General features: G+C 41.3%; 10 protein-coding genes across 15 annotated transcripts in view; 7 read left to right on the top strand and 3 right to left on the bottom strand.

Annotated features, from left to right (window-relative positions):
• Positions 1-12,193, top strand: part of rusc1 (RUN and SH3 domain containing 1) — a 25,525-nt gene extending 13,332 nt beyond the window's left edge. Inside the window, exons 6-12 of one of the 2 annotated variants that reach the window (XM_088998101.1) lie at positions 1,160-1,334; positions 1,426-1,531; positions 1,610-1,656; positions 3,948-4,384; positions 4,461-4,711; positions 4,788-4,949; positions 7,366-12,193. In XM_088998101.1, the coding sequence (XP_088854227.1) occupies positions 1,160-1,334; positions 1,426-1,531; positions 1,610-1,656; positions 3,948-4,384; positions 4,461-4,711; positions 4,788-4,949; positions 7,366-7,531 (1,344 nt within the window). In that variant the 3' untranslated portion in view covers positions 7,532-12,193. The remainder of the gene's footprint in view (positions 1-1,159; positions 1,335-1,425; positions 1,532-1,609; positions 1,657-3,947; positions 4,385-4,460; positions 4,712-4,787; positions 4,950-7,365) is intronic. The other variant, XM_088998102.1, reaches the window with a different exon arrangement.
• A 3,201-nt stretch (positions 12,194-15,394) lies between these two features.
• On the bottom strand, positions 15,395-44,501 carry LOC148896733 (uncharacterized). 4 transcript variants are annotated; one of them, XM_088998222.1, is made up of 14 exons: positions 44,146-44,490; positions 34,121-34,889; positions 28,560-32,235; positions 25,130-25,448; positions 24,762-24,938; positions 23,695-23,789; positions 23,525-23,598; positions 21,907-21,952; positions 21,781-21,821; positions 21,303-21,373; positions 21,044-21,219; positions 18,021-18,115; positions 17,732-17,891; positions 15,395-16,767 (listed from the first exon to the last, which is right to left on the bottom strand). In XM_088998222.1, the coding sequence occupies exons 2-13, from the start codon at positions 34,712-34,714 to the stop codon at positions 17,754-17,756; spliced, it is 5,502 nt and encodes a 1,833-aa protein (XP_088854348.1). In that variant the 5' UTR covers positions 34,715-34,889; positions 44,146-44,490; the 3' UTR covers positions 15,395-16,767; positions 17,732-17,753. The 4 variants fall into 4 exon arrangements, 3 of the variants coding, with proteins under 3 accessions (XP_088854348.1, XP_088854349.1, XP_088854350.1); XM_088998223.1 differs by lacking the exon at positions 44,146-44,490 and adding an exon at positions 35,181-35,324; XR_016115244.1 differs by lacking the exon at positions 15,395-16,767 and having other exon boundaries at positions 17,847-17,891; positions 21,031-21,219; positions 44,146-44,494.
• Positions 44,502-51,926: 7,425 nt separating this feature from the next.
• dap3 (death associated protein 3) lies at positions 51,927-63,952 on the top strand. The gene is made up of 12 exons (XM_088999326.1): positions 51,927-52,282; positions 54,728-54,841; positions 54,939-55,040; positions 55,143-55,251; positions 55,341-55,433; positions 57,666-57,796; positions 59,078-59,158; positions 61,070-61,234; positions 61,305-61,364; positions 61,441-61,530; positions 63,537-63,654; positions 63,738-63,952. Exons 1-12 carry the CDS (start codon positions 52,244-52,246, stop codon positions 63,821-63,823), a joined length of 1,188 nt encoding a protein of 395 aa, XP_088855452.1. The 5' UTR covers positions 51,927-52,243; the 3' UTR covers positions 63,824-63,952.
• A 373-nt stretch (positions 63,953-64,325) lies between these two features.
• gba1 (glucosylceramidase beta 1) lies at positions 64,326-75,735 on the top strand. 2 transcript variants are annotated; one of them, XR_016115266.1, is made up of 13 exons: positions 64,326-64,599; positions 64,670-64,861; positions 66,886-67,032; positions 67,210-67,343; positions 68,415-68,587; positions 68,668-68,757; positions 69,728-69,875; positions 69,948-70,172; positions 70,253-70,416; positions 70,500-70,616; positions 71,603-71,744; positions 73,441-73,557; positions 75,597-75,735. XR_016115266.1 is itself a non-coding variant. In XM_088998431.1 (11 exons), the coding sequence occupies exons 1-11, from the start codon at positions 64,530-64,532 to the stop codon at positions 71,718-71,720; spliced, it is 1,578 nt and encodes a 525-aa protein (XP_088854557.1). In that variant the 5' UTR covers positions 64,326-64,529; the 3' UTR covers positions 71,721-72,249. The 2 variants fall into 2 exon arrangements, 1 of the variants encoding a protein (XP_088854557.1); XM_088998431.1 differs by lacking the exons at positions 73,441-73,557; positions 75,597-75,735 and having other exon boundaries at positions 71,603-72,249.
• On the bottom strand, positions 72,473-80,988 carry rnf115a (ring finger protein 115a). Its single transcript, XM_088998432.1, has 9 exons — positions 80,853-80,988; positions 77,244-77,302; positions 77,112-77,166; positions 75,587-75,870; positions 75,394-75,462; positions 75,238-75,310; positions 75,064-75,157; positions 73,199-73,314; positions 72,473-73,115 (listed from the first exon to the last, which is right to left on the bottom strand). The coding sequence occupies exons 1-9, from the start codon at positions 80,928-80,930 to the stop codon at positions 72,996-72,998; spliced, it is 948 nt and encodes a 315-aa protein (XP_088854558.1). The 5' UTR covers positions 80,931-80,988; the 3' UTR covers positions 72,473-72,995.
• A 1,369-nt stretch (positions 80,989-82,357) lies between these two features.
• Positions 82,358-85,440, top strand: lamtor2 (late endosomal/lysosomal adaptor, MAPK and MTOR activator 2). Its single transcript, XM_088998530.1, has 4 exons — positions 82,358-82,549; positions 83,862-84,024; positions 85,005-85,094; positions 85,156-85,440. Exons 1-4 carry the CDS (start codon positions 82,482-82,484, stop codon positions 85,210-85,212), a joined length of 378 nt encoding a protein of 125 aa, XP_088854656.1. The 5' UTR covers positions 82,358-82,481; the 3' UTR covers positions 85,213-85,440.
• Positions 85,441-87,763: 2,323 nt separating this feature from the next.
• On the top strand, positions 87,764-98,233 carry LOC148896728 (ras-related protein Rab-25-like). Its single transcript, XM_088998664.1, has 5 exons — positions 87,764-88,050; positions 94,721-94,916; positions 96,258-96,451; positions 96,529-96,609; positions 97,578-98,233. Exons 1-5 carry the CDS (start codon positions 88,014-88,016, stop codon positions 97,694-97,696), a joined length of 627 nt encoding a protein of 208 aa, XP_088854790.1. The 5' UTR covers positions 87,764-88,013; the 3' UTR covers positions 97,697-98,233.
• A 1,176-nt stretch (positions 98,234-99,409) lies between these two features.
• On the top strand, positions 99,410-113,294 carry rab11al (RAB11a, member RAS oncogene family, like). The gene is made up of 5 exons (XM_088998070.1): positions 99,410-99,668; positions 102,855-103,050; positions 103,180-103,373; positions 107,989-108,069; positions 110,492-113,294. Exons 1-5 carry the CDS (start codon positions 99,629-99,631, stop codon positions 110,629-110,631), a joined length of 651 nt encoding a protein of 216 aa, XP_088854196.1. The 5' UTR covers positions 99,410-99,628; the 3' UTR covers positions 110,632-113,294.
• Positions 113,295-121,021: 7,727 nt separating this feature from the next.
• On the bottom strand, positions 121,022-130,533 carry mex3a (mex-3 RNA binding family member A). Its single transcript, XM_088998515.1, has 2 exons — positions 129,912-130,533; positions 121,022-123,768 (listed from the first exon to the last, which is right to left on the bottom strand). Exons 1-2 carry the CDS (start codon positions 130,531-130,533, stop codon positions 122,660-122,662), a joined length of 1,731 nt encoding a protein of 576 aa, XP_088854641.1. The 3' UTR covers positions 121,022-122,659.
• Positions 130,534-140,894: 10,361 nt separating this feature from the next.
• LOC148896725 (lamin-A-like) overlaps positions 140,895-142,801 on the top strand; it is a 28,672-nt gene continuing 26,765 nt past the window's right edge. The window contains exon 1 of the mRNA XM_088997810.1: positions 140,895-141,125. The gene's annotated coding sequence lies outside the window, so the exon portion shown is untranslated. The remainder of the gene's footprint in view (positions 141,126-142,801) is intronic.

Here is a 142,801-nt window from a genome sequence, read left to right as displayed (position 1 = left end):
GTTTTGATTGTCAAGCAAGGCAAGACGTCTTGGCATGACACAACGAACAAGGGGGCGGGACCTTCTGAAACTGGCCACTTCCGGTTTCAAATTGAAGTAGTTTTTAGACACTTAGTCATTTTTATTGGTGTTTAGCATTTGACTAAAAATATCAGCCTGCGTGTTTTGGGTTTTTTAGATGCTATAAAATGTTTTTCTGATGTCAGTTAGGAAACAAAAAAGTGGTGTCGGTTGTCCTTTAAGGACTGCCCATTGTGTGCCGCTGATACCCTATAAACATAAGTCGAGCACATCTTAAATCAAGGACCACCTTTCCATTGATGGTCTGCCCATCTTTAAACCCGTCTCAAAACTCACTTGTCCTCTTTGGCATTTGACTCAGCATGACTCCGACTTAATCTTGGTTTCAATATGCTGGGGCAATTCGCTATACGAACATCTTTAAACATCTTTTTGCGTTGTTTTGTTTTTCTTGGACTTCCTGACACATCATATCCTGTCTGCCTTTACATGATGTCACATCCTATACGTCACATCCGTCCGTCTTTTATAAAAGGCTCTCCCAACACGTCTATCTCTCTCTCTGTCCCTCCTCAACCGACCTCACAGTGTCCCTGCTGTATACAAGATTAAAATAACTTATTCTGTTCAACACCTGGTTTCCTGCTGATTTCACCATCCCACTTCTAAGACCCTGAAGAGCTATGAACCAGGGACGAACGATCACTTTTAACCCATCACACTGCCCGGTGCTTTCTACTATCTTTGTGACTGCTTTATTTAATGCAGAGATTCCCATGTTAAGCGCTTTGTTACAGCTTCAGACGTTGTTAAAGCGCTGTATAAATCAATACATATTGTATCGCATTATGGCTAAGGCCCGTTGCGTTGAAAATAGTTGTTGCTAACAGACTTGTATTTTATGCATCGTGGATGCCGTGGAAACTGTTGAGGCAATATCCCGCTTTGACTGTGGTCCTTGTAAAAAACACACAAAAAAAAAAAAAACAATTGCAGGAGTCTTTCACATCTATTTTGGGTGATTCATGAAAAAAGCGATTATCTATTATATGAAACCAACAAAAATCATCCATTTGATTTACCGTTGTTTGCATGCTTTCGCCTTCCATCTACTGACATACCCTCCCACCATCTCCAGGCCTTATCAGGAGACAGCACAGTAAATCCATCGCTGGGCCGCCTGGTGCTGCAGTGCCTCTGCCCCGCCCTCCACAGCCTGCTGACGGACGGTCTAAAACCCCACCAGAGTGACCTGATTGCGGGCAGGAGGCCAAATTCAGCTTGGAGCTTGGTCTTGGCTTCAACACGGCCAGGTCAGACAGAGAATGTATAATGTAAATAGAAATCCTGAGATTTTTACAGTTTCTTGCCTGATGCTCTATTTGTGTGTATGTGGGCATTCAGGTCCTAAAACACAAGCCCTGTTCAATTTACAAGTTCGAGTCGGCGAATTGCCTCAGCTCAAACAGAGCAAACAGCGCTTCAACGCATTCGTCCTCGGATTACTCAAGTAAGTGCTGTTTCTTTGCCAAAAAGAAATCTTTTCTTTTATCGCAGTCTATAAATCCAACTGTCTTTTTTTTTTTAGTTCAAAGCAGCTTGATTTCTGGGTGTCTCACCTTCACTCCAGCAGCGGTAAGTTTGCTTGGATTTTTGTTTGAATGGCCTTTCGCAGTTCACGGGTCCCAGTCTTAGCAACGACTGGTTCATTAATTCAGATTTTATCCTTTTATATCTTGACATTTATTTCGTAACAAGAGGGAATATTTTCCTGTTCGGGCGTTTCGTGACTTGAAAATTTTGTATGAAGAGATTTTCGTAGGTAGAGGTAGCACTGTATAAAAAGAGGAAGGGTAAGATAAGGTCAGTTAAGATAAGATCCTGCTGACCATGATTTTGGTTGAGCAAATTTCCCAATTGTGGGTCTATTAAAGTCAAAGTCACCTTTATTGTCAAATATGCTAATATGCATGACATACAGCACAGATGAAATTACTGTCCTCTCGGACCCAGCATGCAATGCACTTATGACTTTAACAAACATAATAAACATGAAAACGCCAATTTGCCGGGAGAGGGGAGCACCGCCATCTAAAGTCTTACTTATCTTCTGATAAGATAAGATATGATCCTGCCAACAACGGTTTTGGTTTTACAAATTTCCCCATTGTGAGACTATTAAAGTCTTTATCTTCTTATAAGATAAGATCCTGCAGACAACGGTGTTGATTTCGCACATTTCTCCATTGTGGGACTATTAAAGGCTTCCTTATCTTCTTATAAGCTAAGCTAAATGAAGATAAGAAAAGATAAGATAAGATCCTGCCGACAACAGTATTAGTTTGGCAGATTTCCCCATTGTGGGACCATTAAAGGCTTTCTTATCTTCTCATAAGATAAAATAATACAAGATAAGTTGAGATAAGATCCTGTTGACAATGGTATTGGTTTTGCAAATTTCCCATTGTGGGACCATTATAGGCTTTCTTATCTTCTCATAAGATAAAATGAGATAAAATAAGGTAAGATAAGATCCTGCTGGCAATGGTATTGGTTTTGCAAATTGCCCCATTGGGGGTCTATTAACTCATTCACTGCGAGACGCAGGAAACAAAAAAGTGACGTCGTTTGTCCTTTAAAGGACAACAAACACCATTTTTTTGTTTCCAAACTGATATCAGAAAAATATTTTATAGCATCGAAAATACCCAAAATACGCAGGCTGATAGTTTTAGTCAAATGCAAAACACCAATAAAAATGACTCAAAGTGTCCAAAATCTGCAAAAAATTGAGCTGCGAATTGGCCATTTTCAGAAAGTCCCGCTCCCAGTTTGTGACGTCACGCCAAGACGTCTTGCCTTGCTCGAGAATCAAAACAATGGCTTCACATTCGAAGAAGATGCTTTCTTGTTACTCATCCAGTGATGAATATGATTCAAATAGTTCTGAAGAGGAAAGCATAAATGTTTGCAATCGATTAAAGAAGTTCTTCCGGGTCATTTTGAGGCGTCAAGACGGATGTGTAGCATCCCAGAAAATGCAGAAGATGGCGCCCAAGCTCTGTTGGAAATGGGCTGATTTGTCTGCTGGGAATTTGTGTCACAGAATATCAAATAGTTGTCTTGGTGCAACACACAACGATTTACCTTCGCATTATTTATGTATTTTCAACACGGATCAGCACGAAGTTTTCAGGCCAAACAAAGTACGTCAAAATGCATTGTGTGTCGCTTTCTCGGTCAGGAATCGTCACTAACTCAAAAACAAGACTTCCTGAATATTCAGTGCGACTCTTAAAACGTAAAATATAGCTATATGCGGTGGAATCTTTGTAAAATACGCTCAGTAGAAGTCATTTGAAGTGATTTGACAAATTATGGACACAACTTGTGTGGAGGCGTCGGTTGTCCTTTTACAAAAGCTGAAGCTGGAACAAAGCGCTAACATGGAAAAAGGAAAATGCTGCCCCCTTGTGGAAGGGAAAACATTGCCAGAATCTGGCCAGCGCTTTATCGGCACCCAAGCAAGAATCAAAACCTCAATTACAGTAAAGTCTCGTTATATCGATATTCAAGGGAGTCCGAAAAAATATCGATATAACCGAGACTATCGATATATCCAACCCTGTTTGCATGTAATTTTCTCCGTGCGTGCATAGAAATAGTATCGATATAACCGGGACTATCGATATATCCGATATCGATATAACGAGACTTTACTGTAATTAGGGAATGGCGCTCTACGTCATATTTTCAATTCCCGAATAAATTTGTGAATAGCAGTGAATGTGTTACAGGTGTTCCTATAAGATAAGATAACCTTTATTAATTTCACCATGGAGACATTCCCAATTCACAGCAGCAAAGCTCTGAAATTATCTACTAAATGACATCCATCCAGTAACCGTCGTGTTTTTGGTTCACAGATGTGTTGGAGGCATACTACCGTCCGTCCTCCTTCATGCGCTTGTCACTGAGCGCTTTGCAGCCCCTCTTCGACGAGCTGCTCCTCGTGCTGCAGCCTCTCAGCCTGCTTACCTTCAATCTTGATCTACTCTTCCAGCACCACCACTTGGAGCCCCACAGCCCCGCGCCACACATGCGCAGTCCCCCCAATAAGTCAACAAAGGAAAACCGGTCTGAAATTAGCGTTGGGAGACACATGGAAAGCCTCTCGGGGGTAGACTTTACAGCTGCCGGATGTCAGGAAGCTGATGAGCGTAAAACGACTGCTAGCAATGCTGAGTGGCCACTCACTCTGAGTCACACAAGTCCTCAGCTACGCTGGGTCCAGGATAAGAGGATTGGCGAACTCCCTCCTCCAAACACCGATGAGGAAAGCCTTACTCAGCAGGCCGGACAGGTTCTCACGTTTTATCAGAGTAAATAAAAGTCATGCCATGACTTTTTAGAGCTGACATCTGTTTTCTCAATTCCAGGTGATCCAGCAGGGTTGGGATGCTGTGATGCGGTGGGGAGGCAAACTGAGCCAGAATTTGTCTGAGCTCAACCTGGCCACAGGGAAGACGGATGAGACGAGGACCAGCCTGGGAGATCACCAAGCCCAGACAGGATGCGACTTCGCCCCGGTTAGTTCTAACGGGCAGGTGCTCTGGAGTCTGGGTCGTCTCTTTGGTTCGACCGTATCCAAAAGCGCCAATAGTCCAGTGGGTCACACACCGACAAGCAGGTGAGTCCATTAAAAGTGTTTTGGGTCGGGGCTCCACGTATGAGATAACATTTTATCTGTAATCACAACCATCCAGGCGTCCTTCGCATTGGTTGGCCCCGAGTGTCACCGCGCTCACCCGATTCGTGAGCAGCACCTCTGCCCCGGTTTTAAGAAAAACACCAGAACCGATGGAAGAAAGTCACACCATGTCAGAGAGAACGTCTGACACTGCAGACACATCAGAAAAACCACAAAGGTAAGTTTGCACGGCAGGGTTCACCAAACCAACCGAAATACAGTCATGATTCAAAAAAATTTATTCATTTATTAGTTTGTTATTATTATTTTTAATCCTATTGAAGTCATTTGAATGGCAGAGTGAAAAAAAACTAGTTGTCACTCAACTTTGACTTTGTCTACTTTGAGAAATGTTCCAATATTTTTTTTATTAACTCTTCAAATTAAATGCTCAGCTCCCCCAGCTAATACCGTATTTTCTGGTGTATAAGGCACACCCAAAAGCCGTGATTTTCTTCCAAAGATGACTCTTATACGCAGGTGCCCCTTATATATGAAGTCATATCGATGATAATAATAATAATAATAATAATAATAATACATTCCTTTTGTAAGCGCCTTTCAAAACTCTCAAGGACACTTTACAGTCACAGGATATTTTCTTCTGCGGGTGAGGAGTGGCAGCCACACGCGCCAGCGTTCACTCAACCCGGAAGTAACAAAGTAAAAAAAAAAATGAAAAAAAAATACCCACAACAGCTCTCGCAACTACTCTCAGCAGCCACCAACTCCATTTCTCCATTGTAGAAGTTATGCGCAATCCATGCTGGGATATATAAAACGTAACCCCATCTTCTATTATAGCACCTTATAATGTGGTGTGCCTTATATATGGAAAGGTTGTATATATTCTATTGGGAAAACTAGCCAATTAAATAAACAAATAAATAAACATATAGGTAAATAAATAAATACCGTATTTTCCGGTGTATAAGGTGCACCCAAAAACTGTGATTTTCTCCAAAAGATGACCCGAAGCTTTATACGCAGATGTGCCTTATATGTGAAGTAATATTGAGCCACGACAGGTCTCGTAACTACTGTCAGCAGCCACCAACTCCATTTCGCCCTGTAGAAGAAGCGTTGCGTAACCCCAGCCTCTACTGTAGCGCCGTATAATGTGGTGTGCCTTATATTTGGAAGACATTTTTATTCAGGTAACATCCGACTTACGACTGAGTTCAGTTCCGACCAAATGGTCGTGAGTCAAAATGGTCGTAAGTCGAAATCCATTGAAAATGTTGAATAGAGACTCGGAGGCTAAGTGACTTGCAAACTCCCCCCTCTGGTGCCATCACACGGTCGATTGCTGTGCGAAAGTGAGATGCTGCTGGCTGGCCAAAATTGTCATATGCCTTGCCTGACTGCTAGCGCATTGCAGTGCCAGGCGTAGAATTAAAATGTTAAAAATAGGGTCTGGAGGTCGTGGTTATAAGTATGCGTGGTTGTAAGTCGAGCCGGTCGTAAGTCGGATGTAACCCGTGTTTTTATATTATACAGTAAAGTCTCGATATATCGATATTGTTTATATTGATAATACTACTTATTACGACACTATTTTCATTTCCCGTGCACATTTGTAGTCTTTTTATGTATAATTAGTTCCGTTTAGTACGATTCGTGGTTTTTACGATAATCTGGTTACTACGGTGCTCTTTTTCATCTGCCGCCGGCCATTTTGCTATGTTTATATCGAAACGCGCCATCGGTCGCGCCATCGGTCGCGCCATCGGTCGCGCCATCGGCCTCGCCATTGGTCGACTTGGTCACGTGAGTTTGTTATCTGACCAGCTCCCGTGTAACAGAGCCATTTCCATTTTCAGACGCTAGCTCGTGTGTAGCAGACGAGATTGAAGTGTTTGTGTTAAAAGGTAAAAATGGGAAGCAGAAGAAGATTGATGACTTTTTTTAAATTGCATACATAATACAGTAAGATGTAAGCGTTGCAGTTTCCCTGTTGTGTTATGTACATGCCCACTGTACTGTATATGAATGCAATCGTTTTTTTCAACAATGTTTCTTGTTTTGTCTGCTGAAGCGTGATTTTGAATCAGAATCAGAATCAATTAAATTACCATACGTATACATATAAGGACAACCGATGTCACTTTTTATTCAAATGCAAAACGCCAATAAAATTGACTTCACGCCAAGACGTCTTGCATTGCTTGTGAATCCAAACAATGGCACAAAATGGCGAGCTTATGGCCAGCTCCATTTCTTAAATGGCGCTTGGATGCCCTCTTTTGGCGGCTTTTGTTAATGCAGTTCGGCGCAGGACGGATATATCAACATTTTTTCTAACTCCCGAGAATATCGATATAACGAGACTTTACTGTATTTGGAAAACATTTCTCATTCATTGAAGGTGCGCCTTACAGTCCAATGCGCCTTATACATGGAAAAGGTTTGAAAATACACCATTCCTTGGGGCTGCGCCTTATACTCCGGTGCGCCCTATACACCGGAAAATACGTTATTTTAATGTATCGCCTCCCTTGAAATTGAAATGCCGCTCATGGTGATGATGTCATCTCCCATGTTTTGTCCGCCTCACACACATGCATACCTCTTCCATCTTGGCTGCCCTTCAGGTCTGTGCGAACGCTGTGCGACCACGCCGGAGCGGGCTCCGAGCTCAGCTTCCGCAAAGGCGAGGAGCTTGTCGTCGTTGCTGGTGTTGACCAAGACTGGATCCGCTGTCGACAGGGAGACAGAGAGGGGCTGGTACCGATTGGGTACACCTCGCTCATCATGTGACGCCACAACAGCTGCACTCATTGAATTCATCATGGAAAAATAAAATACACACCAAAAAATATAGATGTATAAACACTCACATTCACACTGTAGTACTCTTAAAGGACAACCGACGTCTTGTCACTTTTTTATTTCTTAACTGACATCAGAAAAACGTTTTATAGCATCTAAAATACATCTAAAAATAATATGTTTATTCAAATGCAAAACACTAATAAAAATGACTTAAAGTGTCCAAAATCTGCAAAAAAATTGAGCTGCGAATTGGGCATTTTCAGAAAGTCCCGCCCCCAGTTCGTGACGTCACGCCAAGACAGACGTCTTGCATTGCTGGAGAATCAAAACAATGGCTTCAGATTCTGAGAATATGCTTTCTTATTACACATCCAGTTATGAATATGATTCAAATAGTTCTGAAGAGGAAAGCATACGTGTTTGCAATTGATTAAAGAAGTCCTTCCGTGTCATTTTGAGGCATCTGGACTGCAATGTAGCGTCCCAGAAAAGAGGCAGAAAATGGCGACCAAGCTTTGTGAGGAATTAATCAGGCCGTTTCCACAGGCTGATAAATTCCTTATATGGAGCTTGGTCGCCCTCTTCTGGCTCTTTTTGGTGCAACATGACCAAGCTGTGCTTGTTTTCAGACCACACAAGCACAGCAAAATGCATTGACGTGATGGAAGGACTGCTACAATGTGTCCTTTTTTTTCGGTCAGGGACGTTCCTTCAGTGACGTCACATACAGACTCGTCACCAACTCAAAAACAAGACTTCCGGAATATTCAGCGCAAGTCTTAAAACGTAAAATATAGCTATATGCGGTGGAATCTTTGTAAAATACGCCCAGTAGACGTCATTTGAAGCCATTTTACAAATTATGGACACAACTTGTCCGGAGACGTCGGTTGTCCTTTAAGGCAATGTTCATCGCAGTCCTTCTCGTATGGTGGAGCAAATGGCATCAAATTCGTGATATTTAAGTGAAATGTGCTATTAACTCATTCACTGCCATTCACAAATGTATTCGGGAATTGAAAATATGATGTAGAGTGCCATTCCCAATTTTTTCGTTTTTCTTTTGGGTGCCGATAAAGCACTGGCCATGGCCTCAGCATTTCCCTTTTTTTCCATTTTAGCACTTTGTTCCAGCTTCAGCTATTGTTAAAACGCTATATAATGTAGTTTTTGCATTATAGGTATTGCATTGTATTTTGAATAGCCATCCTCATTTCAAGCTTATATAACTCCAGACCCATATAATTTGGCAATTAACTCTTTTTTCTGATGTAAGAAAAGAGTAAGATTTCTTACACTGCATTAAATATTTAGGTACTCCTAAAAGTCAATAATCTGTGGCTCCTTGAATTCGAATGGCAATGCCAAAAACCCTGGCACTGGAGTGGACACATCTTTGTACATGTCTGGCAGTGAATGAGTTAAATGCACATCCTGCATTGTCTGCCGTCCTGGGCAGTTGCTGATCTAATGGCACGTAATCACTGGCAGGTCGTTGAGGTTAGCGACCGTTACCGAAGTAGACACTAAGGGCAGCAGCCACATTGGGATGACTGTCCCAGAACCTCCCGTTGCATACGTGATCATGTAGTAAACCGTAGCTGTGTGTACTGTGTGTTTCTTTTGTCCTTTTAGCCCACCCCGACTCCCCTTTGGTTTCATTTGTGTTTGATATTTTGCTGCTGTATAAATATACATACACATATATATATATATAGAACATATAAATATATAGGTCTATATATACAGTATACATATATATATATTTCAAGTGAAATTAATATAAACCTCGCAACCGTAATGCAAGTGGATCCGTTCTCAAGCAGCCGTCACATGTGCAAAATAACAAGGCGTATGTGTTTAAATCCAATTTCTTCCTTGCCACGTGTGTCTCTTGAAATCGAATGCATTCACCGGATTTCCTCAAATAGTGGCCACTGCTCAAATAGATGCTGAACCTGAATTCATTATACTATGGTACAGTGATACATCAGCTTACGAACTTAATTGGTTCCCAGAAAGTGTGTGTAAGGCGAAAAGTGTGTCTTCCAAACATTAAATTTCCAATAGTAAAGCATTAAAATGAGGATAATCCGCTCCCAGGTCCCCATAAAACATAATTTTCTCCCAAATTAGCCTTAACACTACACAAAATATACCTTATTTTATATATAATAAATGTGCTATTGTATTGTAATTTAAGAAATAAACTGTACTGTATAATAAAGTCATTTTATTTACCTTTGTGATGGTCATTGATGTAGTTGCCTCTTGATGATATCCGAGTGAAGTTGCCGTGCTTTCTCAGAGATAATATCCTCACACGCTGTCCCCTGCTAGCTGCTTTTCGTTAATCCAAATCAACAGAAGTTTTTCAACCTCTTCTCTTGCCTGAGACCGTTGATTAGACAACACAGAAACACCCTTAGCCACACGTAGCAATGGTCGACTTAGCATAGTGGTACTGGGACGCTAAGTCACACAAACGCCCACCTCGTTCGCATTTTTTGATGATCTCCTTCTTCTGCTCCACCGTAATTTTGTTTTGTGTTCTCTTCAGCTGAACACGAGCCTGTGGCAGGGTCTTTTTCGGACCCAAAAAAGCAAATCCACTCGATAGCAAACCACGTATCCACTCAGAGAAAGGGTGTGTAAAAAAGTAGTCCGGCAGCCACTGTGGCGCTGCTCGGCCATGTGGTTTGGTGTTCTTCCGCCGAAAACTAGTCCGCCAGCCATTGTGGCGCTCCGTGTGTTTCCTGAAAACTAGTTTGTATGCCAAGGTTATATTCTCGCGAGTTTAACTTTTCGTAAGGCAAAAAGTTTGTAAACTAAAGCATTCGTAAGCCGAGGTATCACTGTACATCCATTTTGTTTTTAATTGTGATTGTACTCATTGGTTAATTTGAGCTGACTTTGGACACAAAGCTGGGTACACGTTGGACAATAAATGCTGCCTTTGTCCGCCAAAAGAAATTCTTCACAATATTGTGAAGTACCGACAAATTCTCTGGGAACGATGATTCTTCGAATAAAGGCCCCCCTCTCTGTAAATGCTGACTACTTTGGCTGCTGCCATTTGAGAACATACCAGAGCATTCTGCGATTCTCATCCTGTTATTAATACTAACTCATTTCCCTCCCGGTTCAAATGGGCTCATTTCTCTTTGCTCATGTTTGAACCCTATTTAAACTTGGTGCTGCGAGCAAACCCTCTCATGTATGTGGCGGTGACGATAGTAATCAAAATAATGTTTGTTGGCTTTTAGCCTGTGAGCCTGCCATGTTTAAACTTCTCTCGTCATCGATATTAGCAAATGTGGTCGTAGAAAGTGGTCATGTTGTGGCAGTGGCAGTGATTTTCATACAATACTTTGCCATTTATCTCTTCATTCGTATGATTGGCAAGGCATCCCATGTGGGTTAATGTACAAGTGTACAATCAAGTTGTTTAATTTGCTTGAAAGTCATCCAGCCTTGTGTTTGGTTTCACCGTTTGTATCCCGAAAAGGGATTACGAGTCATTGTCTAATTTCATCATTTGTGGGGGAAAAAAATCGAGAGATGGAATGCGAGAAGCAAAATATTTACCATTGAGTTTTGTTTTCTCTTACTGATCAAATCAGGGAACACTTTTGTTATTGTGTCAATGACTGTGTAGCATTACTGTCACCGTGGCAACAGTAGCATTAAATTAGGCTGGTGCTCACAACTCAAGTTGTTGCCATCATGTCGACGAGTTCACAAGAATCAAAGCAGTCTTGCTAGAACATCACTTGACACCTTTTATTATTTTCGCATTACCCCCAATGTGAGGTAATGACTGCCATGCATTTGTTTGCACGCATTTTATTCATTGGATGTACTATTTATTGCTCTATCAGTCAAATCGCAGGGTTTTGAAATGTGTGAGGGTACGTGTACATGTCAGGGGAAGCACATTGTAGAATTTCACTTGTGGGAGTGTGACATGGGTAGTAGTCAGTAGCTTCCGCCTCCTCCATTCCTCTCCGGTGTCATGTAGCCTGTAGACATGCCCTGTGCTCTCCTATTGATTACGGCATAAAGCGTCCCTGTCGCTGTCCACTTCCTGCATGCGCTTGTTTGTAAATACACCAAATAAAACCTATCGATATGAACCAAACCATTTTGTCAGTCGTTTTTAACTGAATCTTATCTTTAAAAGTCAGTGGCGCGCCATGGATTTCATCGCTAGGCCTTCAGTAGTGCTACGTCTGAATCAATCCACAGCTGCCAGTGTGGTATGATTTACTGTACGTCCACTAGAGGGGTGAGTTGAAGAGACTTAAGATATATTGTCATTAAACTCTTCAAATTTTTACTTTGAACGTGTGGATTTATGATAATTTCATATAATTGCAATATTTTTTGCTATTTTTACAACAAAATCCATTTCTTCTCCTCCTTCAGCCATTGTGGGTTGACAGAACCACTACTAAATCAACACCACAATATATTTGCTTATGCAGCTCGCTACAGATCCAGTGTACTAGCTCTGGCCAGTATGCTCTTATCACGAGCGGCTACTGATAGTATGATCGGCTTAACTTGCCAATCATGTGACTAGCTATTCATAATTTGCGAAAACTCTGACGTTTCCAGCGCCTTCCAGCAGGCATTCAGTGGCCAACTCAAAATCTGATTGGTTTAAGGACAACCGACACCTCTGGACAAGTTGTTTCCATACTTTGTAAAATGGCTTCAAATTACTTCTACCGAGCGTATTTTACAAAGATTCCACCGCGACTTTCTGAAAATGCCCAATTCACAGCTCAATTTTTTGCATATTTAGCACACTTTAAGTCATTTTTATTGGTGTTTTGCATTTGACTAAAAATATCCGCCTGCGTGTTTTGGGTATTTTAGATGCTATAAAACGTTTTTCTGATGTCAGTTAGGAAACAAAAAACTGGTGTCGGTTGTCCTTTAAAGCCACAGTTTGGTTGGCACGTTTTATGCTCCAGGCCCCACTGCTTTTGTAATGTGGGAGGCATACATACAGTAAAAAAATGTCGTTCTGATATGGATGTTAATGTGCTCAAAGAGTGAGTCACGTCGAAAATATCTTTAAAATGATAAACTTATGTTTTCGAAACGAGGTGCGACATTCGCAAAGTGTGCCGTGATTGGTAAAAACCTGAGGCCTGGGCAATCGTGACGTATAACGACCTCCCATCTCAGCTGGATAAAAATGGGTGGATTTAACCACCTAATATTTATTCCACTAACTGAATATTAATGACATTTACGTGATTAGACAAGAGGCGCACACAGACACGTTGAATTTGTTTGTATTGAATTTGTTATACGTTCATTTTATTTTGAAAGTTAAGCGTCGGAATAGCCTATAATTATCTTCACCTGCGGTTAATTTCTACTGATGTGCTGACGACTCAAGTGGTGACTGGGATAAACAAGGAGATAAACCTCACTGTGCGATTTAATGTGAAGTGAGTATGTACATTATATGTAATAAATGTAATGATAGACAAGCAATAAGCACAAAATCTACTAATAATCCGTTGTAGAATATTAGCCACACTTGGGCATACTTTCCTGTCAGAACGACAATCGTGAGCAATCCTAAAAACGTTAGCATTTTAAAAATGCTTGCCTCTTCAGTTCGCAAACCACGACCGTTTCCTCTTTTGTCAAACTAGCCTGGTAGAAAATGAAAGACCCCCTTTAGTAAAAGCTATCGTCGCCGTTTGAAATGTCCCGTGTGTGCCTCCGTGCTATAAATAGTGGCAGTGGTTGTTTTCCGAAGGGCAGTAAGAGGAGAATTATTCCCCAGAGTGATCCACAGCCCTCCTCCACACCTTGGAGCTCTTGATCGCACGTCACCTATTATGGGTCATGATGGAGGACAAACCCTTGCCAGGCTACACACCACTAGGTGCCACTGTTAGGCCAATATGGAAAAATAGATGCCCACCCCAATCACCATTACACAATTGCCTTATTTATAACAGCGGTCGGGAACCTTTTTGACTAAGAGAGCAATAAAAGGAAAATATTGAGAAATGTTTTTCAGTGAGAACAACACAAACACAAACGCGCAAACACTCCCACATATATATGTGTGTGATTTCAACAAAATGTCAGAATGTATTTTCATAAGACAGCAAAATCCTTCCTTTAACCGAAATGGTGGGGTGAGGTTCAATTTGGATCGTTCGTACAATAGACTGCTTAGGCAACATAGGCTTAGTTATGCTGATGAGGTGATACCAGGGCAAATTGGACAATCAGGGCAGTCGTCAGTCAGGACAATAGAAGCAATCAGTGGAGCCGCAGGGATTAGTCCTCTGCTCCCCCCAACCTGAGAGCAGGGACCTATCATATCAGAGTCCGGCACCGCCACATCTTGACAGTAGGGATATACATATAGCCGAAACTACCAGTAAGACTTTAGTTAGCTGAAGAAGCATCTTGGATAAGAGGCGAAACGGTTGGTAAAAATCCAGCCAAACGATTGCAATGAAAGTCAACTTGCTGGGTCCATACGTGAAGTTACTGCGGGCTAGCCTGCACACGGCTCATTAGCTTCCACACTTGCTTTTTTCTGTCACTTGTAGAAGTACGTATATTGATGCTAACGTTAGCACAGGGCTTGTCAAAGTGCCACTTACATTTGACTGTTTCATTGCAAATTAGAATCAGAACCTTTTCTCTCGATAAAGGCGAATCCTAGGGTCTATTTAACCTGAAATGTACGATACTTATCTTTTTTTTTAATCGTCAGGCTTATTTAAAAGAGGTGTTTACCTGTTTCAACCTGAATGGCCAACTAGGTCAGTATCATCCAATCATAATTGCTCTTTGAACATCAACGGCCACCTTAGGTCAGCATTATCCAATTAAAATTGCGCGTTCAGCTCAACCTAGGTCATTATTATCCAATCAAAATTGCGATTTCCACCAACTGCAGCCCAAACAGGAAATGAACAGCAAAAAAGCGAGAATATGTATTTAGTTTTAGCGACAAGCCAGATACAATCATCAAAAGAGCCATATATGGCTCGTGAGCCATAGTTTCCCGACCCTTGCCTTATAACATTGGGCATCAAATTAATTTTTTGCTGTGGGCCACGGGTTTTCTTCCGGGGGCGATTATGAATTTGGAGAAGCCACTAGAATGTTTAATCCCCTCCACATATTACATATGGAGCGCAAAGAAAATTAATGAATGACTAGTTTTCAAATTTGAAGTAAAAATGATGACTTATTGTGGCTTACATGGGACAATTAGAAATTTTGGTTCATACTTTAGCAAGCATCATGGAATTTCACAAGTTTTATTTGCTCTCGCAGGCCGAATCAAATGATATGGCTGGCCGGATTTGGCCCCCAGGCCTTGACTTGGACACCTGTGCCTTATAAACAGAAGAGTTTGCATTGTTTGGAGCTGGTTGACATAAAATGCTTTTTATTATGGGATATATATATATATATATAATTCAAAAACAAAAACAATAACAAAATATCTTATTTCCTATGACGTTTAGTTTTTCAAATGTACGTTTTTAGAGGCAGCAGGCAAAGGTTACAAATCATGCCAACTAGATAACTTAAGTGTACCTTTGCTATAAAGTTAATAACTTGCAGCGATGCACTGTTTTATAAAAAGGAAGAGGGGATATATGTTTGTGTGTGTGTGTAGGATATGTAAACAGTCAAAAAAAATTGCACTTTTTTGGCTTGTTTAGAAAAAAAGCCTTAAACTTAAAAATCACTGACCAAAAAGAAACATGCTTGTTTAGAAAACATTACAAAAAAAACGTATACAATCATAGTCTAATGACAACTGTCTCGTATATTGGTCAGCTGTACAAGAAAAATAAAAAATAAACCACAATGGGATTGTTAAATCTTGTCATATAGTTTTGTTATGTCCATAAAACTAAATGTTATACTGTATATTGTACGATGTGAGCAGATGCCCCTTAACTGAAACATTCTGTACACAAAAATAAAGAATAAACATAACGGTATAATGTAATATACAGTAAAGTCTCGTTATATCGATATCGGATATATCGATAGTCCCGGTTATATCGATACTATTTCTATGCACGCACAGAGAAAATTACATGCAAACAGGGTCGGATATATCGATAGTCCCGGTTATATCGATATTTTTTCGGACTCCCTTGAATATCGATATAACGAGACTTTACTGTATATAGTCTTATTTGGGTGTGTGTGTGGAGGGGGGGGGGGGTATTGCTTGTACACAAGACAGCTTGGCACTTCTACTTGATCATTTCATATTTGCCATCTTTTTTCCCTGTTTTTTTTCCTGTTAGTTTTAAACACCCTGGGACATTCTGATTGTCAATGAAACATTCTCAAAGGCAGTCAGTCTAAAAAGTATGTCAATACACATTTAACCTTCCCTTCTTACCAGGAAGCAATACATGGAGAAAAAAAAGAGTTCACAATAAAGATTCCTCGTATTCATTGATTTCTTCAGCGCACCCAAAAAAAAATAATCTTTGTCAAAACCTTATTAGAAATTCTTTTGCAACAGTGCCAAAATTCCTCTTCTCACGAAGAACCTCACTTCCCAAGAACTTCCCACCCTCCCACCCGTGTTTTCGGATTCACTCGCTTGTAAAGCGAAGAATAGCCAAACAAGTGCTTTTAAGATGGCGTGCTTCCTCCCCTTTCCCTATAAAGGTGCAATGTGACTTTGAAAGCTTCATTAGTGACCTAGTTTTGCGCTCTCCCAAGCCTGGAGTCCAAGAACCACCGAGGTTTGATGTTCCTTCCCCCAGTTTTGCTTTAAGGTGCCCAAGTAGAAGCATTGCAAGTGTGTGTTTTTAAGGGGGGGTTTGTACACACACTTGTTTAGTGTCTTTAGCGTGCTCGGGCACTAGTGCAAATTAATTTTAGCTGGTCTGTTTTTTTTTTGTTGATCCTCCCTACCTCTGTCTCGCTCTCTTTCCCCCCCCCCCCCTTCTCTTTCGTCCCGGACAAAAGATGTGTTGCCATGGTTTCATCCTTAGTGTGATGCCCTTCAGAGCGTTCGGTTCAGTGGCTGTCAGATCACGGCGTGATGTCTTTCTCGCCATTTGAAATTCTCTTCACTTCACTCTGGCCTCGGTGCTGTTGACGGGTGTTGTTTTCATGATTCAAATGCAGCACCTGTCCGTGTGTCTTGAGAGAGCGTGCCTGGTCCCTTTCTTCTTAGAGTGCTTCTGCCTACAGGGAGGGGAGATACTGTCAATCAATCAGTGCTTGTACAATGACTATTGGGAGTTAAAACTGAGAAGTTGATGAGTTGACTTTGAGGTTGAATGCTTTTCAAGTGTTTTGGGAACCGATTTGCAAAGGATTTTTGTCTTGCTCGTCTGTTGCCCCGCGGCCCCACTGCAACGCTCTGTAGAGCATCAAAATGAACAGCCAAAATGGCGCATCGGCCTTCATACATCCGCGCATATGTTTTAAGACTCTTGAATTCCTTTTTAAATATACATTTTTGAGATCATTTACAAAACTGTTGAGATTTTTTACGATATTTGAATAATTGATTAACCCATTCACTGGCAGACGTGCAAAAATGTGTCCACTCCAGTCAGTTCCAGGGTTTTTGTCATTTTCACTCAAATTCCAGGACAGAATATTGAGGTCTACATAAACATTCAATGCAGCGTAAACAAACCTTAGATTCTTGCATTGCATCTGAAAAAAAGTGTTAGTTCCTATTTTATATGGGTCTGGAGTTATATGAGCGTGAAATGGGGGCGGCTGTCCAAAATACAATGCAATACAATACATATTGGTTTATATAGCGCTTTAACAACAGCTGAAGCTATAACAAAGCGCTAACATGGAAAAAAGGAAAATGCTGCCCCCTTGTGGAAGGAAAAAAAAAACATTGCCACAGGTCTTGCCAGGACCATATCGGCACCCCCAGCGAGAAAAACCAAAACCCTAACAAAATTGGGAATGGTGCTCTCTATCATTTGCAATTCCCAAATAAATTCAGGAATGGCAGTGAACGAATTAAATACCCCCGGCGACCCGGTGGTGTAGCGGTTGGATCGTCGACCTCAGTGCAGAGGTACCAGGTTTGAATACAGCTTCCCGTTTGGGGTTTGGATGTTCTCAAGGCCGTGTTGACTTTCTACAAACGCGACTAAATTGTGTCTCACGCTCCACTTGCCTCAACTCGTGCGTTATCTTATGAATGCTGCAGGGTCAAAAGTAAATCATTCAGCCGTTTTCTCCTCTGCTCTCTGCTGCATTCCGCAACTTTGTCTTCCTCAGCTTCCTCCTCTTCGTCTTCTTCATCATCTTCTCTGTTCCGGCTTTCCGTGGGCTGCAATGAACAAGATCACTAAGATAATCATCAAACAATCACACACACAAATCGTAAGATAACAATTTTCTAATTTGTGTCCAGATAAATCACAGACGGCATTTTTTTTGCATGCAGGAATGTGCTTACGTGGGGGCTGGCGCTGAACGAGCCAGTAGTGTCGTCGCAGCCTGGGTGGGGTTCACTGCTGGAAATAGTCACCTCCGCCACCCCTACTGGTACATCTAGAAAGAGAATAGAGAGAAAATTGTACTTTTTTTGGGGGGAGTCACAGTGATCCAAGAAAGAAGCGAATTGGGATGGGAAGGATGTTTACTGAACACTTTCATCACACTTTGAAAAATATTTGGCAAATTATTGGACAATGAAGTCTATTAGGCAGAGGACACGAGGTGAGTGTCCCAGCTCACCCTCCCACCACCACCTAACAATCACAAATGGTATGGTCCTGACAATTCATTTTCTGTCTACAGTCATAATTCCATATTCGGGAAGCTGAAGCCTATGCAATCTGATTTTTGTGTGACAGGAATGAAAAACCTATATATCACAGGTGTCCAAGTCAAGGGCAGGGGGCCAAATCTGGCCCGCCACATCATTTTATTTGGCCCGTGAAAGCAAATCAAACGTGAAATTCCATGATGCTTGCTAAAGTTGAAAGGGTAAAGAAGCTAATTGCTAAAGTCAAAAAGGCGAAAAGCTAATTTGAGATGCGTGCGTATGCAGTGGCTCTGAACCAAAATTTCAGTGTCCCATGTGAACCACAATAACAGGCATTATTTTTGACTTCGTTTGTAAACTAGTTATTTATTAATTTGTTGTGCGCACTGTATGTAATATGTAGAGGGAATGAACCATGCTAATGGCTTCCCAAAATTCATAACGGCCCCCGAGAGGAAACCGTAACTACAATGCGGCCCACGGCAAAATATGACTTTGTCACCCTTTCTGTATGTATTAAAAAAAACACGGCCAAGATTTGAATCACAAATAGAAGAACTACAAGACCCCCCCCTGCCTGTCTCAGCACGATGGGGGACAGCTTTCAGCTGCTCTGCCCCCACACTCACTTCCTCCCAACATTCGTAACATCGATTCTCTTCCCACCTTCAAATCCCATCTCAACACCCACCTATTTAACATTGCATTTTCTGTGTAGCACGTTCTCTTGTTTCTATTTATAATTGTATTCTAGTTGTGGTTGTATGTTATTTATTATAGTACCTATGCTTGTCTGTGACTGTAAAGTGTCCTTGAGAGCTTTGAAAGGCGCTTAAAATAAAGTATATTATTATTAGTCTTATAAGACAGATCTAACCGCGACTCCGCCATGTTCCGATTCACCAAGGAGACACACTCATACAAAACGCCGAACTGAAGTGTAAAATCTACCCTTTCATGCACCCTGTAACCTGATAACATGATCAGCTGCCCACTGTAATGACCGTTGTCCCCCAAAGACTCACTTCTCCTGCACTTGCAAACCCCCATTTATTCTTTATTCTTTCGGCACAAAAACAAACAAAACCAAGACAGTGAGTAAGAATTTGAATTCTGCGTGAAAGTCTTAGGCTGATACCTGGTGGCTCTAACTGTTAGTAAAAACTGTTTGGAGCTAACAATTGCTTTGTATGAAACACAGCTGAAGATGCGCATGTCAAATGTCACACTGCTGTTTCTACATTCCACGACACATAGGCGCCATCCTTGTAGATGCCATACTGCCTCTGAAATCAAAACACTTGACAATCCCCAATGTCGGAGCGGTGGAAAATGGCACTCAAAGGCAGTACTTCTAAAGCAATACAGTTCTTGTTGTAAATCTCATTCTATTGCGGCGGAATTTATTTGCTCTTGGTTGCGATCAGTCAGAGAGACTTTGATTAGGAAAAAAAAAGACCCAAAAAAGAAGTCGGGAGGGGCCTCCGCTCACTTTGTGGACACCAAAAAGTGGTAAGGCAGAGATGGGGAACGTTTTCTGAGCGCTTTAAGTATTCTGTGGTTGGAAAAAACACTTTGGTTTGCGCCGCACAGAACCAACAATGAGGATGTTGGATTGTGAGAGCGGCACACAAGCATGCTTTTAAAGGAAAAGACACAATACTTCCATCTTAATGGAACTCTTTTGTCAATCAAATGTTTGGATGCACTTTGTCATTAATAGCACGGCAAAGTGCCCAAATCCTAGACCGGTAGTCCGTATGACGGATGTCATGCGAGACTGATATGATTTTCTGGCGTCAACACAGAAGGATAATCGTGATGCTAAAAGGAAACATGATGCTAACCTTGTAACCAACAGTGTGACGGGTATTAAATGAATTGATAAAAATGATACACGTGATTAACCTCTTTTCACCTTTGTACGATAGTTAAAAAGCATGAAGCGAGCCGACCACCTTCAGGAAGACGACCCCGCTTCATTTGCAAACAGTGAGTAGTTTTATTGGCTTTTACTGCGATCGGGTGAATTTTAGGGGACAGGTAATCCAAGGGTAATCAGCAAAATTTCCAACCTCTTCAACTTCAGACTTAAAGTCCCCAACAACTAATCAACCAACACACCAACTAACTAACCAATTAACTAGCTAGTTAAAACTAACCAAGTAGCTAGCTAATTAAATAACTAAGTAAGAAGCTAACTAACTAGTGAGCTTACTAGCTAACAAACCAACTAACTGACTGGTTAGCTAGCTAAAAACAAATACATAGCTAGCTTACTAGCTAACAAACAAACAAACTGGTTAGCTAGCTAAAACTAACTAGCTAGCTAGCTAAAAACAAACAACTAACCAACGGAACAAACTAATCAAACAACTAACCAATTAAATAACTAGCTAAAATAACTAGCTAGTTCACTAGTTAGCTAACTAACTGATTAACGGGCTAACTAACTAGCTAGCCTACTAGCTTACAAACTAAATAAGCAACTAACTAGCTAACAAATCAAATAAACAAACAAGATTTTATTTTTAAATCCACTTTGCAGAGCCCTGGTTTATTTAGAATGAAATATTTGATGAAATCCGAACAAATGACAATAACCAGTGTTCGAACACAACGGTGTGCCTGAATTGTCGAAAGGCAGCGTGTATAGCGAGCGTGTGACACCGACAGAAACAAAAACTAACACACACACTTGCTTCATGGACCTGACTTGATGTAGCTATCGTCCCCACTGGCTCCATCCGCGCACGCGACAGGCCAGTCCCTCTCCTCGGCCTCGTCGTCCCCCTCTCGCCTCCCCTCCATCCTCAGTCGGATTTGCCGCTCCCTCACCAGCTCCCAGTTCCTCACCAGGAAAACGCGATGTGTCACCACGAAGCTCCTGACCCACATTGGAGCACGGGTGAGCAAACAAGGCGTCACATAGCTCTGGCCAAAACGCCGTTCGCTGCCCGATTGCTGTACCGTTCGTCGCTGCTCATGGGCTCCATGTCGAGGTGAGGAAAAAGGCTGGCCAAGTCACCCGAGCTCTCCTCCTGCGGGAGGAAAAATCCAATATGGATTTAGGTCGCAGCCTATGCGCAGCTTGTAAAACAAGGATATCAAAGTCATTTTTTTTGCCGCAGGCCACATTGTAGTTACGGTTTCCTCTTGGGGCCGTTGAATTTGGAGAAGCCATTAGAAAGTTTCATCCCCATCACATATGACATATGGAGCGCACAACTAATTAAAGAATAACTAGTTAGCAATTTTGAAGTAAAAAATAATGAATGTTATTATGGTTTGCTCGGGACAATTTGAAATTTTGGTTCGGACTTTAGCAAGCCTCATGGAATTTCACTAGTTTGATTTGCCTTTGCCGAATAAAATGTGGCAGGCCAGATTTGGCCCCCGGGGCCTAGACTTTGACACCTGCGTTGTAAAAAAACTTATTGACTCTCACCGCCATGTCTTGAAGGGGAAACGTCCTCTCCTTCAGTCGGCCTGTGCGTGAGAGATGCTCACAGTGAGATCCCATTTGAACGCATTGATCTGAAAACATCAAGTACGTTGTTCTGGAAATACTCACAGTAGCGCCGCCTCCTTTTCAGGGGGAAGGCAGGTTGCCTCTGAAGCTGTTGGGGAAATATCACCATGAACATTTCAAAGTTGTTTCAGCAATTGTCAATGGTGATGTGAACAGTCAGAATGGAATGACATGAAATGGTGACATAGATGAAGAGCATAACCCAAATTTGGACAGAAGTCGGCAACACAGCCTTTTATTCTAATTTATGCAACAGCGGTGGTCAAGTCATAGTTATTGGAAATATTCGGCAGACCATCCATTTTTCTCATCTGCATATCCTCACAAGGGTCGAGGTGCCCATCCTAGCAGTCTCAGGGCAGCGGGCGCGGGACACCCTGAACTAGTTGCCAGCCAACCACAGGGCACTCATTGACAAACAACTATTCGCACTCATAATTATGCCCAAGGACTATTTTGAGTGTTCCATTACCTTCCCAGCATCTTTTTGGAAAGTGGGAGGAAAGCAGAGTACCCAAAGAAAACCCACCCAGGCACAGGTAGGACATCCAAATTCCACGCAAGAAGAGGTGGAATCAAACCCAACACATATGAAGCCGTCATGCTGATCACCGTGCCGCCCATTAAGGCACAAAGCACTCGCTCGACAGAATTGCGTGTTTCAAATCGGTTATGTCATGACGAGGCCATTGCGCAATGTTAAAATGAGAACCAAAAATAACCAGAAAGTCTTCTTGTGTGTGTAAACGGGGAGGGAAAAAAACAGTCACAGAATTGTCATGAGCAATAAACTATTGGCTATCAATAAAGGCATCTTCATCAATCATAAGATGCTTTTATCACCGATCTCGCCTTGGACAATCTTGCAGGAGAAAGCGCCACGCTTTGCTGCCACTGAGAAATATTAGAGTTGGCCAGTCGCAAATGAGCTCCACATTTTGTTCTTTGGATCAAGTTGGAATCCGAAATAAGAGAGCAGAAATAACCACAAACCGCAACCGCACAATGTTTTTTTCCCCTCGATCCCTCTGCTTTAATTCCATGCAAATGATATTCCGATCCATTGAGGACTACACGCGACTAAATACATCACAGCAACAGTTTGTTTTCGCAATCTCTCCTTAGATCTCGCGCACAAAATCCAGTATTTTAGTTCCGGCAGGAGTTACGTTTTCAGAAAGTCACAACCGTGAGCGGACACCCACGTGAAATGCGATGCCAAGGACCAGGATTGAAATTTCTTAACTCATTCACTGCCAGATGATGTGCAGAAATGTGTTCACTCCAGTGCCAGGGTTTTTGTCATTTTCACTCAAATTCCAGGACCCACAGAAGATCAAGTTTTAGGACTGCATAAACATTCAGTGCCGTGTAAGAAACCTTAGACTCTCTTCTTTCATCAGAAAAAAAATGTTAATTCCTAAATTGTATTGGTCTGGAGTTATATGAGCTTCAAATGGGGGCGGCTGTACAAAAAGCAAATGCTGCCCCCCTCTCGTGGGTGGGAAAAACATTGCCAGAGGTCTGACCAGTGCTTTATCCCCCCCCCGTTAGAAAACCAAAACCCAAACAAATTCGGGAATGGCAATCCACGTCGTGCTTTTCAATTCCCGAATAAATCCGGGAATGGCAGTGAATGAGTCAATGTGCAGCGTCTCACCTGATTGTGCTGCCAAAGCCACATGACATCATAGGGCAACTGGAAATGAATCCTCTTCATTCGCAAGTACTTCCCTGTCACACACAAGCATTGAGAGTTTGAATGAATGGTCAGACTGACAGTCAACGCCCGTCACTTCATCCTGTCATCAACTTCCCGTCTAGACTCACCGACATGGATGGGTGCAGGTAAAAGGCTGAAATCCCACTCGCCCGATTTGAAGTCAGCAGTCCCCCTGGAGAAGGGCTGAGACAGGCAAGGGGAACTGAAAGCAAAAGGTGAGCGAATGAATCCATTGAATGGATTGTGGAAAGTTCACTCATTCACTGCCAACGTATTCGGAAATTGAAAATATGACGTGGAGCACCATTCCTGAATTTGTTCGGGTTTTGTTTTGCCGATTAAGCGCTGGTAAGACCTCTGGCTATGTTTTTTCTCTTCCACGAGAGGGCAGCATTTCCCTTTGGTCCATGTTAGCGCTTTGTTCCATCTTCAGCTGTTGTTAAAGCGCTATGTAAACTAATAAGGATGGATTGCATTGTATTTTGGACAGCCAACCTCATTTCAAACTCATATTATTCCAGACCAATCTAAATTAGGAATTATTATTTTCTTATGAAAGAAGAGAGTCTAAGGTTTCTTACGCTGCATGTTAATGTTTAAAACTCAATATTATGTGGGTCCTGGAATTTGAGTGACAATGACAAAAATCCTGGCACTGGAGTGAACACATTTTTCTGGCAGTGAATGAGTTAAAGAACTGCTTCTCAAAATGCTTCATACACAAAGAGGGTGCAGAAAGATTGAAGATATGTCTGTGTCTTTTGTGTTGTGTCACATTATTTGTTATTTAGTTTTTTTGCTGGTTTGACTTCAAGATGGTGCGGCGAGTGTGGCTGCCTTTACAGCAGCTCCTCTATTCTGTTTTTCTTTTTTCTTCTTTTCCTTTTCTCTTCCTTCCTTCCTGCTATGAAATGTAAATTTCTCCACTGTGAGGCTAATAAAGGCAAATCTAATGTAATATCATCTAAATTGGGTTTGTGGAATTTGGAGCAAATTCTGAAAAATTCTGTGATCCAAAATTTGCTGAGTCGGATTAATTTGTGGGATTTGAACGTGGAGACGACTATCCACAATGATGGTGAGCATTTTGTGAGCCATCGTCCCCTAATAAAATTGTATTCAATTAAAAATTTCACAAACCAAATGTCAGACCACAGACACACGATTGTCTTACTCTGTCGTTTTATAATCATCAGAGTAAAGACCGGCTTTCAGAAACGTTTTCCTGGGAGGGCCGTCTTCATTCTTGTCTCTTTGGACAACAGCCGGTTGGGATGCGGGCAGCTTGACGGCCGATTCACCGAAACGTTCGGCGGGCGCGTCGTTGCCCCCCGTCTCGTCCTCAGCGACACTGAAGGGGGAAAGCATGAAGCGAGAGATAGAGCGACAGGGAGGGGAAAAAAAGAGAAAGAAGAGGCACTGGTTTAGCACACAGTGCTGAAATATGGACGGTTAATATGGGGAAGATTTTAAACAGCGACGAAAGGCTGAATTGTGAGGGACAAGCGTTTGAGGGCGGAGGCGGGTGGTGGAGTGTTTTACCTCTGATGACAGGGAGAAGCGTCATGTTTTCTCTTACGTCCTCGCTTCCTCTTAGCCTGCGGTGGTTCCGAATCTGTCACCTGCCGCGTTGAGCTCACGTCCACGCCATCAGAGTCCGACGGCGCTCTCCTCCCACCGGCATTGCCGTTATTACGGAAGCACTCTCGCAGTAGGTCGGGCGACAACGCAGAGGAAGGCAAATCGGAGGGCAGAAGGCGTTTTCGAGGTCGGCCGGGTCTTCTTTTGTTTTTGCCTGCGGCGATGTCCGTCTCTGGCACACGTTTGAGCTGCCCGCCATTTATTGGGTCACCTTGTAAAGCTGCAGTCGGGGGGATACAATAAGTGACAGGAAGGAAATGAGACAGATGTGGATCAGTGATGAGGCCAGCAGGAGGTGTGAGTTGAGACCACTTTAAGCTGACTCATGCTGATGGGCCGCACATTAGATGAGTCACAGAATTTCATTGGCCGAACATTACTTCTGGGAAAATGATTTATACGTGTGTGCACACACACAAACACACTTCAATGAAGCTTTTCTTTATGTGAACATGTCCTAAGACACAGGTGTCAAAGTCAAGGCCCAGGGGCCAAATCTGGCCCGCCACATCATTTTATTCGGCCCGCGAAAGCAAACCAAACTTGTGAAATTCCACGATGCTTGCTAAAGTCGAAACGGTGAAAAGGCTAATTGTTAAACTCGAAAGGGCGAAAAGCTAATTTGAGATTCGTGTGTATGCAGGAGCTCGGAATCTCACAGAACCAATTAACTCATTCACTGCCAGACGTGCAAAAATGGGAGGAGAAGGCCTCATTTTTACAATCCAATTCCCCTTTTTTTTACGGCTATCACCTAAACCTAATTTGCACGGAAATTATAATTGCTGTAATTATTTGCATAAGACTACTTTCAAGTTGTAAATATTCAACGACCAAATGATAAATAGTGACTAGGCTGCTTGGGCTTGGTGATGACGCATTTTTAAGCCGCTTTTGCAAAGTACTTCACGAACTTCAAAATGTTGTCAGTACATTTGTAAACTGAAGACCGCGCTGCACATGAGTGTTTTGCCTCTAGGGGTAAAATGGTTTTATTGCGTTGATAGAGACACTTAACTCATTCACTGCTAGACGATGTGCAAAATTGTCTCCACTCCAGTGCCAGGGTTTTTGTCACTGTCACTCGAATTCCAGTACCCACAGAATATTGAGTTTTAGGACTACATGAACATTCAATTCAATGTAAGAAACCTTAGACTTTCTTCTTTCATCAATTCCTAAATTATATGGGGCTGGAGTTATATGAGCTTGAAATGAGGGCGGCTGTCCAGAATACAATGCAATACGTACATATTGGTTTATCTAACGCTTTTACAATAGCTGAAGGTGTAATAAAGCTCTAACATGGAAAAAAATGGAAATGCCGCCCCCTTGTGGAATGGAAAAACATTGCCAGAGGTCTGGGCAGCGCTTTGTCGGCACCCAACAAGAAAAAACAAAACCCGAACTAATGGTGGCTTACGTCATATTTTCAATTCCCAAATAAATTCGTGAAAGGCAATGAATGAGTTAAAAACATATCTCAAGGCACCCTTGATCAGACCCATGATTGTTTGCACAATTGTCTAATGTGCAACATACTCCCAAATGTCCGCCCAGACCGTGCGTGCGTGCGATTTCTCCAAACACATATGCACTTAGTTTTGATGTCCATGTTCTTTTCTCCACATTGTTCCTCACACAGTCCATCCAAGCGACCTCACGCTGACCTGCTAATCCTTCATCAATCACTCCTGAGCTCTTTCCTCTTTCTTACCCATTTTTTCCCCACAGCCTGCGACAAGGCCGACCACTCTTTGCTTATTGAATCCCTGCAAGTCAAATCGGCCTCCGTCGGCTGGCGGCCCATCCTTAAATAGCCACTCTTGAGGTTTAACTAATGAATGTGCTCTCTGGGTAGCTTTGAGCTCAAACATCGTGTGGTTTGCAACAGCCCCGAGGAAGATTTTCTGACTGGATCTAATCATGACAGTTTTTTTTAAATGCCATAAGACTGACGGGGGCTAAAAAAAATCCTAAAAGAAAAAGGTTGCCGAGCGGTTATGTGTGTAAAAATACATCCGCTGCGCAGCAGTAGGAACCTATAAAAAGACAAGTGTGATCTCGTCTCAATCGGTTGTCATGCTTTAATGTGAGCCCAAAAAACTCTTAAAAAATAAAAAGACCCCCTCCTTTTTGCTGTTAAACTATGCAGAAGCAAAATGATCCCATGAAAAGCTTTTTTGGGGGCGATGGGTCGTGTGACTGGAGCCAAGGTCATCGGCCACCAAATGCAACATTTAAGATTGCATTTCATTGCTGTGGTGTGAAAAACAAATCCCACAAAAGTCTTTTTCTATGTTTAAACCACAATGGTCATAACATTTGATAGTTGGACCATACGCGTTCATAATTTAGTACGCCACTCAGAAGATGAAATGGCACCCGGATGGAAAAAAGGTTCTGCATCCTTAATTAATTTAACATCATCAGGTTGGTTGTTTTAATTAGCTGTGGTTTGTTTTTGTGTGACCTTGTGTCTGCCATGTTTACTGTATATCTTCATCAGTGGGGCCACAGGGAGTGGTACTCTGCTCCCCCCAACCTGAGAGTAGGGACCTATCATAGCTGTGTCCGGCGCCGCCATGGCTGGACATTAGGGATATATAAATAGGGCCGATACGACCAGTCACTTTAGTTCGCTGACGAAGCCTCTTGGATAGGAGGCGAAACGTCCGAAACCTTCAAATTTGTACAGATGACGGCTGAAGAAACCTTCTCATCGATGTATATCTTCATGTGCGCAGCTATTTTTCCAAGAATGTTCACATTAAAGAAAATAGAAAATGTAAGTTTAACTTCTCATTAAGTCATTGACTGCCATTCCCAAATTTATTCTGGAATTAAAAATATGATGTGGAGCGCCATTCACAAATTTGTTTTTCAGCTTTTGGTTTTTCTTGGGTGGGAGGGCAATAAAGTGCTGGTCAGACCGCTGGCAATGTTTTTCCCCTTCCACGAGGGGGCAGCATTTGCCTTTTGTACAGCCGCCCCCACTTGCACCTCATATTACACCAGACCCATGTAACTTAAGAATTAACTCTTTTTTTCTGGTGAAAGAAGAGAGTCTAAAGTTTCTTAGGTGGAATTGAATGTTTTTGACATAAACATTCAATTCCACAGAATATTGAGAACTACATAAACTTTATGTAGTCCTAAATCACAATATTCTGTGGGTCCTGGAATTTGAGAGAATATGACAAAAACCCTGGCACTGGAGTGGACACATTTTTGCACATGTCGGGCAGTGAATGAGTTAAATGCACATCTCGAGTAGAAACCTTCTGATTGAGGTTACGGTTGTTTACAGGTGAATTGAGCAGCATCTCACCTGCTTCTCTTCTCGTAGTCCAAGCTAAGTCGTCCGCCCTCCACGACCCATCTCCGCTTCGGAGATTCCGACTGGCCAACCCGCTCCTCAAGCCACATTCTCGCCCTGTTACCACGTCAACCGCCGTGAACAGGTTGGTGTGCGTTGCGGATGGAGGCGTCCCACTCGTATAGGTGTGCTGAATGTCATCCTCATCGTTGTTCTCCGGGTCAGAGGGAATTATTGGAGCGACGCGTCCGGCGGACGGTGCACAGCTGGTATTTGGAAAGGACGCACCCCGAAGTTTGGCCCAACTTTGGCCTAGGGCGCCCCAGCCCCCTCCGAACGATGTCAAGTGAGAGGAGCCCAGTCCCACGGAGAAGAGCGGTGCATGTTTTGATCTGTCTGATAATGACGACGATGTGGCAGTAGAGAAGGTATTTCTTGCATTGTCACGTAACCAAGGTGACTCTTTGGACAGCACGCCGTCCATTCCTCTCGTGCCCTTCCGCCCTCCTCCTTGGCCCAAAATGAACCTTGACTTTAAAGTGGAGAAGGCCTCTCTCGTCACCACGTCCTCCTGTTCCTCATGCTCCAGCGCTGTCTCACCTTCCGCATTACGCCCACACCGCCTCTGTCTGTGTTTATGTCTGTGACCCCAATCACAAGGGAGGCTCGACCCGTAGCCTAAATTGAGGCCTCCTCCCTTGCCTTCTATCTCCCCTCCACGGGCGCCTTCTCTCAGCAACCTGCTCCTCTGCCTATGGAACCTGGCAGGGTTAAGGAGGATGTGGGCATGGTGGGGCTGCTGCGAGGCATACTGGTGAGGGGGAGGAAGCGGGTACGAGCCGGGAAGATGATGGTAAAGTGTTGTGGCCGGTGGGTAGTTACTGTAGAAGCCCATGTTGTCAATTGTTTCCTGGAACTTGGATGGGCATCCGCACTGCCTGCGCTCCGGTTTTCTGTTGCAATGCAGCGTCTGGCAAGGGTAGAAAGACTGAGAGGAGAAGGCGGGGTTAGCAGCGTAAGACTGAGGGTGAGGAGAATAGAAGCCATTCAGGTTGATCCTGAAAATGTTGGAGCGATGAGAATGCGAGGAGTGATGGCGCCGTCCGCCGTCAAAACCCTGGGCCAGATCCGACCTGGCCCAACCTCGACGACCAATGTGGACTTCACTGAATTGACCGATGAGTTCTTCCAGTTCAGACAGAAACTCTGGATCCTGCATGAGTAGCTGTTGGTTTTTCTTTTTGTGTTTGTTTTTCGGTCTCTTCAGTGCGTTGTGACCAATGCAAGGGTAGTAAGATGAATGAGTGCACTTGTTATGTCCAGGGCAGGGACAAAGACAGTTACAGGAAGAGAGACAACTGTAATCTCGCCGCCTGTGCCTATGTCGCTGCCGCTCGACCGAACTGGGGTTGCCAATCGGATTCTTGTGTCTGGCAATAGGAGGTTCCACGAGAGAGGAACGCTTGGGGCCCCCGAGGATGCCCACAGATGTTTGGCCCAACCTGAGCAGACCTCGAACACCCTTCATTTCCGCTCGCTCGCACACACTGTTGTTATCCGTTCCAATCCCACTATCACTGGGCAACGTCTCGTCGCTGTGCGATTCACTCCTGGGCGATGGAGTGGCGTCTTTGGAGGGGCTGGGCGTGGTGGAATGGAGCAGAGTGCCTGCGGAGGAGAGCTTACACGACGACTGGTGAAAAGGAAAGTGCTGCCTACCCTGGCATGGACAACTTTTCTTCACAAAAGGGGAGAGGGAGGAGGAACAGGACGGGGGACGCGGTGAAGTACAGGAAGACGACGGGGACGGGAGTGAGAACGGGGGAGGAAAAAGCAGAGTGGACAAAGGTTCTGTGATACTTCCGTCACTGTAAGGACTATGAGCCCCGCTGGAGTGTGTCAGGGATGGGGAGGGAAACGGGTGAATGACTGGAGGCTGGTTGGACATGAAGAGGGATGTTTCAGTGGGCTGACTGAACAACGATGACGGAGTGAAGCTATGAGGATTCAGAAGAGTCGTTTGGGATTTGGGCTTGCGACCTCTCCTCTTACCCATATAGATGGTTCCTCTCTTGCTCACATTGATCTGAGGGCCCAGTTTGGTCCCAAAGGAGGAGGACAAGTCGGAGAGGGTGGGCACTGTCGGAGGTTCAATTGACTTGTATGTTTTCGGAGAATGTGCGAAACCTTTTGCGTTCTCGCTTTGCTTTCCGGGGTTGCCAGATGTCATTACCTTGTGAAGTCTCTTCTTCTTCCTTTTCTTCATGTCATTAATCAGCCTCTGGATCTTGAAATGCCTGTTTCCCTTCTCAAGAGGAGGAGAAGGAGGATCTCCGAATTTATCTGCGATGACTGTTTTGTGGAGCGCTTGTTTGCGAGGACGGCCACGCTTCTTTGGGCTGGAGTCCAGGACTGAGCTTTTTTGGATTTCATCACACTCCAGAAAGGCCATCTCCTCTGGAGAAAGTCTGAGAGGGGATTGGTTTAACATCATGGTGTGGGATTTAGGTCGGCCTCGTTTTCGGCCTGGGGTTTTGGAAACCGGTTCTTTCGAATCAGATACGGAGACGTTCTGTTTGGGGGACGATGGTTTAGTTGTGGAGGAGGTGGGGGAGCAAGAGGGGCTCGAGTGAACGGACAACTTCTGTGAGAAACTCTGTTGAGAATCTGTTTGGTGATTTTCCACCCTCTGAACCCGGTGCACCAGTTTGGTCCAACTGGGCCTTCTAGCTTTACGTTTCTTCAGTGGTCTGCTGTCCTGCTCTTGGTAGGAAAGCAATGGCGACAGAGGACGCGGGGCAGAAGATGTCGGCGGATGCTTCGGCGGAGCTGGCGAATACCTGACGACGTCATTGTCTTTTGACTTTGGGGCGCTGTCGGTAGTCGCTGCTTGTAGCTCGGTTTGTTTGATATTATCTCTCACGCTGCCCTTGTCAGATCTTCCCTGGTCTGCTACTTTATACGCGTTAGCAAATTTACCCATGGCACCCGAGCATGTGTCCTCCTTTCTGTGTTTATCTGGCTTTTCTCCAGTCTTCAATTCATCGCCGCTTTTGTGGTCTTTACCGTGTTGTAATTTCCCATCTTTTACTTTGTCTTTTTTCTTCTTTTTGATTTCCTCCTTTCTATGATCAGGCGTAACTCGGTCTGCTTCCAGTCCATCTCCCTTTGGCTTTCGTTTATCTTTCTTTAGCTTCCTCTCTCGCTTTTTGTCATTGGAACGCTCGAGTGAAGCTTCCTGAACTTTGGACTGTGCAGGAGAAGCATCCAGAGCGGGGGATGATTTGGATTTATTCGTAACTGAGGCGGAGTTATTCCTCTGCGCCAAGCAAATCTCTGTTTTTGAAGAACCCGGAGGTGTGGCGTCCACATTGGGAACGGAGCTGCTGTGTTTTGCTGTTTTGATTGATAGGGCATCTCTCAGTTTATCTTCAGAGCATCTGCCGTTCAAAATTCCTTTCTTGGTCTGAACCGCACTGTTGTGTTTCTTGATGATTTCTCTTCCAGGCAGTGTTTCGGTGCACGGCCTGGAGAGGCTCGCTGAAGCTTCCTGGTGGTTGGTGGAAGAGCCTGGTGAGAGTACTCCGGGGAACGGTTTCTCGTGGTTGTATGGACTCTTTTCTTTCTTCCCTCTCTCCAACGAACCGGTCGTAGCCACCTCTGTGTTACCCGCCAGTTTGAGAGGGACCTGGGTAGAAATTAACACACAATGATGGGAAGATCTTATATGTCTGCTGTTGACAACAGTTTAACCGTCAACAGTGGTGGTGGTGGGGGGACAATAACAAAAATGCTTTTGTTTTTGTCCGCCCATTAAAGCCCAGACTGAAGACAAAGTGACTCAATCAGGCAGAGAAAGCAGGGCGAAGGGAGCGAGGTGACGGAAAAGGGAACAAGGGGGGATGGGGGGGTGACACAGAAAAGGAGAGACACAACGCAAGAGACGGAAGAAGAGGGATAGAAATGGAGTGAAAGATAAATGAGAGAAGGTAGAGAAAGGAGGGGACGTAAAATAGAAGAGAGGGACCAATATAGCAACTCGGCCAGCAAGAGAAAGCTGTGCGATTGGTCGCTATAAATTGCCACTAATACAGATGAGGAGCTCTGACATTTTGTACTTGTCCTTTAATTTTGGTAGGCGGCAGCTTGAGTGGCGTTTGTGCAGCTAAAGCAATAAGCTTCCCCTCAGGCCATCGTCGGAAGGACCGACGGACCAATGCCTGTAATGGCCAAGTGGTTGCTGTGCCGCTGTCCTATTTATAGGCCCTGTTTTGTTAAATATGCCGCTTGCTTATTGAGTATTGAGACAATTGCTCATTTGACCTTATGATGGCGCACCACATAGCCGAGTGATGTGAGCATGCCTGGTGGTTAAGGGAGGGAAAAAACAGCACAAGTATTGTGCATAAGTGCAATTAATAATGTATGAGTACACATTTGCTTCAGCTAACAATCCGTCCATCCATTTTCTGTACTGTTTATCCAGAGAAGGACAAACCGCCATTCCCTCAGAAAAGATGGCACATCACATCATAAGGCTCTACAGTAGAGGCTGAGGTTACGCTATGCATCCATTAGACAGTGCTGCATTCAAGCAAATGTTCACAAAAGATGCTGAATAAACGTGTCTGGACTCACTCCATCTATTTTATACATATATATTCTGTTTAAAATCAAATTCTGTTTAAAATCAGCATATACGCAGTTTCATATATGCGATGCATTCTGTTCTGTGCACATTGATTTTTATCGCATTGCGATACTTTGTTTCTCTTTTCAACAAATTGCAAATTTACCAATTGTGGGACGAATAAATGTTTTTTTCTTATCTAGGTCAGTCAAACTTTATTAATAGACTGCAAATCAGCTTTCTGACAACTCCATTCACTCTCAATACAACTTCACATATAAAGTGCACAAGATTAGAAGCCGCAGGGTCATATTTTGAAGAAAATGAAAGCTTTTGGGTACACCTTATAATGCGGAAAATACGGTTATTCAAAGAGAAAGACCTCTCAACGTCAACAACATTTAGTACCACAGCCCTTGAGGACTGCAGTCACCTATACCTAATGTAGGCCGTCTATGACATCGCCTTCTTTCAACCGGAAAATCATGAGATTGACAAGCTCTGTAGTCCACTCCGTTTAGAAGCAAAGGATTTAAGATACGCTAAATTAACAATTGAGAGAATTGACTCATATATATATATATATATATATATATATATACACACACTATCATCATTTGCGATGCCAGGAGCTGACAGGCGTGTACGTGTATGCCCTTCGCGGAGACAAGCCTACAGAGAATCATCGCCCGTCTCTGTGGCTCCCATCAGCTTTACTGAGCTTTAATAGTGAGTTACAGCTCATTGTTTTTTCCTCCCGCGACAACACTTTTATTGTCCCCGCTCGTATGGTGCAGTTTTAACAGCCCTGCCTCCGTGCGGAGGAGACGCATGAATGAATGTGTCCCATGAATGCTGGATGTGTAAATAAGCAACAGTTTGGGCCTAAGGTCAGAATATTGTATATTTCTTTGCGGTTGTCATTCAAGTAGGTTGAACTCACCTGTTTGGTCCCTGGGTTGGCGATGGCTGAGGGTATGGTGGAAAGAGTAACATTTGCTGGCGTTAAAGACTGTGTTGCTGCTGCTGCTGATGATGATGATGACGACGATGGTGTTGAGAATGATTGCAAAGCTGCAGATGCCATTTGTTTATATGCAATCTGGAAGCCATCTGAATGGTTTTCCGTTTTTGCATCATCCGCATCAGATACGGTCCGGGTTGGCAAGGCACCCCCTCGGCCCTGCTGCCTCTGATAGGTTCTGATGGTGGGCTTGCAGACGTAGCTTTCCAAGATCTTGGGCGGCTTCTTGGTGCGCTTGGCTTGCACGCCGATGCGGAGTCGCACGTTCCCGTCGGGGCAGCTGGTCTCTCTGCCACATAACTGAAGCTGCTGCCCCGCGTCCCCACAACAACCCTCAATGAGCAACTCCAGCACCGCCCCCTTGTCCCCTTCCCTCTTCTTCCCTACGTCCAAATCCTCGGTCTCCACACGCTTTCTTTTCCCTTGGTCTTGCTCAAAGTCCTCAGATACAGGGGAGGCATCCAGTGCAGAGTCCGTCATTAGAGGGGTGCCCCCCTTCATTCTCTGATCCATCAGAGAAGTCAGGGGGAAGGAGAAGAGAGCTGAATAGTTCCCAGTATACCAATGAAGGAGTTTTCCTTCAGATGGAGGGTAAGGATTTGAAGAAAAGAAGAAAAAAAAAACTCAGTTGAACTTGTTCATCCGGGAAAGAAAGATCTTGTCCTTTGGGCTTGAGCTGACAAAATGCCTGTTAAGAGAGAGAGAGAGGAAAATACAATCCAGTCATTAGTCACTTCAGTGAGCGCAGATGCTGTGCAGCAGCAGCAGAAACAGCGGCACAGGAATGGGGAGGAAAGTCCCCTTCCAAGTGGACAGCTGAAAAGAGGCGCTACAGTGTGCGTCCATAGAGATGATCTCATCCCACAGCAAACCTCGGGGGTCTAATCAACAGAGAGCCGGGTCCCACAATGTCTGCTCTCAACTTGACTGGAAGCGAGACTTAATCACATGATTGAAAAATAGTAAAAGGAGAACTTACAGCTGCAAAAAACTTTCACTTTTAAGCCCCTGGATATCAAACACCTCGCCGATTATAACCCAAGCTGCCGCCATCTTTGCGCCTTCTGTTCTCAGCGACTATTTCTTCCCTTTCCCGGCGCTGGGTTGTACTTTCTTTTCTCTCCGAAAAAAAAAACTCCCCGTCTCATTTTTTTGGCAGCATGCTTTTCGCATGCATTCTCTATTAGCCCCCTCCCCTCCCTCTTTCTTGCTCTCTAGCTCACTCTCTCGCTCCGAGTCGACCACACCGCTGAATGGTCCACTCGAGGACTATATTCCTGTTAATCACAACCATATTTCTTCTTACACTTCATTCTTTTCTACCTAAATCCCTCCATTCACGATACTCGACAACTCCCCCGTCTCTCTCAGTCATGGTAACACCACGTCGGGAAAAGGGGGAAACTTATTTTTGGAAAGGAGCGCAAATTCCTTCTCCTCCCATTGCTTCCTCTGAGTCAAGTAAGCTTTTCATTGACCCCATTGTAAATGAACGTCTAATGTGACATTATAGCTAGTAACACGCCCTAAAACAACATGCTCCCCACCAAAATAAACTCGCTTTTGGTTCAGCCCAAATGAGGACCCCGGGCATAGCAAATGGAGCCAGCCTTTGACTGTCCTTCATAACGTCCGTGCTTGCATCAAGGGAGGCATTCATTTCACAATAAAATAAATAAATAAAACACACACACCTTGCAAAGCATTCTTCTGCCTCTTATGGCATCCACTCAAGCGCCCCGAAAGCATTTTAGATAATGTTTTCATTTAGAAACACTCCCACCCTCGACGTCCTCCACCACCCACCCTTCCCACACACACATGCACATCCCCAAAAACATTTGCTGAAATCAGACAGAGGAGCTCAAATCAACATCAGTTCCAGTAAAAGACGTTACGTAAGACCGCTGGAGAGTATTTCCACCGCCAAACCGTGCTGTGAAATTTTAATAAAGTACACTGTTTAAACATCTTCATAAACGACCTTTTTGAACAATTACATTCTTTGTGGCGATTTTGGACCAAGCCTTGCCGTAAATTGCTAAGAAAAGTCAAGTAATTGACAATGACCGTTGTCGAGTGTTTCGAATTACCTTTACGAATTGTTGTAAGCGTAAAACATAGCGGTGGGTGAGTACCAATAAGATATAGGGTACTATTGAAGAATGCTGATCTCAGGCACTAATATTTGAAAAAAGAAATATGATGTTGAATATGTTTTGCTTGACAGCAGTTGGCATAAAATGCCAAATGTGCAAAAATGTGTCTACTCCAGTGCCAGGGTTTTTGTCATTGTCACTCGAATTCCAGGACCCACAGAATATTGAGTTTTAGGACTACATAAACATTCAATGCAGCGTAAGAAACCTTAGACTCTCTTCTTTCATCTGAAAAAAGCGTTAATTCCTAAATTACATGGGTCTAGAGTTATATGAGCTTGAAGTGAGGGCGGGCGGCTGTCCAAAATACTACGCAATACATACTGTACATACAGTATTGGTTTATATCGCGCTTTAACAACTGCTGAAGCTAGAACAAAGCACTAACATGGAAAAAGGGGAAATGCTGCTCTCTCGTGGAATAGAAAAAAAAAACATTGCTAGAGAAGAAAAAACTAAACCCAAACAAATTCGGGAATGGCGCTCTACGTCATATTTTCAATTCCCGAATAAATTTGTGAATGTCAGTGAATGAGTTAAGACATCATACCGGTACCGGTCTGAAAAATAAGTGGTATCAAACATTAGTAGCAAAATCGCTATACCACAAACTGATGATCCAAAAAACACAACATTTGAAACTCCTCTTGCAATATCCATCCGGAAAAATGCACCACAAGTGTGTAAGAAGCCTTAAAAATAGCAAATGCCAAGTAATAACACCTCTGTCATTTGGTAAAGTTTTATAACAGCCACTCAGCTGTGGTAAAACAAACACATGTAGACTCTCTGAACAACCAGGGCCAAATTTAACTCCTTGCCGACATACAGTACAAAGAACAGTCAAGATACATCGCGTCAACATGCCTCCAATTGCTACTTTCCTATGACCCGGATTTTGGTGTCATCTTGTGGCATTGTACAGCAATTACAAGAAAGCGCATCGAAGTATACAGATTTTCAAACTCCATTTTTTTAAAATACATTTTGTAGTACATTTAAAAAGATGTGAAAAGTTGCCAATGCGGCCCTTTTACTGATGCCCAGGAGAAAAGTCAAACCCATAAAGACAATGAGCACTCGCTTACAGTTCGCATGACAGATCCTTCAACTTAAAGAAGCCAATTTCACATGCATATGAACAGTCTTTTATGCTCTTCCGCCCAAACATAACTCTAAAGTATCGCAACATTGGACTCCAGCAGCTATTTCCCATGACAAGATGATGGGTGGACCTGACACACAGAGTGAGCGCGGGCTCCTCAGCAGCGCTAAGGCGACAATTAAATCATTATAACGGCCTCCGCCATCTTTCCGGCATCCAATAGCGGCGGCAACGTTATCATCAATAACTGCGAGCATCTGCCTGACAACAGCACCAGAGCGGGAGCTCAGCTGGATGTCAGAAATGGATGTGGTGTTAAAAAGCCTCTGGCGCCTCACCGACGCATGCAAGTTGAGCACGAGATTCAGAAAAAGGGAGACAACAAGATTGTATTTCCATACGACGCATTTGTAAAAGTGTCTGTGGAAGAAAAGAAAAAAAGCGGTTGTCAAACTGGGATCCCTCCCTGGACGCTAGCTTTAGCTTGGGAGTCCACAAAAAAATATATGTGAAATAAATGAAGATGTTGTCAAAATCAAGGCCCGAGTGCCAAATGTGGCCCGCCACATCATTTACTTCGGCCCGCGAAAGCAAATCAAATTTGTGAAATTCCACAATGCTTACTGAAGTCTGAAACAAAAATTCACATTGTCTCATGTAAACCATGATAACAATTATTTTAGACTTCAAATTTGAAAGTGAGTTATTTATTAATTTGTTGTGCGCTCTATATGTAATATGTGGAGGGAATTAAGCATTTTAATTTTCTTTTCCTTTCGGCTTTTCCCCTCAGGGGTCGCAACAGCGAATCAAAGTCCTCCATCTATCCTAATTAAGCATTTTAATAGCTTCCCCAAATTCAGAACAGCCCCCGAGAGGAAATCGTAATGACCCACAGGCAAAAAATGAGTTTGACGCCCTTGTTTTATGACTAAACAACAACCAAAAATGGCAACCTCAATATGCCGACTGTCAGTCAGTTAAGGAAACATAATAAACTAATTACTCTGCCGTACCTTACCTTCAGGCTAATTAGAGATGTGATTGTGCAGGCATCAAAGTTTGACATGCACACAGAACATGTCAGCTTGCGACAACGGAAACATATTTTATTTAATTTGATAAACTTAGTTTTGTATTCAACAGGTAATGAATATTTAGGTGTTGAAATTGTTTCAATAAATGTTGTGAAGGATTTGTGGGTTTGATCCTTCCTGTGTGGAGTTTGCATGTTCTCCCTGGACCTGTGTGGATTTTCTCAGCGTACTACAGTTGCCTCCCACATTCCAAAAACATACGTGGCAGGCTTATTGACCACTCCAGATCATCCTTAGGTATGACTGTGAGTGTAGATGGTCGTTCGTCTCTGTTTGAGTTGGCCCATTAACCTGCCATAGATGTTTTTGAGATGTTGGAGAATACACAAACTCCCCACAGGAAGGCCGGAGCCAGAATTTTCTGTGAAAATGACACATTTTTGCACATCGTTTGGCAGTGAATGAGTTAAGAGTGCCGCTGTCAACGCAATAAAACTATTTTACCCCTAAAGGTAAAACACTCATATACAGTGCGGTCCTCAGTTTACAACTGTACTGACAACATTCTGAAGTTTGTTTAGTAGTTTGCAAAAGCGGCTTAAGAATGCGTGGTCACCGAGCATAAGTGCTCTACTCACCTCTTATCATTTGGTCGTTGAATATTTACAACTTGAAAGTGTCTTTATGCAAATATTTACAGCGATTATAATTTCCGTGCAAATTAGGGTTAGGTGATAGCTGTAAAAAAGGGAACTGGATTGTAAAAATGAGGCCTTCGCCGTGCTAATAGCACTTTTGCCAGAATCCAAAAGAAGCAGGTATGTTCCCAGAGTTGTAAACGTCAAGTGTACAAAAGTAGGACCTTTATCATACCAAGCAAGTGACAAGCCACTGTAGCAACATTAGTGTACCTCATGGTCTTAATTGTTGGATTCAAATTTTCACAGAAAAACCAAAAGGTCACCTACCATAAATCTACATTCAACTCAACCCAATAAATCTCTTTTATAGGCCCCCAATGTACCCAAGGCTGGATTTCCATTGCATGGACACAATTCAGATTTTTTTTTTCCTCTCTGTTTTGGAACAATTGGGTTTGTGCGTCATGGCAGAATCAACCGTCTTCAGATTGGATCAGTCCTCTTCTAGAAAGGGATCAAATTTATAATATATCTGATAACTGCCAGGTGCGCCATATCAAGTCAGCGACCGGATATACAGCATCAATACTAACCCAACGCCGCCGTCGTACGTTAAGTGATCGTGCATAATTGCCCATGATTACTCGTACATTACATTCACAAATACCAGCTGTAAATCAAAACTAACAAGCTAAGCAAAGACAATTAAATACGGTTCAACTATAATCTGCAGACATCAAAGATGGTCTAATTGTGCTTTATTAAAAGTGACAAGACATTAAAGATGCTAATCGCAGGGCTAACGTGGGCATTCAAACATTCGCGCCCACACTGACTTTATTATTTTTTATTCATGCACATTTACACCGATCATGTTTTTTTTAGAACAATTAGAAAAGGAAAACATGGTTAACCTACATCAGGGGTGCTCATTACGTCGATCGCGATCTACTGGTCGATCGCGGAGGTAGTACTGGTCGATCGCAGTGTGACAGTAAAAAACATTTGTCAGCCTATCAAACGTCCCGTCACTCGAGTGACATACAGGGCAACCATTCAGAACTGAATTTTTACCTGTAGGTCGCCGTGCATGCGTAAACAACGGCGCTAAACGCAGCAAAATTTACAAGCTAGTCAGCGTGAACATCTGGTGATCAAAATGAGTGAGAAAGCGGGACCAAGTAAGGGGGCAAAACATATTACTTTAATACGGAATGGGAAAATGTGGAGCGGCATTTTTGGACTGTTCATGGAAAATACGACATTGACTTCCCGCCGAAAAGCCAGCTGAGAAAGAGAACGGTGGACGAACTAAAATCCCAGTTGTCCGGACAGCAGTCATTTTTCACTCAACATACTTCAAAAGCGAAAGCCGCCACCGAAGCATCGTTCCGGGTGAGTCACGCCATCGTTAAAAACAATAAGTCCTTCCAAGACGGAGAGATGGTAAAAGAAGCATTTGTTGAAGCAGCTGACTCCTTGTTCAGAGACTTTAAAAATAAGGCAGAGATATTATCTTCAATCAAGCTGTCAAGACATACAGTTACACGGCGCTGTGAAGCCCGGCTGAGGATTTAACCCACAAATGTGGAAAGACATCGGAGATTGTGAGTGTTCTCACTGCTGAAGTCCAGGGCTCATGGACAGTTCTGTAACTTACTCACACAGGAAAAGTACCCCAACATGAGGAAATGTGCTACCTCCTTGACTGCATTATTCAGCTCCACTTATTTATGTGGGTCAGCCTTTTCCTACATGAAGATCATTAAGTCCAAATACCGTTCCACCATGAATGATGAACATTTGGAAATGTGCTTGAGGCAGGCTGTCAGCAGCTACTGTCCGGACTATGCATCCCTGGCTGATTCAATTCAGTGCGAGTCATCAACGTAAACTCAGGTAATTACAAAAAAATGTTAAGTTATTTATTATGTTATGTATATGTAGTTATTATGTGTGTTGTGCAATATTGGCTTATTCAGTTATACAAGGTACATCAACATACATTGTACGTACAAAGAATCCTTAAAACATTTGAAAATAATTATGTTTTGCATTTTTGTCGTGGGTAGATCATTTTGACTTGGTAGTTTTTATAAGTAGCTCGTATGCTGAAAACGTGTGAGCACCCCTGACCTACATGTTTTTAACTCATTCACTGCAATTCACAAATTTATTCTGGAATTTAAAATGAGCGCCATTCCTTTTTTGTGTTTTTCAAGCTTGGGTGCCGATAAAGCACTGGCCATGGCCTTTGGTGTTTTTTTCTTTTCCACAAGGGGGCATCATTTCCCTTTTGTCCATGATAGTGTTTTGTTCCAGCTTCAGCTGTTTTTAAAGTGCTATACAGTAATAATAATAATAATAATAATAATAATAATAATAATAATAATAATAATAATGGGGCAGCCCGGTAGTTGAGTGGTTCGCACACCGGCTTCAGAGTGTAGAGGTCGCCGGTTTGCGTCCCGGTCCGGCCTCCCTGTGTGGAGCTTGCATGTTCTCCTTGGGCCCGCGTGGGTTTTCTCCGGGTCCTCCGGTTTCCTCCCACACTCCAAAAACATGCATGGCAGGCAGATTGAACACTCCTAATTGTTCCTAGGTGTGAGTGTGAGAGCGACTGTTGTACGTCCTTTTGTGCCGTGCGATTGGCTGGCAACAAATTCAGGGTGTCCCCCGCCTCGTGCCCGAAGACAGCTGAGATAGGCTCCAGCACCCCCCGCGACCCTAATGAGGAATAAGCGGTACGGAAAATGGATGGATGGATAATAATAAAAATAATTTAAAGCGCTATATCAACCAATATGTACATATCGCATTTTATTTTGGACAGCCGCCCTCATTTCAAGCTCATATAACTCTAAACCCATATCATTTAGCAATTAACTCTTATTTCTGATGAAAGAAGAGAGTAAGGTTTTTAACGCTGTATTGAATATTTTTGTAGTCCTAACACTCAATATTCTGTGGGTCCTGGAATTCAAGTGACAATGACAAAAACCCTGGCACTGGAGTGAACTGAAGCTGCTCTGCCAGTGTAAACAAACAAACAAACAAACAAACAAACTAATAAGTGATGCTATTTGAGAAGCGAAAATGGTTTCTTTCAAAGATCCTCAAAGATCCGAATTGTGAACACGTCATATTCACAGTCTCCAATAAATTGCTTTATAAAATTGTATTCGACTACTTTTGGTTCTGGATGTAGGCTGCTGCTCAGTGTAGGGAGCAGCTCCATTCTAACGGTACGCAGGACTGGTATCCACCCAAATATCTTGAAACATTCCAATCTATTTTACCTTATCACACTATACAAACAGTTTTTTTAAGAAATGCAACATGTAAACATAAAACTGTTTTTGGCGTGTTGAGTAAATTCCAAAAACTTTGGCCTGTGTATCCTTTGATTTTTCTGCATGTTGTTCGGGGAGATACACAGTTATTCCATTTGTTTTGTTTAGTTTGACGGCAATCTTAAAATGCCAAGTGCCATTAAAGGACAACCGACACCATTTTTTGTTTCCTAACTGACATCAGAAAAACGTTTTATAACATCTAAAATACCCAAAACATGCAGGCTGATATTTTTAGTCAAATGCAAAACACCAATAAAAATGACTTTAGGTGTCCCAAGACTGTCACAAAATGACATTGGAACTGGGGATTTTCAGAAAGTCCCGCCCCCAGTTCGTGACGTCATGTCATGTTCAGTGCGAGTCTTAAAACATAAAATATAGCTATATATGCTCTCTCTCTCTCTCTCTCTCTCTCTCTCTCTCTCTCTCTCTCTCTCTCTCTCTCTCTCTCTCTCTCTCTCTCTCTCTCTCTCTCTCTCTCTCTCTCTCTCTCTCTCTCTCTATATATATATATATATATATATATATATATATATATATATAGCTCTATGCTGTAATATTATTTGTTATTTAGTTTTTTTGTTCTTTTGACTTCAAGACGGCGCCGCGAGAGTGGCTGCCTTTCCAGCAGCTCATGTATTTCGTTTTTATACTTTCATTCCTTTCATCACTTTGCTGCTGTGAAATGTAAATTTCTCCACTGTGAGACTAATAAAGGCATATCCAATCCAATCCAATCTATATGCCGTGAAATCTTTGTAAAATGTGCTCAGTAGAAGTCATTTAAAGTGATTTTACAAATTATGGACACAACTTGTCCGGAGGTGTCGGTTGTCCTTGAAGGGGAATTGTTCATAATCTACAAAACTGCTGGTTGTTGTAAAGCAAGTTGAGTGAAGTTATTCAATTTGAGTATCTTAAGTCAAAGCAAATAAATAATACGAAATAGCTCATCAAAGTGTTATCAGTGTCATAGTATCAAAACGGATTTGTCTAAGTACAGATAAAGTGCATACCTACACTATTTTACTAATATTGCAATTGATGCATCCAAACTAAAAAGTAACCTGGGACCTGTTTTGGTTCCCAAGCCTCAGTTTGAGAACCCCCGAACAACCACATCGAGCCTTTCTATCAACCCCTCAATCAACGAAGGTACCATCCCCTGCTTGTGGTGTGAATGTGACACGCACAATAGTGTGTCCTTGTCAGTGTGTCAGGCGTACATTGTGTACCCAGATGGCAGCTGCGTAGGCTCGCTGACATTTCCACTGGAGCTACTTCCAGTATAGGCAGCGGGGGTGTTAACGCACTATCCTGTCAGTGTCACAAGAGAGCGTCCACGCACAAAAATCACAACACGTCACGCATGACTGCCACTTAACAACAACAAGCACATTCGCGCGCGCGTGTTGTTTTAATGCCAACACACGCACGCGGAAGTGGGATCTGAAATCTACCGCCTTGTTGTTTTTCCTCCCCTCCTCTCACTGGCGGGAAAAGACAGCGTGCACACGCAGAACACACTCGGCAACAAGGGATAAAATTAGCGCAAAAGTGTTCACTAGCAACGCGGCGTGGCGCTAACAGGCCCCACGTAGCGTAGCCGTGACAATCCGGAATCAAAAGCGACGCAGGCTACTTACCTAACAAACAACGAAAAAAGGAGCCAGCGCGTCCCGGAGCAAACTGCGGGAGGTGAAGGTGTTGCTGTCCGGATCCTTTGCCGCCTCCGTCATACCGTGCAGTGCCGCCACCTCCGCCCACCCGTGTGACGATTCACTGCTCTCCTTGCGTGAATGACGTGGCGTGGATCAGACGAGTAAAAAAAGGTTATAAAAACACAGTACCAGCGGAGCGAGCTTTTAGTACGCACATTGGCGGGAGTTTTTTCATAATCATCGAGTTGGGTGGTTCTTAGTTCGCCGTTAGGGGGCGCGCCAGTTCCTCTAAGCTCGAACACTGTAGTCTTTTTTTGTTTTGTTTGTTCTTGTCCTAAGTCATTTCCCGTGCTGACAAGTCGCGTCGTTTCCCGCCAGTCGGGATGAGTCGCGATGTTTCCCATAGTCCACGAACGCCTCACCACCTTGGATATGTGTCAAGGGGAGTGTGTGCGAAATTGATTGGGTGGGGAGAGGAGGGAAGCTGTTAACACAGAATTGCCCTTCATAACAGACGGACTAGGAGGAAGTGTTATTAAATGTTAGCTCAGGGATAGCTAAACCGTTTACCTTAACCCATTCCCAGACGTGCAAAAAATGTGTCCACTCCAGTGCCAGGGCTTTTGTCATTGTCACTCAAATTCCAGGACCCACAGAATCTTGGGTTTTAGAACTACATAAGCATTCAATACAGCATTATCCATCCATCCATTTTCCGTACCGCTTATACCTTATTAGGGTCGCGGGGGGTGCTGGAGCCTATCTCAGCTGTCTTCAGGCACGAGGTGGGGGACACCCTGAATTGGTTGCCAGCCAATCGCAGGGCACACAAAGACGTACAACAGTCACTCTCACACTCACACCTAGGGACAATTTGGAGTGGTCAATCTGCCTGCCATGCATGTTTTTGGAGTGTGGGAGGAAACCGGAGTACCCGGAGAAAACCCACGCGGGCCCGAGGAGAACATGCAAGTTCCACACAGGGAGGCCGGATCAGGACGCGAACCGGCAACCTCTCCACTGTGAAGCCGGTGTGCTATTATTATTATTATTATTATTATTATTATTATTATTATTATTATTATTATTATTGTATAGCGCTTTGAAAACAACTGAAGCGAAAACAAAGCGTTAACGCGAAAACAGGGAATATTGTCATGACTTGTTATTTTGGAGCCTATCCCTTATTTTTCTGGAAAAAAATACTAGCTGTGAAGGGAGCTCAAGCTACTCAAAAAGATTCGGGATAAATGAACAATTACCTACAATATTCTTTGCATATACATTATCGCATATTTAAATAAAAATAAACAAAAGTGAAAATTTGATTGCATTCCTTTATGACTTGGGATGTGACTGTGTTCAGAATCATATAACTTATTTTAAAGGACAACCGACGTCTCTGGTTGTGTCCTTAATTTGTAAAATGGCTTCAAATGACTTTTACTGAGCGTATTTTACGAAGATTCCACCGCATATAGCTATATTTTACGTTTTAAGACTCGCGCTGAATATTCCGGAAGTCTTGTTTTTGAGTTGGTGATGAGTCCGTACGTTACGTCACTGAAGGAACGCCCCTGACCGAAAAAAGGACACATTGTATCAGTCCTTCCATCACGTCAATGCATTTGGCTGTACTTGGCTAGGCTGAAAACTTCGTGTAGCACCAAAAAAGAGGCAGAAGAGGGCGACAAAGCTCCATGTAAGGAATTAATCAGCCTGTGGAAACGAGCTGCTTAATTCTTCACACGGAGCTTGGTCGCCATTCTCTGCCTCTTTTTTGGAGATCCATTTCCCCCCAATGTTGCCTCAAAATGGTACGCAATAAATTATTTAATCGATTGCAAACATGTATGCTTTGCTCTTCAGAACTATTTGAATCATATTCATAACTGGGTGTGTAACAAGAAAGCATATTCTCAGAATCTGAAGCCATTGTTTTAATTCTGGAGCAATGCAAGACGTCTTGCCGTGACGTCACGAACTGGGGGCGGGACTTTCTGAAAATGCCCAATTCGCAGCTCAATTTTTTGCAGTTTTAGCACACGTTAAGCCATTTTTATTGGTGTTTTGCATTTGATTAAAAATATCATACTGCATGTTTTGGGTATTTTAGATGCTATAAAACGTTTTTCTGATGTCAGTTAGGAAACAAAAAACTGATTTCGGTTGCCCTTTAAATTGTCTCAGGACAAGTGTTTGTGCGGAACTTTTGTAAATTTTAGAAGTTCAAATTGGCTTTTATCTGCAACATTTGCCATTTTTTTGTTCCTTCCCCTTCAAAATCTCATCTCATCTCATCTCATTTTCTGTACCGCTTATTCCTCATTAGGGTCGCGGGGGTTGCTGGAGCCTATCTCAGCTGTCTTCGGGCATGAGGCGGGGGACACCCTGAATTGGTTGCCAGCCAATCGCAGGGCACACAAAGACGTACAACAGTCACTCTCACACTCACACCTAGGGACAATTTGGAGTGGTCAATCTGCCTGCCATGCATGTTTTTGGAGTGTGGGAGGAAACCGGAGGACCCGGAGAAAACCCACGCGGGTCCGGGGAGAACATGCAAAGTCCACACAGGGAGGCCGGACCGGGACGCGAACCGGCGACCTCTGCACTGTGAAGCCGGTGTGCTAACCACTCGACTACCGGGCCGCCCTCCCCTTCAAAATATTTTATTAAATTGTCTTGTGCATGTTATAGGTCACATTAACAATGGATTTTTTCCCTCCAATATAGTGGTCTCTGAAAGCTGGCGCATGTGGTTGCCGTTGCTCACCCACAGAAAAACTGATCCTGTGACTATAAAGTGACCTTGAGCGTTTGGAAAGGCACTGATAAATGAAATGTGTTCTTCTTCTTCTTCTTCTTCTTCTTCTTCTTCTTCTTCTTCTTCTTCTTATTATTATTATTATTATTATTATTATTATTAATTATTATACAATTCCGGAATTGAACAGACGTGTGTCAGGATCAATGTACTCAAAGTGAAGAAAGCACAGGTGGGAATAGAGGCGCTGGATGAAGATAAAGAATAAAAAATAAAAATGTTGCTTCAAAAATGGTGCTCCAGGGCCTCCTGAAGCATTAGTTAATCCTGTATGCAAAACGTGATTACCAACCAGGCCAAACAGGGAAAACTGCCCCAGATACCAGAGCCCCAAGTCGGCATCTTTTGCAGTCATCAAATTAATACATATCCTCCCGCAAGACCACAATATCACCATCAGTGTTAACTGTCGAGCGATAATGTCCTGCATTGTCTACACAGAGATTGGGGAGGCTTTCGGTTCTGATTACTTACGTTTATGATTATAAAGAATAATTGCATCGTATTACTCACAATGAGAGAGTCTAATTGATCCATCAAGTAAAATTGGTGCATATCACGAGTTAAACTGATGATTTGTGTTTTGCTTTACCGCTGGGCTTGTTCAATTCAGAATTTTACCAAAATATGATATTACATAGTGCCACAGAACTTGGACTATGAGACATCAGGTGAGTCCTAAGCATGAGTAGGGAAGGATTTACGTTTTTTTGCACGGGTGTCAAAGTCAACGCCCGGGGGCCAAATCTGGTCCACCACATGATTTTAATCGGCCCGCGAAAGCAAATGCTGAAGTCTTCTTTTCCTTTCGGCTTTTCCCTTGACGGGGTCGCCACAGCAAATCAGTGTCCTCCATCTCTAGAGGTTTGATCCGCATGTTTGTTTTGGCCAAGCTTTTACGTCGGATGCCCTTCCTGACGCAAGCCTCTGTATTTATCCGGGCTTGGGACCGGCACAATAAGACTTATGTCCCTTTGTGGCTACAGAACAAGCAACTCGCTCAGTCAAAGGCTCCCAAATACAAAATGGTCATCGGCACATTCAAAAAAGCAAAAACTATACTCACCATTCTGAAATCTTTTCTTTTCGGGAAAGTACAACACGAATAGGTTGCCTTATTTTTGTGAAAATTTGGAACAATAACTGTTTGAGCAGTCTACAGTTATAACGATTCAGAATCGTGAACGGCTTCAAGACAATGAATAATTTATGTCAGCAAGTATGAATTTCTACATTCTAAAAAGGAAGTAATAACAGCGTTTCTTATTGCCTTGGTTCCATTCGAAGTACAAAGCAAAATTTCAAATAGTCCCATGTAAACCACAATAACAGTCATTATTTTTTACTTAGATTTGAAAACTAATAATTTATTAATTTGTTGTGCGCTCTATATGTAATATGTGGAGGGCACGAATCATTCCAACGGCCCTCGAGAGGAAACTGTAAATACAATGTAGCTCGTTTAGAATAAACTGTCCTTTAGAGTTTTGAAAGGCGCATAGAAATTAAATGTATTATTATTATTATTATTATTATTATTATTATTATTATTATTATTATTAATAATAATAATAATAATAGTGGTCAATAAAATGTGTCTGTGCAATAACAGTTTTGTGATATCAACAGACCCCGAAACAGATGATCTATTTAGGGCATATCCGCTGGGAGGCAGCCAAGCTAACCGCCACACTGTGTTTACCTGTTAAATTATTACCACAATACAGCCCCTGCTAAAAAACACACACACACACACAAAAAGAAGAACATGTAAGTCTCACACAGTATGGTTGCTGCATATATTATTTTTGTTCTCTCATGAGTAAGAAATTTTTGTCAATCTAGAGAACAAAGTCACTACTGCAGCCCCTGGTATGGTCAAATTGCCGCCATTTTGTGCGCATAAAATGTTCCACATGTACCACATATAGCCGACTTTAACTCTTCCTTAATAAGGCCTCGCAATCATTTAGATCAGGGGTGTCAAAGTCATTTTTTGCCGCGGGCCACATTGTAGTTATGGTTTCCTCTCGAGGGCCGTTATGAATTTGGGGAAACCATTAGAATGTTTAAATCCCTTCAAATATTACATATAGAGCACACAGCAAATCCAAAAATATGAAATTTTGGCTCAGATTTTAGCAATCAGCATGGAATTTACCAAGTTTGATTTGCTTTCGCGGGCCGAAAAAAATGATGTGGCGGGCCGGATTTGGCCCACGGGCCTTGACTTTGACACCTGTGATTTAGATTATCAGGACTATTTTTATCCTCATTCCTCATTTGACATGCCACAACATGTCATCTTTTTTTTCATCCCTGCATCTTCTCAACTGCCCTCATGACTTCCCTTCCTACATCTAATGTTCCAACTTTCTCTTTAGTTTCTCTTTCTTCAAGCACTATCGCCTGGAAGCTTCATCCTCGTCATCCTTCTTCAAATATCGAGTACTCACTATCTCGCCATCCGATGAGCTCATTTCTAATCCTGTCTAACTGTGAGTCACTCCCAAAAAGAATCTCCAAATGACCTCACCCCTGTCGGTACAAATCTTTTCTTTCATCCTAGCGGACTCTTATGTCACGTCATGCACATGACACTATAGTCCACCTGTTTCAATGTGGTTGGATCTGTTTTTTTTTTTACCTCATTTCTACACTAATCATGACTAAAGTAAAGTAAAGTAATTATAAGTGCCTTGCATGCTGGGTCCGAGAGGACAGCAATTTCATCTGTGCTGTATGTCATTAATATTAGCACATTTAACAATAAAGCTGACTTTGACTTTGACTTGACTTGACTCTGGTCTGATTACTCGGTAAACCTGCATGTATGTAAGATGCCAAGTGCTCCACCCTCACAGTCTCATATAATTTTAATCTCCCCTCCAAAACATGTTAAGTAAAACATGTTTTAATTCAGTTTTGGAATAAAGGGCGAGAAATCATTAAGCCTATCAAAGACAAAAGGCATGACTGGCAAGCTATCAATCATTTGCTTTGTACTCTCTGGCATGTTGTCATGAATTATTTTGGAGCCCATCCCTTATTTTGCTGGGAAAAAAATACTAGCTGTGAAGGGAGCTCAAGGTACTCAAAAAGATTCAGGATAAATGTGCAATTAGTTATGATATGCTTTGCATACACATTATCGCATATGTAAATAAAAATAAAGAAAAGTGAACATTTGGTTGCATCCCTTTATGACTGGGGATGTGACTGTGTTCTGCATAATATAACTTATTTTAAATTGTCGCAGGACAAGTGTTTGTGCGGACCCTTTGTAAATTTTAGAAGTTGAAATTGGCTTTTCTCTGCAACATTTGCCGTTTTATTACTTGTTTCACAAAAACACGTTTTCTCTTAAACTGTGTTTTAGAGGTTAAATATCCCATATATGGTGAAGCTTTTATATTGGTCAGAAAATCTAGCATTTGAACTTGAGTGTGAAGATTTTTCACATCCACTTTATACAGCAAAAGCTTCCAAGCAATTCAGAGGTTAATATATTTTTTTACATCAATGGAGGCCCCAAAATGATTGCAAACATAATTACATCTTTTTTTCTCCTTCATGGGTTGCAAGCTGCCTGCAAGAAAAACAAGTCATGTTGGACCATGCTGTATTATACTGTATGTATTTCACGACAGGAAATCATGTGACACCAAATCAGAAAGTACAGAGGAAGGAGAGCAATTAATAAGGACAGACAGACCTATTATGACTCGCAAAAGCGTAAGAATTTAGGAAGAAAGCCAGCAAATGTTAGTTTATTGCAGCAACATGATGAGTAGATTATGAAGCCTACACTGTATACTGTAGGCTGTATACTATACAGGCAATATGGGCAGCCATCACCGACTGGTTTCAAGTTCAATCCTGCAGGTATATGCATTTGAAGGGCATATGGATAAATGATAGTGAAGACAATTTTGAATGTCAATCATATCAGGTTAGTGCCCTGCTAATTTAAAATATGGAAGAAATTCAACTTTAATGTAGATTGTAGAAGTCCAAATCGAGTAGTAGGGTCATACTATGAATTTCTGTGAACGAGACCTGTTACTGAACACAATAAGCATGCCCACGTTGAGTTTCTTAGCCACTTATGTGATACACTGATGTGTAAAATAACCTTTTTTTAGGGTGGGGGTTATTTGTGTGGCAATGTCATGAACAGTAAAGCTTCCATTAATCAGAGCACTTTGGTGGCTTGGTGATGAAAGCTGACATCATGAGTGAAGAGGATATCATTAAATTGACGAGTGGAGGCTTCAAGTAGCAGGGCATGTAGCACTCACTTGATTACTCTGAGAAGTTGGATGCTTGTGTTTGGCATGTGCCGTTGCACCATTAAAATCATGATGATTCTTATGGATCATTTTCTTAAAAGCTTGCTTTCGCTTCAGCTTGGAGTGCAGTTTCAAGCAGCTTGGCATAGCAAGAGAAGAGGCGGAGATTGGCTCATTGAATAAAGCAAGAACCCCAAAGACGAGCCAATTTTAGCATGGCGGGAAAAGTACTGTAGAAATGTCTGTTTCTTTACCCTTAGGGTGTTTTAAGAAAGCAAGCAACAGACGTGACATTACATAAGGATGGTAAAAATAACCAAATAGACTATGCCTCAATTCAATAAATATAATTTGTTGATTTGTTAGGATCCCTGTCCTGATGCACTGCTCTTGTTAAAAACAGTAGTACAGTCCATTAGATAGCGAAACAGGTGATTCTCAAAGTGTGAAACAAGTAATAAAATACTATTCTTCTACTTTTATATTCATGTATAAATCCAAACAAAAACATATTTGCACTCCAATACTATTTGAGAACACGTCCTGGGTCGTCCATGTTAAGAGTTATTAACTCCATTTTACAGTTGTTTTTGCCTGATGCTGTCTGATTGGCGGTGGATGTGATGTCACTTCCTGTCAGGCAGACTGCGTGATGGCGGCGCCCCTGACGTATCTCGCATGTTGACTGCTGCCCTAGTCGTGCGTGCGGTTCTCTTCCACGTTATCCTGGGATTTTAACCTGGGAAGGACATTATACTGAAGAATATTTCAAGATAGGGCGTGATAATAAGTGTATGTATGCGCTTTTAGATTCCAAAATAATTGCGTTTTCTGTTCCTTCTTAGCCAGCTAGCTGCTACGTTTTGACCTAAGGTGACAGGACGGTGCCATTGTTGCATTATCTTGGACATTTCGATTGAACGCTTTTTTTATTTTGTATTACATCGCCACCGTTATTTAAAAAATGGCCCTCCAGAGGATGCCACTCAGGCTTCGGCAATTGGTAAGCATGGAAGACAGAGTTTATATGGTTTAAAGCTTCAATTTACGCAGCCTAAAGAGTTTGATGTTTCTCTTTATTTGTAAGTAGGTTCGTTGTCAGATCTCCCAGGCAGGTGACGCGCAGGGCTTGATCGTGGCGTGGAGTTGAGCAAGTCGGGCCGTGATGTCCGTCCGACGCCCGGCCTGAGCCGGGCGTGAGTCTGAGATGATTCTGCCCCGTGGTTCGCCCAATCTCTCTGTCCCGCGACAGCTCCTTTTATACAATTTGCAAGTGTGTGCTATGCGTCAGGGTGATACGCACATCAAGGAGATCAAGAAATTGAAAGACATGAAAGTGTTGAAAGGCGCATTTCAAAATCATAAACTCGTGTGACGCAACAGGGCTCCCCTCCTGGATCCGAAGTCGGTGAAAACGATGAAGGAAAAAGAAATAAAAACAAAAGTCATTCTGCGACACGGTGAGGCCAGGCAAGATGACGGTCACCTGGCGTGGCAGGCGTCGGTTGGGAGGTTGCCGAGGAGGTTTCGTGGTGCCTGAAGTCGTTGTACGGGAGCACGGCAAAGAGTGCTCTACGACTGCCAGTTTGAGTCGATCGATGGAAACTTCCCTCGCGGCCGTCGAGTCGATGCCGGAAGGTCTTCTCAACGTGAGTTGTTGGACAATCGATGAAGGATTGTGAGGACGAAGGTGCGTGGGGTTGGCCATGCTGCCGGGCACGGACAGGCCGGTCATCGGCGACGGTGGCGTTGATCGCGCTGCCATGGCGCTCTGCAGGACGCTGAGGAAGAACGCTGACGTCGGCGGCCGTGTCGGCCATGAAGCGTCTTCCCGAAGTCCGATCGTGGACATAAGCGATGTCCGATCGTGGACATATATGATGTCCGATCGTGGACATAAGCGATGTCCGACGATGTGCGATCGTGGACATATACGATGCAGCTAGTTGCAGAGTCGCCAGGCGAATTGGACGATGTTGGCCATCAGGGTGCGGCAGGTTTCACGGTGGGGTCGGGGCGCCCACGGGTGGTGGCGGTCCATCGGGAGCTCGGCTTGAGGGGTCTTGCTGTGAAGATGCCGGGTTCACGGGGGGCTGGGAAATCTGGGTGTTTCCATTTGCAGAGTTGATTGGGCTGAGGAGGAGGGAAACAAATGCTCCTGGCTAGCTCGCCAATAAAGAGTTTGATGTTTCTCTTTATTTGTAAGTAGGTTCGTTGTCAGATCTCCCAGGCAGGTGACGCGCAGGGCTTGATCGTGGCGTGGAGTTGAGCAAGTCGGGCCGTGATGTCCGTCCGACGCCCGGCCTGAGCCGGGCGTGAGTCTGAGATGATTCTGCCCCGTGGTTCGCCCAATCTCTCTGTCCCGCGACAGCTCCTTTTATACAATTTGCAAGTGTGTGCTATGCGTCAGGGTGATACGCACATCAAGGAGATCAAGAAATTGAAAGACATGAAAGTGTTGAAAGGCGCACTTCAAAATCATACACTCGTGTGACGTAACAAGCCCTCTCCTCAGATTTTGGATTTGCAAAGTTGTCATGCCTCTCTTTCAGTTACCCATCTGTTTGTCTTTTTAACCACCGACCATTTTCATATAGTACTTAGCCCTCAGTTTTAAAAACAGTACCACTGCGGGCCGTCGATGTTTATTAAAAAAAACGTAGATGTGTCATTGTAAAATGATGTACAGGCAGTACATCATTTTATAGTTACCATAAATACGGAAACTGCACTCAAAAGTTCAACAAAAACACTGTATGTTGCAGTTGAATCTTTAAAAAAGTTACATGTTTCTTTCTTAATTTTCATTTGATTATATTATAAAAATGGTAACACCGTTGTATTATCAAATGCATTACTATTTCTCACATGGTTTGTATTACTCACCTAGTTTTGGTTATTTTAAAATGGAAATATTCCAGCATATTAACAGATATAGAATTGAGCTGTATCCTTCATTCATTTCATATGGACCTGTGAAACCATAATAAACTGTAAATTGCAAAAAAAAAACTTAAATGTTTAAATATAATTGTCAAGATACACATTAGTTATGTGCAAATATCATGTACACCATTGGACATAAAGTTCATTCATTACAGCGGAGCTATACTGAAAAATGTACTGGACTTTCAAGGGGAAAAATGCAGTTTACATACATCAAAAGTAAAACAAATACAATTGACACATAGAAATAAACTCACCACTATCTTCATGTTAAATTGTATTTCATGTTTTAAATGTGTAGATTTAATCTGCATGAAATCAATGGTTCTTTATCCTTGTGAATCAGTGTGTATGTTGCGAAGATTGTTTTTTAATTATCTTTTTGAGTTGAGTGAAACATTTTCAAGAGCCTGCATACTGCTAGTGGTACAATACATGAAACCACACTTTGAGAAGCACTTGCATAGCTCTCTAATTTATCTCTCTTTATATTTTCTTGGAGGTGTCGCATGTTCGGTGGCTCCATACAAGTGGATTGGGCCAACAACAGGAGGCCTTGGTGGTTGAGCCAGAACCTGAGCCCTTCTCCGTCTTTAGAACACAGCAGAATGATCCGGTAAGTAAACCCGCCAGTACTTCTCTACACATCAGTTTGTGTGGTGTGGGAGAAAAACATTTGATTTTGATGTGTTTATTTTTCTGGCTCCTGTTAGGCTAGTCAGTCAGAGAAGCATCTTGGACAGTTTTACACTATACCGCCTTCAGACGTCCGCACTCTCTTCCCTCATGGCCTCCCACGACGATATCAGCAGCAGGTTGGTTCTTTTAGACATCCGGATATTTATATTATTGATGTTATTATTATTATTTTTAAACAATATAGAAGTCTGAAGTGAGAGCTCACTGTCTGTGCATAGGTTAAGACGTTTACTGAAGCAGCCGTGATGGTGAGGCAGCCCGCCCTGGAGGTCATCTCCTACCTGAAGGAAACGGATATGAGCAAACCCGCGCAGCGATATATGTTCTGTATCCTTGAAAAATGCATCACACTGTCTTGAAAATACGCCCCAACAAAAGTTAGTGTTCTTCTGTATGAACCTTATTGATTTGCTCAGATGGATTAAAGGGCGGCGGCAAGACATTGTCTCTCTGTCACGCCGTCCACTTTTGCTATACGCAGGGATGGCTGGTGCTGCATATACCTGATGGTGAGATTTAAAATGCAGCGGTGAGAATTTTCCACCGATCGGCAGATTTCTGACTACAGTAAAGTCTTGTTATATCGATATCGGCTATATCGATACTATTTCTATGCACGCACGGAGAAAATGACATGCAAACAGGGTCGGATATATCGATAGTCCCGGTTATATCGATATTTTTTCGGACTCCCTTGAATATCGATATAACGAGACTTTACTGTATTTCAGACCAAAATGACCATTCTCTAGAAAAGCGCAAATTATCGCTGTTCATTTGCTGTTTCGGCTCGTGTTGGCGGTAAGTGCCATTTTGATTGGATGATCCTGACTTAGGTGCCGTTGATATCGAAACAGGTAAACGCCCCCTTTTGATTAAGCGGACGAGTAAAAAAAAAATCGGGTTGAATGGACCGAAGGATTCACCTTTGTGGAGAGAACAGGTTCTAATTTAGATACATTCTAATTTGCAATGAAACAATACCATCGATGAAACAGTCGAATGTCAGTGGCACTATGACAAGCCCCACGTTAACGTTAGCATCAATATACTTCTGTGAGAGGCAGCAGAAGCAAGCGTGCAGGCTAGCTAGCAGTAACCTTGCGTATGTACCCGGCAAGTTGACTTTCATTCCGATAGTTTGGGTGCATTTTTACCAATCATGAGGAACAGAAAACCATTCATATTAATGGTGAATATTATCACAAAGTTATTTTAAATACAGTAAAGTCTCGTTATATCGATATTCAAGGGAGTCCGAAAAAATATCGATATAACCGGGACTATCGATATATCCGACCCTGTTTGCATGTAATTTTCTCCGTGCGTGCATAGAAATAGTATCGATATAACCGGTACTATCGATATATCCGATATCGATATAACGAGACTTTACTGTAATACATTCTGACATAAAGCGCTATATATATAGCACTTTAACTCTTTCTGTAAGGAGGAAAAAAACGACATCAGGAAAAATATGTGACTAATTTTGCAAAAGGGACTTTTGACAATCCCACATACACTTCTTTTTTTCTGCTCTTTCATCTAAAACAAGGGAGTAAGACTCACTTTTTGCTGCGGGTTACGTTGTAGTTACATTTTCTTGGGGGGCCTTTATGGATTTGGGGAAGCCATTAGAATGTTAAATCCCCTCCACATATTACATATAGAGTGCACAACAAGTTAATGAATAACTAGTTTTCAAATTTGAAGTAAAAAATAATGTCTGTTAGTGTGGTTTAAATAGCATAATTTGACATTTTGGTTCGGACTTTTGAAAGCATCATGGAATTTCACTAGTTTGATTTTGGGGGCCGAATAAAATGATGTGGCAGGACAGATTTGGCCCCGGGCCTTGACTTGGATACCTTTGATCTAAAAGATACTACCTTTACTATTTTCTCATAAAATTAAGATATTCAGAAAAATATTCAAATTTATTTTAAAAGAAATTAGCATTTTCTTGAAAATACTGTATTGCCTTCATCCTCATGGTAAAATAAATGTTTTTATTTTCAGGGAAGCACTATTGCACTTGTTGCATTTTCCCGGGGAAAAAACAAGACCCGAACAAATTCGGAAATGGCGCTCCACATCATATTATCAATTCCCGAATAAATTTGGGAATGGCAGTGAATGAGTTGATGTTTTTTTTTATAAATAAAAAAGGGTTCTTTTAAAAAGTAACTTTAAAAATGTATTCTGAAAATGGATCCTTTTTTTTCTTTTATGTACCGTATTTTCCAGTGTATAAGGCGCACCGGCGTATAAGGCGCACCCCCAATGAATGGTGTATTTTCAAACTTTTTCCACATATAAGGCCCACTTTCAATGAATGAAAAAAACCTTTTCCAAATATAATGCAGAAATATATAAAAGTTTTCCAAATGCGCTACATTAGAGGCTGGGGTTAAGCACGACTTCTACAGGGGGAAATGGAGTCGCTGGCTGCTGATTAGTTTCGAGACCTGTTGTGGCTCAATATTACTTCACATAGAAGGCGGACCTGCGTTTCAGGTGCAGGGTCATCTTTTGAAGAAAATCAAGGCTTTTGAGTGCGCCTTATACACCGGAAAGTACGGTAGTTACAGCCATGTCACAATTTCCCTGGATAATTATCCTGCTCTATGACTTACATGAAAGCAGGCGTTCAGAACAGTCAGAGAAAAATAAACAGCAAGTCATCCGTCGATTTATAGTCATATTAGTGTTTGTTTCCCCCCCACCCCTCCGTTTAGCCCACAGGTGGGTGAAGGACTGCAAGGAGCTCCTGCCTTCATCCTTCAACGCCTCTCGCTTCGACCAACCTTTGCAAGCCACTGAGTGGTTGCGCAACTTCAAGATCACCAACGAACCTTTCCTCTCCAAGGTAGAAGCAAAATGTTAGGTGAAATATCGGTGTGATCTCAGACAGCATTCACCTCAAGGCACGTGTAGACATTAAATGGGGCTCCATTTTGTCATCACAGCAGGTCGGGTTACATGCCGATGCACAGCAGCAGGCGTTGTCTGCAGCTGCAAGGCACGATTGTCTTAATGATTTAATGAGACATTGATGCAAGTCGTTATGCTTTGGCAGTTTGTAATCTACTTGCCTGAATTAAAATACATTAATTGACATCGGGGGAGTGATTTATTTTTGTTTGAAAGGACAACCGACGTCTCCGGACAAGCTGTGTCCATAATTTGTAAAATGGCTTCAAATGACTTCGACTGAGCGTATTTTACAAAGATTCCACCGCATATAGCTATTTTTTACGTTTTAAGACTCGCGCTGAATATTCAGGAAGTCTTGTTTTTGAGTTGGTGACGAGTCCGTACGTGACGTCACGAAAGGACCGCCCCATGACCGTAAAAAAAGACGCATTGTAGCGGTCCTTCCATCACGTCAATGTATTTTGCTGTACTTGTTTGGTCTGGGGACCTCGTGTTGGCCAGAAGAGGGCGTCCAAGCGCCATATAAGGAATTTATCAGCCTGTGGAAACGGAGGTGGACACAGGAGGTCGCATTTTGTGCCTCTTTTTTTGTGTGTGAGATTTCTCCCCAATGTTGCCTCAAAATGGCACAAATAAATCCTTTAATCGATTGCAAACATGTATGCTTTCCTCTTCAGAACGATTTGAATCATATTCATAACTGGATGTGTAACAAGAAAGCAAGGGCTGAGAGCTGACCAACGCTTTATCAAAACCCAAACGAATTTGGGAATGGCGTTCCTCGTCATATTTTCAATTGCCGAATAAATATGGGAATGGCAATGAATGAGTTAAAATACCTTTTGGAAGCATAATGACCGTGCCGGCACTCTAAAAGTAAAAATCTGCATGTTACTGATGTCCACTGAAATTTAAAAAAAATGTAATAAAATCATCTGTAAATATCGCTAAACGTTACATATGTTTTGCATAAAAGCCATGAATTCCTTTTAAACACTGAATTTATATTGTAACGATTTTTTTTGTAGCTAAAGAAAACAAATTCAAAAGCAACTCAAATGCTGGCTATATGCTTTTAAAACAATGTCAACTGTACAGAGAACAATTCAGGTGAAAAGTTTTAACATTTAAAATCTTCTTGAGCATCACACTTAATGTCTTGTGAAGAAAGTCACATTAAAATGTAATCAAACTTTTACTCTTTGGTCACCAGATAAAGACGAAGCAGCGCTACGTGTGGACGAAAAGAGAGTTCACTGAGGAGGGAAGCCCTCTTGGCGAGCTGATTGATCAGGTTGGCATTTTATTGAGTGCTGTCATGACATTAAAAAAACCTTAATCAATATAATTTATATACCGTATTTTCTGCACTATAATGCGCACCTAAATGAAGTTTTTTTCGAAAGCTGACCATGCGCCTCATAATCCAGTGCGCCTTATGTATGGAAAAGGTTTTTAAATATGTCATTCGTTGAAGGTGTGCCTTATTTTCCAGAAAATATGGTATATATTTTTTGTTTTGGTCACTTTTAATGTACTGCGATCTTTAACATACTTCTCGTTCTCGTCTTTTGCTTTGTGAAATGCTGTCACCTTATGTCTTTTTTAATGTGTCCGGCCTCAGATTGACAACTCGACACAACCACGTTTCAAATGGTGCGTGTTGAATATTGACAGAATATTGACTTTTAAGACTACATAAACATTCAATACAGCGTAAGAAACCTGAGACTCTCCTCTTTCATCAGAAAAGAGTTAATTCCTAAGTTATATGGGTCTGGAGTTATTTGATCTTGAAATGGGGATGGCTGTACATACATATTGATTTATATGGCGCATTAAAAACAGCTGAAGCTATAACTAAGCGCTAGCATGGACAATAGGCAAATACTGCCCCCTTCCGGAAGGGAAAACATTGCCAGAGCTCTGACCAGAGCTTTATCGGCACCCCCTGCAAGAAAAACCAAAACCCTAACTAATTTTCAAATGGGGTTCCGCATCATCCTTTTTAATTCCCTAATAAATTTGGGAGTGGCAGCAAATGAGTTAATGTGTTCTGTCCAACTCGACTGGAAAAAAATATGTCAAGAGGGGAAGTTAAAGGGAAACAAAAGTGAGAAAATCTGGTTGCACAGATGTGCACGGCCCTAATAACCCGTTTCGAGTTTTGCTCATAATTAACTAGTGACACTTAAACTCATGTCAAATGGGAGGAAGCACACACCTAAAAACATTTAAAGTGCCTCTGATTACTCCAAATGAAGTTCAGATATTCAAATAGTTTTTTTCTTGACATATTGTTTGTCACATCTTTCAGCACAAGCCAATTATTCAAAAATAGTAGTAAGGAGAGTGTTATTTATGTTTACCTTCACAGATGTGTTTTTAGCAATTGATTTCAGAAGTTTATGGGTCAAATTAATGGTGGAAAATGTTTCAAAAGGATCCATCTTGGTTCTGTGCTTACATCACCAAAAAAAGTGTGTGCTGGCTTTTTTAAAAATCCACCAATGTGGGGGTTTATTGTACTCAAATATGGATTGGATTAGCCTTTATTCATCATGCAGTTGAGAAATGTATATTTCACAGCAGCAAAGTGATGAAAATAATAGGAAAGGAATAAGTAGAAAAACACAATACAGGACCTGCTGTAAAGGCAGCCACTCTCGCGGCGCCATCTTGAAGTCAAAACAAAAAAAACCTGAATAGCAATGTGAAACAACACAAAAGACACAGACAGTCATTGAATCTATAGCACTTTCTGCACCCTCTTTGTTAGAATGAAGCCGTTCTAGATTAGAGGAGAAGATCAAAGCGTCCTTTTCCACAGTGGATTAGGGACGTCATGGTGAAATATGCTGGACTGCTACAAGCTAAATGTTGAAAGCAAATGCAGCTGTAGCATCCATTGATGAAAATAAATTGTCTCACATCTCCTGTCCCACGTAAATTCGCTTCAATTCCAAGCCGCGACAGTCCCACATACGCATCGGTGCTCTACGCTGACGCTTCTTTCTTCTCATCTCATCACTTTGCTGCTGTGAAATGTAAATTTCTCCACTGTGAGACTAATAAAGGCATATCCAATCCAATCGCTGGCTCCTCAAGCCATGCATCGATCCGGCCGCAGACCATCCAACAGCATCGACCTTTCTGCTGAACAAAGCAGGGCTGTGAAAACTGTGTGATATGTTTCCACATCAAGGGCATCACACGCGTGAAGAGCAGCAGCGATGTGGTGGGAGCGCTGATGAAGGAGCTGAGGCAGCAAAGCGGGCAGCCGGGTTGTGATTTCCACCTGGCTGTGGCCGTGGACGGCGTCAACGCCTTATGGGGCAGGTCCAGTATTCAAAAAGAGGACAAAAGCGAGGTGAGTAAATCAAGCTAAGCGTCACACCGCCTTTGCAGCTACATCCTCACGTGTTGTTGCTTGTCACCAGGTGAATCCTAATGAGCTGACGCTGGTTTACAACCTGAGGAAGATGATGCGGACCGACTGGGTGAGAAGAATATGCGACAAGAGTGGCTGACTAATACCGCCCCCCCCTTTTTTTTTAATGCAGCGTGTTGTTTCAGACGGGTGGCGCCATCATCACCACTCTGTCTCATACGGGGGCTGTGTACCCACCCAAATTGGCGTACTTGCCCCAGGAGCTTCTCGGAGAGGTCAGGGTTCATTCTTTGCTCACTTGAAACGCAACATATGAAGTTGTTAACTTAAAGGACAACCGACGCCTCCGAACAAGTTGTGTCCATAATTTGTAAAATCACTTCAAATGACTTCTACTGAGCGGATTTTACAAAGATTCCACCGCATATAGCGATATTTTACGTTTTAAGACTCGCACCGAATATTCAGGAAGTCTTGTTTTCGAATTGATGACGATGCCTGATGTGACGTCACGTGAGGAACACCCCTGACCGAGAAAGCGACACACAATGCATTTTGGGTACTTTGTTTGGTCTGAAAACTTCGTGTTGATCCGTGTTGATGGTGAAATTAGAAGGAAAAAACATGAAAAACGCGATGGTGAGTCGTTTTGTGTTGCACCAAGACTACTATTTGACAAATTCCCAGCGGACAAAACAGCCCATTTCCAACGGGCTTGGGCGCCATCTTGTGCATTTTCTGGGCGCTACATTGGAGTCCAGACGCCTCAAAATGAGACGGAAGGACTTCTTTAATCGATTGCAAACATGTATGCTTTCCTCTTCAGAACTATTTGAATCATATTCATAACTGGATGAGTAACAAGAAAGCATCTTCTCCGAATCTGAAGCCATTGTTTTGATTCTCGAGCAAGGCAAGACGTCCTGGCGTGATGTCACGAAGAAGGGGGCGGCACCTTCTGAATCTGAAATTTTCTGAAGTCATTTTGAAGTAGTTTTGGGACACTTCAAGTCATTTTTATTGGTGTTTTGCATTTGACTAAAAATATCAGCCTGCGTTTTGGGTGTTTTACATGCGATAAAACATTTTTCTAATGACAGTTAGGAAACAAAAAAATGGTGTCGGTTGTACTTTAAGGCATTTAGTTTTCATTGAACCCAATATGGGTTAAGTCGAAGGACGGTACATGGATGAGGCCAGTTGAGTGCACACGTGTGAATATTTTCTGCTGCTTTTGTAGCAACTGAACTGAAGGTAGCCAGGTGTTTTTTTTTTTTTTTGTAATACAAGGATGGCGGGAAAAAACAGCAGTTAAAAGAAGGTTATGTTTTATCTGATTGTAATGCCACTGATCTGAGAGTTTCAGCTCATTTGAAAGCTATGTCTATGTAGACTGGTTCACGCTACATTTTAGGCTGAGCAGGGAGAAGTTATTTTTTTTTTAGCTACATCACTACCTTGTTTATTTAACTCATTCACTGCCATTCCGAAATGTATTCGAGAATTGAAAAGCGTGATGTGGAATGCCATTCCCAAATTTGTTAAAGATTTGGTTTTTCTTGCTGGGGGTGCCTATAAAGCGCTGGTCAGACCTCTGACAATGTTTTTTCCCTTCCACAAGGGGGCAGCATTTGCCTTTTGTCCATGGTAGTGCTTTATTACAGCTTCAGCTGTTGTTAAAGCGCTATATAAATCAATACGTATTGTATTGTATTTTGTACAGCCACCCCCATTTCAAGCTCAGATAACTCCAGACCCGTATAACTTATGAATTAACTATTTTTCTCTGATGAAAGAAGAGAGTCTAAGGTTTCTTAGACGTGGAGCGCCATTCCCGAATTCGTCTGGGTTTTGGTTTTTCTTGCGAGGATACCGATAAAGTGGTGGTCAGACCTCTTGCAGTGTTTTTTTTTTTCCTTCCACGAGGGGGCAGCATTTGCCTTTTATACACCCGCCCCTATTTCAAGCTCAGATAACTCCAGACCCAAATAACTTAGAATTATTTTTTCGAATCAAAAACGAGAGTCTGAGGTTTCTTACAACTTCTTAAACGCAATATTCTGCAGGTACTGCAATTTCAGTGAAAAGGACAAAAACCTTGGCACCGGTATGGACCCATTTTTTGCACATCGTCTGGCAGTGAATGAGTTAACTCAGGTCACTCAGCGCTTGTCAAAACTGTTCACATAAATTAAAATAACACCACAAAACACGGACGGTCATGAAATCTGAAACACTTTTCCTTTATGTGCTTTGTTTTTGCTATCTATTTGTCATTTAGAGGGGGTTTGACAACATGGACCCATTCATCCCCGTGTCCGTGCCCTACTACAGCGAGAAAGAATTTGAAAGCTGCTATCTCTACTACATGGACCGCAACTGGCTGCAGCATCCCATGAGTCAGAACCATTTCCTTGTAGTGTTTCCTCTAAAATACAACCGTGTATATACAATGCTTATGTGACTTTTTATTTTCCTTCAGGCCGAACAGAAGAGGGCAAGAAAGAGCTGATCTTCATGACGGACTGGAATCCCTCGTTATTGGACAGAATTAGCGCATTCCTATGAGGTCTTAGACAGCAACCATTCATCTCACACACAAATATCTTTGCGCTAGAAATGGAGAAAGTCAATATTCATGTCTATAAGCTGTAAATTATCCATTCATTCTTTGCTAATAAATATTTCAACTGCCAACTTTTTTTTAAATTGAAGGTGTCTTCTCCCAAAAATAATTTGAGTGTGAATGGTCTTAATGTGCCATGCGATTGACCAGTTGTGGCCAGCACCTAGTCTGAGTGAGACAAATACTAGGATGGCAAAAATGCGAATAATTATATGAGTCACTAGAATAGTTTGGAGGATGCATGCCTGAAATAATTATTACGCTAAAAAATTACATCCATACAATTTTTAATGTACTGTACTGGCATTCGATCAGAAAAAAGAATCTTTCAATTTGCTCTCGACTAAACAACCCCCCCAAGTGTTACGGCTATGGTACTTCAGGTGGTGAATAACGCTTCATCCGGGTTATTGTAGACCACGCGAGAGTCACGTGATTTATTTCCTCAAAATAAACCGTTTACGAAATCGAACTGAAGGATGACTGACCGGGCAAAGTTCAAACCATTTAAATGGAACGAAGCTTTTTTAAAGTTCATTTTAATAGGACAGTAATGAATGTGTAGTTGTATCGACTCATACTCGTGGTTGAATTTAATTTCATGTTTAGTGATATCCGACGAGAAAGGAAAAAGTTTACCTTTGCAAAATGTTTTTGTCATTGCATTGCGCTTTTTGGCTCGCCGCCATTTTCCACACAACAACAACGACCACCACAGGTAACAAACACAACCGCCTTTAAAATGATTTAAATGTGGCAATATTAATTATGTGTCTTCTCCCAACAAGAACGCAGCAAGTGTGCCGCCAGAAGCTTCGGCCATGACTCAGTGGTGTGTGAGTGTAACTCTACCTACTGCGATACCTTGGGCATTGTTTCTATCCCCCCGCTGGGTCATTACATCTCTTACCTGAGCAGCATGGCCGGAAGTCGGCTTGAGGACGACCAGGGTCCAGTCAGACCCAACAGTACCGGTGCTGGTAAGTCTCAAGCAGGGTGGTCAAGTTACATATAAAATCTGTCTACAAATGTCGTGACCATTTATTGATGGATATACGTGAGAATGCTGCCATTTGAAATTAGTCACTAGTGGAAATATTTGTGTGGATTTTACCAAGGATGACAAATTGTCTTTGAGCTGTCCTGGGAATGCTTTGAAATCACCCGGGGGGAGAAGTGGCTGGGAAGAGGGAAGTCTGCGGTTCCTTGCGAGCATTGTTCCTACTCGGGCCCTCAGATCCTCTTCCTCCCTCCACCTCTACACGCCCTCTGCCCGTCTCACAACGATGGGGTGCAGAGCTTTCAGCCGCTCCGCTCCTAAACTCTGGAACTCACTTCCACCCAACATCCGCAACATTGACTCCCTTCCTACTTTCAAATCTCACCTGAAAACCCACCTGTTTAAACTTGCTTACATGGTCTAATTTATTATGCCGTTTTATTATTTATTGTTTTATGCATGATTTTACTGTTTTGTGTGTTGTCTTTGTTGTAAAGTGTCCTTGAGTGTTCAGAAAGGCGCTTGTAAATTAAATGTATTATTATTATTATTATTATTATTATTGTTGCCAATGCAGTGCACACCAAAGACAAGGGCGGCAGTTCACTTTGTCTATGTAGTTTCTGGACACATCAAACACAACTAGATGCAATTCTTTGGTTAACTGCCATCAGATAATTTTAAAATATAGAAACAACAAATACAACAAATTTTAATTTCTAATGTACACACACTGAGTGAAAGGGGAGAACTAATGGTGCGGCTCAAAGGAGAGATAAGAAACAGAAAGTCTTTAAGAGTCGCACAATGGGGAAATTTGCAACCTACAGCAGCAAAATTGAAAGGGGTAATGTGGTGAAAAGATAAAAACAAAATATTCTATGCATTATATAAATAAAATTAATAATGATGTGGGAGCTTTCACAACAGCTACAGCTGCAACAACACACTTCAGATAATAGTCAACACAAAGCAAAATAATAAATACAACTGGAACATAATGCCTGTTTCAAAGCTCGCAGATGGTAAAAACTGGTGGCATGCATTGGGTAACACCCTCTGCTTCAACACGAGTTGAGTTATTAAATATGAGTAATGAAAGCCTGTTTTAATTACGTTTAAAGGGCAACCGATGTCACTTTTTTGTTTTTTAACTGACATCAGAAAAACGTTTGATAGCATCTAAAATAACCAAAACACGCACTATGATATTTTTATTCAAATGCAAAACGCCAATAAAAATGACTTAGTGTCCAAAATCTGCAAAAAATTGAGCTGCGAATTGGGCGTTTTCAGAAAGTCCCTCCCCAGTTCGTGATGTCACGCCAAGTCCATTGCTGGAGAATAAAAACAATGGCTTCAGATTCGGATAATATGCTTTATTGTTACACATGCAGTTATGAATATGATTCAAATAGTTCTGAAGAGTAAAGCATACATGTTTGCAATCGATTAAATAATTTATTCTGCGTCAGTTTGAGGCAAACGGGCGGGGGGAACGTCTCACCCAAAAAGAGGCAAGAAAATGGCCACCGAGCTGTGAGTAATGAATCAGCCGTTTCCACAGGCTGCTAAATTCTTTCCATGGAGCTTGGACTCCCTCTGCTGGCGGCTTTTGGGTGCAACACAAGGTTTTCAAAAAACAGTACAGCAAAATACATAAGATACAAAATACAAAGACGTGATGGAAAGACGCTACAATGCGTCTTTTTTACGGTCAGGAGGCAGTCCTTTTCTGACGTCACGTACGGACTCGTCCCCAACTCAAAAACAAGACTTCCTGAATGTTCAGCGCGAGTCTTAAAACGTAAAATATAGCTATATGCGGTGGAATCTTATTAAAATACACCCAGTAGAAGTCATTTGAAGCCATTTTACAAATTATGGACACAACTTGTCCGGAGACGTCGGTTGTCCCCTAATATACCTGTTCAGTATTTGTATTGTATATTACTACAGGCATTGGGTGTGTTGATCATACCATATGTCACGTGTCTCCCTCAGTCCTCAGACTAACTGTCCTCGCAAACAAGAAGTACCAGAAGATGAGAGGATTTGGTGGAGCGATGACAGACGCAGCAGCAGTGAACATCTTGTCGCTTTCAGCTGGAGCACAAGACCAACTGTTGAAACAATACTTCTCTAAAGAAGGTACATCACATGGAATGAAATACTGTACAATAAAAGAGCTGTTTAAAAAAACTTTTGACTATAATTCAGTTTTAATTAACACTATTCATTAAACAATATGCAGGGGTAATAAAATATTGGAAACAGCTCTATGTAAAAAAAGACAAAAGCTATTTATAAATATTTTTTCATTGGCAGGTATCGGTTATACTGTGGTGCGTGTGCCCATGGCCAGCTGTGACTTCTCCACACGTCTATACACGTATGCTGACACCCGAGATGACTACAGTCTTCAAAATTTCACTCTGGCCCCTGAAGATGTAGACATGAAGGTTAGGATTCAAACTGAGACAAACATGGAGGAACAAGATGATAGACATACACAAAAAGAAAAACAAAAGAATAAGACATAAAATGGACTTCATAGCCAGTGCTTGCCTAAATTTCATTTCATGCACCCCCTCCAATGTTGCTTTGTGCTCCTGGCATCCTTCCTAACCAGTTTTCATCTTGTCTGTCAATGTTGGAGAGACTTCCACTTTTTAGTAATATAACTGTTGCGTCCTATTTTCTATACTTGATGACGACTATCACTGCGTTCCATGGATGGATTGGATGGACGGATTAGCCTTTGTCAGTCACCGCAGCAAAGTGATGCAGCATTCAGTGTAAGAGGAAAGTAAAGGAAGGAGTAGAAAAACAAATACAGGAGCTGCCACTCGCGGCGCCATCTTGAAGTAAATAACAAATAATGTGATACAACAGTCATTCAATCTTAAGCACTTTCTGCACCTTCTTTGTTGTATGAAGCAGTTCTAGATGAAAGAGGAGAGAATCAAATCATCTTTTTCACCAGTGGATCAGAGACGTCATGGTGTAACGTACAGGTCTGCTACAAGCTAAATGTTGAAAGCAAACACAAAGCTGTAGCATCTATTGACGAAAAGAGATTGTCTCACATCTCCTGTCCCATGTAAATCCACTTCAATTCCTAGCCGTGACAGTTCCACATACACATCGGCGCTCTGCGGTGACGCTCTTTTCTTCTCATCGCAGTGTATTGTAATGACTGTTGGGAAAATTCATACATTTCTCCTGACTGAATTTTTTTAACCTATGATGTAGAAGTTGAAAACTGTTTTTTTTTTTTTTAAATGTCAAGAAAACACAGTCCCTGATTGGTCAGTTCAGAACTTAGTCACATCTAAGCTCTGAGGGTGTGCACTTGTGCAACCATGTTATCGCAATACATTTACTTCACTCTGAGAGGGGGGGAAAGAGAGGGGCGTGGAGGAATGGGAGCCAGAGTGGGAGCCGTTGTGGGAGCCTGAGCCGGAGTGAAACAAACAGAGCACACACAGAGATGACTGTATTTCTGAATGTTCTGTGACTTGTTTTGTTAGATCCCTCTGCTGCAGAGAGCCCAGGCCATGGCTCCCCAACCCTTATCTCTGCTGGGCAGTGCCTGGAGCTCCCCCGCCTGGATGAAGACAAACGGAGCTCTCATAGGAAAAGGGTCCTTGAAGGGAAAACCCGGTGGAAAGGAACATAAAAGTTGGGCTCAATATTATATTAGGTGAGTCATGTATAATATTACATGTTGTTGTAAGATTATGTAATATTGTATTCTGATTGTTATGATTTGTGCCTTTTTAGATTCCTTGAAGAATATGCCAAGTATAATTTGACGTTTTGGGCTGTGACCACCGGGAATGAACCTACAGCAGGACACATAACAAATTACAGGTGTCATATTTCACTCTTTATATTAACTCATTTATTGCCATTCACGAATTCATTCGGGAATTGAAAATATGACATAGAGCGCTATTCCCGAATTAATTGGGGTATTGTTTTTTTTCTGGCTTGGGTACGGATAAAACGCTGGCCAGACTTCTGGTAATATTTTTCCCTAACACAAGGGGCAGCATTTTGCTTTTTTCCATGTTAGTGCTTTTTTCGAGCTTCAGCTGTTGTTAAAGGTTTATATTGCATTGCTTTTTGGACAGCCACCCTCATTTCATGCTCATATAACTCCAGTACCATATAATTTAGGAATAATTTAGTACCATATAATTTAGGAATCTTCTGATGAAAGAAGAGAGTCTACGTGGTTTCTAACGCTGTATTGAATGTTTACACTGCAAAACACATAGCTCGGCATATTTCGCGTCTCTTAGGTGCACCATTCATTTTCAGTGGGGGACATGTCTGGACTGCTGGCAGATCAGTCTAGTGTTTTTTAACTCATTCACTGCCATTTACAAATTTATTCGGGAATTGAAAATATGATTAAGCCGATTAAGCGCTGGCCAGACATCTGGCAATGTGTTTTTCTCTTCCACAAGGGGGCAGCATTTCCCTTTTTTCCATCTTAGCGCTTTATTCCAGCTTCAGCTGTTGTTAAAGCGCTAGATAAACCAATATGTGTGTATTGCATTGTATTTTGGACAGCCATCCTCATTTCAAGATCAGTTAACTCCAGACCCATTAATTTAGGAATTAACTCTTTTTTTCTGATGAAAGAATAGTCTAAGGTTTCTTATGCTGCATGTTTATGGAGTCCTAAAACTCAATATTCTGTGGGTCCTCCAATTTGAGTGAGAATGACAAAAACCCTGGCACTGGAGTGGACACATTTTTGCATGTCTGGCAGTGAATGAGTTAAAGTTATTCTATAAAAAGATTTCGAGACAGCATGTTTGTCTCCCTGCAGTTTCCAGGCGCTGGGCTTCACCGCCGAAGAGCAGAGGGACTGGGTGGCCTTGGACCTGGGCCCTGCCCTCCATGCGTCGTCTTTTCCGCACACTCACATTCTCTTGCTGGATGACAACCGTCTGCTGCTACCTCATTGGGCCAAAGTGGTGAGTGCACCACAGTTTGAGACGTTTTATCCTGCATTATAACGCAGAGACTTGTGATGTGAATCCCATCAGGTGCTAAGTGACGTCCACGCAGGCCGATACGTCCACGGGGTGGCGGTGCACTGGTACCTGGACGCCCTGATCCCCGCTGGACCCACCCTGGGAATCACTCACCAACTTTACCCAGAGTATTACCTGTTTGGCACTGAGGCCTGCGCAGGCTGGAGGCCGCCAGGCCAGGGGGTGAAACTGGGCAGCTGGCAGAGGGCCGAACAATACGCGCATGATATCTTAGAGGTCGGATATTGGGGGTTCTGGGAGTATGATTAAGCTGTCACTGCAAGGTGGGACTAGTTTATGTACTTCCTTGTGTTCAGGATTTAAATCATTACGTGACAGGCTGGACCGACTGGAACCTGGCGCTGGATCAGACTGGCGGGCCCAACTGGGTGAAGAACTTTGCCGACAGCCCCGTCATCGTTGATGCTAAGCGTGACGTCTTCTACAAGCAGCCAACTTTCTACGCTATGGCCCACTTCAGGTAGTCATAAGGAACTTAATCGTTTAATATTTTGAGAGCCCCGTCCAATTCTTTATTTCATTTTTGTTCTTCTTTGGTCATAGTAAGTTCCTGTGTGAGGGCTCTCAGACAGTCGGTGTGTCGGCCAATGGCGAAACAAAACTCAAATTCTCAGCCTTCATCCAACCAGGCGGCGGAGTGGTGCTCATCGTCCTCAACAGGTTGTATGATCCAGTGAACAACTACCTATTTGACGTTTGAACATAAAACGAAGATGATTACACTTCAAAACAAACACATAGCTTGGCATATTTAGCGTTTAATTGCACCATGCATTTTTACTGGGGGACATGTCTGGACTGCTGGCAGGTCAGTCTAGTACTTGAATTGTGTTTTTTAACTCATTCGCTGCCATTAACAAATTTATTCTCAGAATTGAAAATATGACGGAGAGCGCCATTCCTGAATTTGTTTTGTTTTTTTCATGAATGGGTGCCGATTAAGCGCTGGCCAGACATCTGGCAATGTGTTTTTCTCTTCCACAAGGGTGCAGCATTTCTCTTTTTTCCATGTTAGCGCTTTGTTCCAGCTTCAGCTGTTGTTAAAGCGCTAGATAAACCAATATGTATGTATTGCATTGTATTTTGGACAGCCACCCTCATTTCAAGATCATATAACTCCAGACCCATATAATTTAGGAATTATTATTTTCTTATGAAAGACGAGAGTCAAAGGTTTCTTACACTGCATGTTTATGTTGTCATAAAAGCAGATATTCTGTCGGTCCTGGAATTTGAGTGACAATGACAAAAACCCTGGCACTGTAGTGGACACATTTTTTCACATTGTCTTGCAGTGAATGAGGTAAACGTAAAACGAAGATAATTACTCTTCAAAACAAACAAATAGCTTGCCATATTTAGTGTTTCTTAAATGCACCATGCATTTTCAGTGGGGGACTAGTACTTGAATTGTTGTTTTTTTAATGAAACCACCCTGTTGTAACACGCACAATACATATTGATTTATATCGCGCTTTCACAACAGCTGAAGCAGTAACAATGTACAAAATGTGGCTTTGGAATCGGGTTTGTAGAACAATTTGGAAGTCAACAACCGTTTATGTTCAGCTTTGTATCCTTCCACTATGTGAGCGAGAAAGCGAGTGTGACATGGTTCTAAAAAAAGCTGTTTATGTGTAATTTAGGTCATCATCGCCCATCCAGTTTGAAGTGTGGGACCCGATGGTGGGCTACATCCCGGCCACAGCGGCGCCACATTCCTTACTCACGCTTGCTTGGTACACGCCAGGATTCAATATGTGATAGGTTTTTGTTGTTCAAATGCAGGTGAGCTTGAGGACTTTTAAAACTACTTCAAAACTTCTGTTCTTTCACACTTTCTACAGAAGTTGGTTTTTAGAGACACTCTGAAGAATCCCAAAATAGCTACAAGAATTTCCTGGTGAAAACATTTAATTGTTGCAATGAGATCTTCCTTTTTTCAAAGAAAAAAAAGTGCAAATTTGTGCAAAGAAAAAAGTTATCGATGATATACTACAAAGGAGGGAAAAAGGAGGAATTATGAGGCTGTTTGCTTTTCACTTTATAGAAATATCACATGCTGGAGTGAGATTGAACGTGAAATATTTCAAGAAACAATGTCAAAATATGAAGAATCATAATTTTGCAAGAATGCAAATGTTTTTGTATAAATGCTTTGCGCTGAAGTGTGAACAGCTTATTTGCGAACCAGTTCTATGAATTTTATTTGTGAGTTTGATTTCTTCCACTGCTTTTTTTTTTAAACATGTAAATCCATCTTTTGCATGTGGCTTTGGAACACGTAACCCACGTTACTTATTTTGACACATCCACTTTGCACTTAAAGACGTGCATCGCTATTAAAAATTCAAATAAAATCTCTGAAGTATTATTTAGCCTGGGTTGAGTTGGTGAGAGACACATGGAAACCCATTTTTTCACTTTATTCATACGTCATAGACATATTTCATTTATAGCATATACAGTTTGTTAACCATGTATGTCATTCACATTGGTGTCTCTATTCTCGATGTTTTTCTTTGAAAATCTTTTCACTTTGGACTACAATTATTTACATAAAAAAAGCGTTAAAAATGCGATTTTACACGTAGGACTAAAATGAACGGGATGACACCAGATTATAATATGTACACCAGCAGAAGTAGAATTGAAAAAGTGGGGCGAGCTCCGATGATCATGATGAGTCATTTCATTTGGTTTTAAGATGACATTTTCCTTTTAGGAATGCTTAAAACAAACCAAAGAAATACGCTCGTGGAACATCAAATAATAAATAGTTTATGAATGTTTACAACAATGTGGCAACAAAACCCCCACCCTCCCCAAAACCGCGTCTTGGACTTTTTAACTGAAGCATGTCACAGAATTTGTAAAAACAAATAGGATGTGATGTGTGCGTGTCCATGATTCAGGAGAAAAGTCATGGAACAGAATATTACAAAAAAAAAGTGACGGCAACACAGGCAAAGGGAGCGCTAGGACTGTTTCCTCTGCGTGATTTTTTTTGTTTACCCAAACCACCCCCACCGTCCTTCTTCAGAAGGACCATCTTTCCTGTGTGCGGGGGTCCATAGAGAGAGTAGGGGACTCTGATGAGGGCTGGGTGCTGTTGTCTTCGCCGTTCAAACTCTTCCGACAAACGGGACACGTATCGTGCTGCGGTACAACCAACGTGGCGTGGCGTTAACTCGGCTCGAGTAGGACGGACAATGTTGCTTGTGGTGTTTGTTGTCACTCACCATCTCCAGCCACGGCACTATACAGGCCGAATGGAAGAAGTGGTTACAGGGGAGCTGTCTGACGGCTTCGCCCACTTCAAAGTCATCTTTGCACACTGGACATTCCATACAACAGTCTGCACAGACAAGTTGAACACATTTTTCATTACTTTGGAATAGAAGTGATCAATTAGTCCATGGACAATGCCTAAAAGCTTTTTGAACAACACAAATATTTTTTTCTCTGTCTTGTGACCTTTTAGGAATTGTATTTGAGTAACCCTGCGGTCCAGCAATGGAACATGGATTTTCAAGATCAGGTTTGCGATGAACACAGAGTGGCGTAACTGACATTTGCTTTTCAAGTGCAGCTGTTCAAGGTGAGCATATTAGCATCCACTGCTGTCAGGAGAACATACAATCAAAAGGGTTGACAGGATTAACACAATACAGTATTATTTTCAGTGTCAGGCAGTTAATGGACAACCGACGCCTCCGGACAAGTTGTGTCCATATTTTTTAATTGCTATCTATTAGCTAGCTAGCTAGCTTTCTATGTAATTGAGTTATTCCTTGTTGAGTGAACCCACAGAAAAACCTATCCTGTGACTAACGTGACCTTGAGAGTTTTGAAAGGCGCTTATAAGTGAAATGTATTATTATTATTCAAAAGTGAGACACTCAATGTACCATATTTTCATAGTATAAGGCGCACCCCCAACGAATGGTGTATTTTCAAACAGTTTCCATATATAAGGCACACCGGACTACAAGGCGCATCTTCAATGAATGAAAAACAAGTTTTCCAAATATAATATATGAATATATAATAGTTTTCAATTTTTTAAGGCACACCACATTATAAGGCGCTACAGTTGAGGCCAGGGTTACGCACTACTTCTTCTACAGGGGCAAATTGAGTCGGCGGCTGCTGACAGTCGTTGAGAGACATGTTGTGGCTCAATATGACTTCACACATAAGGTGCACCAGCGTATAATGCACAGGGTCATCTTTTGAACAAAATGAAGGCGCCTTATACACCGGAAAATACGGTAGTTCTTACGTTAACAAATATTCAAGTTGTTCCACAGCAGACTATTTTTAGTGTTGGCTGCGCTGCTAATTGATGAATGAATAGAAAAAGATGAACATTGTAATTTGTTGGCTGGTTTTACTTTCATTATTACCATTATCTAAAGGAGTCTTTTGAGTCCCACTGCTCCCTGCTTTTCAAGGTTACTGTATTTTCCGGTGTATAAGGCGCACCCAAAAGCCTTGATTTTCTTCAAAAGATGACTCTGCAGCTTATACGCTGGTGTGTCTTATATGTGAAGTAATATTGAGCCACAACAGGTCTCGCAATAACTTTCAGCAACCATTGACTCCATTTCCACCTGTAGGCAAAGTAGTGCGTAACCCCAGCCTCTACTGTAGCGCCTTATAATGTGGTGTGCCTTGTATTTGGAAAACTTTTATATCTTTATATATTATATTTGAAAAACGTTTTTCATTCATTGAAGGTGCGCCTTATATATATATATAGAAAAGGTATGAAAATACACCATTCACTGGGGGTGCGCCTTATACTCAGAAAATAGGATAAGTGTATTAGAGCTTCCCAGAAAATAACATTTTTATTGAGGATGAAGAAAAATGTCATTTCTTTTGAGAGAAAACGAGATATCTTTCTGAATCAATGTCTCAATTTGATGTATGCACCTTATACACCGGAAAATACAGTAGCAACGGCACAGAATAGACTACGAGTTTGAGCAGTGGCATCGGACTAACAAAAAATAAATAAAATAGTTGTGTCAAAAAAAAACCCTAAACTTGTTAAAGGGTGCCATGCGCATCATAACTTGAGAAACAATGTGAGTCTCACCTGCTTGTTCCTGAGAAATATTCACAAACGGTAAAGAAGAGATCCTCTCTTTCTCAGCTGGAGGAGGCCCTGTGTTCTCCAGCTGACCTAGTAACTACACACATACAAAAATACTCAGCAACCAGGGGGGGGTGGGGGGAAAAAAAAAATCAGATATGGCGTAATTTGCTGTACTTGTGTTATAACAGCATCCAGGCCACCCTGTCCCCAGGCGTAGTCTCCTGGATTTGAATGCAGCATCCCCGTCCTTGAACCAGCACAAAGCACCAGTTGTCGTTAGTCCTATTTTGATACGAACCACAATCAAGTTAACAAATGAAAGCATTTCACCAGGAGAGCGGTGGCGAACCAGACGCTCCAGAGTTGGCGATGAGGCCGGCGAGGAACTGTTGTACAATCCTGAGTGGGAGACATTGAAAAGAGGAACGCATTTGTAGAGCCGAGGCACAAAATGTCACCAAATAACTGGCATAGAAATACTACAAAATGTCTTTTTTTTGCCTGTCAGCTGATGCCAACCCACCCTTCCACAGCTGGCGAGCGGTCGTGCCTGCTGTTGACTCTGGGCCTAAACCTCCTGTGATTGTGTAGGCGCGGGGGTCGCGCCGGACCCCAGTGGTCTCCACCACCCAGCGAACTCGCCAAGGGCCCCCCGAGGCCGGCGGGGACAGAGCCCCCAATGGGCCCGCTTCCGAAACCACCAAAGTCGCTGAGCCCACCCAAGCGCCCGCCGGGGAGCCGAGGTTCCGAGTCTGGGTTGTCGCCGTCGATGGAAAATGGCCGCTCCATTAACAGCAGGTGCCAGAGCTGCGAGGACCATGACGACACGACGCAGGAGGTTAGTTGTCAATTATGTCTATCGCGACTCCCGTGCGTTTTGTTCAATTTTTGTTCAACACAGCATTTGAAAATTATCCCAACCTTTTGATTTCATTCGATTAACTCATTCACTGCCAGATATGTGCAAAAATGTGTCCATTCCAGTGCCAGGGTTTTTGTCATTGTCACTCGAATTCCAGGACCCACAGAATATTGACTTTTAGAGAGTCAGTCAGCTGTGATTTCTAAATGTAAAGTGAGGTAGTGTCGTATGTAAAGTGACGTACCGAAGTAATGCAAAGGCAAAAAAAGGACTACATAAACATTTAATGCAGCGAAAGGAACCTTAGACTTGGTTTATATGGCACTTTAACAGCAGCTGGAGCTACAGCAAAGTGCCAACATGGAAAAAATTGAAATGCTGCCCCCTTGTGGAAGGCAAAAATAACACTACATGATGTCTGGCCAGCGCGTTATCGGCACCCAGGCATGAAAAAACAAACTAATTCGGGAATGGCGCTCCACGTCATATTTTCATTTCCTGAATAGTTTCGTGAATGGTAGCGAATGAGTTTAAAAAAAAAAACAATTCAAGTACTAGACTGACCTGCCAGCTGTCCAGACCTGTCCCCTACTGAAAATGCAGGGTGCACTAAAGAAACGCTAAATATGCCAAGCTATGTTTGTTTTGAAGTGGAATATTCTTCATTTTATGTTTAACTCATTCACTGCCAGACAAGTGCAAAAATCTGTCCACTCCAGTGCCAGGGTTTTGTCATAGTCACTCAAATTCCAGGACCCACAGAATATTGAGTTTTAGGCCTACATAAACATTCAACGCAGCGTAAGAAACCTTCGACTCTCTTCTTTCACCAGAAAAAAAAGAGTTAATTCCTAAGTTATATGGGTCTGGAGTTATATGAGCTTGAAATGAGTGGCTGTCCAATCTACAATGCAAAACATGCATATTGGTTTATATAGCGCTTTAACAACAGCTGAAGCTGGAACAAGGTGGTAACATGGAAAAAAGGGAAATGCTGCCCCTTGTGGAAGAGAAAAACACAGCCAGAAGTCTGGCCAGCACTTTATCGCTGCCCAAGCAAGAAAAAACAAAACCAGAACAAATTCGGGAAGGGCGCTCATAATTTCAATTCCCGAATAAATTCGTGAATTGCAGTGAATGAGTTAATCGTTTCACTCACAGGCTGTCACTCGTGTTCGAAACCTACCTCTGCAAATGGAGTGCTTGCGTCATCTAGTCCATTAGGGCCGCCCTCTAAGAGGCTGGTGGAATTACAAACAAAAGAAATGGTGGCTCATCATGACACGACGAAAGTCATTAAATGATTCGCGGCTTTTACCTGGAATCTTCCGTCACTTCCTCGATGAAGCCCGAATCGCAGCGAGGACAGATATATTCCTTTAAAAAGTCAAGACAACACGCTTAAAGGACAACCGACGTCTCCGGACAAGTTGTGTCCATAATTTGTAAAATGGCACCAACTCAAAAACAAGACTTCCAGAATATTCAGCGCGAGTCTTAAAACGTAAAATATAGCTATATGCGGTGGAATCTTTGTAAAATACGCTCAGTAGAAGTCATTTGAAGCGATATTACAAATTATGGACACAACTTGTCCGGAGGCGTCGGTTGTCCTTTAATTTCACAGTCTAACTCATTTTACACATGCAAAGAATATTAAGATGTAAAAGATATCAGGCAAGGATTATTATTTTTTTACATCAGGGGTTGGGAACCTATGGCTGGTGAGCCGTATTTGGCTCTTGATGATTGCATCTCGTCGATAAAACTAAATACATATTGTAGCTTTTTCGCTGTTAATTTCCTGTTTGGGCTGAAGTTGGCGGAAAGCGCAATTTTGATTTGATTTACCTGTTTCAACATGAATGGCCCGTTCATGTTGAAACAGGTAAACGCCCCTTTTAAATAAAACAGACTAGTAAAAAAAAAATCATTGATTCGCTGTGGCGACCCCTGAAGGGAAAAGCCGAAAGGAAAAGAAGAAGACGAGTAAAAAAAATGACAAGTATGATACACTTCAGGTGGGAATGGACCAAAGGATTCGCCTTAGTGGAGAGAAAAGGTTCTGATTCAAATTTGCAATGAAACAATACCATTGATGAAAAAGTCGAACGTCAGTGGCACTTCGACAAGCCCCATGCTAACGTTAGCATCAATATACTTCTGCGAGAGACAGCAGAAAGCAAGTATGGAAGCTAATGAGCCATGTGCAGGCTAGCTAGCAGTCACTTCACGTATGGACCGGGAAAGTTGACTTTCATTCCGATCGTTTGGCTGGATTTTTTTATCAATCATGAGGAACAAAAGACCATTCATGTTAATGGTGAGTATTATCACAAAGTCATTTTAAATAATACATTCTGACATTTTGTTGAAAAGTGGCTATGCGTGTGTGTGCGCGTGGCTCTCACTGAAAAACATTTCTAAACATTTTACTTTTATGGCTCTCTCAGTCAAAAAGGTTCCAAATCCCTGTTTTACATTATATCTTCTGAGGAAAAAAAACATTGGTTTGATCTCTGTGAGTAAAAAAAAAAAAAGCAGCATATCAGATCGACTCACAGTTGTTTATAAAGGAGATCACTGCCTTAACTATTGTTTGCACATAATCACTCTTATGCCATTTTTTGTACTCATGACCCAAGTTGAATTACGGCTAAGTAATGAATCACTTATCAGTTAAATAACATTTATATTTATCAGGACAATTTTCTTTGGTGATTCTTGATGCAAATAAAGTGGAACTAATTTCCAAGAACAGTCAGTGGCGCGCCACATTTTACGGATGTTCTACAGGACTTTAATTCCTAATTCCCGCTAAAAAACAGACAACACAAGCGGAATTGTCTTCAAATTGTTGAACGTATAGGTGGAAAGGAGCACAGTAGGAAGACTGGGGGAAAGGTTTATTCAAATCGGAAATTTGTGAAAAGCTGTGATTCTCTTTTAATGGCATCTTGCTCAGCCCTAATTTAAAAATAGGAATGGCAGGAGGGTAGTCTTCACAGGAATCTATGGTTGCAGAATTTGCCGTGGATTTTAAAGCAGCCCTCTCAAATAAGGGCGCAGTGTGAAATATTAGTACAGTGATACCTTATCTTACGAACGCTTTAGCTCGCGAACCTTTTGCTTTACGAACATTAAATTTGCAAGCATATAACCTTGGCAGACAAACTAGTTTTCGGTGGCCGAACCAAACCACACAGTGCGACCACTGTGATTGGCGGACTTTTCTTTGATTGCGGACGTGGTTTGTTATTGAGTGGAGTACTTTTGCCATTATGGGACTGAAAAAGACCCCACCACATGCTAGTGTTAAACCGAAGAGGACATAAACGAAAATTATGGTTGAGCAGAAGAAGGAGATCATCGAAAAACACGAACGAGGTGTTGGCTGGCAGACTGGTTTATGTCACCCCCTTCCTTTGAGTGCGGATGTGGTTTGTTATCGAGGATACTTTTGCTATTATGGGACCGAAAAAGACCCCACCACAGGCTAGAGTTAAGCCGAAGAGGACACAAAAGAAAAACTTCTGTTGATTTGGATGAATAAAAAGCAGCTAGCAGGGGATAGTGTGAGTGAGGGTATTATCACAGAGAAAGCACGGCAACTTCACTTCACGGCTATCATCAAGAGTCAACTTGGAAGTTCGTCATCCATTGACAACTACCATCACAAAGGTAAATAAAATGACTTTATTATACAGTACAGTTTATTTCTTTAATTACAATACAATAGCACATTTATTATACATAAAATAAGGTATATTTTGTGTAGTTTGAAGGCTTATTTAGTAAAAAGTTATGTTTTATGGGGACCTGGGAACGGATTATTCACATTTTAATGGTTTCTTATGGGAAATAAATGTTTGGAAGACGAACTTTTCACCTGACATACTTTCTGGGACCCAATTTAGTTCATAAGATCTATCTTATCTATCACGGTAGTGTAATTTCTAGCCAGACGTATGAAAAAGAGAACGGTATGCGGCAATGTTTACTGAATTGTATAGGATCCAATATGATTGTAGAGGCTGTACCAACGGAGGAACAATGTGGGAATTATTTGGGTAGGGAGGGGCTCATGGAGACGTTCAGTCAAGATGCTATCGCATAACAGAGATGTTTACTTACGGTCACATCAAGTCATTGCCGTGCATAATACGATGACTATTTGTGTGGTCGAATTACATATGACAGCGTAATGTATGTAGTATGCTTCCAATCTTCGGGTCAAGTGGCGAGTTGACACTTGAAATCTTTGCTATATCACTTGTTCTGGTGCAATCCTATAGTATGGTGAAATGTTCTACGCTATAAATAATGAAAATAAAATTACTGTTTTCACAAATATAAATTGAGTGTAATGAATGTAAATGTCCTGAACAGAGTTAAATACAACTCAACTAGCTTTGAATATTCAATGTCTTTGAGTTTTTGTTTGTGTAAGTTATGTATTCAGTGCTCAAAATGTTGCTCCCGTGTTCCCATTTCAAATCGAAAGTGTTAATGAATGCAAAACTCCCTTGCTTAGTCAATGACTGCGACTTCTGATCCAACTATGGCGGTGGGGAAATCGGTTAAAATAAGCTTAATATGTCCTTATTTCAAAGATCAGCAGTGTATTTTAATGGAACGCATAACAACCAGAATGGACAAATCGATGGTTGGGGCTTACTCTTGCTTTTGTAACAACAACAAAATCGGCCCCTGTTTGAAATGTCCATTGATAGATAGCATTAGCAGTTGTTACCGGTGTGTCTACCGCGTTCACAACTGCAACAACAAACGCCGCTGACTGCTAGCAGGCTGGCTAGTTCCTCGCTCAGGAAGACAAGCGGAATACACGGTAATCGGCCACGATCCCAACTTGTCAATCAAATAAACATGACTACATACAGTCGAGTTTGAAAGACAAACGTCTTACCGGCAGTTTTGGGTTAACTTCTCCCTTACAACAGTGACAGAAAAACCGATGAGGGGGAACAGCCGCAGCCTCCGCCATCTTCCCCGAACAGCACACAAACAGTGACGTCGCTCCTCCCCAAGTCACTACAAGGACCCGCCTTCTTCCCGGAAATCGGCCAATCACAGCCAAGTGAAACCTGCCTGCGGAAGTGCTTGCATGTTAACAAAAGCAGAATAGTGTGTGTCCCCCGAAAAATTATTTGTTTTCTAAATCGCATAGAAATCTTTTTTTGAGAGCGGTATTTGATTACGACCGACGAACGGTTATGGAAAACAAAGGCTGGGGACGATTTATGACTTCTGTGTTAAAGCTAATTCTTCTTCTTTTCCTTTCGGCTTTTCCCCTCAAGGGGTCGCCACAGTGAATCGGTGTCCTCCATCTTCAGAGGCTTGATTCGCATGTTTTGCCCAAGCTTTTACGTCGGATGCCCTTCCTGACACAACCCTCTCTATTTATCCGGGCTTGGGACCGGCACAAGAAGACACTGGCTTGTGTCCCCTTGTGGCTACAGAACAAGCAACTCGATGAACTTAATAAAGATGAAGATGCTCAGTAAAAGGCTCCCAAACACAAAATGGTCATCGGCACAGCAGTATTGAAATAAAGTAAAACTATAACAGGCGAAAGTCCAAAATTTGGATGGTGATTCTCTACCTAGCCAAAGTTCCAAAATTTGGACATTATACTCTACCCAGCCGAAAGTCCAAAATGTGTACTTGGTTACTCTGCCTCGACGAAAGTCCAAAATTTGGACGTTGATACTCTGTCCAGGCGAAAGTCCAAAATGTGTTATTTGATACTCTACCTGTATCAAAGTGTCTACTTGTATTAATGTTGACATTCTTCCCATGACATTTGTTTCTTAAGTTGTCCCGTACGAGATCAAAATCTCCACGTAAAGCTAATTATATATTGTCAGGTCTGACAGGTAGGTCACGCCCTCATAGAAACATCAGCTGATGGCGCGTCACGACAACATCAAGTGACACTGTGATGAAGGTAATGTCGGGTAATTAAACAACCTACAACACCAATGTCTGTCATAAAATAACCCGTTACAAAAAAAATAACACTGCACCAAATGGATTTACAGGGAACTTTTATCGTCATTTTTGAGGAGACATAAACTTTATGTTGAAAGCAAAAATATCTATGATTCCAAAGGATGCATCGCTTAATGCAAATGCATCGCTTAATAAAACATTTGAACATCAACCCGCAAGTGGGTACGATCTTTAACTAATTAAAACTAGGAAACACGTTGGCCCATAATCATGATTATTCCCTGTTTCACTCTTTCAACCGTGCAGGCATCCATGGTATTTTAATTTTGATGCCGCCTTGAACACAGAATGCGCGGACACTTGGCCTTAATTATTTTTGCCTCACTGTAGGCGCACAGCTCAAATTAACCGTAGCTGACGATGCACCACTTCCGGTGTCTAGGGCTCTTAGCGGAAGTCATATGACCACAGCCCGCTGCAACAAAATAGGCGAGCCCCGTTGTAGTATCGTGACGTGTGTTTTCCATGTTGCCGTCGTTTTTTCTTCAAAACATCAGTCTGACGTCCTAGAGTGACAGCTGTCATGTTGCGACCGAAGGCTTTGACACAGGTTCTGAGCCAAGCCAACACGAACGGAGTCCAAAGCACACTGTGAGTACTCCTAGCCTAGCCACATGCTAACTGTCAGCCGTCTTAAAAACTTTCAAAGTGGTCAATACCGACTTATAAAACAACATCCTGCTGTCACATAAAATGATTTTGTAATGGTTGTCAAAGATGCTAAATGTCAACTTTTTCATTACTCTATGAAGGATGACTATACTTTGATTTACAAAAAAAAAAAAAAAAAATACACCGAAATCATCTAAGAAGAAACTACCGGTATATTTTTTTAATCATGCGGGAATAAAATATTGTACTATGGGTGAGGATGTGCATTTAACGATACACCTGGTTATTCAAAGTTGTATGAAAGAAGCATGCAATTCCATATGAAGTTAGTGCACTTACTTTTTTTCGCTCTACGTTCCATTACGTACATTGTCACAATGTACGTAATAATAGCACAGTCATTGTGCTATATATAGTTCATATTATTATACTGTAATTCTAAGTTACTCTAAATTGTACCAGTGCCAAAATTATAAGTATTTGTTCAATTAAAATTAATCAGAAACCATCCATCCATTTTCCGTACCACTTATTCCTCATTCGGATCGCGGGGAAGGTGTGTGTGTGTGTGTGTGTGGGGGGGGGGGGGGGGGGGGGGTGCTGGAGCCAATCCCAGCTGTCTTCGGGCACGAGGCGGGGGACACCCTGAATTGGTTGCCAGCCAATCGCAGGGCACACAAGGACAAACAACAGTCACTCTCACACCTAGGGACAATTTGGAGTCTTCAATCTGCCTGCCACGCATGTTTTTGGAATGTGGGAAGAAACCGGAGGACCCGGAAAGGACCCACGCGGGCCCAGGGAGAACATGCAAGGCCCACACAGGGAGGTCGGAGCGGGACGCGAACCGGCAACCTCTGCACTGTGAAGCCGGTGTGCTAGCCACTTGACTACCGGGCCGCCCTAATCAGAAACCAAAGAGCAATAATATTTCTTATAATGAATAAAATGCTGTAATTGTACTATTGATGGTCGAATTGAAGGGACCCCATTATAATGCTTCTTGAAAACATACGTGTTAGTGTTGATCGAGAAACGTTTTTTACTTTAGTAAGATGCAGATTTCTGGTTGTTTCACCTGATTTCCATTTTATGTTCTCTTAACATACAGTTGAAGCTTCCTTTTTGAGAAGAAAAGTTTTCCAAATAAAACCGAAGCAAAAAACTAAATTCACTCACAAATGAACCTTTGGTGGCCTTTTTTTCTCCTTATAACATAGGCCCTCAGATGTGAAAGATCAAAAATCTATTCAAGTGTGGCTTTCTTGTGTATTTGCATTTCGGCCGTCAGATTGCTAAACAACGAAGGCTCTCTCCTGGCCTACTCTGGCTATGGCGACACAGACGCTCGGGTCACCGCTGCCATCGCCAGCAACATCTGGGCAGCTTATGACAAGAATGGCCACCAGGCCTTCAACGAGGACAAACTAAAATTCATACTCATGGACTGCATGGTAAGACATCAGTTTCTTGTTTTGAACATTGCAGCTATTTTAAAATACAGAAAATCAAGACTAAACCTTTATTTATTTATTTATTTATATTTATTTGTTTATTTATTTATTTATTCATTTTCAAGAATGTTTTTTTTTAAACCACATTTACTCATTTACTGCCAGACGATGTGCAAAAAATTGTCCACTCAAGTGCCGGGGTTTTTGTCATCTTCTCTCAAATTCCAGGACCCACAGCATTTTTAGTTTTAGGACATAAACATTGAATTCACTGTAAAAAAAAACTTGGACTCTCGTCTGTCATCAGAAAGAAAGAGTTAATTCATAAATTATATGGGTCTAGAGTTATCTGAGCTTGAAATGGGGCGGCTTTAAAATTGTATACATAACTCATCCAGTTATGAATATGATTCAAATTAGAAGGAAGTGTTGTACCAAGACTACTATTTGATACTCGTTGACACAAATTCCCATCAGACAAATCAGCCCATTTCCAACGGAGCTTGGGTGCCATCTTGTGCATTTTCTGGCCGCTATATTGGAGTCCAGGTGCCTCAAAATGAGACGGAAGGACTTCTTTAATCGATTGCAAACATTTATGCTTTCCTCTTCAGAACTATTTGAATCATATTCATAACTGGATGAGTAACAAGAAAGCATCTTCTCCGAATCTGAAGCCATTGTTTTGATTCTCGAGCAAGGCAAGATGTCCTGGCGTGATGTCACGAACAAGGGGGCGGGACCTTCTGAAACTGAAACTTTCTGAGGTCATTTTGAAGTAGTTTTGGGAAACTTTAAGTCATTTTTATTGGTGTTTTGTATTTGACTAAAAATATCAGCCAGTGTGTTTTGGGTATTTTAGATGATATAAAACGTTTTTATGATGTCAGTTAGGAAACAAAAAAATTGTGTCGGTTGTCCTTTAAGCCTCATTCTAGAGGAGTACTCAACAGCAGTATATATGTGTTTTTGTGTCACAGGAGGGAAGAGTGGCCATCACGCGAGTGGCTAACCTGCTTCTCTGCATGTACGCCAAAGAAACAGTGGGCTTTGGAATGCTCAAAGCCAAGGTGAGGCAACACCATCACAACTTCCTCAAATTGTTGCTCACATGCGCTTTTGTTCATGCAGGCCGAGGCGTTGGTGCAGTACCTGGAAGAACCTTTGACCCAAGTAGCCGCATCCTAATGGCTGTGTGGCCCATGGTGTGGCTTTGAGACTATCGTTGTCTTTCTCATTGTCTTTTTTTGTTTTACTTAATCATGTAAAAGTGTTGATGTTATGAATAACAATTGTGTCTTTAGTGAGATTTAACGTGGAATTTGTCTTATGTTGTCATTAGTTTTCATGAAAGTATTCAGTTTGATTTCTGAAGTGTTCTGTGAATTGTAATAAAGTTTAAATATTTCCATTTCATTCAAATGTGTGCAATAAATAATCCCTGATTTTTAGATTTCGGCGTAGTTGAGTTTAATCTAGGTTTTGGTCTGATAGAGAGAAGTGGGGGAATAACAATGCAGATGGATGTCATTTTTTTATCCATCTGTCGATTATGCAAACGGTTAAGAAAATGGATGAATGGTGCCTATTCCAGGTGTCTTCGGGCAGTTGGCGGTGTACTCCTTGAAATGCTTGCCAGAAAACGGCCGTTCACACATAATGACACCTCAAGACAATTTAGAGCGTCCAATTAAATATACAGGTTTGGACTAAAAAAAAGACAGTTTGTTCTCATAAAATTGACTTCAGTTGAAAATATGACTTCATTCTCAAGAATGTTATTTCTTGATAAATAAACATTTTTCTGTAAGAAACCCGATTTTCTTGTAAGATTTCAATTTATTTTCCATTCGAAAGAAAAATCAACAATTTTTTTCTATATTTTTAGATTAGATTAGCCTTTATTTCTCTCGCAGTGGAGAAATTAACATTTCAGTGCAGCTAAAGCAAAATCCAGGAGCTGCTGTAAAGGCAGCCACTCACGCGGCGCCATCTTTACGTCAAAAACAATAGAAGAATGTGAGACAACACAAAGGACACACAGTCATTCAATCTTTAGCACTTTCTACACCCTCTTTGTTATATGCAGCAGCTCTAGACCAAAGAGGAGAGTATCAAAGCCTCATTTTCACCAGTGAATCAGAGTCATCATGGTGGAATATGCATGTCTGCTACAAGCTAAATGTTGCCAGCCAACATGAAGCTGTAGCATCCATTGACGAAAACAGATTGTCTCGCATCTCCTGTCCCATGTAAATCCGCTTCAATTCCATGCCGCGGCAGTTCAAATCAAAAACAGTGCCTGCATATCTGTATCCAACAACACCAGCCCTTCCGCTGAACACTGCGGGACTGTAAAAATTACAGTTGTTCAAATTTTACATAACATTTCCACATACGCATTGGCGCTCTACTGACGCTCCTTTCTTCTCATCGCGGGCTCCTCAAGCCATGCATCCATCCAGCCCCAGAATGTCCAACAGCAACCGACCTTTCCGCAATCAAAAACAGTGCTGGCATATTCGTGCTGCCGAGAAGACGCAACCGCTCAGCAGTCATGTTGATGAATGCCGTGGCCAAAAATGCTGAAAAACAATCTGCATCAGTTCCACACAACGCACAACAACACACAGTGACAAAAGAAAACAACACAAAAACAAATAAAAAAAAGCAGGGCTTGTGAGCGCCATCTTGGACAATTTGTTTTCCTTTCGTAAGAAAGATCAACAATATTTTTGCGATATATATTAACTTCTTCCTTTTCTCATAAGATAGCAATGTCTTTAAAAAAATACTTGTACCGTTGCAACAATGTGGAATATGGAAGAGTCGCGGCTTGGAATTGAAGTAGATTTATGTGGGACAGGAGATGTGAGACAATCTCTTTGTCAATGGATGCTACATCTTCGTGTTTGCTTTCAACATTTAGATTGTAGTAGACGTGCACGTTCCATAATGACGTCCCTGATCCACTGGTGAAAAAGATGCTTTGATGCTCTCCTCTTTCATCTAAAACTGCTTCTTACAACAAAGAGGATGCAGAAAGCGCTTAAGATTGAATGACTCTGTCTTTTCTGTTCTCACATTATTTTTTGGTTTTAGCTGCTCTGAAATGCAAATTTTGTTTGTGTTGTGTCATATTATTTGTCATTTAGTTTTTTTTTTGGTTCTTTTGACTTCAAGATGGCGCCGCAAGAGTGACTGCCTTTACAGCCTATTTAAAATTGCATTTTCTGTGTATCTCTCTCTTGTTTCTATTCATAATTGTATTTTATTTATTGCATTGTATTCATGATTATATTTTATTTATTATAGTACCTATGCTTGTCTGTGGCTGTAGTGTCCTTGAGAGCTTTGAAAGGTGCTTAAAATGTAATGTATTATTATTTATTCATCAGCTCCAGTATTTTGTTTTTTTACTTCTTCCTTTCCTTTCATAACTTAGCTGCTGTCAAATGTAAATTTCTCCACTGCGAGACGAAGAAACGTAATTTCCAATCCAATCCAAATTCAGCAAAATTCTCACTAAAATCGAAATTTCAAATCAAATTTCAGGAGAAAATGTTCAATAGAAAATGGACTCCGCACATTTAGTGTAGAAGTAAGCTTGTCTGTTAATTGTTCTTTCTTGTCCCTCCCACCAGGAGGCGTCTGACAGAAACTGGGCTTCCCACCTGCATTGTTACCCCCCACCCCTCCCAACCACCACCTGGTAGTGCCACACCCCCACCTCCACCACCACTACCGCAGCGAGGCCACTCCCTGACCTGGATATGCACTCAACATGTCTCACCCCAGTGAGCCTGAAATGTAAGCCAGCAAGCAGAGGAAGGCTGAACGGCCGTTTGTGTGCCAAAACCGGATGAGTTCCGTCCTCGGGTCTGACGACGAGGACCTGTCAGTGGTGAAAACGGCTGTCACTCGCTGACTGGAGTCATTTCCCCTCAGAAGAACAAGTGGAGACGCGGGGAGCAGTGGATGGACACAACATGGGCTCGGACGAGGCCTATAATTTTGTCTTCAAGGGTGAGTCCGTTTGTTGTGATACTCAAAGTGAGCATTCCGAAAGCATCACGGTATTGTGTATGGAACACTTCAGGACAACCTTGCCTGCCCACACATACTTCCTTGTTTATGATACGCTTGGCAGACACCCATCTTGAAAAAAAGAGGACATTGTTATGCCCCCAGGGGATATGATTGCCTCAAAATGAACTTTCTGTCTCATTATTAGCTCTGGGGTGCGTAAAAGGCCAAAATGGGATGTAAAGTGGAAATGTTATTTAGCTTTAAAAACAGTTTGGTGAATCATAGAGGACTTTTCAAAGAAAAAAAATAGCTCAAATTCAAAGAAAAGTGAGTAACCCTATCGGGAATAAAAATTAACTACCAAAAAAAGGGAAAGTAGCTAACTCATCGTTGGCTAAAATGACACTCCTCAAAATTCCTAAATGTACAGTACAGACGCTCCCCAATTTACGAACGAGATAAGTTCCGAACGGTCGTTCATAAATTGAATTTGTTCGTAAGTTGATTCAGTGATTTTGTAGGGAATGTATGTTGAAGGCTTATATAAGTACGTATGTTTAAGGCTTGTATAAGTAACCTGTATTGGTTTGTACTGAAAAATAAACGTTTAAAGGACAACCGACGTCACTTTTTTGATTCTTAACTAACATCAGAAAAATGTTTTATAGCATCTAAAATACCCAAAACACGCAGTATGATATTTTTATTCAAATGCAAAACACCAATACAAATGAATTAAAGTGTCCAAAATCTGCAAAAAAATTGCGCTGCGAATTGGGCATTTTTAGAAAGTCCCGCCCCCAGTTCGTGACGTCACGCCAAGACGTCTTGCATTGCTGGAGAATCCAAACAATGGCTTCAGATTTGGAGAATATGCTTTCTTGTTACACATCCAGTTATGAATATGATTCAAATAGTTCTGAAGAGGAAAGCATACATGTTTGCAATCGATTAAAGAATTTATTCCGTGCCATTTTGAGGCATCTGGACTGCAATGTAGTGTCGCAGAAAAGAGGCAGAAAATGGCGACCTCTTGTAGACATGACAGCATCTTGCGTTTCCACAGGCTGATAAATTCCTTATATGGAGCTTGGATGCCCTCTTCTGGCGCAACATGAGGTTTTTAGACCAAACAAGCATTGACGTGATGGAAGGACTGCTAAAATGTGTCCTTTTTTTTCGGTCCGGGGCGTTCCTTCAGTGACGTCACGTACGGACTCGTCACCAACTCAAAAACAAGACTTCCGGAATATTCAGCACGAGTCTTAAAGCGTAAAATATAGCTATATGTGGTGGAATCTTTGTAAAATACGCTCAGTAGAAGTCATTTGAAGCCATTTTACAAATTATGGACACAACTTGTCCGGAGACGTCGGTTGTCCTTTTAAGGCTTGTATAAGGAACCTGTATTGGTTTGTACTTACAAATAAACATTTAATAAAATATATGCTCTATAAAGATGTATATGTACAACTGAAGATAATACAGTGATACCTTGGCGTACGAATTTAATTGGTTCCCAGAAAATGTGTCTAAGGCAAAAAATGTGTCTTAAAAACATTAATTTCCCACAGGAAACCATTAAAAATGAGAATAATCCGTTTCCAGGTCCATTACAGAAACCTTCGTATGTACAGTTGTACGTAACTCGAATGTTCATAAGTAGGGGCGCGTCGGTAATCCCAAAAGCTACAATACCCTACATTCACTTTCATGCACCCAGTTACTTGATAACATGATAATAACAAAACAGTCGTAACCGTTGTATCTCAAAATGTTCAATCTAAAAATAACTAACGTAACACTAACCGCCTAATTAGAATTTTATGGAGCCGGTCAAAATAGTGTAAAAGTGCAACAAAAGCATAAAACAAATATAAAATTAGAACCCAACCCATTGTCCTTCTTAAATTAAATGCAGAAATAAAATTTACAAACCGTAATGCCCACTAAACTGAAAGTACATCACACCCCTGCATATCCATGGTTTCAACAACAGCAAATTTACCTCTGAACGGATTCCCTATTTGCTACTGAGGCCAAAACCATGTCTAATATAAAATTGTTGCTTTGACATCAACATATAGTGCCTCATCTCAGTACCAAACATACATGTTAAGTTTCAGAAATCATAAATCAGGAGATTTCCGTACTCGCATGTTAAAATAATGCGAGTGTTGCTTTCAATGTTTATTTATACATTCAATTAGTATAAAATGTATTTTGTTTTTTACAATTTCTTTTGTTCCCTTACAAATTCTTGTGAGTATTGGGGTTAAATTGCGACCAAATTGTGACACTTAACATGTATGACCAAGCAACTATGTTGAAGTGAAGGGAGGTTTTCTTCCCCCCAAAGCCCGGACTAATAGCACAAAATTACTCCATCACCAGCGACAACTACCGCAACTATAAACTATTTCCCACCAATAATGGGGAACATTGTGAAATTCAGTAACACTAACCTTGATCATAAAACCATTGCTAAAACTCAAAGTAACTGTGGTTGAAACCAGACAGGCATGGTAATTAAGGCTTATCCCAGAGAGAACAATGCTCTGTGCTATCTCGTTTTCAGTGGCGTGGTGGGACCAGAAAGACTGGAATATGACAAAACCATTTGGAAGACCATCAGAAGTGTATTCGTCATTTATTCATTTAGCTATTTTATACATAAAATATTCATTTGTGGAATTGTAATTATTACACACTCTAGTTAGTGCATTTACTACATATGTATTACACATTTTTAAAACTGATTCTTTCCTACAACCTTTCATGATGATTCTTCACCATGATTTGGAAAAGGTACAACATGGTTATTGGATGGGATTGGATTAGCCTTTATTAGTCTCGCAGTGGAGAAATTTACATTTGACAGTAGAAAAGTGATGAAAGGAAAGGAGGAAGTAGAAACACAAAATACATGAGCTGCTGTAGGCAGCCACTCCCGCGGCACAATCTTGAAGTCAAACCAAAAACGACAAAAACTAAATAACAAATAATGTGACACAACAACACAAATGACACAGACAGTCATTCAATCTTAAGCACTTTTTTGTTGTATGAAGCAGTTCTAGATGAAAGAGAGGATCAAAGCATCCTTTTCACCATTGGACGTCGTGGTGAAATGTGCACGTCTTCTACAAGCTAAATATTGAATGCAAACACGAAGCTGTAGCATTCATTAACGAAAAGAGATTGTCTCACATCTCCTGTCCCACGTAAATCCGCTTCAATTCCAAGCAGCGGCAGTTCCACATCCTTCCAAATCAAAAACAGTGCTGGCATATCCGTACCCAACAGCACCAGCCTTTCCGCTGAACACAGCGGGGTAGTGAAATTTACAGTTGTTAAAATTTTATTAAATATTTGCATATTAGAGCAGCACTCATTTAGTCCAACATTTATTTTTCCAATTATCGTTCTCATTGACTGCAGGAAGTGTTTGCATCCATCGGGGCAGAGGATGTCCAGGGCATAAGGCCTTAAGATATCACAAAGGATAATACATATGATCATCTGTAAAAATGGTCACATTTCAGAAGCTTTGTTGTTGGTTATGTTTTCTACCTGATAACATTTTTCCATATTTTGACCAGGATGACATTTCGTGTGATAGGCTTAGTTTAGTCAGGATGCGTTTGGCGTTAACATGGAAGAGATCGAAGGTGTTACTGAGAACTCAAGTTTATTCTTGAAGTTGTTAGACAGTCTTTGTACTGTACAAACCACTTAAAAAATAAACATTACAAGTGCTCACAGTTAAAAATTGAATACAGTGATACCTCAGTTTACGAACCCCTTGGCTTACGAACTTTTTGGTTTACAAACATTACATTTATGAAAATTTTACTTTGGCATCCGAACTATTTTTCGGGATACACACGGAGCGCCACAATGAGTGATGTGTCGTTCGTGAACGAGCCCGTTCTCCTAACAAGAAAATGGCAGCCAACTGTTTTTGTCTTCTCTTCCCCGCCGCACGTCTTCGGTTAAATCCACGTGATTGGTCAAGAACGCAGCAGTGAGGGGGCGGGTTTACAGACAGAGAGAGAGTGAGGCCGTTCTCCAAAAAGAAAATGGCAGCCGATTTTATTTTGTCCGCTATTCCACGCCCCCAGTCTTCGGTCAAAGCCGTGTGATTGGTCACGAACGCGGCAGTGAGGGCCGGTGGTTTAAACATGAAAGAGACAGGCAGATGATAGAGAGAGAGTGAGAAAATGGATACAAAGCAGTGAAATTCGGACTCGTTTCAACTTTGATAGTTCAAAGTGTAGAGTGCAAGGTTAAAATTCCCATCAATCAGGCTCCACAAATAACCAGCACGAGCCATCTGTACACTTGATGCAAAAAGCTATCAAGCCAGCTAAACAGAAGACAATTGATGAGGAACAAGGTAAAATTATCGCAGAGAAAGCACCTGCAAGGGATCATTCCTCAGGATGGTGAAAGAAGAAGGCTACGTTCCTCATCAAGTGTTTAATGTTGATGAAACTGGCCACTCCATTCCTTCAAGCCATCGACCATCACAAAGGTAAATAAAACCACTTTATTATACAGTATACAGTTTATTTATTTATTATAATGCCATAGCACATTTATAATACATAAAATAAGGTATATTTTGTGGTGTTTTAAGGCTTAGAAAATTAGAAAGTAGAAAATTATGTTTTATTGGGAGCTGGGAACGGATTATTCTCATTTTAATGGTTTCCTATAGGAAATTATTTTTTGTGATACACACTTTTCGCCTTACACACTCTGTCTGGGAACCAATTAAGTTCGTAAGCCAAGGTCACTGTACTTTAAAATAAATTACAAAAAAACATTCCAAACATTGTTTTCAATGAAAGACTATTTCTGTTTAAAACTGAAAATGGCCGCTAGCAACCCGAAAAAGGCAGTCAAAATCCAACAATACCAGAATGTGAAGTCATTCGTTAAATATTAACCCCACATCTCAATAAATCACTCGTTAAATGTCATATTTCATCTATTCAATAGAACCCCTGAGATCATGTCAGATTGTTCAATTGTTTCATTTCCTATGAAAATGGAAACAACCAAACGAGAGGAAAAAGAAAAATAATATCGTCACTAGTAACCCCAAAAAAATAATCCTGGGACTCAACAGACCATTGCAGCAGAACGCTTCATGCTTGCCCACACACAGGATCGTAGCTTTTGTTTGTACAAGTGGTTACTGAGTGGTGAAGGACGCCAGCGGAAAAAGTAGCATTGTTATCAATTCAGCAGTGGGTGGAGGGCTGAAGAGTGCCAGGGGGGGTGGGGAGGGGCTTGCAACATGAATACCGTAGAGTGAACAGTGACCTCCAAAGCAGACAGTACCAGTATATCATTCCTCAGGGAAGTTCACAAGACAAAAAAAAATGTCATCGGTATGCATACGTAAAAAAAAAATATTAATCAAGCTTTTCTAACTGGAGTTAATGCGATCAGTGATAACCTGTAACCTGATAAAATGTCCATTGTAGTAACCGCTGTCCCTGAAAGGGTGAGCAAAAAAAACCAATATATGTCAGTTGATTTAAATGCAGTCAAAAATCCAAATGTATATAGATTAGATTTAATTATATTAAATTAGATCAAATAGATTAAATTACATTGAATTAGACTGAATTAGATTCAATTCAAGATGGCGCTGCGAGAGTGGCTGCCTTTCCAGCAGCTCCTGTATTTTCTTTTCTACTTCTTTCTTTCCCTTCATCTTTCTTTCATAATTTTGCTGCTGTGTTACTTCCGGGTAGAGTGAACGCTGGCGCGAATGGCTGCCGCTGCTCCCCCACACAAAAAAAAACTTCTGATCACGTGACTGTAAAGTGCCCTTGAGATTTGAAAGGCGCTTAGAAAGAAAATGTATTCTTATTATAAATTTGATTAAAATAGATTACATTAAATGACACTAGATTACATGAGGTTAAATTACATTAAATTAGATTACATGAGATTACATTACATCAAATAGATTAAATTTGATTGAATTAAACTAAATCAGATTAAATTAGATTACATTAAATACCATTTGATTACATGAGATTACATTTGATCAAATAAATCAAATTAGATTAAATTAAATTAGATTAAATTAGATTTTATCAAATCAAATTAGATTAAATTAGATTCGATCAAATTAGATTATATTAGATTACATTACATTAGATTCACCCATTCACTGCCATTCACAAATGTATTTGGAAATTGAAAACGACAAAGAGCGCCAATTCCAAATTTGTTCGTGTTTTTTTTTCTTATTTGGGTGCCGATAAAGCGCTGGCCATGGCCTCTGGCTATGTTTATTGCCCTTCCACAAGGGGGCAGCATTTCCCTTTTTTCCATGTTAGCGCTTTGTTCCAGCTTCAGCTGTTGGTAAAGCGCTTTATAAACCAACATCTATGCATTGCATCTCATTTTGGACAGTCACCCTCATTTTTGCACATTGTCTGGTAGTGAATGAGTTAACCTTTATTAGTCTCACAGTGGAGAAATTCGCAATACACAGCAGAAAACTTCTGAAAAGAATATGAAAGATGAACACTGAGGCAGTCTGTCTCCTGGTGTTCATTGCATTGCTCTGTTTGGCTACTCTTAAATTGGTAGAGCGAAACTAAGCCAGTTTTATTTTTTCTCCTTGTGGACTCTTCAGTCGTCCTGATTGGCGAGTCAAGCGTGGGCAAGAGCAACCTGCTGTCGCGCTTCACCAAGAACGAGTTCAGCCACGACAGCCGCACCACCATTGGCGTCGAGTTTAGCACGCGCACCGTCCAGCTCAACGGCTTCACCATTAAAGCGCAGATCTGGGACACGGCCGGACTGGAACGCTACCGGGCCATCACGTCGGCGTGAGTCGCTGCTGACATCGTAAACATGTGCACGCCTCAGGCTGTTTTCAGGAAAAACAACCCGCGGCGATCATTGTAACTGGATCGCATTACCTATTATGAGGCAAGGAGCTTTATTTAGACAAAAGTAGTGCCTTGCTGCCATCCCATGACATCTTTGTAGCAATGATCTATGTCAAAGTGAGCTGATGAGCTTCATTTAGATAAAAATACGATTTTACCATACCCATATGACAGTTTATCATCAAAGCTACTTTGAGGTGAGTTAGTGCTCCAAAACTACCTTTAAGTGAGTTGAATCTCTTCATTGTGCCAAAAATTTTGTTTCGCTGCCGTCGTGAGTCATTTGGGATCTATGTTGGAGTAAAATAAAGTAAATAAGGCGCAGCCCCAATGAATGGTGTATTTTCCAACTTTCCATATGCAGGTAACATCCGTTTTACGACCGAGTTCTGTTCCGGTCGTAAGTCAAAATGGTTGTAAATCAAAATCCATTCAAAATGTTGAATAGAGACTTAGGCTAAATGACTCGCAAACTCCCCCCTCTGGTGGCATTACACGGTTGATTGCTGTGCGAGAGTAAGATGCTGGCTGGCTTGCCAAAATTGTACGCGTTACCGGCCTGCTAGCGTGTTGCGATGGCAGGCGTAGATTTAAAATTTTAAAAATAGGGCGTGGAGGTCGTGGTCGTAAGTATGGGTGGTCGTCAATGGAGCCGGTCGTCGGATGTCGGATGTTACCTGTGTAAGGCGCACCGGAGTACATAAGGCGCATCTTCAATGAATGATTTTCCAAATATACTATATAAATCTATAAAATGAGACCTGTTGTGGCTCAATATTACTTCACATATAAGCCGCACCTGTGTTGAAGGTGCAGGGTCATCTTATGAAGTAAAATCAAGGCTTTTGGGTGCGCCTTATTTACCGGAAAATACAGTAATTTTGAGAAAAGTAGTACTTTTCCATCATCTTGTGGCATCATGGGGCCCAGGACCTATGTTGTGGTAAGTTGAAGAGAAATATACGGACAAAAGTAGTGCTTTTCCACCATCTTGTGGCATCTTAGTCCCAAAAAAAACGTTTTATTATGTGAGGTGAGGAGCATGATTTCAACTCATCATGATTTTCCACCATCTTGTGGCATCATCTCAAGAACCCTTCTGGAAGTGAGTTGAGGAGTTTCATTTTGACATTAATAGGTCTTGTGGCACCACCAATAGGGATATATATATATATATATATATATATATATATATATATATATATATATATATATATATATATATATATATATATATATATATATATATATAAACCTTGATATATTTATTTTCAACAGGTACTACCGAGGAGCAGTGGGAGCTCTACTGGTGTACGACATCACAAAGCACCTGACCTACGAGAGCGTGGAGCGTTGGCTGAAAGAGCTCTTCGAACACGCTGACCCACATATCGTGGTCATGCTGGTGGGGAACAAGTCCGACCTGGAGTCGGCGAGGTCGGTGCCAATGGATGAGGCAAAAGATTTTGCAGGTACTTGATGGTAGAGTACTTTTTTTGTCGTTTAAGAGATGAATTAATGTTTTTTTATTGTTGTTTTTTTTTGGTAGAGAAACGAGGTCTGTTGTTTCTGGAGACCTCTGCGTTGTCATCAACTAATGTTGAGGCTGCGTTCAACACCGTCCTAACAGGTAATTTTCCTTCCTATATTGACCTTACATTTACAACATCTGCTCAATCTCAATAAATAGCAAAGGCGGGCCATGAAGGCCTGCAAAGCCTTCTCTGCAGGCCTAAAAATATCTGAATCACAGACTATGGTTAATTATATTTTGTCCATGAATTCTTATGAAATAATTCCAAATTGTCTTTCAGCTTCTTTTCGTGACTTTTCGCCTGTTGCGCTACTTCCAGACGTGTGTTTTCGTATTGAACCAATCACATTTCAGCCATCATTTGTGACCTGGGTCAGAAATCAACCTGGACGCCTTCACAATCAGTTCTGCAGGCCCTGTCGCATCAAATGTGTCGTTCAAACTGTTGCTTTAACCAATCAGATTTCGAGTTGGCAACCCAAAAGGGGTAACAACGCCTTCTTGAAGGCCCTGACCAACATCAGAGTTTTTGCAAACTATGATTGGCTAGGTACTAGCCAATCATCGTTTGCAAAAACTGCTCTGATCACAAGCAGCTAGTGACGAAGAGCATACTGGCCAGAGCTAGCACACTGTATTGGTAGAGAGTGGCACCCTCTAGTGGACTTGTAGTAAAACACACTACAGTTTTTTTCTTAGCACTATTGAAGACTTAGCACTACTGAAGGCCTTGCGATGAAATCCACGGCCCACCACTGATAGAGACCTCCAGCAAGACTGAATAATCCCCAAAATACTGAATCGATTTGTTCGGCCACGCAATTCCACTCCCAGTCTCTAGGTTCCCAGTTCATTGCCATGAACTTGCCAACTGCCAGACCCAGAAATCTTTTTCCCAAGTTCTCAAAACTGAGTCATTGACACTTCCCCTTATCCTAACTTTAACATCTAAAAGTCACCCCGAACCGACTCACTCTTGACCTCAAACCTCAAACCTTCATCCTGACTACCACGACGTTTTTTTGAGAGTGCGGACTATTTCTTGTGTCATAATCGCTTTCCAGAGATACACAAGAAGGTGAGCAGTAAGGAGGTGTCTCGAGGCTCCATCAGCGCTGTCACCTTGAACACCCCCAAAGTGGAGCCCACCGAGGAAAAGAAACCGTGCTGCAAGAACATCTAAGCTTTCTCGGGAGAGCGTTGGCTTCTGGGAGTCCAAGGGGATGATGGAGATCCAGGTCATGAGACACGTGGCTTCCTCTTTAAAATTGACTGATTTGAACCTGGGCAGTCTGGTCTAATCTGAACGAATACAATATCCTGCCTGTTAAATTGTACATCCTGGGTTACCAATAATTTAAATATTGCAACTGAAAGTTGCTCTAATGTTTTTTTAAAGTACATGCTTGATTTAAGAGGAGAAGCTTCACTCAATGGTGAGTGCGTATGTGTGTGTGTGTATGTGTGTGTAAGTGTGTGTGTGTTCCTGATGAAATAAATGATTTGTGATCAAAATGTTGACTACTGGATTTTAAGGCAAGAGACTATTTTAAGAACATTTAATAGTTCTGCCTGCCATGACGTGCCACTGCCATATTTGTAATTTATAGATAGTCATTTTTAGACAAATGAGTGAACTTCATATGTGATGATCTCGTAAGGGACACATGTTGTGAATCACTTGTCTTAAAAAAAATAAAAAATGTGTCTTACTTTAAAATACAGACGTGTTCTAAGTGACCACAAACCTATGCAATCTCATTTGTGTTTAAGAGCCAGAGAGTTCATACGACCACCATGAAACTCAACACTATCTTGACTTTTGGCCCCATATCACATTTTACTCACTGAGAACATTGAGAACGAGCTGAATGACCCCCCCCCCCCCCCAGATAAGGCTTTTTATTCCAATACTGGCATGACCACAACTGTTACTTGACTTACACTACACAAATAAAAATGTGAAAAAGAATGGACTGGCATTCAGGGTGCAAACAGTCCTTTATAGTAAAAAAAAGAAGTAGAAAGAGAAAACGTAGTAAACAAGAGTACCTCTTTGCCTCCACCTAGTTATTATTTTGATTATTTACTATGATTAGTATTATTTTAAAAGCCATTTTGTTCCTTGGCTTTCAACGTAATCAGACAGCCCGTTTGATGATCTGATTTGTGATTGTTTTTAGTTTTTTTAATTGGCTCCTTAGTTTTTTTTCCAACGTTTGTTGTGATACTTTCATTTATGTACACTATAGTCCCAGGTTTCGAGTTCAGTATAATCATTTTATATCATAGTGATATTAAAAAAAACATGACACCATATTATGGTTTTTCATTGTCGTTTTTGATTGGTCAGGGGTTGACTATCGAGTAAATTAAGTTCAGCATTTTTATGCTGTCATACTTTGATTTATGTACACTATAGTCCCAGGTTTCGATTTAAGTATCATTTTGATATCATACAGTGATATTTAAAAAAACGCGACGTCATATTGTGGTTTTTCATAGGTCGTTTTTGATTGGGTCAGAGGTGACCATCCGGTAGTAAATTAAGTCAACGGGTTTATGACGGCAGAAATTAAAATCGGAAATCAAGGTACTGAAGGAAATGCAAGTCAAAAGTCGTCAGAAGAACAAATACAGGACTCAAGTAAAAACAAATAGGAGCAGATAACTGCTTGAGTGGGTGTTTGTGTGTTCACTGTGCGTTGCTTCTTAGGTTGATATCACCTGTTGAGGCTATGAGTCACACACGTCGTCCACATGAACCCAAATCACAAGTGACACCCAGGTTGACTAATCGCATTGCAGCGCGTGACAGGTGCCTGCCGGGCACTGACCAATCAGAGTTTAGCAGAGGCGTGACCTAAAATGACGTCACACCAGTGCTACCGCACAGGTTTGCGGCAACTAGTGGGGACTAGAATACGGAGCCAGTACGTGGAAGACGACGACAAACTTTTCCTCACTCTTCTTTTTTTTCCGAGGGGGAGACGAGACGGCATCACCGTTGACGACTTTGACCCGCTTGACGTTCCCCTCTCGCTCTCATCGTTTCTCTGGTCATAGAAGTTCGCTCGACTAGTACGAACGCGATCGCGTCGAGTGAGGCGAAACTATGACGGGCCGGGAAGATGAATATGATTACCTCTTCAAAGGTGAGTCGCTCCATTTTGTTCCCCGCCCGCCCCTATTCGTTTAGTTTACCTTCGTTTGAGTGACGACCAACTTGTCTTCTACGATGACTGTACAACAATTTGAGTGTGAGGAAGGGCACCTGTTGCTACACACGTAAGCTTTTTTAAAGCTACTCCCCATGCCTTGACCCCTAACATGTCATCAATTTTGTCAAGGTAAGCCAACCGGCATGTGATGTGGCAAGTAGTGATCTTGCCCAAGCCGTTGCCATTATCTTTGGACGTGAAGCCACTAAAACAAAAATAAGACCCCGTCTATTTACTGGAGTCAGGTAAATGTCATGTGACCACTGTCAATTCCTAACCAAAACGACAATTAATGATCTCTATGTTCACTTTCAAGAAACCGGCGGATTAACACTGCTGTTCTAAAGTTTGGAGTAGAAATATGCTTTATTGTTTGAGAGGAAATCACGTTATTCTCAATAGCGATGTGCTCATACGTATGATATACCTTTGCAAAGAGTAATTAAATGTGTCCATTTTAGTGTATTCTTAAATCAAAGCGGGCAAAACATTTTCTTCAATTAAAATAACGTGAAAATTATCCAGAAATATTCTCATACACTCCTCCATTAATGATAGAAGATAAATCATGAAATATTCGTGATAACGAAATACATATTCTTTTTACATTTTCAAATGTACTTAACTGCAGTGCCACCCTCAGATCAAAATATAACTGTGCTCTTTCACGATCATTAAATTAATCAGAAATATAGTCGTGACGAGTGTTTCTCAAACTTTTTTTAGACAAGGCACATATTTTACACTAGAAAAAAATATATAAATTATAAATTAAATTTAAAAATTGGTTACGCAGGTTTAATTTCCATCAATGGAAGAACATTGCATTCTGTCTGTCACTACGTGTCACTGCCATCATTTATAAATAGTCATTCTTTAAAAAAAATCAGTGAGCTTTATACATGATGGTCTCTTATTTGGGACAGCCATTGAGAATCACTTGTCTTGAAAAACAGCAAGAAAGAATCAGCATTTGAGTTTTTAAAACACAGTTTTTAAAATAAGTGACAACAGACCGTTGCCATCTAATTTGCATTGAAGTCAGAGCAAATGAGTTCATACGACCGCCATGACACACAGCACTTATCTTAACTTTCGGCTCCTATCTAATTTCACTCCCCAAAAACATTGAGAATGAGCTGCATGTTTTTTTCACCCCGATAACACTTTTAATGCCTTCTATTCAAATCCTGGCATGACCATAGATGCGACTTGCCTCGCCATAAAAAAAATGTCAAAAGGGAACAACCTTACATGGGCCGGTGCAAATAGTCGTTCATAGTTGTACCTTGACATGAACAAGAGGAACTTAGCCTGAAACAAGTTGTCAAACTGGAAATACCTGCATGAAGTGTGTGAATGTGAATGTGAGTGTGCGTTCACTTTAAGCCCTACAAAAGCTTTGTCACAGAGCAAAGAAAAGATGAGATTTGGTTCCAGGCAGACTGGCATCAGTAAAACTTGAAGTGACAAAGTGCGACTGGTAGTCAGGTGCCTTTGGTTTTATTGCTTTTGAACTTTTTATGCTCGTCCTTTTGTTCTTTTCATGTTAACTGTGAGGAAGTTGTCCACGGTTGTCCAATCCGAGGTTTCCTTCACTTCTTCTTTCACTTGCCAGCAAATTCCAGAACGGAAACGGCATATTTGTTTATTTACATCCAAGTATGTGTCACTATTAACCTAAATAACAATAAAAAGTAATGTTACAATCATAAGCGACTTTTCCTGCTGATGTTAACGACATTCCACTCCCTTTTTTGGGATTTATCATAATTTCAAGTAATTTTGTAAGTCGTGGTAAAGTATTTTTCTCACATTGTGAAACAACTGAAACCATCTGTTTTATTGTATTTTTAATCATTAAGGGTGGGGGGGGGGGGTTACATCTGGCAGACTCCGATCTAATCTAACCAAACAGGTTCATCCTCCCAGAATTAGCTTCATAGCTCAGGTGAGGATCCATTTACTTTGGGGAAGGCTGGCACGTCATTCGAAATGGGTGTGGGGGTTGATGTTTTGATATAAGCGCAGTCAGGAAAGTATCTTTTGTCGGCAGAAACGTCAACAATGCGCTTCGTAGGATGGGTGTGGAACGGCCACATAATTGTAACCCTCGTCTTAATGGTTGCCTAATGGTTCTTCTCCTCCACCCAACATTCAGGACAAATGCTGGTAACTTTTCAAGATAAAATAGACTGCCCGTTTGTTTAAAATTGTACTTGCTCCGACGAACACATCGTGCCGGTGTTGAAACGATGCTTGGTTTGTCAATGCAGTTGCTGCAAGTTGTAGCGCTAAAACTTCCTATTTCGTAAAGGGTGGGATGACATCAGGCTAACCGTGTTGACAAAAATCGGAATATGAAGAATTTAGTAGTCCCGAATTATGTCATTATTTATGGTTGGATATTTTAAGAAATGCAAAGAACAAAATTAATTGGTTTGGATTTACCTTTATGAGTCTCGCAGTGGAGAAATTTACATTTCACAGCAGCAAAGTGATGAAAGTAAAAACAAAAATATAAAGGAGCAGCTGTAAAGGCAGCCACTCTCGCGGTGCCATCTTGAAGTCAAAGCAAAAAAAAACAAAATAGCAAAATAATATGACAACACAAAGATAGTCATTCAATCTTAAGCACTTTCTGCATCCCCTTAGTTGTATGAAGTAGTTCTAGATAAAAGAGGAGAGGATCAAAGTGTACCTTTCACCAGTGGATCAGGGACGTCATGTTGGAATGTGTCTACTACAAGCTAAATGTTGAAAGCAAACACGAAGCTGTAGCATCCATCGACGAAAAGAGACTGTCTCACATCTCCTATCCCGCGTAAATCCGCTTCAATTCCGAGCCGCGACAGTTCCACACGACGCTCAACAACTCAAAGTGACAAAAGAAAACACAAAAAAAAGCAAGACTCGTGAGAACACTTGCTCTCCGGCTGCCTTCTCGGCCGCCGTCTTGGACTTCTTTTCGAATGATTATTGCGACTTTTCGATTGTTTCAATTCATAGCTGTGAACAGCGGTGGTCTCTTTCAATGCTAATGCTAACATTCTGGATCTCTTTCAATGCTAATGCTAACATTGGATTCCCTTTCTCCTTTTCTCCCCCTTCCCCCATTAGTGGTGCTGATCGGTGACTCAGGCGTGGGGAAGAGCAACCTGCTGTCCCGCTTCACCCGCAATGAGTTCAACCTGGAGAGCAAGAGCACCATCGGTGTTGAATTTGCCACGCGCAGCATCCAAGTGGAGGGCAAAACCATCAAAGCGCAGATTTGGGACACAGCGGGACAAGAGCGATACCGGGCCATCACTTCTGCGTCAGTGCAATGCTGATTCTGATTCTGATTATTTGTTATTTCATCACATTTGCGAGATTGCCAAGGTTGTAATATTGTGGGGAAATTTGTGTAGGTGTGTTGAACGTCCTCCTTGTCGCTATTTTCCAGGTACTACCGCGGTGCTGTGGGAGCGCTGCTGGTGTACGACATCGCCAAGCATCTGACGTACGAGAACGCCGAGCGTTGGTTGAAGGAGCTGCAGGATCACGCTGACAGCAACATCGTCATCATGCTAGTGGGCAATAAAAGTGACTTGCGTCACTTGAGAGCCGTCCCCACCGACGAGGCCCGGGACTTTGCAGGTACCTTTTCCAGATTATTTCCTTTTTTTCCACACAGTTGTCATTTTCCACAACAGTAATTCCTTTTCAAATGAACTTTGGGTCCATAACAGACCCATATAATTTAGGAATTCACTCTTTTTTTCTGATGAAAGAAGAGAGTCTAAGGCAGGGGTGGGCAAACTTTTTGACTCGCGGGCCGCATTGGGTTCTAAAATTTGACAGAGGGGCCGGGCCAGGAGCATTTGGAGGGAGTGTTTGGGCCGGAAATACTCTGAACAAGTTATGTCCATAATTTATGAAATCACTTCAAATGACTTCGACTGAGCGTATTTTACAAAGATTCCACAGCATATAGCTATAGTTCACGTCTTAAGACTTGCGCTGAATATTCATGAAGTCTTGTTTTCGAGGTGATGACGATCCCCATGTGACTTCACGTTTGTACCGCCCCTGACCGAGAAAGCGACATACAATGCATTTTGGGTACTTTGTTTGGTCTGAAAACTTCGTGTTGATCCCTGTTGATGGTGAAATTAGAAGGAAAACACATAAATAACGCCATGCTGAATCGTTGTGTGTTTCACCAAGACAACTATTTGATATTCGCTGAAACAAATTCCCAGCAGAAAAATCAGCCCATTTCCAACGGAGCTTGGGCGCAATCTTGTGCATTTTCTGGGTGCTACATTGCTGTCATTGACGGCTCGAATTGATATGGGAGGACTCCTTGAATCAATTGCAAACATTTATGCTTTCCTCTTTAGAACTATTTGAATCATATTCATAACTGGATGAGTAACAAGAAAACATCTTCTCCGAATCTGAAGCCATTGTTTTGATTCTCGATCAAAGGCAAGACATCTTAGCGTGACGTCACGAACAAAGGGGTGGGACCTTCTGAAACTGACCATTTCCGGATTCATTTCAAGTCATTTTTATTGGTGTTTTTCATTTAACTAAAAATATCAGCCTGCCTGATTTGGGTATTTTAGATGCTATAAAACGTTTTTCTGATGTCAGTGGGAAACAAAAACAAAAAATGGTGCCGGTTGTCCTTTAAATGTAGTATTTTTCAACAGTAGCCAAAATGGAACTGTATAGTGCCACTTAGCAGTTTTTTTGACAACGATACTAGTGCAGCGTGTTCTACCGGAAACAAATTCCTTGTGTGTTCTACATACTTGGCAATAAAGATGATTCTGATTCTGATTCTGATTCTGTTGTACAAACCTCATAGCACAATAAGAACACTACAACCCAATTTATTAACTGTCTTTCAAATGTGAAAAATATCCCTGATCAGTTAATAAATTTGTCTCAAGGAATATGGCGTTTACATACTATTTTGCAGATACTTAGAGGAGGAAATGGAAATAGATTAAAATAACATATGCACTGTGATTTATCAAGATTGCGTCTGTTTTTAATAAGTTTCCATCGAAGGGGCAAAGTTAAAGAAATCAACATTTATTGAAAAATGGAATCACTTTCAACATTCAAAACATATTATTACACAACGAAATATTCAAGCTCAATAATACCTACTTGTGTTAAATTCCGCCAAATCATAGATGGTTTGTCCTGACCGCGCGCTCAACAAACTCCTCACTGACGCCCTCGCCTTCACACGCAAACAATACACGTGTACCGTCGCCGAGCACACAGACATAGGCTACCTGCAGTGAAATTTGCATACTCGGCACGGCAGCCAATCAGAAGCCTGCTGCTTTCTTCCGGACTTTCGCAAGCGTTATAAAGTCGTGCAATTGCATGTCTTTTTCCAAAATAGATGCACAGAACCTCAGACCAGAAGAAAGATTCAAAAGAAGCTAACAACATATGTGACGCTAAAAAACGTAAATTTACATTAAACCGTGACTGTAAAGTGTACGTGAGACTTATGAAAGGGGCTTAGTGGCTCGTAGGAAGCAATGCAAACGTTGCATTGTGCGCCGCAATGACAAGCCATGCACATTTACCGTAAATTAAGCAAGGTAGCATTTGTAGTAGGTGCATTCTTGATTTTAGAAAAAAACTTTATACTTTGTTACAATGTTTTTTAATGTGATTAGTTGTCTCATTGTGCTTCAAGTTGTGAAAAATGGGGAAGGCAACTTTTCAGTTATCTGCCCTGTTGTTTGCTAACTTTTTGTCATGAGTTTTAGACACTGTTTGTACTATAATTTGGGCAAGTTCGGCGGGCCGGATTAAAAAGCCTAACGGGCCGTATGTGGCCCGCGGGCCGTAGTTTGCCCATGCCTGGTCTAAGGTTTCTTACGCTGCATTGAATGTTTATGTTGTCCTAGAACTCAATATTCTGTGGGTCCTGGAATTTGAGTGACAATGACAATAACCCTGGCATTGGAGTGGACACATTTTTGCACATACTCAGCACCTTTTGATGATTTTTTTTGTACCACAAGAAAGGAAATCCCAAAATTCTGTGTTTTTCCATTGTTCAACAAATTCTCCTTAGAACTGTTTGACTATTTTCTTACACACTTGTTCACAAAGAAATGAACTTTGTCCCCAACTTTGCATATGAATGGCTGAGCAATTCAGGGAAGCGCCATCTATACCCTATCATGGCACTCACCTGTTCCTAGTTAGCTTGTTAACCTTTAGGAGGTTCCAAACAGTTGTTTGATGAGCATTTCTCAACTTTCTCAAGTTATTTTTTTTGCCCGCAATCCTTAGTTCATGAATTGGCCAAAAATTGCATTCGTCAATTTCAACATTAAGGGTTTTTGTCATTGTCACTCGAATTCCAGGACCCACAGAATATTGAGTTTTAGGACTACATAAACATTCAATGCTGCGTAAGAAACCTTAGACTCTTTACTTTCATCAGGAAAAAAAGAGTTAATTTCTAAGTAATATGGGTCTGGAGTTATATGAGCTTGAAATGAGGGAGGCTGTCCAAAATACAACGTAATACATACATATTATATAGCGCTTAAACAACAGCTGAAGCTGGAACAAAGCACTAACATGGAAAAAAGGGAAATGCTGCCCTCTCATGGAAAAGAAAAAACATTTCCAGAGGCCATCGCCAGCGCTTTAACGGCACCCAATCAAGAAAAAACAAAATTTGTGAATGGCGCTCCATGTCACATTTTCAATTCCCGGATAAATTTGTGAATGAGTCAATAATAATATTACTAATAATAATAATAAATAATAATAATAATACATTACATTTTAAGCGCCTTTCAAAGCTCTCAAGGGCACTTTACAGTCACAGACAAGCATAGGTACTATAATAAATAAATTACAATCACAAATAGAATGCAATAAATAAAATACAATTATAAATAGAAACAAGAGAGAGAGCTACACAGAATGCAATTTTAAATAGGTCGGTTTTGAGATGGGATTTGAAGGTGGGAAGAGAATCAAGAAGAGAAGAGAGTTAAAGGACAACCGACGTCACTTTTTTGTTTTTTAACTGACACCAGAAAAACGTTTTATAGCATCTAAAATACCCAAAACACGCAGTATGATATTTTTAGTCAAATGCAAAACACCAATAAAAATGACTTAAAGTGTCCAAAATCTGCAAAAAATTGAGCTGCGAATTGGGCATTTTCAGATAGTTCCGCCCCCAGTTCGTGACGTCACGCCAAGACGTCTTGCATTGCTAGTGAATCAAAACGATGGCTTCAGATTCGGAGAATATGCTTTCTTGTTACACATCCAGTTATGAATATGATTCAAATCGTTCTGAAGAGGAAAGCATACATGTTTTCAACCGATTAAAGAATTTAGTTGTGCCATTTTGAGGCAACATTACGGGAAAATCTCTCACCCAAAAAAAGAGGCACAAAATGGTGACATCCTGTGGCCACCTTCGTTTACACAGGCTGATAAATTCCTTATATGGCGCTTGGACGCCCTCTTCTGGCCTTCTGGCGGCTTTTGGGTGCAACACGAGGTCCCCAGAGCAAACAAGTACAGCAAAATACATTGACGTGATGGAAGGACCGCTACAATGCGTCTTTTTCACGGTCAAGGGCGGTCCTTTAGTGACGTCAAGTACGGACTCGTCACCAACTCAAAAACAAGACTTCCTGAATATTCAGCGCGAGTCTTAAAACGTAAAATATAGCTATATGCCACCAGTGGAATCTTTGTAAAATACGCTCAGTAGAAGTCATTTGAAGCCATTTTACAAATTATGGACACAACTTGTTCGGAGACGTCGGTTGTCCTTAAAGTACAGTTTCAATATTCCTTTCATGACTTTGCTGTTGTGAAATGTAAATTTCTCCTCTGTAAAACTAGTAAAAGATAGTCTCATGCAATGTAATCAATCTAATATGGTTTACAAATTGTAAAAAAATAACATCCTCACTTCATTGGGAGTTTTGATTTGTGAAAAGGTAACAAATGTACCATATTTGGGCAAAGGTTTCAGCCCGACAGTCCCGTTGTTTACATTCCTTCTATATTTCCCAATCGAACATCAATGCTGCTGTGAAATGTAAATTTCTCCACTGTGAGAATCTAATCTAATATATGCTATTTGTTTCAAACAAATCTACCTCCTCCTACATTCCAATTTCAAGTTTCACATTTTTACTTCAGTTCAGTTATTACTTTTCTTTTAATGGTGTGATCTTTATTTTGATAGAAAAACATCGCTTGTCTTTCCTGGAAACGTCTGCCCTTGACTCGTCTAACGTGGAGCTGGCCTTCCAGACGATCCTCACAGGTGACTTATTTTCTTGCGGTTTTTATACGGTAATTTATAAAGATTTGATATTGCATTATAAATGTATTGACATTTTAAATATGATCATTTGAATGGCCAGCAGCATAATGGACGGTTACTTTGTAAATCTGCCTCACAATTCCGGGGTTCGAATCTGCGCTCTGGCCATCTTGTGTGGGGTTTGTGTGTTTGCCGGCGTATTTGGGCAAAAATGTCACATGATTGGGTGCTATCATAACAGAACTCCGAAAAATGACTGAAGGACATATGCTAAAAAATAAATAGGAAGTGCCGTATTTTCCGTTTTATAAGGCGCACCGGATTATAAAAATCTTGAGTAGCAAAATCACAGCAAAAAAAAAAAAAAAACATCTGCAAAGTTTACTTGTATTACTGCTGAAATTAAAAAAAATATACACCATTTTTTTTTTTATATATGCTGTATGATTTCAATCTTGCATAGAAAACTGAACACCCTTGGCAAGAATCAGTGTCAAAGAAGTACCGTATTTTCCAGTGTATAAGGTGCACCGGAGTATAAAACGCACCCCAGTGGATGGTGTCTTTTCAAACTTTTCAATATGTGAGTTAGGCACAACTTCAATGAACGAAATAAGTTTTACAAATATATAAATAATTTTCAAATATAGGGCACACCACATTATAAGGTGTTACAATAGAGGCTAGGGTTATGTACTACTACTTCTACGGTGGGGGGTAAATGGAGTGAATGGCTGCTGACAGTAGTTGCGAGACCTGTCGTTTTTACCAAATAAAACACAACAAGGAAAAAAAGCAATCGATTTTTTTTTTAGATGCCTTACATCAGGGGTGTCAGTCATTTTTTGCCGCTGGCCAGATTGTAGTTATGGTTTCCTCTCGTGGGCCGTTATAAATTTGGGGAAGCCATTAGAATGTTTAATCCCCTCCACATATTACATATAGCGTGCACAACAAATTAATGAATAACTGGTTTACAAATCTGAAGTCAAGAATAATGACTGTTATTGTGGTTTACATCCCAAAATATGACATTTTGGTGAGGATTTTAGCAAGCATCATGGAATTTCCCAAGTTTGATTTGCTTTCGCGGGCCGGAAAAAAATGATGTGGCGGGCAGGATTTGGCCCCCGGTCCTTGACTTTGACACATGTGCCTTACATAATTTCCGTTGTTACATCAAAATACGGTTTGTCATTTTGCACCAATTATGGGTGAATCCAACACATACACACACAAATGTCATTTAACAGAGGATGGTGTCTTGTTCGTGGAAACCAAAACCGAAAAGTATTTATGAAAAATGATAAGATTTAAGTAAAAAATGAAAATATTCCAAAAAACATGTAAGGACACTGTTCACAGATCCGCATCTTGCGATCGCCTTTTACTGGTCAGCATTCAAAAGTACATACATGTTTGCCCTGTTACAATTCCCATGACAAGAATTCCCAGAATTAAAAACAAGAGAGGAAATAGGTGAATTTCAGTTTGTTTTGAAAGATTAACCATCAAATCGCACTGATTCCAAAAAATGGACTTGAAGCAAGGCGAGATCTCAAATGTTGGTTCAACGTCACACTTCGGTGACACCACAGTAGGGGGATCACTGCACTCGATAACCCCCCCCCTGAAGTCTGGCACCGTCTGTTCTCTGCCAGTAGATGGCAGCAACACCCGCATAATGGTTTTCCTGAATCGATGGGTGTGCACTCGAGCGACTTCTAAGCACCTTTCTCAGTTCCCTGCACCTGCTTTGTTTTAGTTCACATCAGTGAATTCATGTGTTATATCGCTCAACTGAAATTGAGTTAATGACCTCCCGAAATGCCCCAAAAAAGGGACCTCCTTGCTTCACTTGAGTCTGAAAATGTTTTTCTGCCGTTTCGGAACGTTGTGTGAACTCAACTTGAATGACAGCATCCAGATTTAGAACTTCGCAATGTAGAATTGACAACAAGCTACTAAAGCGGCTGATGTTGCTTTTGGGCCTCACTGCGAATTGAAAACAAGCAGTGTGTGTGTGTATATTTAATCTGGGACGGAAAACTCAATTGTTTTTTTTCCCCCTCGTATCATAAAATACATTTCGGTTTTGAATCAAATGTTGAATGTGAAACAAAAGTTCCGAATTCCAGCTTTGTGATATTTCCGTTACCGTGGCAACATGGAAGCAACTAAAAAAAACGCTCTTGAGTCACATGTTCCAATCATTTTGAAAAGTGGATGGGTGATTTAAAAAAAAGATGCTGTGTCGTGAGTTGTTTAACACATTTCAATGTTACAATCACGAGATATAAACAACGGAATTGACCACGCCCCTCCAATAGTTTTGGAGGGCGACTGTACAAAACACTCCCCCCAATATCTCTCTCTGTCTCTCTCTCTCTCTCTTTCTCTCGCTCTCCGTGTCCATGCTCAGCCATCTACAACATCGTGTCACAGCGGCAGATGTCGGGACGTAGCGACTCGGACTTCTCGCCCGCCTCCAATGTGGTACCCATCACGGTGGAGCCCACACAGAATGCGTCCAACAAGGGCATGTGCTGCCAGAACAACTGAGCCTCGCAGCCAAAGTTAAATGCAGAAAGACAGGCAGATAGACAGACAGGTGGGGAAGGCCTTCTTAACAAGGACTATTGCAGGGAGGGGTGTGCGTACATTATCCATGTTTAACCCTCCTGTTACATTGGTTTCTCAGGAGCAATGTTCATGTTACTTTGGTCATTTTGACCCCATTAAGATATATAAATAAATAAAGGTTTTAGCTAGGGTGGCAATATTTTCAAAAGGTTTCTGAGGGGAGTTCACCTTTTGGAAATATGACACATTGGAAACTTTCCATGGAGAATTGTGGGTAATTTCTTGGAAATGTGTCATAAAACAACAGCAAAAGGACTTCATGATTATCTGGAGATGCCACATGAGAGTGGCCGTGCACATTTGTCAAAGTGTGAAGCTCTTCAGCTCACATGAACATGGTTCTTTTTTTACCTAGAGACTACAAAATGTCACCCGAAGTACTTTTTGGGGGGGGGGGGGGGGTGTCGTCGTTAAATAATGTGCCTCCTTTCACTTGAATACTGCAACATGGCGGCAAAGCAATCATGGAGTTTGCTGTCATTTATTGCAAAGGTAGTTAAAAAATTCAGTTTGTGTTTTAAGCTTTTTTTTTTAATGTTAACGTCCCCATAGTAAATTTCCAACTTCAAAAATTCTCAGGATTTTGCATCCCATATTTGTATCGCATGGTGATGCACCATCGCCATTAACTTACTGCCAGACGATGTGCAAAAATGTGGCCATTCCAGTGCCAGGGTTTTTGTCATTTTCACTCAAATTCCAGGACCCACAGAATATTGACATTTAGGACAACGTAAACATTCAATGCAAAGTAAGAAACCTTAGTCTCTCTTCTTTAATCAAAAAAAAATGTTAATTCCAAAATTATATGGGTCTGGAGTTTTCTGAGATTGAAATGAGGGTGGCTCTTCAAAATACAATGCAATACATACATATTGTTTATATAGCGCTTTAACAACAGCTGAAGCTGAAACAAAGCGCTAAAATGGAAAAAGGAAATACTGCCCCCTTGTGGAAGGGAAAAACATTGCCAGAGGTCTGACCAGCGATTTATCGGCAGTCCCCGCACGAAAAAAAATAAAACCCAAACAAATTCCACGTCATATTTTCAATTCCCAAATTTATTAATGGCAGTGAATGAGTTAATAATCCAACCCCCTCCCCCAAAAAATACAATGATACCTTGGTTTACGAACCCCTTGGCTTACAAGCTTTTTGGTTTCCGAGCGTAAAATGTATGAAAATTTTACCTTGGCATACGAACTTTTTTCGTACACGGAGCTGCCTCAATGAGTGATGTGTCGTTCGCAAACGAGCCCGTTCTCCTAACATGGAAATGGCAGCCGACTGTTTTTGTCCTCTATTCCTCGCCCCCAGGCTTCAGTTAAAGCCACATGATTGGTCAAGAACGCAGCAGTGAGGGGAGGTGGTTTAAACATTAAAGAGACAGGCAGACGACAGTGAAAGTCTCAACTTTGATAGTTCAAAGGCAGAGTGTAGACTGCAAGGTTAAAATATCCCATCAATAAGGCTCCAAAAATAACCTGCACAAGCCATCTGTACAAAGCTATCAACCCAGCTAAACAGAACACAATTGATGAGGAACTAGGTAAAATTATCACAGAGAAAGCACCAACAAGGGATCATTCCTCAAGATGGTGAAAGAAGGCGACGTTCCTCATCAAGTGTTTAATGCTAATAAAACCGGCCACTCCATTCCATCAAGCCATCAACGACCATCACAAAGGTAAATAAAACGACTATTATATAGTACAGTTTATTTCTTTGATTATAATACCATAGCACATTTATTATACATAAAATAAGGTATATTTTGTGTAATTTTTAAGGCTTAGAACATTAGAAAGTAGAATTTTTCTTTTATGGGGACCTGGGAACGGATTATTCTCATTTTAATCCTTTCCTATGGGAAATTAATTTTTGGGATACACACTCTGTCTGGGAACCAATGAAGTTTGTAAGCCAAGGTATCACTGTACATACAAAATTCCTGCCAGAGTCAGTCGAACTTTCGCAAATACTGTCGCCCCTTCCCCTCAATTGCTCAATGTTTCATCTGAAAATATTTATTGAACACTGGGTTTTATGCTTTCAATCGCATTGATTTTTCAATTCCCGCTTAATCTTTGTGAGGACACGCCCCAACAGGGGCAATATGGAGGCGTATTTTATGAATGCACATTTTAGATCCTGGTCTGACTTCTTCAGAGCGATGAGGGGGCACATCTCCCTCTTTTTGTGCGATAAAAGGATGGAACCTCCTTCGCTTTTTTTTGTAAATACAGACTATTTTACTGCTTTGTCTTAATTGGATCAGGACATTAAAAAAAAAACTTTTGCCTTGCAGAGGTCAACCCACGCTTGCTTGTCTTTCCTGCGGGGAGGTATTTTTCCTTATTTTTTCAAAATAAATTCAGACAGGTTGTTAGTGTGTTAGTAAGGGATTGATTTAAATTACACACAATCAACATGTGTGTGCGCGTGTGCTGTGTGGCCTTCACTGGTCTTTAAACTTGGTGCAGGACAGGGTTTTTGTTTGTTTGTTTTTTAAAGGAAATGCAAACCACTATTATAATATGTATATTGGACTGTATATGTGCAAATAAATCTGATTTGTAGTAGAGTGTCTCTTATGTCTTCATTTTTATGGAATTGAATGATTCTACTTCTGAGTACTAATAAGAGAATATTAACTCATTCACTGCCAGATGATGTGCAATAATGTGGGACACATTTCCAGTGCCAGGATCATTTTTCATTCAAATTGCAGGACTGATGGAGAATAAGAAGTTATCATATTTAAAAGTTTCATGCTGTTATATGGTTAGTTAACATGTGTGACTCGAGTACACAATTGAAGCACATAGAAACTTGGGGTCAATTTGAGGTCAACAGACACAGCTTGTTAAACAGTCATCTTCATCTAGGAGATCTGGTCTTGGACAGAATTTAGTACTTGGGAAACTCCTTTATCACAGGAGTAATTTACGACTTGAAACTCCTTCACAGGAAGAGCTCATTAGCCAGGTTACAAATTTATCAGTTCCTGGAAAAGACTATTTCACTGCTTACAGCTGTTCGTGCTTAGAAACGTCCTAGGGGCGTGGTATTCTAATCAAGAACCTATGTATTACTAATGTATCACTTAAAAGACAACCAACATCACTTTGTTTCTTAACTGACATCAGAAAAACGTTTTATAGGATCTAAAATACCCAAAACACGCAGTATATTTTTAGTCAAATGCAAAACACCAATAAAAATGACTTGGAGTGTCCAAAACCTGCAAAAAAAAAAAGAACCCGGAAGTGGCCAGTTTCAGAAGGTCCCGCCCCTTTGTTCGTGATGTGAGAATCAGAACAATGGCTTCAGATTCGGAGAATATGCTTTCTTGTGACTCATCCAGTAATGAATCTGATTCAAATAGTTCTAAAGAAGAAAGCATACATGTTTGATATCGATTAAAGAATTTATTCCGTGTCATTTTGAGGCATCAGGGGTGGGAAATGTCGCACCCAAAAAAGGCAGAATTAATCAGCCCGTTTCCACAGGCTGATTAATTCCTTACATGGAGCTTTGTCGCCCTCTTCTGTCTCTTTTTGGTCCTACATGAAGTTTTCAGACCAAAGTACGGCAAAATGCATTGACGTGATGGAAGGACTGCTACCTTTTTTTGGTCAGGGGCGTTCCTTCAGTGACGTAGGGTGAGGACTCCTCACCAACTCAAAAACAAGACTTCCGGAATATTAAGCGCCAGTCTTAAAACGTAAAATATAGCTACAGTAAAGTCTCGTTATATCGATATTCAAGGGAGTCCGAAAAAATATCGATATAACCGGGACTATCGATATATCCGACCCTGTTTGCATGTAATTTTCTCCGTGCGTGCATAGAAATAGTATCGATATAACCGGGACTATCGATATATCCGATATCGATATAACGAGACTTTACTGTATATGCGGTGGAATCTTTGTAAAATACGCTCAGTAGAAGTCATTTGAAGACATTTTACAAATTATGGACACAACTTGTTGATGTCGGTTGTCCTTTAAATTTGCATATACTCGCAATAAATAGCTTAGCAGAGGGCTGCCGAATTCAGGCGTCTGTCATGGATGGCTATGTCTCCTGCCGGCAGTAAAAGACAATCTTTCTGTGATCGTGGCCTTTGCCCACAGTGTCCGATCGAACATCTCTGACAAGGACCCACAGAATATTGAGTTTTAGGAATACATAAACATTCAATTCAGCGTAGGAAATCTTACTCTTTTCTTTCATTGGAAAAAAAGCTAATTCCTAAATTGTGTGTCTGCAGTTATCTGAGCTTGAAGTGGGGGCAGCTGTACAAAATACAATACAATACAATACATACATATTGATTTATATCGCGCTCCAACAACAGCTAAAGCTGTAACAAAGTGCTAACATGGACAAAGGCAAATTCGGTCCCCTCGTGGAAGGGAAAAACATTGCCAGAGGTTACCAGTGCTTTATCTGCACCCTTCGCAAGAAAAATCAAACCCCGGGAATGAAGCTCCACGTCATATTTTCAATGGCAGTGAATGAGTAAGCTTTGTAGCCAGACAATTTTTTAAGAATAAAAACAATAAAAAAACTCTTATTTGGTTCACAAAGGAGAAATTCCCAATTTTCAGCCACAAATTCATAGAAGAAACTAGAAGGGCAAAAAAGAGGAGCCGCTGTAAAGGCTCTTTTCTCAATCCTGTTTTTATTTTGTAGTTTCAAGTGTCATAAAAACCCCAAAAACATTGACGTAAAAGTCTCCCTTCGGATTTGCTTGGTGTTTCTTTTCACAAAAATGCTTATTTTCTCCGCTTTTTGGTCAGAAACTTGTTTGTATTATTAAGACTCAACTATTATACTGCTGAATGAATGGATAAATACATTTTGGGTGATGGAAAAGAGTGTACAATCAGTTGATGGTGATTTCCTTGAAATTTTCTAAAATAAATTGCAAAAATGGAGAATTCTGCTTTGGAAGAAAATAGACAAAAGTCATCTTGAACTCTAAGATTGTCACCCAAATATAGATATCTTTTAATCCATTTAACATTAAGTTACAATGCTTGTCCCCCTTTTTTCAAAACGATGTACTTTTTTCAAAATAAAAATTCTGATCTTTACAACTCTCAAAATACTCTCAACTCTCAAAATAACAAAAGTACAACTCACTCCATTAAATGAATCATTTTCATTTTGTTTTTTTTATTAGAAACATTTACAATACATTTTGTATCTTGAAAAAATAACAAAGAACCAGAACTAACATGGAGAAGATACATTAATAATAATAATAATAATAATAATCAATCATAAAAATGTCTTCCCAAAAAATTTAATTCACCAAAAAAAACATGTGCTATAAGAAATAAACCTGCAATATCACATGCCTCGTCGAGTGCATGGCACACTGTATGTAACAGAGTTCAAAAACATTATTTTTCTTTCATTTGTCATTTTTGTTCCCATCCATCAAAAAAAGTTGATGGTCAGCCACAGAGCGCCACTCACACATATACGCACGCGCATGAGGGGGTAAAGGGTGGGGCGACCCTCTTTTCACCGTTTATAGAGAAACCAGAAACTTAACGCCAGCTTGATGACGCTGGCCCGTAAACTAACGCACAACCACCACTATTAGACCGGCATGAAACACACAGGCGCACACATTCTATTTGTGCTGCAAATATTGGAAAACGTTCTACCAAGAGACAATCTGTCGACCGCGTCGGAGGAAGATTGCGAGTTTTCACCTTTGGTCCCCGCACGTGCAGCAGGAAATTTGTCAAGTTTCGACCAATAAATACATAAAACCACAGGAAGTTCAAGTTTATTTGTTGTGAGGTGAATGTAGATACTGTATACGCTTTACCCAAAAGTATTTGAACAGTGAGGCAAACTCTTTCGGGCTTCATGCCGATTGCAAAACTTAAAGCTGGCGATGTAATTTGTATTTATTCATTTTTATTTTTGAAAGAAAATCAAGTGCATCAACTTTGTTTCTTGCTAATTGGATTTGTATTCATCCCGGCAGAAAATCTGTACCAAAAAAATGAATTTCCATATATATATATATATATATATATATATATATATATATATATATATATATATATATATATATATATATATATATATATATATATATATTACACAGTATGGAATGAAAAGGACAAATTGAGTCCACGTAATAATATGCCGAGGTGATTATATAATTTTCAATCATTCACGGCCTTCTGAGGGAAACCAAAACTGGCACTCGGCCATGACTAAAACGAGTTTGACACACCCGCTGATACTGAAAGATTGACGTACTTGTGATTATTTCCAGGTTTTGTACAGAAAACACAACTGAATCTTGATTTGCGATTCAGCAAAAGCAAAGGAAGTGACCTCACTGTTCATATATCCGACGCGGGGACTGCCTGGCATCAAAACTCGCCTCCTTTTGACCTCCGAAAATGTTCCCTACTATGAACATCTAGCCCGAAGTGACCACACGACATACATGCAAACTAGTACAGTACTGAACCTGTTGTGTGTTATGTGTGCTATCTAGTTACAGTACATAGATCTACTAACGCAGCACGCCCACTTGAATACCACCGGGCCTTGATTTTGCCATCGCGGTTGCCGCCTATATAAAAACAAAAAAAGAAACAAGTACAATTTCGTCAAACTGCTCTGTTGCTGTCAATCCAAAACAAACAACAAGGAAAATACACAAAAGTGGAGTTGGCGATGTCCAAAATGACAAGTTGTATGCAGTAAAGACCTTAAGACCTTGATTTAAGATTTTGAATCACAGAGGAAATGTGTAATGCGGTCAGTAAGTCAGTACCATGGTCTTACAGTTGAAGGCATATGTGTATATGGGGGTGGGGGGGCAAGGGGGAGTTACTAATGCAGGACGTGAATAATAAGAGTAAGAATAATAATACTAATATAATTGAGGCACAAGTTGCTCTGTGACTAAAATATCTCCAAATTCTTAAAAAATAGTATATGCTGTCGTAGCCGTGGCACAAGTGTCGACCGGCGTCCATAACTGTCATAAATAAAACTTTTTTTCGTTTTTTTTTTAAACGTAGAAACTGACTTCCCCCATCTTGTTTAGAAATATATTAACTTCTTGTCATTTGAATTAAAAAAAGGGTTTTTTAAATAGTTTTGTTTTCTTAAATAACATCCAGATACTGACTTTTTTTGTTTCCTTACACCTCACTCTCTGCGTTCTATGAAATAAAAACCAATGTTAGCAAAATAGATTTGACAAAACTGTAATGTTTTTTTTCCTTTGTCATTTTAACTTAATTTGTATAAATGTATCCTGAACAACTCAAATATATTGAAAACACGTCACAAATTCTTTCTCCTAAACTCCATCGGAAAACAACGACAACAACTTAAAGCTGGTAATAATCCAAATAAGGAGTGCATTAGGTTGAGTTTTCTTCATACATTCAAATGCGTTACTTGCTCGATTTTCATAAAAAGTTGGTTACAATTGCTTAAGTGCATCCATTGACAAAATGGATTTCCTATCACTCCTTCAAAGGGATTTTATATAAATGCATATGTCCGTTTCCATAGCAAGAAAAAAAAATGTCCAACAATTCCTATTTTGACTACAACGGAAAAAAATTGTAATACAATATTGTAAAAAATAATATTAGGGAAAAATGAACGACACCAATGTCGCCGAGAGACGTTTCAAGTCACTCTTGTCTCGATCCAAAGTATTTTATACCAGCCCCGAGCTGCACAAATGAAACTTACGCACATTTCTTATCAATCTTATTTTTGTGTAACAATTTTTTAACTATACTGCGATACTGTATACCATTTTGAAAAACAAATGTAAAAAAAACAACGCGAGCCTTGAGGTCGTAAAGCTTCTTGTATGCGGTTAACTCTTAGCTATACGGTACAATATCTTGCTAGCATGCAATGGAAAACTCCAAAGTCAACTCTGAAAATTGTCCTATCATGTGGATAGCGACGCACGTTATGACACATGACTCAATTGTGGGCTGTCCCAGACCTGATATGTTTTCACAGATTTGCTTTCACAATGTACAATATCGTATTTAGAACACTACTAAGTTGGCTCTGGTCATACGTTAGTCTTTGGCTACATGTGACCGTAATACAAAGCAGAGGCAAAGTCTGGAAGCTAAGCTACAAGCTAAGATGCTCGTTAGCGTCGTTAGCATTGTTAGCAATCTTGTCTTTTCATTGCCGTTCATAAATCCTGAAACAAGTGCTTCATATTCACATAATCACGCCAAAAAAAGACCCTGAAGAGCATAGCAATTTTCCTGAAAGTTTTTTTTTTGTTTTGTTTCTTTTTTACGAATCAAAAAGCGGCGACAAGCTGCCAAATGCTTAAATGCTAATAGTCAAAGTAGTCTGAATGGAATATTACCGTTTATTGCTTAATTTTAATGTACATAGAAAATGGTGTCTTCATTCGGGGGTTATTATTATTATTATTATTATTATTATTATTATTATTACGCATATAATTCATCGGAACTTTTGTGTATTTCTGATTTTTACAGTTCAGGCTTCATAAGGGATATCATAGAAGCATCTGATTATGAATATAATTTGACAAATTATGAGATGAATCCCATGAAATTATATGTATTAAACCTATGGATCTATCTAATAAAGGCTAGTATTCAAGTAAAAATGATGGCTAACACATATAATAATAATAATAATTAATAATAATATTAAGATTATTTTTTCCTGTGTTAAATTGGCTGTTAAATAAGCTTTGTGGAAGCAGGAACGTCCGATGCGTAAATAAATGTGTTATTTATTTACAAAGTCTTTGAATACTCTGATATAAAGAGGCAGCCCTCTCTCGTCGTGATAGCGACAAGAAATACAACATAAACAAAAACAAAAGGGAATCCTTATGTGCATGTCATAGATTCGAGGAAATATTTCACCATCAGTGGTCGGTTTGGTATTCATCAAATGCGCTTCTTCTCGTAGTAAATAAGGTGCTTTACTCTTCATATTTATTTTTGTAGGTGTAAGTGTTTTTTAACCCTGCTGTTAGGTCTTTAGGAACAGCAGTAACGTTCTTGGGTCATTTTGACTCATGACATGTAATTTAGCCAAAAGGGTCAGAAACAGAAAAAAAGTCTCATCATTAGCTCCATTACGAACATTTCACAGCCAACATGTGACTTTTCATAACCCCAAAACGACTTCATATGACTTTTCTTTCACAATAAAACGGGTCAATTTGACCCGCGACATAACAGACGGACGGATTAAGGTTGTCATTTGTTGAACCCCCTCCTTAGCAAGTGTGATTCACATTCTTTAACTTTTGAAAAGTTGTTGTAAGGGGTTGGTGCAATGGAAGGCCAAACGTGTCAGCCTGAATGGCAGTATTGGAATAAAAAAGTGGAAGATTAAGGCATAAAACAAAAAAATACTAAGAATTTTTTTTACTGTGCTGTGCAATGTTTTTTCTCTCCATAGAATGATACTCTTAATTTCTACTATCTTGTAAGTTAGTTTTATTTTGTTTTACACGTGCTTTGCTTTGTGTTTGGCTCTTTAGAGGTGGTTGGGTGCATGAGGGGGTCGGGGGAGGGGGGGGGCAACGGAGGTGGGGTGTCACATGAGGGAAGGATGTAGCTGGGACGTAATTTAAAATGACATACACGTCTTCTCTGGGAATTGGACAAAATATTGATATCGCGATACATCACATCATTATCACCGTATCAGTAGACTCACAATGGGTATCCATAACTGATACCTTGGAAACAAAACCGAAAACAGTTTGCAGGAAAACATAAGGGGCACGCTGAAGCGATATTGCAATACTTTGCATCATTGGGTATCGATCCTCCATGACCTTGAAAACAGTTTGAAGCCTTAAGATGAGGCGATAGGATCCGATAATGGATTGATATCATGATATATTCGCACCATTATCGCAGTCAATCAATATTTCTCAATACTTGAATGACTACTACTCCCAATCATGTAAACACGGACCCCTTTGTGTCTGAAAGCAGCTAAGACCGTCAATTTCTTCCGACAATACTTTGACAGCGAAAGTTGGGAGTGTTATTATTGTGCTGTAATTTGTCATGATGTATGTTGGCTATCAACCCCCCCCCCTTCTTAACATGTAATTAGTGTCATTTGGCATAATGTGGACTTTACCATTCCCACCCTAAGATGGCCTCCATTACCGACAACCCCCCCCCCCTTCAATTCAAGAGTTTAAGCCCCTGAAAAACCCATTTGGTCCAGCCCCCCCCCCCCCCCCCCCCCCCCCCCCCACCTTACAGCGCTTGGGCCAGAGCATAATTTAATTCAGAGCAAGGGCGGGTTAAATGGGGCGTTTCCCCCACTTTCCCGTCAATTACAATTGCCTGATGTCATTCAAGGTAGGGCGAGGAGGCGGGGGGGGGGGGGTACACCGGGGGTCTCCCATTGGCTGAAGCCCCAGTGTCTATCGCGAAGGGGCAGCTGCTAGATGTCCCTTACAGTAGCTGGGGTGGGGGTCAGTGGCTAGGCCTTTTTGGATCTGTCACGTAAACCCTGTTTTGAATTTCACAGTTGGAGGGGGGGGGGGGGCATAATAAAGGGGTTAGGCTGGAGAGGTTGGGGGCATTCACACAACACTTCATGACAGTGCCTTCTTTTTAAACACGGCCACGTTTCTCATCAATAGGCTTTCAAATCCAGTATTTCATGAGGGGGGGGGGGGGTTGGGCACGATAGCGGGGGTCGAATTCCCCCCCTTCGGTCCGCACCTGGACCAAACCCATTTAATTATCAAAAGAGCGCTCGCCAGCCAGGCCCTGCTGTCCGAGCGCCCACGGACAATACCGCTTCTCGATCCGTGGGAGGGGGTTCGGGAGTGGGTGGGGGACACACTGTATGCAGCCCAGGGAAGGGGAACGTGGTCAAAGAAGGGAGACAAAACATTGGGGACCGGTACTGATATCCCCACACCTGCTCCAGCCAGACACGCAATACAAAAACAAATTCTCTTCTTATTTGCATGATGTCGGCTCACATTGTCCAGTGACGGATGATGTACAAGTGAGGGGAAAAAAGTGGTTTGGAGGGGTGTTCATTAGGGTTTTTTTTTTGGGGAAGGGGTCCTGCACGAGTACAATAAGTCCCTTAAACTACGAGGGGAAGGCGAGCGTCACTAAATCTTTTCAACCTTGTGGAATCAATGCCCCCCCACCCCTCTAAACGCTCATTTTGGGAGCCTGTGGTGCAAACAATGGCATTGATAATATATGAAATAATAATGTCATCCACCCCCCCAAAAAAAAATCAAGAGTATAACTATTGAAGTGCTTTGAATAAAATCTATTCATTTTCTATTGTCAAAGCACAATAATAGGATTCATTCACCATCAAAACATGTGATTGACAACCCTCTTTTTGATCCATGATTGTATGGTGCTGTGTGAATTGAACAATGCTCCTTCCATATAATTCCACTTCACGGTAACATGATAAAAACCAACAAAAAAAAATGGAATAGCAGTAATAAAATGTTCACATTTTGCCGGCCTACATTGTGATTCTGCGTTTAGGAATAACAGCAGCAGTCCCGTTTAAAAAAAAAAGAAAAAAGGAAAAGATGAAAAAAAATAAAAACCTGAAAAGGTACAATGCTTCTCTTATAAACAAAATTTTTATAAAATATATATGCATATATATGTATATAAAAGAAAAACTAAAAAATATTTCTTATACTTTTTTAGTAAAGCAAGCAGTGCCTTCTAAAATAGCTGCTTGGTTGTTTTAAAATGTTTCCTGAAAAAATGGGAAAAAAAGTGTATCGCAATTATAGGAATAAGAATCATAATACCAACTGTAATAAGGGCAACTAATTAGCCGACCGACAAACGAGAGACCGGGGGAGGGGGGGGGGTCTAAAAAGGGACGCGGTTCCTTAGGAGAATATTCGGATGGCCTGAGAGACCTGCGTGTGGCACACGGGACACTCGGGGTGGCTGAGCTCACAGATTCGAATGGCGCACTCCATGCAGAAGAGGTTATGGCCGCAGGGCACCAGGGCGGCCGTCACTTTGCTCTCAAAGCACGTCATGCAATCCCGCACGGCCGGCGGCGAGTCCGGCACGGGGAGCCTCCCCGGAAATCCTCCCTCCCCCGCCGAGGTGGGCTCGCTGTGGGCCCGGCGAGCCTGCGCGTGAGGTGACCCCGACGCGATGCTACCGACGGACGAGTTGGCCGGCGGTTCCGGGAGTCCCGGCGAGAGTCTAGTCAGGGGCAGCGGGAGCCCCCCGAAGCTTTTGGATCGCTGTTGGGCGTAGAAAGCCATCTGCTTGGGGTAGTCGGGGTCACCCCAACTCTGGGCGCCCTCCGAGCCAAAAAAGGAGCAAGGCTTCTCTCCGGAGCTGGAGAAATTTCCCTTATTGTAGATCCCGCCGACTCCCTCGCCAAGAGCATCGGAGAAGTTTTGGCGGTAGCTGCTGGTAAGGGGTTTCCGCTGGCCCCCCTGGAGCCCCCACACTTGCTGGAGTCGACTCTCCAGGCCGCCGCTCCCCGCCGGACTGCCGGCGCCGTTGGGGCCCAGGCAGTCGTTTTCGTTGTTGTGGTCGTGCAGTCCTCCCGTGCGGAAGGCGATGTGGGCCTCGATCTCCTCGCGGGCTCGCTCGGCGTTGCCGGGCGAGCCCGTGATCTCGAAAACCGGGTCCCGGTCCCGGCTCGGGGTGACGATGTACGTGCAGGTCTGCTGCTGGATGCGCTTGATGGTGGAGCCTTTGGGGCCCACCACCAGCCCCACCACTCGGTACGGCACCCTCACCTGGATGGTGGTCTGGCCCGGGAGCGGGGTGGGCGGGGAACCGCTGAAGGACACGCCCAGTTTGTTGCGAGACGCCCTCAGCATGGAGAAGTGCTCGGCGGCCGAAATGATCTCGCGGCGGGCCAGGGCCACGTCCTCCTTGCGGCCGGTGATCAGGAACACTGGCTCCTCGCCGCGCACGGGGGTCTTGATGTAGGTGTTGGTCTTGGCGCGCAAGGCTTTGATCTTGCAACCTACAAACAAATAGTTTTTAAAAAATGCTTGAGGGTATTCTCATTGGTCCTGGTCATTTCATGCTCGGGGCATCGAACCATTCCAACCTAGACCGCCCGATGTTTGTTGTCATGTTTCACCTCTAATCTGAGACGTCTTCGGCGGGTCATCAAGCTAAATTGTTTTGACGTCTTTCTAAATTAAACCGGGAAAGATCGCAACTGGACCGCTTTGTTTGTTTTCAAAGACGTTTCACCTCTTGTGTAAGAATGCTTCGTCAGTTCAACCGACGTGACTTGGTTTTGGTCAACGGTGTCAAACTCATTTTTTTCCCGCGGGCCACGTTGTAGTTACACTTTACGACTCTCGAGGGCCGTTGTGAATTTTGGGGAAGCCATTAACTCATTCACTGACAGACGATGATCAAAAATGTCTGCACTCCAGTGCCAGGGTTTTTGTCATTTTCACTCAAACTACAGGACCCACGGAATATTCAGTTTTAGGACTACATACATTTATTGTCAAATATGCTAATATGCATGACATGCAGCGCAGATAAAATTAATGTCCTCTCGGACCCAGCGTGCAAGGCACTTGTAATGTGGCTAAAAAAGACAGACAATTGACAATAGACAATACATGTAAAGTGAGGTAGTGTCATGTAACGTGACGTAGTGTAGTAACGCATTCAATGCAGCGTGTGAAACCTTAGACTCTCTTCTTTCATCAGAAAAAGAGTTAATTGCTACATTATATGGGTCTGAAGTTATCTGAGCTTGAAATGGGAGTGGCTGTACAAAAGGTAAATGCTGCCCCCTCGTGGGAAGGAAAACATTGCCAGAGGTCTGACCAGCGCTTTATCGTCATCCCCGCAAGATAAAAACAAAACCCAAACAAATTCGGGAATGGCACTCCACGTCATGCTTTTCCATTCTCAAATAAATTCGGGAATGGCAGTGAATGAGAGAATGTTTAATATTACCTTACATATTACAAGCAGAGCGCACAGCAAAAATAATGATAACTACTTTTCAAATTTGAAGTAAAAAATAATGACCATTGCTGTGTTTTACACGGGACAATTTCAAATTTAGGTTTGGACTTTAGCAAGCATCACGGAAGTCTGATTTGCTTTTGCAGGCCGAATAAAATGATGTGGCGGGCCAGATTTGGCCCCTAAGCCTTGAGTTTGACACCTGTGGTTTTTTAGGTGGTCTGTTCAAATAACACTAATAAAGGAAGCTTGCCTTGGTAAGTATTTATGTATGTATTTATTTAATGATTTAGTTGGCTGGTTATTTAGTTATTTATCTTTTTTTGTTATTGATGTATTTGTTTATTTATTTGTCTGTTTATTTATTTATTTATTTTGCTATTTATTCATTTATCTATTTTTGTATTTGTCTGTCACCCGCAGAAAAAATATCCTGTGACTGTAAAGTGTCCTTGAGAGTTTTGAAAGGCGCTTGAAAATGAAATGTATTATTATTTATGTATTTATTTATTTATTAATTTTGCTATTTATTCGTCTATTTGTATTAGTCTGTTTATGTATTCATTTATTTTACTATTTATTTATTTGTCTATTTATGTATTTGTCTGTTTATGTATTTATTTATTAATTTTGCTATTTATTCATTTGTCTATTTTTGTATTTGTCTGTTTATGTAATTATTCATTTATTTTGCTATTTATTTATTTGTCTGTTTATTTATTTATTTATTTATTTATTTTTTATTTATTTATTTATTTATCTATTGATGTATTTGTCTGTTTGTGTATGTATTATTATTTTTTTATTTTAAATGAGGCAAAAGACAGTTTAACGCAGTGGTTCTCAAACTTTTTTTCACCAAATTTCACCCCCCCCAAAAACATTTTAGCGGTCAAAACACCACAAAAAAAAAAGGATATTGTGATCTCCTGCTCTTGTCTGTGGGTTTGAAATGCGGGCCAGAATTTACACATGGTCATCCTGCACTTGCGAAAGGTTTTTTTCCCCTCAGTAGATTTACTGATAAAAAACAGCAGACTTAATGAGATCAAACCCTTTGGCAAATGATTATTTATGTCAACACTTTCTTAACTACTGATGTGGTGCGCCTGAAGAACCGCCACAAATCTATTTGCAGCATCCCGGTCATCCTTCACAGTTTTGACCTCCCCTTGAACTTGTGACCGGGCCACTCGCAGCTTGCTTTTTTTTTGGGGCCGAGCTGTTGCTCTACGTCCTCTCATTCTTTGGTAGGGGGTGACAGCAGGGGATTCACACCTATTTTGTGAATCTGTCGTGAGGACAGGTCGATATTTTCATGCATTCACTCAGCCGGCCATTGAGAAACAAAGGGAGCCAGCGCCCTGGTTATTGACCGCTCTGGCCTTTCTTAAAGGGACATGTGCACAAATTAGCTGTTCTTTTCCTACGGCAGAAGGAAAGGGGCGCTTTGGGGATTTTTTTTGTTTTCTCCCCCATTTGAACCCGTGGAGGCACACCGGCCGGCCGTGCTGGCGGATTAATGAGCCTCATCGACGCGACAGTGTCGCAGAGGAGCACAGAGGAACACATTCCTGTACGCCGCTTTTTAATCAGTACAAAATGAGTGTCCCAATTAGTCAATTACGGGGGCAGAAATTAATCAATCACACAACAAGAATTTACAGTCACTCGTGATGCTTCATTTGAAACCATGCGATCGTACCAAATGATGCACGTGGAAGTACGGCGAATTATTCGCTTATGTTGACCACAACAAACCATTAAAGCATAGGGCTGTAAAATTCTGTGATTTTTCACTTTGCAAATTTTCTATGGCAGTTTCAGCAGTATTTTTGAATCGGGATTGACAACTTTGAAGGTTAGCTCTGAAAGAATTTAAATATGCAGTTGCACGTCTGCCTCACAGTGCACAGGATTAGATTCAGCGGCCCAGCTTTCCTGTGTGGAGTTTGCATGTTCTCCCCATGCTTGCGTGGGTTTTCTCCGCGTTCCACGGTTTCCTCACACATTCCAAAAACATGCACATTAAGTTAATTATTCACTATAAATTGTCCGTAGGTGTGATTGTTAGCACGAATAATTTGTTTGTAATTTGTTTGTGTCTGCCCCACGTTTGGCTGTCAGTCGGTTCGGGCTGGACAGTGCACACTGCCCAAAGTTGGCAGGAATTGCAAGGTGGTGGTTGACCCAAAAAAAAAGCAGGCAGGAGGGATGAGCAGGGTGTATTTGACAAATTGTATTAAATAAAGTCGGCAGGAACAAAATCTCAAACAACAAAGTCATCAGAACAAAAAGGTCCAAAGTAGCAAACAAAACCATGAGTAAAACATGACAAGACAAAACAAACCTGACAGGGTAAAACAAAGACCCGCCACTGAATGGTTGTGCCGGTAGTCCTTTTAACTGCCACTGATTAAAACGACCAACACCTGTGCACCTGCAGGCAGGGCCCTACAGTGCCACCCATTGGTGGCAAACCGAAACGTGACAAAAGTCATCTGGGATGGGCTCGAGCATGCCAGCTACCCTCATGAGGAGAAAGCGGTTCAAATATGGGTGTTAAAATGATTGGAAATGTTGTAATGCGCATGCCTAGTTGGCAATGTAAAGACACGCTGCTACACATAAAACAATTTGTAAATAACCAGTCAAGAGGTTAGCAGTAAAATCTCAGGTCTGCCATTATTGTTTTGATTGTAACAATCTTTGGGTGTTTTGGTAAGCATTCACTAATTTACAAATTGTCTTAGTGAAATATCGAGATTTTTATGGAGGTAACTATTCAGTTGAGTGAATTGAAAAGCATTACCCATTCTGAACTAAATATTCTTCGGCAAAAAATATTCCGTAAAATGTGACAGCCACACCAAATGACAACATCGTGTACGAGGTGACAGTTGGAATGTTTTTTTAGGAATACTTGTTTTTGTTTCCGAATGCCTGTGGTGTGTCTTTTTTACCACATTCTAGGACATACGGTGGTCTGAAATTATCTTAAAAGAGGCCATAATATTTTTTTGTGGCCACATTGTTTTGTTGTTGTTTGTTTGTTTGTTTTTGTTGTTATCCGCTGTGACTTTTTCCCCTAATGCCTTAATTGTATGGAGACCCAAAAAAAGTTCTAATGAACACATTTTGTATATTATGGCAATTTAATGTTTTTAGTTGTTAACAGAATTGGATTGTGTTTTTGTTGATTGAGGGATTACACAGTAGCTTTGTTCTCAATTTTTTGATTTTATAAGGCCCAAAAAGGCTGAGTGATTAAAATATTTTTGTCCATGACAGCAGTTGGAATTCTACATATGGATTCAAATTTGGTGGAAATTTCTCCTGAGAATTTTGTTTGATTTCTCAATGCCCAGACAAAAATGGTCATGTATATTATGTACACTGAGCAGGACTTATTTGGGCCCAAAAGTGAAAGATTAGGTTTGAGATAAGAAAGCATTTCACTGGTATCAACACAAGGATACCACAAAAACGCACGTGTGGTGGCCCATAAGGGTTAAGGTCTAATGAAATTTAGAGTGCTACTTTCCCCCTCAAAAAATTACCATTTGGAACTAAATTGTTATGTTTTTGTGGGTTTGTGTTGAAATCATTATAGAAGAATGACATTTTGCATTTGTATGTCATGACCAGCAGAGGCAGTGTTGAGTCACAACGAATTTGCGAGCAGAAGAAGACTTTGTCAGCCATTAAAGTTGACCTCTGCTGAGGTTAGTTCAAAGAAGTTGCCAAAATTCTATGGAAAAATAGTTCTCCTAAAATCGGATGGAAATTTTCGATTTTAACTTCAATCGCATATCATTAGTAAAGCTTTTGGAATAAATATTTATCACGTGTTGACCCTTTTGGGCTGCAAATAAATTAGCCTAAAGAAGTCAGGAGATTTTTTTGGGCATGTGTCCATCCATTCACTAAAATGTAGAGCAAATCTGACTTTTTTTTAATATTGGTTTTGGCCCAGAGTACCTTGTGAAATTCTTGACAATTCAAACAGTTTTAAATGTTATACAAATGAGAAACTGACCCAGGTTTACCTATGTTTTTTTAATCCTGCCTCCGGTGCCAAAATTGCAAAGAAACAAGTTGTAATTTTTTTTTGTTTTTTTTTTTTGTTCTTAGCCATGTGTTCCCCAACTTACATAATTTTGTTAAAAGTTGTCCTTGTGATGTCCACATAAAACAAAACTTGGGGGACAGGGTGGGTCTTAAACAGTAATTTAGTCTGGAACAACTTGAAAATATAAATTATTGACACTTATGGCCTCAGTGTGAGCACAAAAGGCAAGTTCTCGCTCCAAAACAATTTGCTGAACTGTTTTCACTTATATCTGTCAATTGGGGGACAAAAGAAGGGACAATTACTTATGTCAACACTTCATTTCTTTGTTGAAAAAAAATCATTGAATTGGCCAGCTTCAATTTTTTATTGCTATGTTACCTTGAAATTTTGACTTCCCTCAACTTTTTTAAACGACACATAAACATTATGTAATTCAAAAAAAGGTCAAAAAATAGCAATGAATGTCATGTTTACGCTGGTGATATGACTGTAAGGCACGTTTTCTTTGTCCAAATGTGTCAGTGGGCCATATAGACCCCCCCCCCCAAAAAAAAAAACATCATCCCAGGCAGAACATGGTGGAAGCCAGACCTCCTTTCTCCACACTGCCAGCCCTCACCCCGACTATACCCCCCCCTCCACCAACCTTCACCCACTCAGCCTCCCACCCGCCCACCCTCGCTCCCCACCGCCCTCCTTGCAACAGCACGTTGCCTTTTGAACAGTCTGGCGCGTCCCAGACGACAAAGGAAGCCAATGCTCCGTTGACATTGATGGCGTTGGATTGTAGAATCATGCAGCAGATTCAGGCATCAATACACGGTTGTTTCGAAAAAATGGGGGGAGGGGAGTCAGATAAAATGAACAAATCATAAAAAATAATAAGGTCCTGGACGATGATGGAACTTATGAGGCAGGAAAAGTGGGAGGCTGATGCCTCGTGGAAGAGGAGGAATAAGGGGAGGGGGGTACCCAGAAAAAAAACCACTATCACCACTCCCTTTTCTTTGTTAAAGGTAACATTGGAACAAAAAAAAGTTTGCAAAGAAAGCATGCTTCTTTTTTCATTATTATTATTTTGGAGGGGGATTTACCTTGCCTGCCCACTATCTCGGCAACATGCTCGGAGCTGGGTACCGGGACGCATTCAGTGATGTTGCAGCCGCGTCCTTTGGGCTCCCCGGACGAGCTCTCGTACAAGGCGCACAACTTGCTCTTGCCTTGGAGGATCGACGAGTCCCCTGCGCCGCCGAGTCCAGCGATTCCCCCAATTCCTCCTCCTCCACTGTTGTGGTGGTTGTTGTTGTTGTTGTTGCTCCGGTCTTGCACTCCGCTCGTCGGAGCTCCACCGCCGGCGATAACAACACTACCTCCGCCACCACCTCCACCTCCTCCTCCACCGTCCTCGCCCTCGCCGAGCCCCAGGAGCGACAGCTGGCCGAGCGCGACCCGAAGGGCGCGGGAGTCTTCCTCGTCGTCGTCTGGGGGCCCGAGCAGACCCGCCTCGCCCCCGAAAGCGGAGCCGGCTAGATCGGCGCCGTAGCCCCCGTTTTTCTCCATGATCCCTGCAAGCACCAGCAGGCTCGGCATGGCTAAACAAAAGAGTGGCGCGAGACAAAGACGACGGCGATGGGACTGGAGAGAGAAACAGCCTCCTCGCAGACACCTCCTTCCAGCGCCCCCCTCCTCCTTTTTTTCTGCGCTAGTCCCTCCCATGGACCTACCCACCAGCCAGCCAGCCAGCCGACCCTCCCTCGAATCCCCCCCCCCCCAAACCCCGACACCCACCCAACAGTCCTCCCCTCGCCCCCTGGACCCCCGTATTACTACTCGTTGAGGAGCTCCAGGGGCGTTACGGGACATGCGAGGAGAGCAAGGCCGGCGACTGCGCGCTCTTCCCGGGTTGGACTTGCAGTTGACTCGGGGGTGGAGGGCACGGGGGGACAGGGTGGATGACTGGATTGCAGGGGGGGGGGGGGTTCGTGGGGGGTGATGCTCCACCCAGTCTGGCTCCTCCAAGCCGCTCCCCTCCTCATCTTCATGCTCGAAAAGAACCATGTGATGTTCTGTATTATATGGATAATCAGCATTTTTTGTTCCTTGAATCAAACGGAATTCAGTTGCTGGGAAAGAGTGTTTTTTTGTAGTATTATTATGATTATCATTTTAATTAAGATAAAATAATACTTACCTCTAAAAAACCACTAAAACATTACGATAAATTACCATTATACCCTCTTTTAGTGAGGGTTAACGGGGGCTTTATAGCCCTCCCGCCTCCCTATAAAAATCTTGGGAAAATAAATTAAAATAAATTACCATTTCCCCCCTCTTTTTTTGGGTTTCAAAAACTGAGAACAGCTTCGGACGTCCAAATAAGCCCCCATCATATTTTGACCCCCCTCCCACACCACTCATATATGTTCATGTTTTTTGGTTTCTGTTGTTTATTATTTTGCTTTGTGTTGACTATTATGTGTAGTGCTTTGTTGCAGCTGCAGCTGTTGTGAAAGCGCTATATAAATTATGATGTATTGTATTGAATTGCAATTTATCTATCTATCTATCTATCTATCTATCTATCTATCTATCTATCTATCTATCTATCTATCTATCTATCTATCTATCTATCTATCTATCTATCTATCTATCTATCTATCTATCTATCTATCTATCTATCTATCTATCTATCTATCTATCTATCTATCTATCTATCTATCTACCCATATACCTACCTACCTTATCTTATCTTATCTTATCTTATCTATCTTATCTTATCTTATCTTGTCTTATCTTATCATTTTCCTGTATATGATAGCTGTCCATGTTAAGCACTTTGTTACAGCTTCAGCTGTTGTTAAAGCGCTATATAAATTAATATGTATTGTATTGTATATTAAATTCGTGAAGGTGAATATTAGATTTTTGGAGTATGGCTCATTCACCGGAAAGAAATAAAATAATAATCAGCTTCCATGCCCATGAGAAAGGATGACGTCAACTTTGGTCCTCTTCACGTTTACTATTATTTTTTTCTTCATAGTAAGCCTACAGTGAGGATGGATGGTGGGTTTGTTGATGATATTGGCTGGTGGGTGGGGGCACCTCGTGTAACCACGCTTTGCGGCACCACGTTGCCGTCTCTGCATGAGGATGTTATGTATAGAGGGTGTCTGGCACAGGAGGAGGGGGGTTGGGTTGGGGGTAGTGGGGGCGGCGTCTATATATATATATATTTATATAATATAGACTGGGGGAAGGGAGTTGGCAGACTGCAGAGCCTATGTAGGAGGCGGGGACGAGTATGGGGTCGTATACGGCCATCCGTACATACAGTTCCCTTTCAAAAAAAATTAAAAAGCGTTTTGCAGAAGCAGCAGCCATTCCGGCGAACAAAAGAAGCGCACCCGATGCTTCGGACTCCCCAACAAGATGTCCTCTCACGCAAGCCACGCCTGACGGCACGTTGGTGGGAGCACACAAAAGACCCCCCCCCCCCCCCTCAGCCGCAGACAAAAGCTTTTGCACGTACTGGTTTTTGAACACAAGTAACTACACCTTCCTTTTTTTGGGTCTCCTTACACCTCTTTGTTTTATTCCTCAGAGTCAAAGTCAAGGTTGACCATGTGTGTGCACAAGGATGTGAATGACAAGGCAAACTCTGCATGAGCAACATGACACTCTCAAGCTCATAAGCCTAGCTCCCTCCCTCTTCATCCTCCTCCACTCCCTCATCACTAAAATGTTTTCCATCTCCATGCACTTAAAAAAGGTCCTCTCCATTTCAGCACAGAATTTTGTTTAAAAAAAAAAGGACGATGAACAATTCTCCAGGGCGGCAATGTGTGATGGTGCCTTTTTACATTCCAGTGGGAATAATGTCAAGAGGATTTTTTTTGAACAGACATTAAATTCTCCTCGATAATTCTATTCTGGTGCCACGTGGTGATGTACTTTTAAAGTGTTTCAAACCAAAACACACAACCTTCCAGTTGACCCTTGAGAGACAGATAAAAAACAACAACAAGCACCTGAAATTGATTTTTTTGAAAACCACACACATTTTCAGGGGAAATTGTCACGTTTCATTTTGCGTCCAATAAGTGGCACTGTCGGGCCCCGCCTGCAGCTGCACAGATGTTGGTCGTTTTAATCAGTGGCAGTTAAAATGACTCCAGGTACGACCATTCAGAGTCGGGTCATTGTTTGTTTCACCCTGTCATGTTTTACTCATGGTTTTGTTTGCTACTCTAGACCTTTTTTGTTCTGATGACTTTGTTGTTTGAGATTTTGTTCCTGCTGACTTTATTTAATAATATTTTTCAAATACACTCTGCTCCTCTCTCTTGCCTGTTTTTTTGGTGTCCACAATTCTTTTTAAAAATACTCCCATCAATTCAAAAGGTAAGTTAAAAATAAAGAAATCTTTTTACCGCTTATTCCAACTTACATCAAGAAATGTATTTAAATACAATAAAAATGAAAATTTGAATTGCAAAAGAGGGACCGTTGAGTTTGCAGAATGTTAAAACAGTTCTGCTAGTTTGTTTATCCCCAATTTGTACCTATTCCAACCCGTTTTGTCATTTAATGTTCATTGTATGCTGTGATAAACAGTTTTGGAATTTCTGGCTGTGATATTTTTTGGCACAGATTTTTTTTTTTTTTGAGCCTGTTACAACCGCACTTTACTTTTTTCCTAGTCATGCTGGGATGTGTGTTGCTTTTTGGCTGAGCTATTTTATGTGTTTGGGACTATTGGCTCTATTTGACTTTTTTTTCGCTTGTTTACTACACTACAAGCATGAAGAGCTCTACTCTAATATTACCCAAAATATCCCAAAGAAAACAGCGCAGAAACAAAAAATATAAAAATAAATTACAATGAAAAATGTTAGACCTGGATGGCAGCTAAAGAAATGTGCTATTTAAAATAAAATATCCCTCCCCCACACGTATGTCCATCATAAAATATATGATGGTGTATAAAAATAGTGGTGATGGTGTATAAAAATAGTCATAAAGGTGTTGCTTGTACTAAAGGTAAATATTCATTGGATTTGTGGATGTATGATGTAACAATGTAACATTTTATATGATAGCAAAAAAAAAAAGAACATTGGACTGCCCTTTTTTTACCCTTTTGGCCCATGAGCAGAATTGAAAATGAAATAAATGACAATGCCAAACATAGACTCTAAAAAAACATTACTTGTCATATAGCCAAATTCCAAATCACAACTGGACATAAAATGCACCTTCTAAAAAAAACAAAAAACAATCAAGCTACATTTTCAGCCAACTTCGAAATGAAGATTATCAGTGAAAAATGCATTGTGGCAATAAAAGAAAATCTGTATAGGTGTATAATCATTGTCTCGATGTGGGCAAAAATGGGAGGAGCCAGACGGGCAAAAGCTTCTCCTCATGTGTGCGTCTGTTGGTGTGAGGATGGGATTAAAGCCCCCCCCCCCCATCCCTTGTGACTACCCCCTCTTATAAAAAACAGCAGCAGAAGGAGATCTGAATGGCGTGATGCATGGAAAGGGGGGTAGGGGGAGGGAATCCCCCCATTCTGCTCCCAATTCTCAAACTCTGGGATTGGGCGGTTGGGTAAAGTGTGGTTTGTCCAAGAGGTCGCGTGACTCCACGAGAAGGAAAGGGGAGGTGGGAATGCGACAGGAAAAACCAAATCAATACGGACACCCATGATCAGGTTTCTGCCTTGACTACAACCACTCTTTTACGAGTTAATTGTTTTCTCCCTCACCAGTGCTGCTTTTGGCGTACTAGTGTAGCTACAGAAAGTCATTGGATCTTTTGTTCCTCACTACATCCTTGATGTCCAACTCAAAAAAAAAAAAAAAACATTTACGAGTCCATTTTGTGCTCACCTCCCCTCAATGTCGATAATTTTGCACGCTTCAAAGACAAATTTGGAATCCTAATAAGACAAGTGCACAGTGCAAGGAGGAGGAAAAAGGGAGGCCTGCGCTGCTGTTGGAGTGATCACAGATCACTTTAACCATGACCAATCAAAGTGACTCCTATCACTTTCTTCAATTCAGAGTCTTTACTGCCCGCACCCACAGTGGTATGATTTTACAAGATACATTAAAATGATTCAGGGTATTTGATACATGCTGTTCACATATTCATAAAAGAAATATGTCACATTTGACCACAGGTGTCAAAGTCAAGGCCCAGGGGCCAAATTTGGCCCATCACATTATTTTATTCGGCCGCTAAAGCAAATCAAGAGTGTCTAGTTCCATGACGCTCGCTTAAGTCCAACCCAAAATTTCAAATTGTCGCGTGTAAATCACAATCACTGTCATTATTTTTGGCTTGATATTTAAAAAATAATTATTCATTAATTTGTTGTGCACATTATACACGAACTACTCAGAAAATGTGAATATTGCGAAAAACATCATTCAAGTAATTCAACTTAAAAGGTGAAATGAATATATTATTTAGACTTTTATTTAAAGCTTTTATTTGTTAGAATTTTGATTATTATTGCTTACAGTTGCTTACAGTGAAAACTGCAAAATCAGTTAAAAGATACAATATCATATGAAACTAACAGAAACATTAGTTTAACTCATTCACTGCCATTCCCGGATTTATTCAGGAATTGAAAATATGATGTAGAGCGCCATTCCCAAATTACTTTGTGTTTTGTTTGTTGCTTGTGTGCCGATGAAGCGACGGTCAGACCTCTGGCAATGTTTTCCCTTCCATGAGAGGGCAGCATTTCCCTTTTTTTCCATATTAGTGCTTTGTTACAGCTTGAGCTGTTGTTAAAGCGCGATATGAACAAATATGTATGTATTGTATTGTATTTTGTACAGACACCCCATTTCAAGTTCAGATAACTCCAGACCAATATGACTGAGGAATTAAGTGGTTTTTTTCTGATGAAGAAAGGGAGTCTAAAGTTTCTTATGCCGAATTCATTGTTTATGCAGTCCTAAAATTCAATATTCTGTAGGTCCTGCAATGGCAAAAACCTTGGCACTGGAGTGGACACATTTTTGCACATCGTCCGGCAGTGAATGCGTGAAAAGGCGCACAAGTAGTATGAAAATTATAGCCAGGAAGACATTCTACTAGCATGCCAAAATTGTACTGCGATTGAGGATAAACAGTGTGCTAGTAGGTTACTAATTTTCCACATAGGCTAACTACTTGCATTTAGAAATGTTATTAGTACACCGTAGCATACTAGTTGGTTTTAATGGCATACTAGGAAGCCAAAAGTGACGTCAGGGATGGAAAAACATGACATGCTCAGTTTGTGTTAGTGTATCCTCGTTGTACAAATGTGCTGAATCGTCTATGTACTGTCTATCAAAGAAATTGAATAAATGCTCAAAGGCTTTTACGTGTGTGTGTGTGTGTGTGTGTGTGTGTGTGTGTGTGTGTGTGTGTGTGTGTGTGTGTGTGTGTGTGTGTGTGTGTGTGTGTGTGTGTGTGTGTGTGTGTGTGTGTGAGTGAGTTGCAGGATACTTGTGAAAGTACAAGTGAGGTCAGGTTACTGATTGGGACCATCTGGCCGTCAGAGTAGTCCCCACTGTCCTTTCCTCCCCCCGTTCTCTGATGATGAAAGGCATCTTTGGGTTACTGTCCCCCCACATTTGCACACACACGCGCATGCACACACGTAGACACACAAACAAGGCCTTTCTTTGTCCACTGTCGGAGGCTGTCTGTCCATCCATATGGACAGTAGCCATGTGCAAAGACGTGTATCCGACTTCATGAGTGTCCTTTCTGAGTGTCCACCAGCAACTCCCCCCCCCCCCAAAAAAAAAAGAGGATTGTAAAAAGACACACGTTACACAAAATGGACTCACTAGGCCAAGCAGCACGTGATCAACGGGGCGATGACGACAGACTCGCTGCAACAAAGAACTCCGCTTGGTCAATGTCAAGCATCTATTTCAGCTTTTTGGGGGCCGGAGCAACATTTTACTTCCTTAGCTCTCCTGCAGATGTTGATTTTTTTTTTTGGGGGGGGGCAACTAGCTACGGTCAAATAGGCCAAACCTACTCTCAATAGTGGCGGCTTGGGGGTGGGGGGTTGATAGAGTCATGGGACATTTCATTTGGTACCCCAACACAAAGTGAAGTGACTAAAATGTTAATTTGTGCTCAATTTGGATGGCATTTAATGGGTTTATCTTGATCGTTCATTCCTGGTTCATTGTTAAATCAGCAGGAAGACAGGTGTTGAACAGAGAGTTAGTTTCATCTTGAAGACAGCGTAGACATTGTGGGAGGTCGTCCGAGGGGGACGCAGGAAGGGAGAGAGAGAGAGAGAGAGAGAGACAGACTGGGGGGGCATTTATATGGCGCACAGTGTGCGCCGCAATAGGATGTGACGGAATGGTGTGCGACATCATGTAAAGGAAGGCAGGATATGACGTATCAGGAAGTCCAAAACGGTCCTTTAAAGGACAACCGACGTCTCCGGACAAGATGTATCCATAATTTGTAAAATGGCTTCAAATGATTTCTACTGAGCGCATTTTAATAAGATTCCAACGCATATAGCTATATTTTACATTTTAAGACTCGCACTGAATATTCAGGAAGTCTTGTTTTTGAGTTGGTGACGAGTCCTCACGTGACGTCACTTAAGGAATGCCCCTGACTGAAAAAAAGACACATTGTAGCGGTCCTTCCATCCCGTAAATGTATTTTGCTGTACTTATTTGGTCTGGGGACCTCGTGTTGCACCCAAAAGCCGCCAGAAGAGGGCGGTCATGCTCCATATAAGGAATTTATCAGCCTGTGGAAACGGAGGTGGACACAGGAGGTCGCCTTTTTGTGCCTCTTTTTCATTGAGACATTTCCCCTCAATGTTGCCTCAGAATGGCACGGAATAAATTCTTTAATCGATTGCAAACATGTATGCTTTCCTCTTCAGAACTATTTGAATCATATTCATAACTGGACGTGTAACAAGAAAGCTTATTCTCCAAATCTGAAGCCATTGTTTTGATTCTCAAGCAATGCAAGACGTCTTGGCGTGACGTCAGGAACTGGGGGCGGGACTTTCTGAAAATGCCCAATTCGCAGCTCAATTTTTTTGCAGATTTTGGACACTTTAAGTCATTTTTACTGGTGCATTGCATTTGAATAAAAATATCATAATGCGTGTTTTGGGTATTTTAGATGCTATAAAACGTTTTTCCGATGTCAGTTAAGAAACAAAAAAGTGACGTCGGTTGTCCTTTAAATGTGTATTAAAATTTGGAAAAATAATTAAAGAATCTCATCTCATCTCATTTCCCGTACCGCTTATTCCTCATTAGGGTCACGGGGGTTGCTGGAGCCTATCTCAGCTGTCTTCGGTCACGAGGCGGGGGACACCCTGAATTGGTTGCCAGCCAATCGCAGGGCACACAAAGACATACAACAGTCACTCTCACACTCACTCCTAGGGACAATTTGGAGTGGTCAATCTGCCTGCCATGCATGTTTCTGGAGTGTGGGAGGAAACCGGAGGACCCGGAGAAAACCCACGCGGGTCCGGGGAGAACATGCAAACTCCACACAGGGAGGCCGGACCGGGACGCGAACCGGCGACCTCTGCACTGTGAAGCCGGTGTGCTAACCACTCGACTACCGGGCCGCCCTAATTAATGAGTATTAATGGTAAATGTAAGAAACTTTATATAGAGAGACTCTGGATAGAGTAAAAAATAAGTAGTGAATGCAAAGACAATATAATGCCTCTTAAAAAAATCTAATAAAAACAGTTTTGCAAATAAAAAAACAGGAACAACAAACACCATGGGATGCCACTGATAACTCTCAAACATAAATTCTCTATGTAGTATAATGTAAGATGATGATAGGATAAAAATGATAACATTTTGAATGTGTATGTGTGTGTGTGTGTGTGTGCGCGTAGGTGTGTGTGTTTTATGTGAAACATCAATAGTTTTTCATCTTCCTTGCCAATCTGTGCAACAGTAACAGTTTAAGCAGTGAGAATCGTGATGATATAAAAAGACTTGATGTCATGTTTTTATTGCTTTGAATCCATGTGGAAAGCTGCGGAGAGGCTGGTTTACCCCACAATTATGTTGCTTGTCACATTGACCCATTTCAAAAACAGGACTTTCACATATGGATTACATCATTTGCAGTAAATACTCTTAACATTATATTTAGTTTTTGCATGCATAGCCAACTGTTTACATTCGTAACATATTGCCCATTTTTGCTCAGTCAGCACCTTTTGGAATGGCTCAATTGAATTTGGGTGTTGATAAAAGTGGATTACTGCACGTTCAACTCAAAATACAAGTAAAAAAACCTAAAAAATCCAAAATTAAAATGAAATATCATTAAACACAAAGAGGTATTATCTATCTATCTATCTATCTATCTATCTATCTATCTATCTATCTATCTATCTATCTATCTATCTATCTATCTATCTATCTATCTATCTATCTATCTATCTATCTATCTATCTATCTATCTATCTGTGTGTGCGTGTGTGTGTGTGTGTGTGTGTGTGTGTGTGTGTGTGTGTGTGTGTCAAAAGTATAATAAAAACCTACGATAAATAATAATAAGAAGTTAAAAATAACAATCCTCTGGAAAAAAAACACAAAATAAAAGCATCATCAATAATGTAACACCTAGTTAGCAGTGGACCTAATGTTGCTGTCATGTGGGTATATGAGTCAGTGTAGATGACTTCATTGCTTTTTGTGGCTATTAGGTCATCGCCATCCAATCCTCCCCCATCCCTGCATTGACTCCAATCAACAAGAAGATGATGATGAAGACTCCTCACCTCAACACTTCCTTCCTGGATGCCGATGACCTCATGCAGGTGACGTCACTGAAATCCTGTGAGGAAAAAAAACACGCACACCCACACACAGTGTAATATAATTAGACCTGATGGAACAATTCTGAATAGGTTGTTGACCACGGTATGCAAAATACAAATGACGTGTGCGTGTGTGTGTGCGTACGTGTGTGTGCGCGCGCGCTCATGAGATGCTTGTGTAGATTTTCCTGCGCTTTACTAGAGTATGTCTTTTCCTGTACGCTACATGGCTGAATTTGCATTTATTCCTAAAATATTCAAAACAAGTATTCAAAACAAGGCTTCAAGCTGTCTATTGCCACCCCCAGTCAGTTGAAACAAGACCCACAGGGCTGAAACTTTTGGTCTGTTAGCTGCATGCCAATGCCAAATAGCGTCCCTGTGGTCATGCAGTAACAGCTTAAGTAACAGGTTTATCACAAACAGTTATACATTTAAAGTCTAAATTGACTAAATTTTAGACAATATAGAATACAATACATATTGTTTTATATTGCGCTTTAACAACAGCACTATATTTTAACAACAAAATAACAGAACACAATCTTGCATACCTGTCAGTTAATACGTTTTCCCCGTATTTTAGATGTTTTTTATCATTTCAAATAATTTACGGCGTACTACAACTTTCATGCGAAAACAACTTGTTAACCGATCGTACAAAGACCATTTTGGCTCAAATCCAGTTCGTCTCAACTGCTGATTAACGCATAATGTGCGCATGCGCGGTAAAGTTTGCATTTCCGCTTGGGTGAGCGTTGTTTTTAAATCATTTCAAATACGTTTGTACGGCGTACTATAACTTTTAATGCGGGAATTGTAATCATTTATAAGGGAAGCTTTAGCCAAGTTTGACAGATATGTATATCCTTTACACTCTGTAAAGAATGACTATCCGAGGTGTTTATTTGTCAGACAGCACAATGGCCAGTGTAAAAAAAAGTTCAAATCTTCTGAATTCAATATGATGATGTCATAACTGTTTTTTATGAAGCACCAATATCACCGAGTGCCCCAAAGGGATTTATTCTACGTCAGTAATATCCAATTAATAATAAATGCGGAAACGTCTTTACATAAATACGGCACATGATCCCGTCCCCCTTAAAATAGCCTCCGTGATTGTCAATTACGTCCGCCTGGTGGCACTGTGCAATTAAGCAAAGCTTAGCCTTAGCGAGTAAGTCCACTCCCACGACATACATTCAGACAGACAACATTTCCCCCTTGATTGTGTGTTTTAGTTTTTGGAGCAAGAGTGCTCGAACGCGACTTCATCTTCGTTGGAATCAACGCGTAGTTTTTCCCCCCCTCACGTGTCTGCCATTTTTTCCTGCTATGAGACAGTGGGCCCACTGCGGCAAGAGTGTTGTTTGACGCAAAATACGCGTGGCAAAGACGCCAGCTCGGAAGACGACCTCGAGGAAGACTGGAGAAAAGTCAGGTATCGTTTCCGGTTGGGATCGTGGAGCGAGTTTTTGGGTGTTAGCTACCGTGTTGGTTTAAATTAGATGGTTGTTTACATTAGGTGACGTAATGAACTCTGTAACCTCTTCAAGAACGCGCACAGATTGTTGGATTATTGTTTTTTGGCTCCTTTGTCGCTAGATGACGCCAGTGGATTTCTGAGCGAGGGCCTGTTGTTTTTTTTCCAAGGTCGGCAGAGGGCGTCACACAATTTCTGTATGGAAAAAGAGCAACGAGCATGTGACTTGCTGACTGAACGTAATACGTCTAATCTCGAAATAATTTATTAAAACGCTAAACAAAATCAACAAACCTAAAAAAATAAATCGAAAATCAAATGAGGCAAAAAGAAAAAAAGGCCTCAATAAATATTTTTGAAAGAATTAAAAATATTTAATTTCAGAAATAAACAAAAAACAGAATTTTAAACACTAAAAACTACATAAAATGTAAAGAAAAATACGAAACCAAGCTAAAACTCACCAATTACAATAATTATATAAGAATAAATCACCTGCAACTAAGTTTCATGCAATTGCAAAAAAGAAAACCTTCTTAAAATAAAAAAAACAATGCACAAAATAGCTGATGTCAAGTGACGTCAAAACTGTTATTGCTTTAGATGAGTTGTACTTTCACGATTAAAATATACTCAATCCCAAAAAATGTAAAAGGTTAAATCTGAAAAAAAAAACATATTTTAATTTAATATTGTGATCATCATTAGATTAGATTAGCCTTTATTAGTTTTACAGTGGAGAAATGTATATTTACATTTCAGCAGCAGCAAATTTATGTCATCATCATCATCATCATCATCATCATCATCATCATCATCATCATCATCGTCATTATTATAGCAGTAGAACAATATGTACACCTTGAGTGTTTGCATTCCAATGTTAACCTTCTTCCTTCAACTCAAACATTTATATGTGCGCCCAAAATCTTATTTTTGATCTTTGCCTTTTGGATTGGATTGGATTTGCCTTTATTAGTCTCACAGTGGAGAAATTTACATTTACTTACTTGAATTTCCCCCAAAAATTGGACCAGTTGATTTTTGGGAGCGTGTCGGAAAGGACCTTTGGCGCATGCATGGGTATGTTTATGTGTGTGTGTGTGTGAATGGGTGAGCACGTTCCCTTGTCCTCAGCGGCCACAGCCAGGAAGGGAAAATGACACCGCAATAATTACACATGTTACTCTTTTATGTGTGTGTGTTTGTGTGCGCTATCTTAAAAGGAAATAAAATTTCCAGAGATACCTTAGGATTCTTTCAATCATTAATGTGAACAACCCACTTTCTGTTACACATTTGCACTCTGGCAAATGGGCATGTCAGTCCTCACATCCTGTAGTTAAGTACACAAAAAGTAAAGGGTATTTCAGCAGCTCATGTATTTTGTCTTTCTACTTTCATTCCTTTCATCACTTTGCTGCTGTGAAATGTAAATTTCTCCACTGAAAATCCATCCATCCATCCATCCATCCATTTCTTTAGCTCAGAGCCATTGCCGTTTGCAGTGATAAAACTGCCAGCAAGACATGAATGCAGATTCACTTCACTCAAAACATTTGTTTCTTGAGGATCTTAAGAACATCTAAAATTAAATCACAAAAAAATTGCAGTCAGATTATGTTTCAAAATTA

The sequence above is a fragment of the Hippocampus bargibanti genome, linkage group LG06, assembly GCF_051943395.1.
Source record: "Hippocampus bargibanti isolate YZ-2025 linkage group LG06, ASM5194339v1, whole genome shotgun sequence".
Taxonomy (NCBI): domain Eukaryota; kingdom Metazoa; phylum Chordata; class Actinopteri; order Syngnathiformes; family Syngnathidae; genus Hippocampus; species Hippocampus bargibanti.
Note: the sequence above shows the minus strand (reverse complement) of the source record. Positions and strands in the feature narration are given on the sequence as shown.

Bases quoted from the DNA above. Each gene is read 5' to 3' on its own strand.
- LOC148896733 (XM_088998222.1), bottom strand. From the start codon at position 34,714: ATGGATCAGAGAATGAAGGGGGGCACCCCTCTAATGACGGACTCTGCA. The intron at 25,449-28,559 runs GTGAGATGCTGC...CCCCGACTGCAG, and splicing joins GACTACGAGAAGAGAAGCAG to CTTTACAAGGTGACCCAATA. The intron at 23,599-23,694 runs GTGAGTCTAGAC...TGTGTGTGACAG, and splicing joins ACCTGCACCCATCCATGTCG to GGAAGTACTTGCGAATGAAG.
- dap3 (XM_088999326.1), top strand. From the start codon at position 52,244: ATGGCCCTCCAGAGGATGCCACTCAGGCTTCGGCAATTG. The intron at 61,531-63,536 runs GTCAGGGTTCAT...TTTGTCATTTAG, and splicing joins CCCAGGAGCTTCTCGGAGAG to AGGGGGTTTGACAACATGGA. The intron at 63,655-63,737 runs GTCAGAACCATT...ATTTTCCTTCAG, and splicing joins CTGGCTGCAGCATCCCATGA to GCCGAACAGAAGAGGGCAAG.
- gba1 (XM_088998431.1), top strand. From the start codon at position 64,530: ATGTTTTTGTCATTGCATTGCGCTTTTTGGCTCGCCGCCATTTTCCAC. The intron at 70,417-70,499 runs GTAGTCATAAGG...CTTTGGTCATAG, and splicing joins TACGCTATGGCCCACTTCAG to TAAGTTCCTGTGTGAGGGCT. The intron at 70,617-71,602 runs GTTGTATGATCC...TGTGTAATTTAG, and splicing joins GTGCTCATCGTCCTCAACAG to GTCATCATCGCCCATCCAGT.
- rnf115a (XM_088998432.1), bottom strand. From the start codon at position 80,930: ATGGCGGAGGCTGCGGCTGTTCCCCCTCATCGGTTTTTCTGTCACTGT. The intron at 75,871-77,111 runs GTAGGTTTCGAA...TGGTCCTCGCAG, and splicing joins CAAGCACTCCATTTGCAGAG to CTCTGGCACCTGCTGTTAAT. The intron at 75,463-75,586 runs GTGGGTTGGCAT...TCTCCCACTCAG, and splicing joins CGCTCGCCAGCTGTGGAAGG to GATTGTACAACAGTTCCTCG.
- lamtor2 (XM_088998530.1), top strand. From the start codon at position 82,482: ATGTTGCGACCGAAGGCTTTGACACAGGTTCTGAGCCAAGCCAACACG. The intron at 82,550-83,861 runs GTGAGTACTCCT...TTCGGCCGTCAG, and splicing joins AACGGAGTCCAAAGCACACT to ATTGCTAAACAACGAAGGCT. The intron at 84,025-85,004 runs GTAAGACATCAG...TTTGTGTCACAG, and splicing joins TCATACTCATGGACTGCATG to GAGGGAAGAGTGGCCATCAC.
- LOC148896728 (XM_088998664.1), top strand. From the start codon at position 88,014: ATGGGCTCGGACGAGGCCTATAATTTTGTCTTCAAGG. The intron at 88,051-94,720 runs GTGAGTCCGTTT...TGGACTCTTCAG, and splicing joins CTATAATTTTGTCTTCAAGG to TCGTCCTGATTGGCGAGTCA. The intron at 96,610-97,577 runs GTAATTTTCCTT...ATCGCTTTCCAG, and splicing joins GTTCAACACCGTCCTAACAG to AGATACACAAGAAGGTGAGC.
- rab11al (XM_088998070.1), top strand. From the start codon at position 99,629: ATGACGGGCCGGGAAGATGAATATGATTACCTCTTCAAAG. The intron at 103,051-103,179 runs GTCAGTGCAATG...GCTATTTTCCAG, and splicing joins TACCGGGCCATCACTTCTGC to GTACTACCGCGGTGCTGTGG. The intron at 103,374-107,988 runs GTACCTTTTCCA...TTATTTTGATAG, and splicing joins CGAGGCCCGGGACTTTGCAG to AAAAACATCGCTTGTCTTTC.
- mex3a (XM_088998515.1), bottom strand. From the start codon at position 130,533: ATGGGAGGGACTAGCGCAGAAAAAAAGGAGGAGGGGGGCGCTGGAAGG. The intron at 123,769-129,911 runs GTAAATCCCCCT...ATTTGTTTGTAG, and splicing joins CGAGATAGTGGGCAGGCAAG to GTTGCAAGATCAAAGCCTTG.